General features: G+C 34.8%; 7 protein-coding genes and 1 pseudogene across 7 annotated transcripts; 6 read left to right on the top strand and 2 right to left on the bottom strand.

Moving 5' to 3' along the window:
- The first annotated feature begins 27683 nt into the window (after positions 1-27683).
- Positions 27684-40239, top strand: LOC108210706 (hydroxyproline O-galactosyltransferase HPGT1). The gene is made up of 12 exons (XM_017382097.2): positions 27684-28017; positions 28490-28553; positions 32837-32886; positions 32977-33167; positions 34174-34237; positions 34337-34409; positions 34854-34977; positions 35231-35318; positions 35412-35462; positions 38649-38720; positions 38805-38917; positions 39941-40239. Exons 1-12 carry the CDS (start codon positions 27905-27907, stop codon positions 39961-39963), a joined length of 1026 nt encoding a protein of 341 aa, XP_017237586.1. The 5' UTR covers positions 27684-27904; the 3' UTR covers positions 39964-40239.
- Positions 40240-46910: 6671 nt separating this feature from the next.
- On the top strand, positions 46911-49723 carry LOC108214917 (probable inactive receptor kinase At4g23740). The gene is made up of 4 exons (XM_017387161.2): positions 46911-47046; positions 47147-47195; positions 47366-48640; positions 48921-49723. Exons 3-4 carry the CDS (start codon positions 47416-47418, stop codon positions 49544-49546), a joined length of 1851 nt encoding a protein of 616 aa, XP_017242650.1. The 5' UTR covers positions 46911-47046; positions 47147-47195; positions 47366-47415; the 3' UTR covers positions 49547-49723.
- A 199-nt stretch (positions 49724-49922) lies between these two features.
- LOC108214918 (uncharacterized) lies at positions 49923-53819 on the bottom strand. The gene is made up of 4 exons (XM_017387162.2): positions 53412-53819; positions 51658-51976; positions 50624-50682; positions 49923-50451 (listed from the first exon to the last, which is right to left on the bottom strand). The coding sequence occupies exons 1-4, from the start codon at positions 53668-53670 to the stop codon at positions 50420-50422; spliced, it is 669 nt and encodes a 222-aa protein (XP_017242651.1). The 5' UTR covers positions 53671-53819; the 3' UTR covers positions 49923-50419.
- Positions 53820-56925: 3106 nt separating this feature from the next.
- LOC135151540 (uncharacterized) lies at positions 56926-58177 on the bottom strand (annotated as a pseudogene).
- Positions 58178-62733: 4556 nt separating this feature from the next.
- Positions 62734-68713, top strand: LOC108212487 (uncharacterized). Its single transcript, XM_017384211.1, has 12 exons — positions 62734-62742; positions 62885-62939; positions 63081-63254; positions 63329-63559; positions 63662-63721; positions 63827-63883; positions 63969-64919; positions 65027-65485; positions 65574-65826; positions 65928-66060; positions 66142-66946; positions 67071-68713. The coding sequence occupies exons 1-12, from the start codon at positions 62734-62736 to the stop codon at positions 68711-68713; spliced, it is 4830 nt and encodes a 1609-aa protein (XP_017239700.1).
- A 514-nt stretch (positions 68714-69227) lies between these two features.
- LOC108212486 (uncharacterized) lies at positions 69228-70777 on the top strand. The gene is made up of 6 exons (XM_017384210.1): positions 69228-69377; positions 69456-69732; positions 69831-69930; positions 70015-70136; positions 70205-70292; positions 70717-70777. Exons 1-6 carry the CDS (start codon positions 69228-69230, stop codon positions 70775-70777), a joined length of 798 nt encoding a protein of 265 aa, XP_017239699.1.
- Positions 70778-86438: 15661 nt separating this feature from the next.
- Positions 86439-89903, top strand: LOC108215132 (ubiquitin-conjugating enzyme E2 28). The gene is made up of 5 exons (XM_017387484.2): positions 86439-86726; positions 86805-86891; positions 88002-88129; positions 88673-88777; positions 89508-89903. Exons 2-5 carry the CDS (start codon positions 86822-86824, stop codon positions 89649-89651), a joined length of 447 nt encoding a protein of 148 aa, XP_017242973.1. The 5' UTR covers positions 86439-86726; positions 86805-86821; the 3' UTR covers positions 89652-89903.
- Positions 89904-114906: 25003 nt separating this feature from the next.
- On the top strand, positions 114907-116665 carry LOC108211608 (ethylene-responsive transcription factor CRF4). The gene has a single exon (XM_017383246.1). The coding sequence runs from the start codon at positions 115302-115304 to the stop codon at positions 116391-116393; it is 1092 nt and encodes a 363-aa protein (XP_017238735.1). The 5' UTR covers positions 114907-115301; the 3' UTR covers positions 116394-116665.
- Positions 116666-144179: the final 27514 nt, after the last annotated feature.

The raw sequence follows: 144179 nt of genomic DNA, 5'->3' as shown, positions 1-144179 counted from the left end.
TCGACTTAAATCGTGAAAAACAACGTAACCAGCAAGCAAATAATGCTTGAAATCAAGTAACCAGCAAGTTTTATGGAAGAAACTTGAAAACCGATCGGTGAAGATGCGTGTATGTGTGTATGAGATGAATGTGGAAGATGAAGATGTCAGCAATTTGATCAGCCGTGGGTACAAAATGTAACACCACAGTTCCATTCATGACATGTTCTCGAATAAAATGATACCTGATATCTATGTGCTTGGTCCTGGAGTGTTGCACTGGATTGTTTGAAATGGCTATGGCACTGGTGTTGTCACAAAATATAGGAATTTTGTCGACAGAAATACCATAATCATTTAATTGATTCCTGATCCAGAGAATCTGAGCACAGCAACTGCCAGCAGCTATGTATTCAGCTTCAGCAGTAGAAGTGGACACTGAGTGTTGCTTCTTGCTGTACCAGGAAACCAACCGACGTCCTAGAAATTGACAGCTCCCAGACGTACTCTTTCTATCAATCCTGCAACCTGCATAATCAGAATCTGTATAGCCGGTTAAGTCAAAACCAGTATTCTTAGGGTACCAAATACCTAAACCAGGTGTACCCTTAAGATATCTAAAGATTCTTTTGACGGCTATAAGATGTGATTCCTTAGGATCAGCCTGAAACCTAGCACATAAACATGTTGCAAACATGATATCTGGTCTACTTGCAGTAAGATAAAGTAATGAGCCAATCATACCTCGATAGCTTGTAATATCAACTTTCTTACCAGATTTATCCTGGTCAAGCTTTGTGGCAGTGGCCATGGGTGTCTTTGCCGGAGAAGAGTCTTCTAGATTGTACTTTCTTAGAAGGTCTCTGACATACTTTGACTGGCAAATGAATATTCCATCTTCCTTTTGGCTTACTTGAAGACCAAGGAAGTAGGATAGTTCACCCATCATACTCATCTCATAATTACTCTGCATTAACTTAGCAAACTTCTTGCACAAGTTATGTTAGGAATCAATAATTTTTGATGATAACATAAACATTTTTGTAACATGTCTTACTTAGAATCTTTATCAAATTTCAGTTGTAATTGTTACATTTCTTGTCTTTGGGAATTATCAACGGATGGGTAGAATAGGATGGCTAATTGTAAATATCCAATGCCATGTAATTTTATCTAAGTGAAGGATATTCAACTGATGAGATGTAACTGTTCAACTGATAAAGACTGGATGATGTTTCAACTGATGAAGATCAAGCATTCAACTGAAGACAAAGTGTTCAACGGATAATGCTGAGGAATTCAACTGATGAGACTGGAACAGCATTCAACTGATGGAGTCTGTAATTCATTCAACTGATGAGCCAGGCATTCAACTGATAAAGTCAATAGCAGTTGAAAGCAACCAGAACCTTCAACTGATGAAGCAAAGAGCAGTTGAAAGTGACTAGAGCTTAAGTCTGACAAATCACATGGATCGAATTACACTAAAATAGACATGGAAGCCTAATTAGGAAAATAAAGAAGAAGCAGAAACATACTTATCTCATGCAGTGCAATCTGGATCAAATCAAGATGATGGTCAAAGATGAAGACATCTCAGAAAGCATGCATAAGACAAAGTTGTGCAGCATTGTTTTTAGATTAGAGTGCATTTTGTAATCTAGCTAAAAGCTTTGTAAAACTTGGAGTATATAACCAAGTTAGTAGCATCAGTTGAACTTGTTCAATTACTTGAGAGAAAAATCTGAGAGTTAGAACTTGCTTTGAGTGATGAACCAGCAGCTGTGCGAATTGTAAAACAATCCACAGATTCTTCTATATAAAATCTCACGGGTGGATCATTCAATCCACCCGTATTTTTAATACTTGGTGTTTTTCTGTTTAGTGTGTTCTTAGTGTATTATTCTTGAATCTTTTAAATTTGTAAAAGATTGTATTCAACCCCCCCCCTTCTACAATCTTTCTCATAGTTGGTGTAAAATAACAATTGGTATCAGAGCGAGGTTCCCAACAAACAGGGAAAAAGATCAACACTGCTAGAGAAAGATGGGAAAGAAGGATGCTGGAGTGAAGATTCCTGTTCTTGACAAAGACAACTATTTTCACTGGAAAGTGAGAATGCATCTGCATCTGTTGTCCATTGATGAAAGCTATGTGAACTGCATTGAAAAAGGACCTCATGTCCCCATGAAGGTCTGCACAAGTATTGGAGCTGATGGTGAAGACATGGTAGGTAAGATGATTCCAAAACCTATCCATGAATATTCTCAAGAAGATACTGAAGAAGTGCACAAGGACAAGAAAACCATGAATCTTCTGTTCAATGGTTTGGATCAAGAAATGATTGATAGTGTTATTAGCTGCACAAGTGCCAAAGAAGTTTGGGACACCATCAGGACCATCTGTGAAGGAAATGAGCAAGTGAGAGAGAACAAGATGCAGCTTCTGATTCAACAATATGAGTCATTCCATTTCAAGGTTGGTGAAAGTTTGAGTGATACATTTAACAGATTTCAAAAACTGTTAAATGGCCTAAAGCTCTTTGGAAGAGTATATCAAGTTAAGGATTCAAACTTGAAATTCTTAAGAGCTCTTCCTAAAGAATGGAAGCCCATGACAGTCTCTCTCAGAAATACTCAAGAGTTTAAAGACTATACTCTAGAGAGACTGTATGGAACCTTAAAAACTTATGAGCTTGAAATGGAGCAAGATGAAGAAATTGAGAAAAGCCAAAAGAAAGGGCATTCATCTGTGGCTCTAGTTGCATCTCTGGAGGATACTGTCAAGGATAAGGGAAAGTCTCAAGTTGAAGAAACTGAGAAGTTGGTCAAAGAGGAGAGCTCAGAGTCAAGCAAAGGAAAAAGAAAAGAGAAAGAAGTAGCTGATTCTGGTGAAGAAAGTGATGGAATTGATGAACATCTAGCCTTCCTGTCAAGAAGATTCTCCAAACTGAAATTCAAAAAGAATTTTAATTCTGCAAAATCTTTTAAAGGCAATCCCAAGTCTGATAGAAGCATGGTAGACAGATCAAAATTCAAGTGCTTCAACTGTGGGAATGCAGGCCACTTTGCAAATGAGTGCAGAAAGCCTAAAGTTGAGAAAAAGTCAAGTGAAAACATTGACTACAAAAAGAAATATTATGAACTTCTCAAACAAAAGGAAAGAGCATTCATCACAAAGGATGATTGGGCAGCTGGAGATGATTCTGATGAAGAGGAGGAGTTTGTCAATCTAGCTCTAATGGCCAACTCCACAGATCAAGAAGAAAACACTGGAAGCAGTAGTCAGGTATTCACTACAAACTTAGTTGAGTTAACTAAAGATGAATGCAATGCTACTATTAATGAAATGTCTACAGAATTATATCATTTGCATGTGTCTTTAAAATCTCTTACTAAGGAAAATAGTAGAATTAAGGAAGCTAACACCTTTCTAAGTGATAGAAACAGTGCCTTAGAAGCTCAATTTATTGAGTTTGAGAAGCTGAAAATTGAGTGTCAAACAGCCAAGGATGATCTCTTGGTTGTTCTGAAAAGAGAAGAGATCATAAGAAAGCAGCTTGATAAGGAACAAGAGATTATTGCCAAATGGAAATCTGGTAGGGATGTTTCCACCAATATCATCAACATGCAAGGTAGAGAGACCTTTGTAGAGAATGAGTGGAAGAGGAATAAGAAAGTTCTTGAGATATCTGAGAACAGTTCAGGTGATGAGAAGACTGATGATGATCATCAGTTGAAGAACAAAGTCTCAACTGATGAGAGTCATCAGTTGAACAAAAAGTCATCAGTTGACAAGAGTGTTCTCAAGAAGCTTAACAAGAAATATGGTCCTGTTAAAAAGAATTTTGTTAAAGGTGAGAATAGTTCTTCTGAGACCAGTGATAGTGTTAATAACACTTTTCATTCCAGTAACAAGAACAAGAAGAAGTTGGATACCAGTGAGCATAAATCTGAGGAGACTAAAAAGAAGAAAGGAAACAGAAATGGCAAAATAGGAATCAACAAGCACACCAATTACACTCCCAATGCTAGTGCTCTTAGGAAAACCTGCAGTAAGTGTGGTAGTGTAAATCATTTATCTGCTAATTGTAAAACTGTGGTTGCCCCTAATTTATCCTTGCCTATTCCTATGACATCTGTTCCTCACATGAATTTATCTGCTATGAATATGATGCCTGGTTTATTGCCTCACAATCCTTATTCTCAGCCTAACATGCCATATATGTTCAATCCTTATTTCAATGCCTTTAACATGCCTCAATTTCATTCAAACTTGCATGGAATGAACAATTTATGCATGTCTCAAAGGCCTGTGTTTGAAAACAGAGTTGATGTTCCAATTTCTCAACCAAAACCAAAGATTGAACCAATTCAATCCAAGGAAAAGGTTGAGAAAGTGGAAAAGGCTGCTAAGACTAACAAATCTGGACCCAAAGCAATTTGGGTACCAAAATCAACTTGATCTGTTTGTAAAATGTGTGCAGGGAAACCACAAGAAGAATTTGTGGTACTTGGATAGTGGATGCTCTAGGCACATGACTGGTGATTCCTCCCTGCTCACAAAGTTTGTGGAGAAAGCTGGCCCTAGCATTACCTTTGGAGATGACAGCAAAGGATATACTATGGGATATGGCTTGATTGCAAAAGAGAATGTCATCATTGATGAAGTTGCATTGGTGTCTGGTCTTAAGCACAACTTGCTTAGCATCAGTCAGCTCTGTGACAAAGGTTACAAAGTCAATTTCACTCCTGAAGCCTGTGTTGTCACCAAAGGAGATGACAACAACAATGTGGTTCTGATTGGACAAAGAAAAGGAAATGTGTATGTAGCTGACTTCAATTCTGTCAAGTCTGAATCTATCACTTGCCTTCTCAGCAAAGCAAGCACAGATGACAGTTGGCTATGGCATAAGAGATTGTCTCATCTAAATTTCAAAACCTTGAATGAGTTAGTAAAGAAGGACTTGGTAAGAGGTCTACCAAAGCTGGAATTCTCAAAAGATGGACTTTGTGGAGCTTGTCAGCTAGGAAAGCAAAAGAGAAGCTCTTTCAAAAGCAAAACTCTTTCATCAATTGTGAAGCCCCTTCAGCTCTTGCATATGGATTTGTTTGGACCAGTCAACATCATGTCTATTTCAAAGAAGAAATATTGCCTAGTGATTGTTGATGATTTTTCAAAATTCACTTGGACTTTCTTCCTGCATTCTAAGGATGAAGCTGGGAAAATCATCATCAATCATATCAATGCATTAAACAACAATCCAGATGTCAAAGTTGGAAGGATAAGAAGTGACAATGGGACAGAATTCAAGAACTCTGTGATGAAAGAATTTTGTGAAGAAGAGGGAATTATTCATGAGTTCTCTGCACCAAGAACTCCACAACAAAATGGTGTTGTTGAAAGGAAGAATAGAACTCTTATTGAGGCTGCAAGAACCATGATTAATGAAGCTCAACTTCCAACCTATTTTTGGGCTGAAGCTGTGAACACTGCTTGCTTCACTCAAAACATTTCACTAATTACCAAACCTCATAATCTAACTCCCTTTCAACTCTTCAAAGGAAAGAAGCCAACAATTAGCTTTCTTCATGTATTTGGATGCAAGTGTTATGTTCTAAGAAATCAAGGTGAAAAACTTGGAAAATTTGAGGCCAAGGCAGATGAAGCTATTTTTGTTGGATACTCTGATGGAAAATCATTTAGAGTATATAATCTGAGAACCAACATTGTTATGGAATCAATCCATGTGGTTTTTGATGATAAGAAGATTCAAGGATTCTCAGATGAAGGATTTCATGATAATCTCAGATTTGAGAATGAAGGTGAAGGTGATCTGTATGACAGTGATGATGATGATGACATTATTCAAAATGTTGGAATTAATCCTGGAATTAATATTCCAACTGATGACTCTCTGGTGCAAGAAACAACTGCTATTGGAAACTCAACTGAAGCATCAGTTGAAACTACATTGGAAGGATCAGTTGAAACACCTCAAGGATCATCAGTTGAAAGAATATCTCAAAGTTTTAATCAGTCTAGAAATAATGAGATGTCAAATTTAGGGGGAGCTTTCCAACATGGAAACCTGAACTTCAATAATGAAGCCACATCATCAAGACAATCACTTCCACCACAAAGAAAGTGGACAAGGGATCACCCTTTTGAGCTAATTATTGGAGATGCAAATGCATCTGTACAAACAAGAAGAGCAACTCAAGATGAGTGTTTGTACAGTGCATTCCTTTCACAGGATGAACCTAAAGTCATAGAAGATGCTCTCAAAGATGCTGATTGGGTTCTTGCTATGCAAGAAGAATTAAATCAATTTGAGAGAAACAATGTATGGAAGCTGGTACCCAAACCTAAAAACAGAACTATTGTAGGAACAAGGTGGGTATTCAGAAACAAGGTGGATGAGAATGGAGTTGTCACCAGAAACAAGGCTAGGCTTGTTGCTAAAGGGTACTCTCAATCTGAAGGAATTGATTTTGATGAGACCTTTGCACCAGTTGCAAGACTGGAAGCAATAAGAATCTTCCTGGCCTATGCTGCTCATGCAAATTTTAAAGTTTATCAAATGGATGTCAAGAGTGCTTTTCTAAATGGTGAACTGGAAGAGGAGGTATATGTCAGTCAGCCTCCTGGTTTTGAAGATCCAGAATTTCCAGAGTATGTTTACTTTTTATTAAAAGCACTCTATGGACTAAAGCAAGCACCAAGGGCATGGTATGACACTCTGTCTCAATTCTTGTTAGATAATCATTTTTCTAGAGGAACTGTGGATAAAACACTATTTTACAGGAATGTAAATGGTGCCTTCATTCTGGTTCAAATTTATGTAGATGATATAATTTTTGGTTCTACAGATGAGAAACTTTGCAAAAAGTTTGCTAATCTAATGAAAAGTCAGTATGAAATGAGCATGATGGGAGAGCTCACCTACTTTCTTGGTTTACAAGTTAAACAAGTAAAGGAAGGTATATTCATAATCAAACTAAGTACATTTATGATCTACTTAAAAAGTTTGATTTATTGGATTGCAAAGAAGCTAAGACTCCCATGCCAACAGCCACTAAATTAGAATTAAGTCCTAATGAGAAATCTGTGGACATCTCTAATTACAGAGGCATGGTTGGTTCTCTTCTATATTTGACAGCTAGTAGACCAGATATTATGTTTTCTACATGTCTCTGTGCTAGATTTCAATCTAATCCTAAAGAATCACATCTTATTGCTATAAAAAGAATATTCAGATATCTTAAGGGAACACCAAATCTTGGTATTTGGTACCCTAAAGACTCTGGATTTGATCTAATTGGATATTCAGATGCTGATTTTGCAGGATGCAAAATTGATAGAAAAAGTACAACTGGCACTTGTCAATTTCTTGGTGACAGATTGATTTCTTGGTTTAGCAAAAAGCAAAATTCTGTGTCAACCTCTACAGCTGAGGCTGAGTACATTGCAGCTGGAAGCTGTTGTGCACAATTATTGTGGATGAGAAATCAATTACTTGATTATGGATTAAATCTCTCAAAAATCCCAATATTTTGTGACAACACCAGTGCTATTGCTATAACTGAAAATCCAGTACAACACTCAAGAACCAAGCACATTGACATCAAATATCACTTCATAAGAGAACATGTGATGGCTGGTACTGTTGAAATGCATTTTGTTCCAAGTGAAGAACAGATTGCAGATATTTTCACAAAGCCTCTTGATGAATCCACATTCACAAGGTTGGTAAGTAAATTAGGTATGTTAAATTTCTCCTAATTTAGAGTGAATTTTTCTGTAATTTGGCAGCCAGAATTTGATTAATTTTGATTTATCAAAATTGAATTAATTATATTTCTGGATAAAGTCTATAATATTTCAACTGATGAACTAGTGAAATTGTTTCAACTGATGTTTGAAACAATATCCTTTTGCGTTGTTTTTCATTCAACTGATGACATCAGTTGAAGACGCTTTCAACTGATCTTCATCAGTTGAATAGGAAGTTTAAAGGGGCGCTTATTTCATCCGTTGAAAGTATTATCAGATCTGAGCCGTTGAAATTTCTTTTGTCTCTCTCCCACTTTATACACACGATCGTGTGTGTAATTTTTGTAGAGATAAATAAGAGTAATTTCTTCTCAACGGTAATTTCTCAGCCAATCACAGCAATTTTCTGAGAAAGTATTTAAGCATTTTAATTTATTTTCACTTCTTTTCATCTCACTCTTTCGAATTCTTCAAGTTCTCTCCTCTCTCTCTGTGCAAAAGCAAACTCTAATCTTTCCTCAAGCTTTCTCTGTGACTACAATGGCACCCATGAAGAAGTATACTGCACCAAGTGGGTTTATCTATGAAAAGAACAACTTTGCGTCATTTGTGGATACTAAAGCTGTGGAGGAGAAGGAGTATCACAGGATGATGGAGTTCATCAAGTCAAGCCAGCTCTCTTATGCTATGACTGAAGCTCCCATCATCTACCATGAAATAGTTGAGGAAATGTGGACCTCTGCAGAGTTTAATAGTGAGCATGAAACTCTAACTTTCTCTGTCAATAATAAAACTCACTCTGTCAATGCTGATGTTATGAAAGCATGCTTTAAGATTCCTGAAAATACTGTTTTATCTTTGCCTAGTGATAATCAGTTGGTTAATTTACTTTATGCCATGAATTATGTTTTGCCAACTGATGCCTTAGGTAAAATAGAAAGAAGGGGTCTTAGGAGAGAATGGAGTTACTTATGTGATGCATTTATTAAAGCATTTTCTGGTAAAATTAGTAATTTTAATGCCCTTACTTCCCAGATCTTACAAATGCTTTACATGTACCTGACTAATGAATATTTCAACTTTGGTGGTTTGATGATCCAAGAAATTGGGGAGAAACTAGGTGATAAAACTGATAGACCTAGGAATATTTATTATGTCAGATTTCTTATGATGCTAGCTAATCATCTCAATGATAAGCTAGTTATTATTAACAAGGAAGCCAAGCTTCCCAGTTTTGTGCAGGAAAAGAGAGTCTTTAAAGACCTCTTTAGGATGAATTTATACCCCTCCTTGGAGGTGGTGTACCTGCCAACAATGGAGGCTGGAAAGCACAAAGAGGTACATGGCTTTCCTACTACTCTTTCTCAACCCTCACCTTCTTTGCTTTCTGCCATCAGGGCTGTTGAAGAGGCCCATCAACAGTCCACACAAGTGGCAAAACCTTCTAAAGACAAGTCTTCTAAACCAACCTCAGATGCCTCCCAAAAGACATCTGTTGTAAAATCCAAGAAACACAAACCTGAGGGGAGTGTGATTGGAGGATGTGAGGGGGAGGGAAAGGGTGAACATAAAAGAAACCCTAAGAATAAGGATGGAAAGGTGTGTGCTGACCAGCCTGGCCACTCTGCAGTCTCCCAAAAGACTGTAGATGTTAATATGGAATCAAACTCATCCCTAGCAGCATCCTCCCAAAAGGATGTTGCTATTGAAAATAGTCCTCAACCAGGGACACAGTCAAAAAGGGGGAGGGACACCACTTCTTCACCAATAAAAGCTTATGGGAGAAAGAAGCTGAGAAGTGAAAAACTGAAGCACTCTGCACACACACAGGCATCCATTCTGGACTTTATGCCTTTAACTTCTCAAAGTCAGATTGATGTGACTCCAATAAATGTGGAGTCACAGCCCCCCTCTTCATCTCAACCAATCACCCATATTTATGATCTTACCATCTCTACAACTCAAACACAATCCCCAACATCTTCTGTGGATGTGGAATTAATTCACACCACACTTGTAAATTCTCCATCTTTGGATTTCATGGAGAAGCCCCCATCTGAGATTGATCATCATCATTTTGATGATTTGTTGGATCTTTCTCTTCCATTTCCTTCCTCTGTGACAATGTGTTCTGTGGATTTTCCTTTAAAATCAATCACTACAGACTCAACTGTCACAGCCTCTAAACCTATTTCTTCATCTTCTTCAACTGATCTCCCTCATCAGTTGACAAGTGTTTGTCCTTCAACTGATATGCTTAACAGCTCTCATCAGTTGAGTGCATCCTCTACTCATGTTTCAACTGATGTCCCTCATCAGTTGACAACTGCTGCTACTTCAATTAATTTACCTTTTTCTACAGCAGTTGATCACATGGTAGCACAAACACTTCTAGGATTAAGTGGTGTGAGCTATGGAGTGGAGAGGCAGCCTAGTGAGCTGGCAAAAGGAGAGGGTGTGGAGAGTCTGGCATTTTCTTCTAGCCAGGAAAAAGGAGAGGATAAGAGTGACCCTTTAGTAAGGGTAAGTGAGGGAGAGGTGAGTTGTGTGGTGAGCCAAGGGGAGCCCTTGATGCAAGAAAAGAGAGATAATGAGAGAAATGCAGGTGTCAATGAAGGGTTTAGTGAACAGGAGATTCAAGCTGAATATAGATCCATATTGGATAGTGTTTCACTAGACCCTGAGACTTTTACTCATGGAATGTCTTCCATTCAAGATTTTGCCAGATTGGATAATCAAGCAGCTGAGAGGCACCTTAATCTGATTCACACTACATCTTCTATGCTTAGAGCAAAGGAGGCATTTACAGCTCTGCCTGCCAATGCTGGAGATGATTTTCATTATGATGATAGTGATGAAGACCTCAATGATGCTCTTGAGGAATCCCTTGGTGAACAACCTACAACCTCTCTACCTTCATGGCTCTCCATGCAATCTGCAAATGCAATTGTTGTTAGCATGGAGCTGGAAAGGCAAGCCTCCACTCTTCTTCAATCACAACCTGGAAGCTCATCCTCCTCTCAAGCCATCTCTGCCACCATTGCCAGTCAAGCTCTGGAAAACCTCAAGCTTCACAAATATCAATCTCTCCACTTTCAGAAAGAGATAGAGCATCTCAATTCTCTCATTGCCTCTGTTAAGACTGATCTGACCAAACAAATTGATGAAAAGCTTCCAGCTCAGGTCAAATCAGCTCTTTCTGGTTCTGAGCAAAAACAACTGCAATTGGAAAAGCAAGTAGAAGCTCTGGAAGGCAATGTCTATATCTTAAACTCTAGAATGGATGAGATGTTGCAGCATCAAAGAATTCAGACTGGACTCCTTCAACATCTTCTTCTTGCCTCTGGTGCTTCTCTTCCCAGTCCATCCCTTACACTTGCTGCTAACAAAAAGGGGGAGAAAGAATTACCAACTCCTGCAGAATTAATCAGTCAAATTCCTCCTCCTTTCCACACTGAAAGGGAAAAGCAAAAGATTGAAAGGATGAAAGAATTGGACTCCATTGCAAAGAGAGTGGCTCAACTGGGCAAGAAATCATCTACATCTTCTACAGCAACCACAGCTCAAATCTCTTTTCCAACCACAACCACAATTCTCAGGGTAATTACACCTGAGATTGTTATTCCCTCCAAGACAGAAAAGGGTGAGCCATCATTTTTAAATGAGTTCAAGCCAATTCTGTTTCCAAACAATTGTGGTTACTCCAGGCCTGGAAAAGACTCAAGCTCAATCTACTTTCCACTAGCCAGGCCTGACAAAAATGAATACAAGCTTTTGGGCCAAGAAATCAAAAGTTATAAAGATTGTGCAGATGTGGCCTTAAAGGCTCATTTTGCAATCATCCACAGAGAAGGCCAGAAGCTGTTTATTGGAACTGGCCATCCTCACTACTCATTTGCAAAAGCTGAAGAGGTGGCCAGAGAATGTGAAAAAGAGGAGTTTGAATCCCAACTCTCTTTGAACCAAATAGAGGTGGATGAAAGGTATGCTATTGAGCTGGAAGAGGAGTTGGCAGCTGAGTTTTTAAATGAGAAAGGATTGCCTCTTGAATCTTCTCCCAAGAAAAAGAGAGTCAAATCTAAAACTAAGATGCCTGAGGCAGCCAGGAGAAGAGAAGAAGTGCCAGAAAAGCCTATCTCAAAGCCTTCTTCTCCAATCAAGGATACCACAGTAGTACATCCAGATGTCAACTTCCATGATGAGCCAATAATGCCAAAGGAGGAGCCAATTGACTTGGAAGATATTCCAATTCCAGCTTTTCTTGTCCAAGAATCTTCCAAGCCAAAGAAGAAAGTCAAATCTGTGGCTAAAAGGATGGCTAACCCTCCCAAACCTCCAAAAGAACCTGAGAACCCTGATGACTATCTCATCATTGCTAACATTGAAGAAATTTCTGAGTTGGATCTGGAGCTGGATGATCTTCAAGAAGTAAGGGGAATAGAAGCAACTTCAAAGTTACCTGAAAGATTGGTATTCTCTTACAAAAACAAGGGTGATGTCATCTGGCCTCTTCACAGAGTTCTGAATTCTGAGGGATTCAGTTCTCTAACAAAAATATATGGATCTATGAAGAGGACTGGAGGATTTACACCACCTGCAAAGCAAATGGTATTAAAGAGAATCCTTGAGATCAGGAAGGAATGGAATTCAGATGCTAGTCTACAAAGAAGGCTGAAAATTCCCTACACTGGAAAGAAAATTCATCATGAACCTACTCCAGTCATGGAATTTAGGGACAATCAAGGTGTTAGGAGATTTTTCAGACCTAAAGATCAACTCAAGGTTGCTAGCTTGAATACTCTGAAGACTCTCCAATCCAAGCTCAACAGACAGGATAGTGATGAAGAATGGTTCTACAGGATCTTTCAGAAGCAGATTAATATTCTTGAAGAAAAACTTAAGTCCAGAAGAAGAAGATCTTCTAGGAACAAGTAACTGCTCAGTCTAGAGGAGCATAATCATCTGTAATCTTTTCTAACTCTTGTATTTAAATTCTGCATTTTATTTTATTAATGTTTTGTTATCATCAAGTGTAGAATTTATGTCTGCATCTTCTCCAGTCATAAATTGGGGGAGATTGTTAGGAATCAATAATTTTTGATGATAACATAAACATTTTTGTAACATGTCTTACTTAGAATCTTTATCAAATTTCAGTTGTAATTGTTACATTTCTTGTCTTTGGGAATTATCAACGGATGGGTAGAATAGGATGACTAATTGTAAATATCCAATGCCATGTAATTTTATCTAAGTGAAGGATATTCAACTGATGAGATGTAACTGTTCAACTGATAAAGACTGGATGATGTTTCAACTGATGAAGATCAAGCATTCAACTGAAGACAAAGTGTTCAACGGATAATGCTGAGGAATTCAACTGATGAGACTGGAACAGCATTCAACTGATGGAGTCTGTAATTCATTCAACTGATGAGCCAGGCATTCAACTGATAAAGTCAATAGCAGTTGAAAGCAACCAGAACCTTCAACTGATGAAGCAAAGAGCAGTTGAAAGTGACTAGAGCTTAAGTCTGACAAATCACATGGATCGAATTACACTAAAATAGACATGGAAGCCTAATTAGGAAAATAAAGAAGAAGCAGAAACATACTTATCTCATGCAGTGCAATCTGGATCAAATCAAGATGATGGTCAAAGATGAAGACATCTCAGAAAGCATGCATAAGACAAAGTTGTGCAGCATTGTTTTTAGATTAGAGTGCATTTTGTAATCTAGCTAAAAGCTTTGTAAAACTTGGAGTATATAACCAAGTTAGTAGCATCAGTTGAACTTGTTCAATTACTTGAGAGAAAAATCTGAGAGTTAGAACTTGCTTTGAGTGATGAACCAGCAGTTGTGCGAATTGTAAAACAATCCACAGATTCTTCTATATAAAATCTCACGGGTGGATCATTCAATCCACCCGTATTTTTAATACTTGGTGTTTTTCTGTTTAGTGTGTTCTTAGTGTATTATTCTTGAATCTTTTAAATTTGTAAAAGATTGTATTCAACCCCCCCCCCTTCTACAATCTTTCTCATAGTTGGTGTAAAATAACAAGTTATCGTTAGTAGAACCAAATATAATATCATCAACATATATTTGAACAAATATCATATCATTATCATGCAATTTGTAAAAGAGAGTTTTGTCTATGACACCTCTAGTAAATTTATTTTCAATTAAAAATTCAGAGAGTGTGTCATACCATGTTCTTGGTGACTGCTTAAGCCCATAGACAGCTTTGAATAAGAAGTACACAAAATCAGCAAATTCTGGATTTTCAAAGCCAGGGGGCTGTTCTAGATATACTTCTTCTTCCAGCTTTCCATTCAGAAATGCATTTTTCACATCCATCTGATAAACTCTGAAGTTGGAGTGTGCAACAAATGCAAGAAATATTCTGATGGCTTCAAGACGAGCAACTGGAGCATAGGTTTCATCATAATCAATTCCTTCTTCCTGAGAATAACCTTTTGCAACCAGTCTGGCTTTGTTTCTCACAACAATGCCATCACCATCTAACTTGTTACGGAAGACCCATCTAGATCCAATTGTAGACTTTCCTTTTGGTCTTGGAACCAGGGCCCAGACTTCTTGTCTCTCAAATTGATTGAGTTCTTCTTGCATGGCAAGAACCCAATCAGGATCAGCAAGTGCTTCATCAACTTTCTTTGGTTCTAATTGTGATAGAAAACCAGAGAATAGACATTCATTTGTCGTAGCACTTCTAGTCCTTACACCAACATCAGGATCACCAATAATCAGATCAAAGGGATGATCTCTGCTCCAAATCCTTTCCCTTGGAAGTTGTGTCCTTGATGATTCAGCTGTATTATCATTAGGCTGATGTGTATGACTAGTTGATCCACCAGCTCCCCCTGAGTTGTTGCCAGGTTGACTTGATGATCCACCACTAGCATCAGTGGAATCTCCAGCATTATTGCCATTTCCTCCACCATTGCCTGGATCATCATCATTGTTATCATCACCTGTTGCAACCTCAGGTGGCACATCATCATCTGAATCTGAATCTGGATAGTTATCAAACTTCAGAGATTCAGATGGATCAGCAGATTGTATACTTGGAAGTTTAGTGTCATCAAATGTAACATTGACACTAACTTTCACTGACAGAGAATCAATTACAAAAACTCTATAAGCATTATTAGTATAACCAACAAAAATTGCTTCAGATGCCTTTGGTTCAAACTTGTTCAAGTTCTCTTCTCCATCCTTGAGAACATAACACTTGGCTCCAAAGACATGAAGATGTTTGACATAAGGTTTCTTGTTGTTATACAGATGAAATGGAGTTTTCATATGATCCTTGTTGATCAAAGTTCTATTCTGGGTATAGCAGGCAGTAGACACAGCTTCAGCCCAAAAGTACAGAGGAAGCTTTGCTTCAGCAATCATAGTCCTTGCAGCTTCGATCAGTGTACGATTCTTTCTTTCGACGACTCCATTCTGCTGAGGAGTCCTTGGTGCTGAATACTGCCTTCTAATTCCCTTTTCAGAGTAAAAGTTGATTAAAGTTTGATTCTTGAATTCTGTGCCATTGTCTGACCTTACAGCTTTGACTGGCACACCTTTATCCAATTCAACTAACTTTATATGATCAATCACTGTCAACGGGGTTTCATCCTTAGAAGCCAGGAAGTAAACCCAAGTAAATTTTGAGAAATCATCCACAATAACCAAGGCATATCTTCCTCCATCAATGGATGCAACATTCACAGGGCCAAACAAATCCATATGCAACAAATGAAGTTGATCTGTAATGGTATTGATGGTTTTGCCTTTGTGAGATGCTCTCTTCGCTTTTCCTTTCTGACAAGCTTCACAGAGATCATCAGTTGAGAATTCCAGGGAAGGCAACCCTCTCACTAGATCTCTCTTGACTAGAGAGTTCATGGTTTTAAAGTTGAGATGTGAGAGCTTCTTATGCCATAACCAACTATCTTCAGCAGATGCTTTGGCGTAGAAACAGTGAACTTCGTTTCCTGGTCCTGAAGATAAATCAGCTACGAATATATTGCCCTTCCTTATGCCACATAGTGAAGGACGCTTATCCTTGATATGTTTGATGATACATATCTCCTTTTCAAAATGAACATAATATCCTTTGTCACAAAACTGACTGACACTCAGGAGATTATGTTGAAGTCCTTCAACTATAGCAATATCTTCTATGATGATCCTTCCAATTTTGTACTTGCCATATCCCACAGTACGACCTTTGCTATTATCAGCAAAACTGACTGTAGGGCCAACTCCTTCTCTTATGTCCTCCAGCAGGGATTTATTGCCAGTCATGTGCATTGACGCTCCACTGTCAAGCACCCAGGTAACACGAACGATTCCACTGGCACCCTGCAAAAGACATACTTGATTAAACATTCTTTGGGACCCACACTTGATTGGGTCCAGCAAACTTAAAGAACTGATTTCTATTAGGTAATACAACAGAGCCTCTTGGGCTGATATTTGGCTCACTTTTGACTGAACTTACTTCCTTAACAAAAGCCTTATAAACCTTGGTTTTAGGCTTTGGAACATAAGTTTCCTTCCTAACTCGAGGAGGACTAGCAGTCTTTGATCTAGCATGCTTGTGGTTAGTGTGTTGTCTTGGTGTCGTGTTTTCATTTTTAGCATGCAAATTATTAAAATAAGCAGACATAGTATTGAAAGCACAGAGCATACAGTTATCAACACCACAGAATTTATGACATGAATCAAATGTAGGAGCAACAGGAATATCAGTCATCACAGTAGGAACGTCAACAGATTCTACTCTAACTTTGTTAAAGGTTTTAAAGTTCTCAGTAGAATGACATCTGTTATCTCTGTTCTTACTGTTCACAAAACTATTAGGCTTGTTGAATTTGGTTCTTTCAGAGTTGACACCTAAACCAGCTTTAGGCAACCTAACATTGCCTTTCACTTTGATTGGTTTCAGTGATGTCGGGATCTCATCTTTCTTCTCATTACTCTCTTTCATTTTAAGGTCTTCCTGTTTGAGTTCATATTTAATGACAACAGGAGTTTCTAACAGAGGTTCAGCTTCTGAGGCCTTAAACAAAGGTTGAGGGGAATCTTTCAAAACAAAAGGAATTCCTCTCTCCTTTGCACTTTTCTTAAAGGGAGTAATGTTACTAGCCTTACCTACGGATTTGTTATAGTCAAAGCCTATTCCAACAGTTCTCTTGATCTCTTGTTTATCATTAAGTTCTTTGACTATCATGGAGGCATCCTTAAAGGCTTTACATTTCACTTTCTCTTCGTCTAGCTGAAGTCTTAAAGCAATCTCACCTTTCTCTAGAACTTTGACTTTAGCACATTGAAATCCTAAATCCATAGTCAATTGTTCTATTTTAGGTTTTAATACTTTCATCTCATTCATTTTATAAGCATGAATATCTAAGACTAAAGTATCAATTTTAAGATTGGCAGCTTTCAACTTTTTAATAGCATCATCTCTTTCGAGTCCTAATTGCATAAAAAGTTTAGGGCATGTAGGATCTACCTGAAAGCTTCCAGCAGGAGGAGGTGAAGATGATCCAGCATTAGCCATGAGAGCAACATTCCCAATCTGTTCTTCTTCATCACTATCTGTATCATCCCAGCTTTTCCCTTCTGCTAGATATGATTTGCTCTTGAAGCTTTGACTTCCAGAAGTACCATGATGCTTTCTAACCAGTGCATCATACTTCTGCTTCAGCTCATCATACGAATCTTTTCTTTTTCCTCGAACCTTGGGCTGTTTGCATTCAGTTGCAAAGTGTCCAGGTTCACCACAATTGAAGCATTTGAACTTGCTTCTGTCCACCATCCCAGTCTTGTATCCTCCTTTGCTTGTAGAAGATGAATAGCCTCCCTTCTGAAACTTACTAACAATAGGTTTGTATTTATAGGAAGGGTTCTTCCGGAATCTCATGTTTCCAAACTTCTTGGCAAACAGGGATAGAGATTGATCTTCTAACAGTTCCAGCTCTTCCATTGTATAGAACTCATCATCACCACTGGAAGAAGCAGTCTGACCCATCTCAGGTACAACAAACTCCTGAGTGGTTTTAGAAGGAACAACAACATCCTTCTTCTTTTCTTCCAGTACCGGTGACTCAACAACTAGAGCTCTCGAATGGTTCTGTGTTTTACCCCAGCCATATCTCTGTTTACTCTGAACTTGCTCTAGTTCATAAGTTTTCAAAACTCCGTAGAGTCTTTCCAGAGAAATCTCATTCAGATCTCTGCTTTCCCTGATGGCAGTGATTCTGTGTTCCAGATGTTCGGGAAGGGTTAAGAGAAACTTCATGTTGACCTCTTTCTTGTCGTAGAATTTCCCATTCAGATTTAAATTATTTATCAAATTATTAAGTCTGATAAATACTTCTGAAATCCCTTCACCGGGATGAGAACCAAACTGTTCATACTGAGCCATCAGTATCTCTTTCTTGTTTTCCCTAACTTCCTCTGAGCCTTCATTGATAATCTCTAACGTATCCCAGATTTGTTTGGCGTTCGTACAATTAACAACAGCATTGTACATTACTGGATCTAGAGATTCCACCAATATTAGTTGAAGAGCATCATCTAAGTTCATCTGTTCACTCTCTTCATCTGTGTACTCAGAAAGTTCTTTTGGAATGATCTGATGAGGTATTAACACACCATCCTCTTCGTGTGCTAATATAACATTCATCGGAGTAGTAACACCTTTGTCCAAAATCCCGATGTATTTTCGGTTCGCGGTGCGGAGGAATAGGAACATGTGCCTCTTCCATAGGCCAAAGTGTTCTTTGCTGAACGGTGGGATTTTAATGCTACTGATCTTTTGTGTACTCATATTTAAGGATTTGAAGTGAATAGTGTTTGGATGAGATTTGGATTTTTGAAAGAAAAATATTTTAAATCAGAATTAATTTTTGGAATAAAATTAATTCGAATAAAAAATATTTGGACGTCACAGAGTGTGTATAGGATCTGATACGGAAAATGGTATCAACCTGGCTCTGATGCCAATTGTTAGGTCCAGATACGATTGTAGAAGGGGGGGGTTGAATACAATCGTCACAAAATAATCGCGGCGGAATAATCTGATCGGAGTTTAACTTGTTAATCAGATTTAAATTAATTAATATAACAATTTTTAAGTCGTTATATAATTAATATGGTTCGTTTTAATGTTCACTAAATTTCGTAGAATAAATTCGACAGGATGTATTCTAGTTTAGTGAATAAAACAACCGAGTGATCAAAGCACATAAAACTGTGGATATAACGAATAGCAAGTTACAAACAACTTGAAAGTTTACAAAGCTTTGAACACTTACAAATGAAGAGGTGAAGGCCTATTTATAGGCAAATCACTTGAACTTGTATGACAAAGTTGGTATGACCATGCTACAAAGATCAGTATGACAATGTGAGCTAATGTCATGCTACAATTGAAATCAGTATGACAATGTGAGCTCATGTCATGCTGAAATAGAAATCGGTATGACATAACAGGACATTGTCATGCTGCAATTTTCGGTATGACAATCCATAGCATGACATATGACTTGGAGGTTAAGTCATGGATCGGTATGACAATGTCTAGTAATGTCATACAACATGAATTCGGTATGACAATTCATAGCAATGTCATACTGATTGAATTCGGTATGACAATGCATGGTATTGTCATGCCAATTCAAATTCGGTATGACAAAGTGTAACATTGTCATGCTACACAATTCGGTATGACAATGTGAACGTATGTCATGCCACAGACACGGTATGACAAACCAGGTGCGGTATGACAATCTATGTGATTGTCATACCGTGCCCAAAATCAGTTTTAAATAGATTTTCTTTAATATAATTAATTCAATAATTATTCACTTAATTATATTAATCATATAAATTCATAAATTAAATTAATTCAAGTGTGAATCAATTTAATAAATAAATTACATAACTTATATAATTAATTTGAGATGTGAATAAATTAAAAGAATAATTATATTGAGCACGGCCTTCAGCAGCAGGTCTTCTGACTTCCTTTAAAAGATCTGATTCTTGTCTTGATTGAACGACCACCTATTGTTGATGCAGAATATTTAATCTGAGTAGCTGACACACAAATGTACTGTCTGGTTCATCTGTATCTAGCTGAATCAAATATTCCTTATCAATTAAACATTTGAGAAGTAGCTTGTTCGTCGAGTCTTTGTCTTCGTAGTTCTTCTTCATAAGTAGAAATAGTTTGGAATCTTCTGAATAAATAAAGTATTAAAACTTTATACCTTCTGGACTTCTGGACGTGCTACAAAATATTATTTGTACACTGAGGCTTGAACATATTAATGAACTTCTTCCAGTGGTGTGCAGCAGCATCCTGAAATTCTTCAGACATATGATTTTAATAAATCACTTGACGTTCTTCGTACGGATTCCTTCAATAGTGCTTGCTAATTTACTTTCTTTCTTATCAGAGTTGAGTTGATACTCTTAAATACAAATAGGCTTAACATATGCCCAATTCACCTTGACCACCTAGTCAAGGTGAGACGACTCCTAACAATCTCCTTTTCTCATATGAGGCTCGATATCTGTCGAATATTGCTTTCAGGCGTGTGATCTAGCTCTTCTGAGACACATACCGGAAGTCCACCTAACTATCAAGCTTACAAGCCTGGAGGCCAACTTGTCGAATACTGCATCCCCTTATGCCCAATTCACTTACGCCCTGTTCCCGAGTTATAATTAGAAAGGAAAAGTGAAAAATAAGTAAAGTTATATGACTTTCACTCCTGTTTGTGCTCTCGAATTTTTTAAAAAGAGGAAAGCAAGTGAAAGTGGATGCAAATATAACATACTTTCACTCCAAAAGTTTCACTCCAAAAGTGAGATGATTGCTTTCACTTGTATTCACTTAATTTCTCTCCTAAAAAAACTCAAGAGTAAGGCCTTAGTTATCTGTTAGGAATATGTGATGCTTGATGATGCAAAATGTTTTTGTTCTTTCTTAGAATAATTTTGCATGTAGCTGATCAATTGATAGCATGCTAAGGCAGTATCAATTGATAAGATAAACTGTCACAACATAAAGTTGTGATATCATTTGTTAGACCTGCCAAGCGAATTATAACTCCATAATAGTATGATATTAGTCGTTTTGAACTGAGTCCGCACAATTTTTTTTTGAACACATCCCAAAATCCCTCATACTACTAAAATTATATGATGACTTATATTTTAACAATCCGGCCGCTTTGACAACTAACATGAAACAACACGTGATGAAAGAAACTATTATTAATATGATATAACATTCATACGTTAGTTAAAAAATTATTCATGACATTATCAATTTTTTAAAGGATATATATATATATATATATATATATATATATATATATATATATATAGGGTAGCACTCCATAGCATACCCTCTTATATGGAGTTACGTAGCACACCATTATAAATATATACATAATATATATTCTATTATATTTTTTATGAAATATAATTGCAAATTTTGATTATTAAACCGAAAATGAAGTTATACAATTTTTTTATTCCAAAGATCATCTAAAATTATGCAATATCTCAACATGATTCTATAACAGAATAATAATCATCCAGAATTATTCTGTTGTAGAATCAGTTTCGAAAATATACTTTTTTTAATCAAATTTTAAGTGTTAAATTACTTAAAATAGATTTATTTTATAGTATTCTATATTAGAATCACGTTTTATATGTATTTTATAACAGAATTTATAATAAAATTGATGATTTATAGTGGCGCACTATGTAACTCCATATAAGGAGTCCCTCTCTGGAATGTTGGCCTATATATATATATATATATATATATATATATATATATATATATATATATATATATATATATATATATATATATATATATATATATATATATATATTGAATAGGTCAACCTCATTAAGAGAATTATAGATATTGAGGAGTTGCCCATTAATTTTGTGGATTGTACACACTTAAGGACTTACACATGGGAAAAATCATAAATATATTATAAATGAAGAAGAATATTCAGAAATGTTTCGAGCTGTGTAAATCTTAGTTAGATCCAAGACCTAATGACTAGGTTTTGTGATATAGGTTCCTTCTTGGAAGGTGATTTAAATAAAAAATTTGTCAAAGTTTTTTGTTTTATAAGAATTTGGCATGCCTCATCCAATAGAGGTACGTATAGCACACTACTTTAGACGAAGTTCTATTCGATTAGAATTTTATTTATTTTTTTCATTCTTGAAATATGAGGGTATTCGATTAAGATTGTTTAAAATCCATTAAAATCTTAGGGTATTCAATTAGGATTTTAAATTATGCTATAAAATCTGGTGGTATTCAATCAAGATTTCAAATTATTATTTAAAAATCCGATGGTATTCAATTATAATTGTTTAAAATCAATTAAAATCTGATGGTATTCCAATGCTGATTGGTAATTTTGGATTTCATAAAATGATTGTTTTTAGTCTATAGATTTCAATGGATTGTATGTTATTTGGATTTTGTGCGGATTCTTGATAAAATATTGCGGAGTTTATAGGATTTAAGTACAATGCTTCAAAATCTCATTGATTTTCGTGATATTTCAAAAAACTTAAAATACACTGAAGAATGCCACAAAATCCATCATTTTATGAAATCCAAACAAATCCATCAGCATTTGAAAACCATAAGATTTTAATGGATTTTAAACAATCCCAATTGAATACCATCGGATTTTAAAGGATGATTTAAAATCCCAATTGAATACCACCAAATTTTATAGCATAATTTAAAATCTCAATTGAATACCTCAAGATTTTAATAGATATCAAACAATCCTAATCGAATACCCTCGGATTTCATGAATGAAAAAAATACTTTAAAATCCCAATCCAATACACCCCTCAGTATATTCGATTGAGATTTTAAAGGATTTTTTAATTCATGAAACCCGAGAGTATTCAATTGGGATAGTTCAAAATCCATCAAAATATTGAAGTATTCAATTGAAATTTTAAATTATGTTACAAAATCTGGTGATATTCAATCAGGATTTTAAATTATACTTAAAAATCCGATGATATTCAATTGGAACTATTTTAAATCCATTAAAATATGATGATATTCAAATGGTAATCGATTTTTTGAATTTCACAATAAAATGATGAATTTTGTGGGATTTTTCGGTGTCTTTTAAATTTTTTGAAATCCCACCAAAATCAATGAGATTTCAATGCATTATGCTTAAATCCTAAAAATCTATATAAACTCTACGACATTAATTTCATCAAGAATCCGCGCATAATCAAAATCACATACAATCCATTAAAATTCATAGATTAAAAACAATCTATTAAAATTTTAGTTGAACAAACCCCTTTCATTTTAAATATTAAGCATTTCTAACTTCAATTGTTAAAACACTTCTCAGAATACATGAAACAAAAAACAAAAAACATGCCACCTAATAATATTTCCGCCTCTGTTTATAAAATTTTTAAATACTGTTGCTCTTTTATAAATAACTAGCATAACACCCCGTGCAAGGCACGGGGCGCTAGTTTGAAATGTTTGTATGTTACAGTCGATGGAATGTTGTTTATTCCATTTCTTTAAATTATGCAGAAGATTTGTGCAATTCCTCTGTGTATCCAAAATTTTTTGAAAACTGTAAGGGTGAATCATTGTTGTGATTGTCTAAATGTTATGTAAATAATGAATGACATATGAAGTATGCTTTGAAGAAAGTAGGACCTCTGTCAAAACTGTTATGTTGTAGCAACATTATGTGACTTGTTTATCCGAGGAACATATTTTTACACTATTTATGGACCAACATGCTATTACCCTGGATTTCATATATTCCTCTCAAAGTGTTGACATAATAACAACAAGTTGATTGATACCCATGTTCCAATCGTCTTTGATTTAAATAATTTTTGAGCTGAGTCTGAGAGGAGTGCTCTCCTTAAGATGAAGTGTGAGCACATTTCTTCCGTTACATTTCATCAATGGAACTGGCGACTCTGATTTAAATAATTCTCAAGCTGAGCCTGTGAGGAGTGCTCTCCTTAAGATGAAGTGTGAGCACATTTATTCCATTACATTTCTTCAATGGAACTGGCGTCTCTGATTTAAATAATTCTCGAGCTAAGCCTGTGAGGAGTGCTCTCCTTAGATGAAGTGTGAGCTTGGAAAGGCTTTTAGTCTACCACATTTGCTTAGGAGGAGATATCAGATTTTGGTATGGGACTTTGGCTCGGGCTTAGAAGATACCAGCTTTGAGCAGGTTTGGAACTAAGGCTCGAATAGGCTTGGAGCCTATATATTTAATTAGGAATTAGGTAATTTATTTGCTCGGGAGGGAGGCTTTACATGTACCTGTTAAGTAGATATGTGCCGTAATTTCGTTTCTTTTTTGGTGCTCTCATTTTAACAGCATAAACGGCTCTTCAGCTCTTTAAACTAGGCATGTAAATGGATCAGATATCCGATCCGATCCGATGTTAGATAAATCGATATGGACACTTATTAAAAAAACTGATCTGCTAATAATTCGATCCGATAATAATCCGGTCCGATAAAGAATTGATATGGATACGATCAAATTCGATCTGTTAACGATCCGATCCGATCCACGCTTAGTTATATATTATATTATATTATATTATATTGTATTATAATATAGTATAATATATTATATTAATATATTACATACAAAATAAAATTTTCTAAAAATACAAAAAAAAACCTAAATCATATTTTCTTATAACCATATAGCCGCTCTTAAGTACTAAATCCTTATAAACAGAGGAGTAGACCGTAATTTTCTTCCTCCACAAGTATCAAGCAACTTATTTAATATTTTTCTATTCACTTGATACATTCTATTATGTTAAAGGTTTTACAGGTATAACCAACAAAATTGTCAGTTGCATTTTTTTTAATAACATGAAATTGCAGACTTTGCTTTAATACTTTATTAGTTCATTCCTATGCTTGTTAAGTTAAAATTCATGAATTAATATAACTAGAAAATATCACTGTATTTAATTTCAAAAAAAAAAGAAGAAAATATCACTGTATTCCTTTATGAAAGATTAATACATTGTTCATGGTGCAAAAATATATTTCATAATTTTTAGTGGATGGGATCTCCGATCCGATTATTAATGATACGAATGGACCGGATATGGATTGACTTGAAAATATCTGACTAATGATCTGATCCGATCCGAATGCGATAAAATTAAATGATTAGAATATGAATTTAGCTAGATTCGATCAAAATCCGATCAGTTTACAGACCTACCATACTTACATTAATATTCATGTTCAAGAATTAGATGGATTGTTTAAACTAAATGACCTAATTATCTAATTACAGTAGAACCTTAATAAATTAATACGTGATATATTAATAATTTCAATTGATTAGTTTTTTTTTAGTTATTTTCTATCCCAATATTATAAATTAAAATATAAATTCCATTTGAACGACAAAAATCAAAACGGATTCTAATATAATTTGTAGATTTTGTCAAAAAAATATGCAATTTATAGATTGATGATTTATAGTTGCGATTTATTTATCAGAGAATATTCGAATTCTAACACAATTTATAGATCGATGATTTATAGTTGTGGTTTATTTATCAGAGAATACTCTTATAAATTTATTATTACATATATATTTCGGTTTTTTGATATTTTAGTATTTTAGCTTATTGATATACTAGTTGAGAAGCCGCGCGTCGCGGCGGCCTATAAAAATTATATTAACGATCTAATATTAATATTTGTATAATGCAATAATTTTGTGGCTGTATATAAAAAATATATTAATGATTAAAAATTAATATTTGTAGGATAAATTAAATTTTATATTATAAAAATCTTGATGTAATGCCAATACTAATATATAAAATTGCAAAATTAGACTATAATTCATGTTGAAAATATGAAAATAAATTTCTACACGTAATTAACAATTTAAAGCATGACAAATCATAATTTTATTTGTGTTTTTTTTTAAAATAATCATGTTCTTACATTGTCACCTTCCTCCAATTTTTTTGGATTGATTGTGCACAAAAACATCTAACTTAAATCCGTGCGATAGCGGTCTATAACTACCCTTACTTGCAACAACCTTTATTTTTTAATACTGTATGAACAGTCTTCACTTAAAAGTTGTTTGAACGGAGCAAACAGATAATGCATGAATAGTATTTTCTTGTGTGCAAAGTAAATCATATAAAAATTAACAACAACAAACATGTCCGATGAACAAAACAAATTTTATAAAAGAATAACAAACAAACATACATAACTAATAGTTAATTTATTGATATCATCCATCAATATCATGTCAAGACTATATTCTTCTCCCGTGTTTGGATTTGTCGACTCCCACGTAGCGGTCTATAAGTACCTTTGCTTACAACAACCTTTATTTTTTTTTAATACTGTATAAACAGCCTTCACCAGAAGAACGGCAACACCGAGTTAGAAATCGAGCAATAGAATTATCACCAGAGAGAGCTAGGGTTGTGATACCGAGAGAGAAGGTTGTGTTAAGATGATCCAAAACCCAACAAACTATAGGGGTATTTATAGGTGCAGAGAGACTTGTGTGCTACTCTTTCCCATAATTAAATAATCTGAAACAAAATCAGATTAAAACTTTCAAGCAGCTATATTCCATAAATAATTTGAAACAAAATCAGATTCTGAAACTTGCTTCTAATATATCCGAAACTAAAAAAAGCAGTTTTAATTTTTGATATTTTTCATCTGAAAATTTCAGAAAATTAGAAAATTAGAAAAATAAAACGGAGCGATGTGAGAGGCGTCACCTACACACCCCTCGCTCCTCCTTTATATAGAAACAAAATCAAATTAAAACTTTCAAGCTACTATATTCCATAAATAATCTGAAACAAAATCAGATTATATAGAAATAAAATCAAATTAAAACTTTTAAACTACTATATTCCATAAATAATCTGAAACAAAATCAGATTCTGAAACTTGCTTCTAATATATCCGAAACTAAAAAAGGTAATTCTAATTTTTGGTATTTTTCATCTAAAAATTGCAGAAAATTAGAAAAATAGAACGGAGCGATGTGAGATGCGCCACCCACACGCCCCTCGCTTCTCTTTGATATAAGTATATTGATATTGATTTTGTAGAAGTCACACAAATACTGCAAAATTACAATCATATTATATATTTTTCTGCATATGTTTGATTCTAGGAAAATATATTTATTTTCACATGAGAAAAGTTTTTTCTAAACTATTAAATATGAAAAGTGACTCCTATTATTTTGAAAGGAAGCATATTTCAAGCTAAATATTTTCTTGCAAATTCGATGTTCTTACAATAGTCAAATGACGAAAAATATTTCTGTGAAAACTAATTTTCCACGAAAAGGATTTTTCAGAATATACAAAAAAAAATCTGTTTTTAGAAATCATATAATTTCTGGAAAAATATATTTAAAACTGAAATTATTCTCATTAAATTGGAGTGGAATCTCACTACTCCATCTGTCACGCTCATTTCCTTACGTTACTTTTTGACACACTTTTTAAAACTCATTTATAGTATAGTTCTATAACATATTTTTAAAATATATTTTTTCTGAATAAAAGTTTGATATTTAAATTTTTATTAAAAAAAAGATTTTAATATAAAATTATGAAACTATATTTTATAAAAACTTTAAAATCCGTGTCAACGCATAGGTACGGATAAGGAGCATTGTTTACGGTTGTGTAGCTCCAAGCCCACTATTCAGATAAACGGACGGGCCGCAATTACACAGGCTCAGCCTCATCTATGGATCTTCAAAATAGCCCTGGCACTGAAACCCACAACACGACTGTGAATTGTATTTAAGCGCGACTCAATCGTATATATACAATATTTCATTCCCCATTGATCGATCGTTACAACCGAGTAACTTGCAACCCGATTTCGGTTTAAATTTGATACGCGAATTTTCAGATCTCCTGCTCTTTTGTAGTAAAATCACTTTAATTCAGCTGCGATTATATAAATTATATGATTTATATTCATTCTGCGCAATCGAATTGAAGAAATGCAGAGCAGGGGATCGAGTAACCTACTTTCCGGTATGGTTTTCCGATCCCGTATCTCGACTCTCTTGCTCTCTATGTTTGCCACCTTCGCTTCTTTGTACGTCGCTGGCAGGTCATCTCTCTCTCTCTCTCTCTCTCTCTCTGTGTGTGTGTGTGTGTGTGTAATTATGAACACAAATGTTGATGTATACACAAGTGACACACAGTAGAGTTTTAATTTGTTGCTATAATTAGGAACTGTAATTGAGATTGTTTATTTAAGTCTAGAGGTATGGTACGTTGCTCACTTGCTCCTTATTATCATGTTATTTAAATATAATATTTGTGTGTACTATTGATAATATTGGTAAGGAACCCTGGCGATTAAGTGGTTGATTTTGTAAGAGCAGTGTAGTGATATAGTTTTGTTTTGTGTGCACAATTGCCGTTAGTGTTAGTTATTGGATGTTATGCGGCTTACGTCCGCTAGGCAATAGTTTTTAAATTTATCTTTTGTTGCAATAGAGTGTTAGTTAGTTATTGGATGTCATGCGACTTATGTCCGCTAGGCAATGGCTTCTAATTTGTCTTTTGTCGCGATATAGGTTGTGGCAAGATGCGGAAAACAGGGTGTACTTGGCTAAAGAGCTCGACAGAATCACTGGTCAGGTATATGATTGTAAAGGAAAATAAATGTACCATATTATATTCCTAAATAATAGTACAGGTTCCACATTTTACTACTATCCATAATTGTCTAATATCAAATTTTATTGCTTCACTGATAATTTTTGCGTAGGTCTTCCCTAATACAGATTCGAAACAGATTTGAAGCTTGACAAGAATTAGGTATAAAAGTCTGTAATAATTAAGGATAAAGGATATGCTAGGGTGATTCAAGAACCACCCCCAGCTTATGTTAATTTGCAAGGACTATAATCACTTCACTATCTATAGGTTGCACTATTTTTATTTTTTTTTGGTCACAAGATATGTTTACATATAGTTTGCACTAATTTGATTACGTTTAATCCATCAATTAATCACAGAAACCAGTTCCTCTCACGTTCTAGTTCATTTTAGGAGATTATGTAATACATATCTCAAATAGGTATCATAATCCCATGGAAATGAACTTTAAATCCAGGCCATATATAATAATTGTCCTTTGGATTTGAGTAAATAAGCTAATAATCTGAGAATTATAATATCTTGAAACAAAAGCGTAAGTTTCCTACCTCAATAAGCTATTGGTTGGAGGATTATTGATGAGGAATGAAAGTGAAGAATATATATACGTTTATATTTGTGGATTAGTAATATGTATATATAGTTTAAAGATATATAATATATCTTTCTATATATTATATATGTGGGCTAGTAGTTTATAAAATATAGGTTATTGATAATAAGCCCACTTGTTTATGGTCCCTAGTCCAATAGGTTATTCAATTAAGTATTCTATCATTTATATATAGTGATGTAATTCATGCATATTAGCTTAAATTATACAATTTGTCTTGGGAAGAATATTGAATTATTGATTAAATTTATCCTTGGGATATCGTATAATCTTTGCTAAAAATCTTATGTTATCACATAATCTCTGTTTTCGTGCATCAATTGGTGTCAAAGCCAAATTCCTTTAATTACTGTTTATTGACTTTTTTTCACATCGCCGCATTACTGTTCAATCCCATACCAAATAACCACGTGATTCCACCCGCTGCCCTAATCCCCAGTTCTGAAGCCTTACCTACCCAACCCGACCTGCATATAAGAACCCTAATTCCCAAATAATTTGAACCCTTTTTTGTCCGACCTATAGCTTATCTTTACCAAAGCATATCAACATCGTCATCAAGAATACCGAAGAAGAATAAAAAAGAATGAACTAATGAAGGTGAAAGGGGAGAAACAACCAGGATAGTACTGCTGCTGTGGGCTGCCACCAATGACAAAAACCATCTGTACCAGACTTTTTCTTCCCTCCGTAAACATAAGAATTTCTATGATTCAGCCCTTATAGCTCCTGAATTTTGGCATCTCAGCCTTTATAAATTCTAATTGTTGATGCTTCAGTCCCTGAAGTTCAGGAATTTTGCATTTGTGCCATGTTTAGGTACACAAAATCTGAAATCACTAGATTAGAAGATTATATACTTTGTCTTGAGGATGAATGCAATTTCTTGCATTATGAAATTCAAGTTTGTCATCATTAAAACAAGTTATTTGAATATGAGCCTACATTGTGTGAGTTGGATGCATCACACTATGAACTGAAAGAAAGATGAGGAAAAACTTTAAAATTGACTTTGAAAAGAAAAGTTCAGTAGTTAACACCATGAATTGAAAAAGAAAAAGTGATGAGGGAAAACCGTAAAATTGGATTTTTGAAAAGAAAAGGAAAGACGTGCAAAGGAGAGATAAGGAAGGTCTTATGATCAAATATCACTTCTTAGTGAGAGTGATTCAAGTTTTCCTTCTGAGTTTATACTTGTGTTCAGTAAGGCTTCCTTCTGAGGTTTATACTTATGTTCATTTTGAACCGAACATTTTGAAGTTGCTATTAGATTGTGAACTTAGTGCCTGTGCTCTTCTGGAATTATTAAACTTGCAGCTTGAACTTGTTCCACATAGTTTCGAGATTACTTGGTTTGACTCTTTATAGTAACGCATGCTTGTTGGGTGTTGATTACATTTGGTCGCCTCACAATGCGGGGTTATGTTTTGTTTTGCCTATGGATGTTGAACAGAAGTGTTGGATGTATGATTTGAAGGTACAGCATTGTAAGATAACAAGATCTTTATTTTTGAGATTCAAGGAGAAACAATTATGTGCATCTGTCAAACTGTATTGGAGTCTTAGTACCCTAGCTGCAGTTGCGAAGGAAGATCTGACTGAGGAGGTTAAACAAGTTGAGGGTACAGGTCACTAGTGACAATCATGCAGAAGAAATTAGGCCATGACCTGACTGTATTCAAAGTTGTTGAGGTCGATCAACTGGTTGGTGATCATATTGAGTTTATCGTTCCTAAATTCTCAGTGAAACCTCCTTTGCTTCAACTGCTAGCCAGTTTTCGAAGTGATATTTACAGAACCATCATATCTTCTTCGTACCAGTTGAAGCTTGCGAGGTTCTTGCTTTCTTCAAAACTCGTAGTCGTTTTTTCTTAAAACTCTAACAAGGGAAGATTAGGAGAATGACGGGGAATAGAAGCGAAGAATATGTTTTTGTGATTAATTAGTATGGATATATTTATTTTAGAGATGAATAATATAAAGGAGGGCTCAAATGGGAACTAGTATGTTCTTACATTATATTTATATTATTGAACATTTTTTCACTATTTTTTTTAAGTTGCATAAAACATTCTCATAATTACGTTTTTATTTACATAACACATCAATTTATAATGAATAATGTCATGATTTTTATCGAATATAGAACTACTATGTTATGTACACAACATGTACAATGTACATGTGCTGTAATTTGTTTTTTAGATGCATATTTTTTTCTCATTATTGTGTTTTAATTAACTGAACACATGCATTTTGGATAAAAGATACGATAAATTTGCAATTAAAAGTATTCTCTAGAGTTTTTCAATTCCAAATCTATCTTATATGTTATATAAGTGGGGATGGTAGTTCATAAAATATAGGTTTTTAATAATATGCTCGATTGTTTATGGGCCTTAGTTCATTAGGTTAATAATTATGTATTATTTTCTCTTCATGTAATGATGTAAATCCCACATATGGTTTGGGTTATACCGTTTTTCTTGTGCATAATATTGATAGAATTATTCTTTGGATATCATATAAGCTTGTGCTAAAAATTCATGGATCACCACTACCTATGAAAAGATAAATAAGCTCTCTCCTCAACAGTCTTGTTTGATAGACATTAGTTTGATAGATGTTCTTTTTCATGTAAGGATTAAAAAGGTTTTAAAAAGAAAAGCAAATTAACTTATGTTGGAAAGTAAGGGAACAGGCAACAATATATTACATAAAATATTCCTAACTATAATACATGTCTTATATTATTGATACTTTCCTGAATTGCTACAATTGCCTAAATCAGCCCTTTCCTTGTTAATACGATGAAATTGTAATATTAAATAAATGTAATGAAATATATCTCTTGTTTTTAGATTTTCTATTAATTTTTGGAAGTTATTTAATCTTAATGTGACCAGATTATACATAGAATTCAGGAATATAAAAATAAGATCTCACCAAGATATATTGGATTCTCAAATCAAGGTTCAAATTAACAAAATGCCGACTTATTGTCCTTTCTCGCTTGCTTTCACAACTTCATTATATTTCTTCACTTGACAAGTTAATCAAGCTTTATGTATATGATCAGTTGATTGGCTTAAGTGTCTTCCCGGTATGGTAGTTTATCAGATCAGTTTTCAGCTAAATTATACATATACATGGTCAGTACCTCTCCATAGAAAATCCCTGGTCATGATTAGCTGTCAAACAAATGATAGAATGGGGAAAAAAATTAAAAGAAGACCTATGTTAGAGTGCTTCTTTGCTATGCCAAGGAATGTAATTTATATTTTTCAGAATCCACACGAGGGTTGCACTCGTTGTGGGACTTAACCTGAATTCATATATGGATAAATTTGCTTTTTACCCTTATTATTATGTAAAGGATCTACTGATCTAGTAGGTGGGGTAGCTTTTGCTATCTTCGCTTCCAATTTCATTTTGAGGAAGGCATATTTGGTGTTCAGTTATGGGAGACTGTCCATCTCACATATTTCATATAAGCCAAGTGTGTAGTTTTTCAATTGTCTTTGGCTCACGGGATATAGAAACTATGCATTTTTATTCCGCATGCTCTTGACAAATGATATTAGCTCTAACACGTGAACATCTTAATGTCTTTTGTTTAACTGTTTAAGCTGATGATTTCTATCTTCAGGGGCAATCTGCAATATCAGTGGATGATACACTAAAAATTATAGCATGCAGGTAATATAATAATCAATTATCCTTCCTATTATTTATCATGGGTCCTTGAAGTTATGTTTGCAGATTGAACAAGGGTATTGTAATTGTTAGGGAACAACAGAAGAAATTATCGGCCCTTGAGATGGAATTGGCTGCAGCAAGACAAGAGGGTTTTGTATCAAAACATTCACCAGATACAAAAAAGTCTCCCAAAAAACAGCCTTTAGTTGTAATAGGAGTACTCACGAGCTTTGGTCGCAAGAACAATAGAGATGCAATACGCAAGGCATGGATGGCGACTGGTATAGTACTTCCTTTCTGGCCTTTCTAATCTGTTGGCTTCAAAGTAGTATCATTGTAATAGTAACTGGTGTATGGATATTTCTTTGCTTTTGGTAATGGGTTTGGGCACAAAGGATATATATTTTTATATATTAGCTTATAACCCGATGCACGGGATTTTTTTATCATTATATATTTTTTCTTATATATGTTTAAATATTTTAAAATAATTGTAAAACTTTAATCTAGAAAACAAATTATAATTTTTAATAAAATTAAACTAAAATTTTGATAATATATTAGGGTCCGTTTCTATGGCCACAGTTGGATAACTCCTAAAATGAAGCCAACACATATTACACAATTTAAAATAGAAAATGGGTTGTCATGATTAAAATAGAAAATGGATTATCATGGGAGTTCATTTTTTTTAATAAAATTTGTCACTAAAAATCACGGTTTCTTAGAAAAAAATATACGGTTAATTCCTCCTGTTATATTATATCATGGGTCCTGGTTTTTTCTCATCATTTACTATTATGATATTTATCATGGTAGTATCATACTAATTAAAAATGCAAGTCAAAATCACAATCCAAAATGATATCAACCAAGAATGTAAAACTAACCAAATAAATTCTAAGCATGAACAGAAAGTTGTATATAAAATTAAAACATCCTCAATAACACCAACAAACTCAATACAAAAAATATCAAAATCAATTTTATTCATCAAAATCAATTTTATTAATCATAAAACTAAAAATTCCAGAATACTGAGCAGTTGCTGATCATTAGCAGCTTCTATCCAAACTTGGAGTGAGTAGTTGCACTGATGAGCAGTCTCTTACATTAGCAGCTTCTGTCTAGACTCCTTTTCTTAAGGCAATCTCCTTTTTATCCTTAAGAAGACTTTTGGTTTATCCAACTGTACAAGGCAGCTTAACAACTCATTGAATCTAGAAATTAATCGCTTATGTAGATTCATTTTAGAGCAGCTGCAAACCCAGACTATTGTTGTTGCAGGTGCAGCTTTATCGAAGATGGAAGAGGAGAAGGGTATCATTCCACGATTTGTCATTGGGAGAAGGTCTGTGATATATCTTTTGTACTTTCAAGTTTAAATTTATTTCCGAGTTATCATGAGTTCTGGCCATGCCTTAACTGTATTATAAATATTATTTTTCAGTCCTAATCGTGGGGACAGTATGGATCAGGCAATTGACTGGGAAAATAGGCAGAACGGTGACTTCATTATACTTGTATGTTTAATGTTTTACTTGAAAACTCATTATACTTGTATGTAACAACTCATTAAATTATATATGTTGTAAATCTCTATCATTCGGTATCACTTTGGGCAATGTGTACTGAAATTCTGTTATAATGCAATCTGCGTGGTACTTTAATATTAGTGTTGCGCGTTAGCTCAAACAAATATAGTCAGCTTAAATGTTTATTTACTATTAAATGAAAGAACCTACCATGATTTGCTCATGTCTTATGATATATGGAAAGAATGTTATCATAACCACTGGTCTGGTGCATTCATTTTGATGTAACATTTTACTACCAATATTTTAATAGTATAAATAAGTTTATTTACTTTGAAATAAAAGAACTTTCCATCATTTTCTTGTATTTTATGATTAGAGAAGTCATGTTAGTAGACTCTGTTGATAAAGCAACCTAAATTTTCTTTACAGGAAGACCATGTAGAGGCTCTTGAGGAACTGCCGAAGAAAACAAAATCTTTCTTTGCTTTTGCTGCAGAAAAGTGGGAAGCTGATTTCTATGCAAAAGTCAATGACGATGTTTATGTTAATATTGGTGGGTGTGGTTATCTTTTTGCAGTAACTATTTGCATTGTACCTTGTCTATTTAATCTGAAATATGCTTTGAAACACTGGTGCAATTTAAGAAAAGTTGCTTAACTTGTTTGGATCTTTATCTACAAAAAGCTAAAATTGTTATAATTTCATCTAGAAAGGGTCATAGCTTAATTTTCATCACTTCAATTTCAAGATCATATAATTCAGTTCACTCATTCAAAAGTTTTATATGTTAATTTTATTTGTTTCAGATCTCTTGGCCAATGTACTTGCCACACATGTGGACAAGCCTCGTGTATATATTGGATGTATGAAATCTGGTGAAGTTTTCTCGGAAAAGTAAGTTTGCCATATATTAATGTGTTAAGTTCAAATGTGACTCTCGATTATCTTGTTATGCATTCAAAACTTGCTTTTCTGGAATATTTGCAGGAACGAAAAATGGTATGAACCGGATTGGTGGAAATTTGGGGACGGAAAAATGTATGTGATACCGCTTTGATTCTTAGAATTATAATTGCAATTGGTTTGTAGGTTCGCGGGAAATTTATCATGGATAATATAGTAAAGTTTCATCTTACAATAAGAAAGACGGGGATGGGGCGAGAATCCTACTTCTCACATAATTTATAATAATGTAAAACTTATGAAAAATAAAATAAATATTATAGATTTAAATAATAAATTTTATTACATTTAGTAAATACTTGATACAATATCACTAAAAAATATAAAATTAATTGATTCATTTAATTCTCATTTTTTAAGTTAATCTTATTTATACTTATGAATATTTCATGTTATATATATTATTTTTTTAAAGTACAATAATTCATATTTGTTTTAGATATTTTATTTTTTTCCATATTAACAAATAAAAATTTAATTATTATTATCCTAATATATCAAAATTTTAGTAAATTTTGAGGCCCTTTTCAGGGTTGGGGCTGTAAGCGATCGCTTAGTTGGCCTCACTGTTGAGCCGCCCTGTACACAAGTACATAACAGTGGGTTTATTAATAAAACTGGGTTCTTTAAGCACTCGTTAACAATGACTCAAGGAGTTTGCTCGCAATGATGGATCACGGCTAAACATGCTTTGGACCCGGCTTCTTCCAAATCCGAAAGCTTCAGTAGGTTGTTGGTTGTCATCAGCAGAGTCTTGTAAATGTGGAGTGCGAAATCCGTAAGAAGTAGCAGACTAGGGCTTGATAGTACATCTAAAATTAATTAAGATGACGTTAATTTAGATGGGCAAGACATTGAACATCTAAAACTGTACCAAAGAGCTAAGATAATACGCTATATTATATCTCACAGGGAACATGTGATGCAGTGTTGGTCTATCTGTACTTACTCTATAAAATATAGCGTAAGTTCAGATTTTTTGTTTTAGGCAAAAAAACTCAAGTACAAATTAAGATACTTACTTTATATAATATAGCGTATACGCTATATTATATAGTGGAAGTCAGCGAATTTTGTTTCAATCTGACCGTTGATTATCTATTTCGAGGGTCAAAGATGGGTTGGTTGGATAATAAAACATATCCAACTTTGGTTGGTCCTACTCCAGTACAAACTCATTATAGTACAAACATACAAACCATTGATTATGATAATAATATTTAGTGATTAGCAGTTTCTAGCAATCACTAAACTACCAATCACCACCACCGGCGACGACCACCAGAAAATCACCCCCGTCAAACCAAAAATCACCACCGGAAAAATTACCAGCAGAAAACGCTCTGTGATGGTCACAGTGGCAAGAGGTGTAAACAGAGGACTTGTGGAGACGCGATGGTGGGTGTGTAGTGGCAGAAGCGAAGGTTTATGTGGAGGCTGAAGGCGAGGCTGGGTTGCTGCAGGGCGGGGCTTGTTACAGCCGCAACAAAAAAAAGAAGAAAGTCAAGCGTGGAGCTGCAGGGGCGGTGGTGGTTCTGTTCAGGTGGTGGGTGGAGGGTAGATGGCAGTTCGTGGCGGCTGTGGGTTGTAGAGAGAGATAGAGATGGAGATGAGGGATGGAGGGGGGAGGAAGGGAGGCAGAGAGATAGGAGGAAAGAGCAGGGAAGGGAAGGTTGTGGGTTTAGTGATTTTGTTCAAACATTTAGTGATTCTGCTCAAATCAATTAGTGATTGTTTGTACGTTTGTACAATAAGGAGTTTGTATTTGAGCACTTGCCTATACAGGCCCGGCTCAATCAAAGAAGAGGCCATGTGCTAAACTTAAATTTTGGGCCCTTTTATTGAAAAAATTATATATACACTATATAAATAATTTCACAATATAAATTTTGGGCCCTTTTAATCAGAATATTGTGGCTATGTGTGTCTATTTTTGTGAGTGGCTTTTGTTTTTTCCAAAACTAATTTCTATTTTATCTAACATATATAAGCATTCCTGGAGTAATTGGGGGCCCCTGAAAAATTTGGACCCTGTGCAGTTGGGCTGACTGCACAGGTTGATCACCGGCCCTGTGCTTTTATATATATATATATATATTGGAAAGTTCAACGGAGACCAAATTTTTATTGGAGACTCGAAGACCGATTATGAGCATTTAGACAGAAGCAATATAAAGGGTCGAGATTCTTCCTCTATCTTCATTAATATAATTGCACAAACTCATAAATATAAATATACATATTAGTAAACTCTCATATTTATCATCCTAAAACACACACATTAATATCCAATTAAATGCACACTAATAAACATGCTCATAACCATATACAAGAAAAAATTAGTTCATTCTGCAGTTAATCATGCTTGTTCTGCAGTTCTAAGCTACCTTGTTCTGCACCTTTTCATTGTCATATTTTATAGTTGAACACATAATTAAAATAATTAACTTATTCTGCGATTTTCAAAAACAAATAAAACTTATTCATCTACTTGCACCAGTCAAGTAGTCTACATAAAATACCAGCAGTCCACAAAAACTGAAGTAGCGAATGAATAATTGGAAGTCTCGAGCTTCGTATATACCTACATATACAGTATATATACATACAAAACTTGATTCACAGCTCGTATTCGAAGGAGAAGAGGAAGAGAAGATGAGCAGAAGAGAAGAGAAGATGGAATGGAAGCTTACCCCAACAGGGATGAACATAGATGAATGAAAGGAGATAAACGGAGAAGATGAAGGAAGATGGTTGGGGCTTTCTGTTGACTGCAAAATTACATAATAACCCTTCCTGCAACCCCCACAAATCCCCGACCCGGTACGCTGCGATATGCCAGGTAGTGCACCCAGGCGCACCAGCACGGCACCCGGTGCGCAGTGCATCACCAAAGTGACACACCAGTGCTTCAGAGATTATTATATAAATGAATATGGATTAGATTTGGTGGTACAATAAATATCAGATAGTAAGTAATATATAGCAGTATAATAAATATAGGTGGGTTCTTGGGGTCTCTAATTTATATTAGTCTCTATAGAACTTAACCCTACAGATGTAAATATACACAAAAATGGAAATGTGTGGGACTGAGGATATGTAAGGAAACGACATACTGTGGTTATTCTCCGTCTCATAGTTCTATCTCTTTGTTTGTCAATTTCATTTCAGTCCTTCTATACTGATATGCTTGGCCCTATGACACAGACATGTGACCGAAACATTTTTGTAATGTCTAGTATTGTTTGTATTCGATAGGTACTTTCGCCATGCATCTGGTGAGATGTTTCTCATATCCAAAGCATTAGCTAAATTTGTTTCAATTAACAGGTAAGTTTGATATATGTTTATACTGTTTACGTGTGTTGTTTACCTCTAAGTACCTGATAAATTAATTACTATTTGTGTTGGCAGATCCATTCTTCGCACTTATGCACATGATGATATTAGCACTGGATCTTGGTTCATTGGTCTTGATGTCAAACACATTGATGAGCGAAAGTTTTGCTGCTCATCTTGGTCATCAGGTCACCTTTTTCTCTCACATACATATTCACAAATAATATGCACAGAAACACATACAATTAACGCTCTCACACAGAGAGCTAACATAGGTAATCTTACATAGGTATCATCTTCTATTCGGAACACTTAGGTTGTGTTCTCTTGGATGGAATGGAATGGAGAGAGAATGGAATGAATTTTGTACTCTAACATGGTGTTGATTAGAAAGAATGTTTTTAATTTTCATTCCTTCAATCATTCCATTCATACTATTTTAACTACAATTCTAACCACATGTTTTAGAAGGAATGCTCATTCCATTTCTACATCATGTTTCCTTACAATCTTCATCACAAGAAATTTAAATCCATTCATATTTAGTCATTGTTATCTCATACCTTCTTCTTTCTCCATAAAACTTTTATATAATTTTTCATTCCATTCTCCCCTCATTCCATTCCATCCAAGTGAACACAGCCTTAGATTTTTCCCATCAGAGTATATAGAAGGCTTGAAGCTAGGCCCGACAATTTAACACGTAACACACTAACACGAAACGAAACGGCACGAAAGAAGAGGGATATGAGTTTTGATTTTTGATACACGAAACACGAAAGTACACGAACACGATAGATTTCGTGTCGGATATGGGTTTTCATTTTGGGTACACGAAAGTACACGAAATATTTACATAATTTTTATTATATATATGTTATAATATATTATATAAATAATTGTGTAATATATATATATATATATATTTATATGTATACATAAATAAAACTATTTTTTGATTAAAATTTTATTAATATTTTCATATATAATATACATGAAAAGTACACGAAAAATACACGAAACGTTTCGGATTGGATACGGGTTTCAAATTAGGTACACGAAATCAATAACGGGCGGATATGAGTTTCACCTTCGAGCACACAAAACATAAAAATACACGAAATAAAACGATTGCCACCTCTACTTGAAGCTCATTTACCGTGTTTATATCATTCCTATTAATTTGACATGATTGTATATTTGTCTTTCAGGAGCTATATGTGCAGGAGTATGATTGGATTTGTTTAAACTATATAGATATCTACATATTGGACGGCTTAATGGACAGGGATTTTGGACTTGTGTGAGCTTCCGCTTCAGCAAATGGCCAGTACTAAGCAAGAGCTAGATTTTTATTTTTTTTTAAAAGTTTAATTTAAGATGACTATATACACCTTTCAGAATATAGAATTAAATTGAAATGTTTTTAGAAAAGGAAATCGAGATGTTTTTTCATCATTGTTTGTTCATCTTAATTTTTGGAAATAGCTTGCTGAGTACTGCCCCCATAGTTCACATATTTTATTACCTGCTTCATTCCAAATGCGCGTGAAAAGGTGTTATTGAGTTGTATATGTTGTGTTTTTCTCAACTCGATTCTTAGTGTAGTGGAGTATGATGCACGTATATATATGTACTTGACGAACCAGAAAGTGAACCAAATTGCATTTGATGTATTCATTATAATAGGGTTGGCAGGGTCCGCAAAATAACTACTTTGGTTCCTGCAATTTCTGTTAAGGATAATAAGGATGATGTTGATACGTAGGTGGCACATGAATTCTTGCAATTTTTGTTGATGATAATAAAAATGATCATGCGTTCTTGTGACATCCATGCTGAGGCAAAAACATAGTAAGAAAGGACTTGACTTCAAACAAAATCTGCACCAGCACAATAATCGGATGATTAGCTGTATAGCGAACACCAAAACTAAATGCTCTATGGTTATGCATTATATTCTCCACTGGCTCTTACAGTCGCATCACTATAGTCTGCAGACGATCCCTGAAATATAGTGCATTGTTTGAGTTCTTTTGGCCTCATTTCAAACTTTTTGAGACTCCTTGTCCAAAGTGCTTCCTTTTTGCTTTCATGAAAGACTAAAAATATAGTGTCCGCAGAGAACGTAAAAGATTTTCTGCACCCGGCACTGTCGGAACCGCCTCTACATCTGTACAATTGCATGTTGATGTTGCAATGAAAGCTTGCTCCTATATCCCTGACCTCTTGAAGAATAATATTGCTCATCATGCTTCTGCTCTATCTTATCAATATTAGAATTTTTGATATTAGTCTAGCCGAGCTTATTTTTTAATCAATTCAGTCGTCATTTTCCTTTGGTAATTTTTCGTTTTAAAAATTCTTTGTTGCACGATGTGGACATCATTCACTGCTTGATAACTCCAAATTCTGGTCAGGACCTTCCTCCCCATGCTCGGTTTTTTGCGGTGTAGCTGCTGGTGGGTTCCTACAAAACAAAACCGAAGGGGGTTGAACCCCGCAGCGTCTCCGGCGTGAGAATAATAGTAGCCTTTGGGAGGAGTTGATAGAAAATAAGAGCTATCTATCAAAATTTGGAGGGTATGTGTATGTATGGTCGCTGTGTAAATATATGTAAAAATGAGTGGCTGCTTGTGTGTATGAGTGTGTAAAAGTGAGAATGGAAGAAGATCCTTAACCCCTTCATCGTTGGTCTATTTACAGGTCAAGGGTTAGGGTGTAAGGATAGATGCCTGGGATCTCAGCCATACACTTGTAGGATTTGAATGCCCTAGACGTGTCCAAGTGTCAGCTGTACAATAGTTCTCTGGAATGTTCTGGGATTTGTCTTTGTCGTGTCAGTAATTGACCGTTGTGTGGTGTCCCCATCACCCGCGATTTCAGTCTATTGCTCGCACAACAAGTGTCGATTTTGGACTTATACGGTTTGTCGGGACACGGGACCCAATTGTTTGTTGCGGGATTGGTGTTACTCCGAGGACCATGTTCCGCGGTGGGACTGAGGTATCCCAATCCGGATTGGGTCTCTTTCCAGGACCATGTTCCTTGGGATGGTTGAGTTACTCTCCCTTATATTGAGCTTGTCCCTAGGACCGTGCTTCCTGACGGGATTGGATTCCCCGAACCGGGATCGGATTCGGTCCTTAGACCTTGAAAACACAGCCGATTCAGATTACATCCTATCACTGCTCACAACCAACCATGCATTTTCATTTACGCGATTGCGAGGATAAGTACACCAGAATACTTTAGGATCCAAATGGGAACAATACAAAAAAAATTTGTTTTATGTACACACGGATAAAATGAATAGAACGAGGGACTACTATATATCTCACGTCCGACTCACTTAGTAAAGATCATCGTAAAGCATGTTATAAGAGAATCAAGGATTCAAGGCCATGTTAACATAGTTATTTACTCAACACGAGAACACGAGGCTAAAAAAGAATGCAACATGGAAATAAAAAAAATTTAGAATAAAGTTAAGTACAAAAAATATGGATAAGACGGGTTTTAAATGTCAAAATTCAGAACAATAATAAGCAGAAAAGTTAAATTTCAGAATTTATAACAATGAAAAGTAGAAAAGTAATGTATATTTCAATGAGATTTCAATCACAATATTAATGCCAGAATATTGCACACACCTGAGCACTCAGCAAAAACATAAACACAAAGCCTCCCAGCCACCATACACTCACCCTCCATACTATTAGATAACTCATTTCCTGTCTAGCTACTTTCCGACGCCGGAGGCGCCGCGGGGCTCAAACCGGCCCCCTCCGGCGTTGTTTTGCAGGCGTCCTTTCCAGCAGCTGCACCTCAAAACACCCGTACACGGTGGACGAAGAACCGGAACATGATCTGGCGTTATCATAATCATTGATAGTCTCGAAAGTCGAACGCCCCTATGGGCCAGATGACTAAATCTCAGAAGTGACTCCAACCTACGGCTCATTGTTCATTCGAGCCTTTGGAACATTGAGAATGAACCGAAGGCCCTACGTAGCAGATGACGACGTGCCTCGTGGCCTCCACCTATTTCCTCCCCAAGTTGCTAGACACGTGGCGATGATTCTAGTACTATTTCATCCCTCAAGACCCGGACCAGTTGTGAAAATAATATGTGAATAATGCAGTCAAATAAAAGTGTGTGCGAATAACAGACCGTGTATAAAACTGAAGAACAAATACAGAAAGATACTAAAGAAGATACGAATCTTCGAGTCCGGTCGAAACTGGCTCCTTAAAGCAATTTTGCCTCTCACCGTATGTGTTGAGTCGATAGCATCCCGGGATAAAACGAGGGTTGCGACTTCGTTAGCAAGAACGACACCTTCGGCGAGCTTAAATAGAGCAAGAGAACTATCACCAGAGACAGGTAGAGTTTTGGTATTAATAGAGAGAGGAGGTCGTATTTAGATGATACAAACCCTACAACCTATATGAGTATATAGGTGTAGAGAGACTTGTGCGCTACTCTTTTCCATAATTAAATATCATTATTATGGAATCGTTGTAATACTCGAAAGCTACTCTATTCCATAAATAATCTGAAACAGAATTATATTAAAATATATCAAGATATACACCATATCAATTAATCTGAAACAAAATCAAATATTTAATTTCTGCCATAATATTTGAGCCAAATTTCTATGGAAAATAATTAGTTCCATTATTAAGAGAATATCATCGTATCTCACATATCCCTTAGTCATAATGCTTAAAATATGACTTACCAATATGTGACTTATACCCATATTTTTCCAACAATCCTCCACATGGGAGAGATTGGTGATCCTAGTAGCACACATAAGATAGACAGACAGACAAACACAAGGTTTGACTTGGTGATAATTTTCTTCGATCAGATATAGCATACAATAGGTAGAGAATGCTCCTTGAACCTTCGCTCGATGAAGCATATCGACTTTACTTGTAAAAAATGGACGTGCTTGTCCTTGAATTGTTCGACCGTTTGTGTAAATGATGATACACTCATCACTATATCGTTTATGACTCATTCATCTCTCATGAGTATGTCCATTTTGGCCATGGAACATTGTCTTGGTTATGCAGGAGATTCTAAAGAATCGTGCCTCGCAATTTTCCTTTAAAGCGGCCCCACTTCTCTCCCACATAGGCGATCTTTATCTTACAGAGTAACCCGCGTTTACTCAACTGAATTTCATGCGTGTACAACTCCATGTATTCACCAAAGATCATTAAAAGCTTAATGCTTATGCTCGTACCTTACGAGTCTCACTGTTTCTTCATCATTGGAACGGGTCAGGAGTTCACACTTCACCCCATAATGATTTGGTCATCATGATTTATTTGTCCCATTGAACCAAGTTCTTGGGATCTCCAGTCAGGAATGGTTAGGTGTCCACCATGATGCCGTTAAGCAATAGGCTTAAGGCCCATGTGATTAACCACTTCTCTTGATAATCCTTTGGTTAGCGGATCCGCAATATCATCCTTTGACGATATATAAAAGAAGTTTAACAGGAGAGTTGAATGACACAAAAGCAAAGATAATCACCTTGTGTTGGTCAATATGCAGGTATAGAAACGATCTTCTATGGAACAATAAACGATGGCCACCTATGAGAAATGTTTTTAAAAGCTTGGAAATATATTTCACAATGGACAACAATCCAGGGTTGAGTTACTATTGCACCTCTTACGCCTCCGCTAGCAGGTGATGGTGCTATATACTTGGCAAAGTCGCAACATAATGAAGTAAAGATTATAGTGGATGCAACAATTTTTTAAGAACACAAAGTCTTAGGGATTGGGCTTATCGCCGGATTCATGATGGTCACTTACTTTCAGCCAAGTCGAAAACCAAAGTAGAGATCATGAATCCAATACTGGTGGAAGAAATTGCAGTGAAAGAAGCGTTAAGTTGGACTAAAGAAATGGAATGACACACTACCATCGTGGAAACATATGCCTGGTAGTTTTGCAGTTGATCAAAAGTACAGTTCTGATGAGGTCTAGACTCGACATCGTGATCAAAGTTTGCCGAAATTTCTTCGAAGATATAACAATATTAAGTTGTATTTTCTTGAACTTCCACACGAACATGCTGATGTGTCACATAAGTTTGACCGGAGTTTTGTTCCAGTCAATGTTAAGAATTGTAACCAACAAGAGTTATAGACAATATATTTGTATTTTGTCAAAAAAATAATTATGTCTTCTAGAGATTTTGTTTCGGTGCTTGACATAAGCATCTGAGCTCGTTCTTTCTTTCCTTCCTTTTCCTCTCCCTCCTGTTTTCTTTCCTTCGACGGATCTTGTACGTTTAACCAACCGACAATTTTTGAAACCATCTCTGCATGATATTTGACATTTGATTAATTGGCAAACTTTTTTAAAAAAAAATTATGTTTTTCTTTCTTAGATTCGTGAATTTTAACTTTTTTGGATGTTTATTTTCGGGTTAAATGGCGTTTTCGTCACTCAACTGACTACGAATTTTCACTTGGGTCATCAAACTCAAAAAGCTTTCAGTCAAATAATTGAACTAATAAAAACTTTCAATCACATCACTTGCCGTTACTACCGTTAACTCTTGGATGGAAAAATGAGTTGGCAGGCTTACATGGCAGATTTGCAACCTATGTGGCTGCTCCACGTCATTGGATCGTTAGACCCGTTCCACATCTTATAACCCAACATCATTATCCATTTCCAGCTTCTCCTTCCTCATTTCTTATCCACCATTTTTCTTCTTCAACTCTCTTTCATGTCCATTTTTTAAAAAGAGCTCATCATCTTGTTCTTTAAAACTCATAAAACCAAAAGTGTATACACAGACATATAAATCTCATTTTTCAAATCTCGTCTCTCTCTAGTCTCCACCAAACCCCATCTCTCTAATCGACGGTGACTTTATCGCGTCGGAGCTGTAATCTCCCGAAGCCTCTCCCCACGCCCCTACACCTCTCATGTTCGTTCTTCACCGACTCAACGACATTCACTGTCGAGACCTCGATTCCATTCACCAATCACAATAGCGACCGCCGTCACGCTCCATCGAGACTTCCGCCGCCGAGCTGATGACGTTCTTTTATGATATGACGAAGATGAGGCGCATGGAGATTGCGGCGGACTCGTTGTATAAGTCGAAGCTATTGGGTTTATACAAATGGGTGAAATGAAAGAAATAGGGAAATATAATGAGTTGTGGGTGAGTTACCTGGGTCGGGTCCTAACTCAGCCGGGTGGTTTTATTGATGGGTGGACTAATAAGCTGATGTGGCAGCATATGTGGAAAGATTTAACGGAGCACCGTCTATAGTCAATGGGATTTAACGGCCGTGAAAGTTTCATCGTCTTCGATGATTAAGTTGCATATTTTTACTAGTTAAGTGACCTGATTGACAGCTTTTTGAGTACGATGATCAAGTGAAAGTTATAGGTCAGTTTAGTGATCAAAACGCCATTTAACCCGTTTATTTTCATATATCAAATTTTTTTGTCTAAGTTTCCGTGAAATCTGAATGCTCCTTTTTGATTAATTGAAAGACATTCAATACGAAAGAAGTATTATTTTTCACTATTATATTTCGGTATAATTGACACGAAAGTCTTATTAAAAGAAAATAAAAACCCTGTTATAACTGCAGGTTACATGCTTCATGCTTGTATACACAGTATTTGTTAGAATAATTAGGTAACCGAAGAAAACGAAAAAAAAAAAAGATTATGGAGTGGAGGTGGAGTGAAAGGAACGTAGTTGCTCCGCATTGTTTTCCACGTGCATTTCCCACTCTTCCCGCCATACTTGAGTTGACAAATTGCATGCAGTTTCTCATATCACTGTCACTCATCTTTTTTATGTGTAAATAAATTATAATATGCACACAACTACGTGACTAAACTTCTTATTCTATACCCGCAGCATTACTCTAAAACAGCTATTCATCCATGATGTAATTTTTAATATTTTAATTAATTATTGTATATATTCTAAAATTAATATAACAAATTTAATAATTTCAACATTATCATAATATATATTCAGATTACTCATTTTGATTAATTCATGATTATCCTGTTAATTTCCGGTACCTCTGTACAAAAAGTCCGATTTTCACTCTTGCATAGTAGCCTAGAATATTAGTATTATTGTATTAATATATGTTAGCTTATTGGGGTCCTAGCTATGCTTTCTGCTTGCACAAGCAACCACACTTCACTTTAATTATCACTTTCAACTTAGCTTCATTCACCTCTCTTCCTCTCTCTATTAATCTTGTTTTTTATACATTTGTCTAAATTCTTGTTGTAGTAGGTACTGTCCCTTTCTTTTGTTTGAGTTCTTGATGAGCCCTTTGCTTGAATGTTGACATTTACCACATTTTTCTAACTTTATATGCTTGGATTAATTGCAGGAAAATATATTCAAGGAGAGCTGAGTACTTATTTTTGCATCATCTTAAGGTTTGTGTCACTTTTGCCCCTCTGCATATTTAAGATTTTCTTGATTTCCTTAGGTTCTTTATAATGTAGAGTAAAGATCTTATTTTTTTGATTGGAATCTGTGTGTTGAGGTACTAGATTTGTGTGTTTGGTGAAATGTGACATTCTAATCCTGCCCTTTCTTTGTGTAGATATAAATGGTCATTTGATTGGATATTTACTTACTAATCAGAGAGCAAAAATGGAAGTGAAGTTAATGTTCTTGGCTGTTTTCTTGGTTGTTGCATCATTTTTATTGGTAGTGACTAGTGAGCCTTCTGGGGATAAAAAGGCTTTGCTTGATTTTGCGCGGAATATGTCCCATTCGCATCGTCTGAATTGGGATGTGAAATATTCTGCTTGTAGAAATTGGACTGGAGTGACATGTAATGGTGATAAATCTAGGATTATAGCCCTTCGATTGCCTGGCATCGGATTTTCAGGCCAAATACGCTTCAACACTCTTAGCCGCTTGTCAGCGTTGCAGCTGTTGAATTTAAGATCCAACAGCATAATGGGTCCTTTTCCTTCTGATTTAGCTAAGCTTGGGAACTTAACTGCTCTGTACCTTCGATCCAATAAGTTTCATGGTTTTCTGCCATTGGATTTTTCGGTTTGGAAAAATCTGTCCATTCTTGATTTGTCAAACAATGCCTTTAATGGCAGTATCCCTTCCTCTCTATCAAATCTGACTCACCTAACATCATTGTACCTAGCTAACAACTCGCTTTCGGGTGAGTTACCTGATATCAATATCTCTGGTCTCCGAGTGCTGGATCTGTCTAATAATAATCTCACTGGAGTTATTCCTCAATCTTTTCATAGATTCCCAAGCTCAAGTTTCATTGGTAATCATTTCTCCCCTGAAAACCTCCCTATTCCGCTTCCTCCTGCTCCTCCACCAAAAGCTCCACCTTCAAAGAAATCCTCAAAACTCGGTGAACCTGCAATCCTAGGAATTGCAATTGGAAGCTGTGTACTGGCATTTGTGATAATCGCTGTTCTCTTGATCGTATGTTATTCCACTAAAGGTGAAAATGGTGTATTAGCAAAGTCCAAAAAGAAAGAAACAACCCTGAAGAAAACAGTTTCCGGGAGGCAGGATAGGAACACCAGCCTTGTATTCTTTGAAAATTGTAGCCTTGCATTTGACCTGGAAGATCTGCTAAGAGCTTCTGCAGAAGTGCTTGGTAAGGGAACATATGGGACAACATACAAGGCTGCATTGGAGGATTCAACCACAGTCGTAGTGAAGAGATTAAAGGAAGGGAGTGTTGCAAGACGAGAGTTTGAGCAGCAGATGGAGGTTGTTGGAAGTATTAAGCATGATAATGTCGCTGCTCTGAGGGCATATTACTATTCCAAGGATGAAAAGCTCGTCGTGTATGACTATTACAATCAGGGAAGTGTATGGGCAATGCTACACGGTACGTTAGTAATCAGCCTCACTTTCATTAATTTTATCTTGCAAAATCAATATTTTTGATACGTTTGCTATATGCATTCGGTCCCAGTGTGAAATTTATATGTTCTTAATACTGCATGATCAACTTCTTTGAACATGAGCTTTTAGTTTTAAACACATGTTCAATTGCTTCGTGATTCTCTTTTTGTTTTTGGTGAGGATTTCTTCATGATTCTTAACTGCATTGTTACTTTGTTTTTCGAAGTAAGATGTTGTAAATGATATTTGTCTTTTATAATCAGTGAATAGAGGTCAAGGCAGGACTTCTCTGGACTGGGAAGCTCGACTGGGTATCGCTGTTGGGGCAGCAAGGGGAATTGCTCATATCCACACACAATCTAGCGGAAAGCTTGTTCATGGTAACATTAAGGCTTCAAACATTTTCCTCAACTCCAAACAACATGGATGTGTGGGTGATCTTGGATTGGCGACAATAATGAGTCCATCAGCCCCGCCTATGCAAGGAGGATACCGAGCACCAGAAGTAACAGACAGTCGTAAAGTATCCCAAGCATCTGATGTTTACAGTTTTGGAGTCCTGCTTTTTGAGCTCTTAACCGGGAAGTCTCCAATACATACAGCAGGAGGTGATGAAGTCATTCACCTGGTAAGATGGGTTCACTCAGTCGTCCGAGAGGAATGGACTGCAGAAGTGTTTGATCTAGAACTTCTGAAGTTCCCTAACATAGAGGAGGAAATGGTGGAAATGTTGCAGATAGGAATGGCCTGCGCCTCACGAGTTCCCGAGCAGAGACCCCAAATGTTAGAGGTGGTGAAAATGGTGGAGGATATCAGACGGATAAATACAGGAACTCAGCCAGCTTCGGCAACTATATCAGAAGGTTCAACTCCCACCTTCATAAGCTGAAATAAGACGATCTTTGATTCAAGAGTAAGACTATTGTATCGTATAATCTTTTAATTCTTTATTATGACTGGATTACCACTTGGTAAACTGTAGTTTTGTTTTGCGTCTGTCTGTTCCTTTTGTCAAATACCTCACCTAATTTACAAAGCAAGTCAAAAGTTTGGTTGGCTTACTGAATGTTTTTGACAATAAAGTGAAAGTTATAACCAAACCATGAGACCACCTCTGCTGTTGAGTGATAATTCATCAAATTATAAGAAATATTTACCACTTTGTTCCCACTTCCAATGTGGAACATAGACAAGGAATATAATCCAACTGCATATGGACACAAGCTAGATCTAGATGGACCACATGCAGCCTAGCGGTCCGATAATTACTCTACATACATTATACATTACTTCAAATTCAATACACACAAATTACATGATAAATTTCACAATATTTTACAACACAAACCATGCCTTGTTTGATATAACGTTACACTTCAGAGACCTGCTTCCGGAAATTTGCTGGAAGCTGAACATATTACATGATAATTTTCACAACAGTTTACAACACACACCATGCCTTGTTTTGATACAACGTTACACTTCAGATGACCTGCTTCCGGAAATTTGCTGGAAGCTGAAATGCGCTCTCACTCGGGTTCCATAATCAGAAGTTGTACACCCATGGGTAAATCAAACAAATACACATATACCAATTACAGCAAGAAGAATGACCTATAACACCCGTCACAGATAGGGAGAAGACTATATTTATCACTTCTATAGAATGAGATTATGGAAATCATTATTCCCCCAAATATACTCGAGACATATAGGTCATCGAAACCGCAATTTCATGATAAAGTCCTCAACAAACCGCAGCTCATTTCCGAAGAAATTTAGTTTTAACTCCACCTGAAATTAATAGATACATAAAGCGATCAGGAGAGACAGTGCCTTCATGACCCACATTTATATGTACAAATATAAATAGTCTATCAAGAAAAGACAATTTCACATAACCCTGACATTTAGCATTTAAAAATATATTTTTATGATAAGTTCTTATGAACACAGTATGACCAACCTTCAACTTCCTCAAATAATATTTCTTTCACCACATCAGCGGCCGCATTGTACTCAAAACTGCAAAAAGTTATACATAATGCATTCAGATAATGTTGTGTTTAAAGAGTTAAAGCTGTTAAGAAAAAGGTGGGTGTACAATCAAAATTGCAAAGAATCATTAACAGAGGAGATTTTACTCAATGCTGACATACAATGATGGTACAATGTCACTAGCTATTAATACAGCAAATGAAGTATACTCCTGATACGACTACAGCTTTCCTCTGATTAGTCCATTGTAGATAAACCATCTATGATGACTTTCTAAAATGATTAATGCAGATCAACACAATTTTGTCCATATGCAGTATGAGTACTAGAGTAGAGTCGTCTAAATCCATGCCACAAAAATTATGTCAAATGAATCGGTGCGGTGTATTTTAAGGCTCTAAGTTGGGAAACTAGTAATTGCAGTTCTAAAGATGTTCCACAGGCTTAACAAGGTCGGTTTACAAAGAATAAAAACGTGACAGGAGGCAACCATTAACAAACAGTTATAAGAGAAGTTGCTTGGTTTTGTTGAACAGTAGGGTACTGAGCCATGAATAGGAAGTTCAATATCTTATCTTTTTACGAATATATATGTTCAATAAAAACAAAGAGTAGATTTAGTGATTTTAGGAAAGAAATTCAGAGGGAATTCAGAACATTAGAAAGGACTTGCAGTTGAATAAGGATAGCACCTTAATCTAAACCCTTATATTTAAGAATGATCCCTGTTCTCGGCACCATTTCTAGCAATACTGGACCTTTTGCTCAGCAACAACTTTCCCGATATGTATTAAGTATTGCAAATAAATGTGAAATACTGGAATTGAGGATTGGACATAAAATGTTGAACCAATGAAAGACCATGTTCACAGTATAAAAAAATCCAAATTCCCCATAGCAACACTTTAATCACCTCAGGCGTGGAAAAAATAATCCTTCACAGAATAGAAAATGCATAATATAATTAAAAAAAAAATATTTACATGGGTAGTTGTTATTTACCTGTTTGATAAATAGACCTCAAGTTCAAAGTTTGATGTAGTCTTGGTAGCTTCCATTAACATATTAACAATTTCAGTCTTCCGAGTACTAGCCAAGAGAATATCATACTCAGTTGGGATAATGATGGCACAGAAATTGTCACTTAATTCACTTAAAGAAACTTTCTCAACAGCTGCTAGAGAGACGCGTCTCTTAAGTGTCCCCATGTCTGGGTCAACAATGTATACTGCAAAATCAGTGACAAGAAGAATGCGTCTCTTCATCTTCCCAGTGCTGGTAAATTTTAATACTTTGTCTGCAAAGAATATCTTTTTGTCACCTGCAGAACTGGAGTGAAGTTAATAGCATGATAGAATGTTCTACAATAGATATTAACATTCAACACAAAACTTAAAAGGCATTTATATCAGATCCAACGTCCAGGGAGGGAGGAACTCAAAATAAATTGATGATTCCATTGATTGCATTATTTAATGCATCACTACCATTATAAACTGGTGCCTTGAATATACAATCTCCTTTTTATGTGATAAAAGTTTTCCTTGAATTGCACTGTATTAGTTAAAAAGGGGCCTAATTCATTTAATCAAAATTTAAGTGCCAAAATTTGTATCTCTCCGCGCACACGTGTGAGTTTACATTATCAGTATGCAGAATCCTCCATACCTTTTGATGAAAACATTAATCTTTGTTCAAATCACACAACAGAATAGAATAGAGTCAGAAAGCAAAACATAAAAATGTGCTTCTCAACTGGGCATCGCAACATCACTACAAGACAATATAAAGCAAACACTTATGTTGTATTTGGTTGGGATGAATGAATTTGGAAGGAATGGAATGAGATTAAAAAAAAAAATATGAGTACAAGTTAAAGATTTCACTCCTTTCCCCATTCCATTCCTAACAAACTAAACTATAGTTCAAACCCCCCATTTCAAGAAAAAATGCTCCATTCTCTCTCGAACCCAGTTTCTTCCCAAATCTTATCATAAAATTTTGCATTCACTAATTTTTTTAAAATAAGATCTTCCCTCCAACCTCCATTGCTTTCCTTTATTTTCACTCATTCCATCACATTCCATTCCATGCGCTCCTTTTGGTTGCAGATAATGAACTTAGGGAAGAGGATAATTTTATACCATTCCGTGAAAGAATTCCTATAGGTTATATTGCTTACTCCATTAATACATAGTAAAACTAGAGCTCAACTACGCGAATTGTTTTTTTTTTTTTGTTTTTTTTTTTTGGGGGGGGGGGGGGGGGGGGGGAGCTCATTCCTACTTCCGATTCTTTTCATCACTAGTTCCATTTCAGAAAATTTACACTCCAATTTTTCAACTTTCCTCGTACATTCTTTGATCCCACTTTCATTTCATTAATAAATCTACATTCCCTTCCTTCCTAAATAAATACGTACCTCATATCATTCTTTTCAACTCAATAGACTGTTAATGCATCTAATAGAGGTCCAAGCACATATAAACCAATCACGAGTGTATAAATGAACAACATACCAAGGCAACCATTACATCCACAAACTATATCATCTCGTCTTCGAATTCTGATTCATCATCACACAATTCTAATCCAAACATAAAATGCACTTTCGGCACGCTACGATCACACACCAAAATCGCAGATACACAAGCAAAATCAACTAACAAAATTCACCAAACCAAACAAAAACTTCCTACTTATCACATACTCATCACTTAGCAGCAAAAACAGTGTTAGAGATGATCAAAAGTGACCTTGTTTTTCGAGAATCTTCTCGAGAAACGGGATGGAAGCAACGTCCAGATAATCACCTCGATAATCCCTAACGAAAGAGGCTTTTCTACGGACCTTAACACCCATAAAAGGCTCCTGATTCACGACATTTCTGCTTACGCTTTTATCCAGGCTTTTGATTTTTAAGCTAATTTTGTCATTAGTTTCTTCATCCTCGCCGTCGTCAGCTGGCTTGGGATCTTCGATTTGGACTTTCCGGCGCGATTGGTACCACGACATCTTTCGATCAGAGCGTGCAGATTTCGACCACTTTAAGCTTGTATCATTTCTTCATCCCTTTTTTTTTTTTTTTGCTTTTTTGGCAGAAATCGGGGGTAGTATTTGATCAGAAGATTGCGGGGTTGATTGGCTAATTTTAGTTTTGAGAAACAAGAACTTATTTTTGAAAGGGATATTTAATTCAAACGTCCCTGAATTATAGGCTGTTTATTGTCTAAGTCCCTATCTTATTTTTCTCAATATTGCGATCCTTAAACTTTTAAACTTTTTTGATTTGCATCCTTCCGTTAAAAATCAACTAACGGACGTTAATCAATGCTTACGTGGCAGATGCTTATGTGGCTAAAGCTTACGTGGCTAAAGCTTACGTGGCAATTTCTCATAAAATTAAAGTGTTAATATCTCATAAAATTTGTTGTTTATTTGTATTGTGCTTGAATTGCAATCAAAATTTTTTAACAATATCTTCACTCCACAGTAATTGACAATTATCAAGTGACTCACCATCCTTGTGCCAATATATCTTATAGTTTTCATACCCAAGCCTCTTCTCTACCAAATCTTTACATGAATCAAGACATATTGAATCTATGCTCTGGCAGTAAATTAGGTCTACTTTACCTTCTTCATAGAGCCGTATGCGATTCTTGTAAGTAAACACTCCCCATTATGAATTCGAATATTGGCATAGTAAATCTACATCCCTGCACATATACACACAATCCATAAGAGAAAAGTATATACATGCATATATATGAACTTGTATGTCTGTACATACCTCAGATGATAGAAGAATCGCTTTCAATCGAACCTCAGCTTAGTGAGAAGGAAAATCCCCAATCGCTCTAGAACCCTAATTCTCGCCCACTTTGTGTTAATACGCAGCTCAGCGAGTGTAAAGTGTGGATGTTTTATTTTTAACTTAAATTGACTTGACTTAAGTTGGTTTTAAAAGATTACAGCTCATATTTTAATTTTGTAATTTTATTTTTTTTTATCTGCCACGTAAGCATTGACTAACGTCTGTTAGTTGATTTTTAACGGAAGGATGCGAATCAGAAAAATTTGAAAGTTTAAGGATCGCAATATTGTGAAAAATAGGATAGAGACCTAGACAATAAACAGCCTATAGTTCAGGGACGTTTGAATTAATTATCCCTTTTTGAAAACATATATATAATTTTTTGTTTTTTCCCTGAAATAAGTCCTTGTTTTTTCTTTAATTAACGAGTATACAACACCTACTTAATATTTATATTTAAAAGAATTATAAAATTATGTATTTTATTTTAAAAAATAGTAAGCACTTAAATATTGAAAAAAAAAAGAAGTTTTGCCCAGACAGTCTAGATCTATATTATTATTAATTCTTGATCTCTAACATTTCAAAAAGGGAAAATAGATTTTTTTGCCATTCAACTTACAGTGTTTTTAGAAACTTGCCGCCCAACTAATTTTTTTTGCCTTTTACTCACTAATGTTAGGTTTGGATATTTTTTTAGCCATCAACTTAGGTTCGGATTTGATTACTAGCATTATAATAAATTTTGTAGCATCATTTATACATAGTGATATTATGTAATATTTTGATGATGTGTCGTATGTTTATATCTTTATATATAGTAACAATAATATAAAATAAGCCGATGAAAAATTAAAATCAGGAAAAATCGTAATTAGAATTCTAAAAATTCAATAAATCATGAATATGAAATCAATGATTTCAAACAATTCACCCTCCCTAATAAGATAAAGTGTAATTAAGTGATATGATGCATCATTTTTGCTATTAAAGTTTCGATCGACTAGCCGATCAGTCTAAGATCTCTCTCAAATTTATCTTCATAAATTTTAATAACTTTATCTTATTACAATTTTTAAGATAAATAAATAGAGAGGTTAGCTTAATTTTCGATGATTTTCCTCTATAATGCATCATTTTATTATTAATACTCCCTCCGTCCCTCTCATTAGTTTACAATTTTTTCTATTGCTTAGCACATATTTTAGGATTCTTATAAAACATAGTTTCATAACTTATTTTTGTGATTTTTTTGTGTGTAAAAATTCAAACGCTGAATTTTTATTCGAAAGAAAAAAGTAAAATTATATATGAAACTACATCTTTTAAAAGCCATAAAATGCGTGTAAAATTCTTATCACCCAAGGTAAACGACATTGGAGACACAAAAAGTAGTATATATAAAGATACAAACATATACCAAATAATCAAAATATTACAGAATACCACTATATTTTAATAATACTACACAGAATTAATGTAATGCTAATAATCAAATCCGAACCTAACTTCAGTGACAAAAAAAAATGAACCTAACATTAGTGAGTAAAATAAAAAAAAATTATAGTTGAGTGGTTAATTTCTAATTTCTAAAAACTCAATAAGTTTAGTGACAAATAAAATTATCATAATGCTAGTAATCAAATCCGAACCTAAGTTGGTGGCTAAAAAAAAATCCAAACCTAATACTAGTGAGTAAAAGAAAAAAAAAATTAGTTTGGTGGCAAGTTTCTAAAAACACAGTAAGTTGAGTGGCAAAAAAATCTATTTAAAAGGCAAGTTTCTAAAGGTCTTATAGCGGGCCGTTTGGTTTAGATTAAGATAAAGACTACTTGTTTAAATTAGAGAAGTGGAGTAGAAGTGATAAGTGAATAAGTTAATAAAATGTTTGGGAAAGAAGTAGAAATTCTGAAAGAGTTAGCATTCTAACTTTTTAAAAATGCTTCTACTTATTTACACAAACGTATCAAGAAAAATAGAAGTCACTCCCGCCAAACAAACAGACCCACCATCTACAAAAGTCTCTCTCAAATTTGAAAAAAGAAGTGAAAGAAAGGTTTAAAGTTTAAACCAAACAGACTTAATAATGCAGCATATTCATTTGTGTTGCACAGACTTGACAATACTAAGAAGATAAAGCTAATATTTGGACTAAACGATATCCAAAATATATGACAACAAAATTTCAAGTCATATTCTCATAGCATTAGCAAATAAATTACTTTAACAGCTCCTACTGTGACAAGAAAGACTGAAAGTCTTTAACAGAAAAACAAGACAACACTGCATATGATTTATAATGCTTTGATACACTATGCACAAACACCAGCAGATGTGAAAAACAAGATTTATCAGTAATAATATACATTAGCAAATAAGTCTTGAAACACATAAATAAAAAGCTACAACCATCAGCCAATAAGCTTAGAAACCCATAAATAAGAAACTGTTTATTACATCTGTATCCCATGTTTCTCCCACAAGGTCATTTTGGAGTTGAATATGAGCACCTTTATCTCTAATTCGAGATGTAACTGCAAAAACTCCATAAACGTGCTTATTCGTTCGCGAGAAATTGAGATAGATGGAATTCCATCACAAGTATCATAATCATTATCCAAATTCTGACCCCTTTCATCTTCAACAATCATATTGTGCAAAACTATCCATGTCAACATAATATTCTTTAGAGTTTCGATGTCCTAATAACGCGCTGGTCCGCGTACTATAACATATCTACTTTGAAGCACTCCAAAGGCACGCTCAACGTCTTTTCTACCAGACTCTTGCATTTGAGCAAAATGTTTTTTTTTTGTTCCTTTGGGGAGCAGAAATAGTCTTGACAAACGTTGGATAAGGTGGATATATCCCATCAGCGAGATAGTATCCCATACTGTAATCATGCCCATTGATGGTATAGTTAACTTTAGGTGCTCGACCCTCTGCCCATTCAGTAAATAACAATACATTTATATCATTCAACGATCCAGGTAACCCAAAATAAGCATGCCATATCCAAAGATCATACGAAGCTACAACTTCAAGGATAATTGTTGGCTCATGGTAACGAACTGAAAAAGCCCCATGCCACACAGTTGGACAGTTTTTCCACCTCCAATGCATACAATCGATACTTCCTAGCATTCCTGGAAATCCACGCTGCTCAGCAACCTCCATTAATCTTTTAACATCACCGCTATGTGGCCTTCTTCAATATTGTTCCCCAAATATTTGCATAATCACTTTAACAAATTTCCTCAAACTTTCAATTGCAGTGCTTTCACCAATTCGAACATAATCATCGATTGCATCTGCAGGCAGCCCATATGCGATTTTTCTCAATGCAGCAATCATTTTTTGGAAAGGTGATAATCCCAAAACTCCAACTGCATCACATCTTTGCACAAAATAAGGATCATGTGACTCAATTGCACTTTGAATTCGAACAAATAATGATCTTCGCATACGAAATCTTCTACGAAAAGTATAGTCCGGATATGTGGGATGATCACTAAAATAATCACGATAGATTAGTTGATTACCTAATTCTCTGTTGCGATAAATGATGCAATGATTGAGGACTGATCCACGATGAAGAACTAAATTACGATCATTTCTTTGGCTACTGGATTGAGCATATGCACCTACATCAATATTGATCTCATGCTCATCTTCCTCTTCTTCTTTGGCTACTGGATTGAGCATATGCACCTACAGCAATATTGATCTCATGCTCCTCTTCCTCTTCTTCTTGAATCATATACGTTACGATATCTTCAGGATCCATTACAAGAATCAAAATATATATTATATACTCCCTTTGTCCCTCTCATTTCTTTACAGTTACTATTTTGGGATGTCCCTCTCATTTCTTTACGTTACTATAAATAGTAAGTTTTTCTCATCATTACACCCACTATCTTCCCCCATTATCTCATATTTAACAATAAAAATTACTATTATACCCACTACTTTCTTCCACCATCTCACATTTATTATTAAATATTGATAGGTCCCACCACTTTACCCACTTTTCATCTAACTTTACTCATTTTTTATACATTGTCTTGGTCTCCGTGTCCCCCCCTAATGTAATACACAGTAGTGAAATGAGCCATCATATATATATTGTTTCCATGTTTTTACCGTTAGAAAAAATAGAGAGACCTTAGCAATGGAAACAATCGAGACAATCCTAGTAAATTTACATGTCACTGAACACATAGATATAATTAAAAGTTCCTCACAAAAAATAATAACTGAAAGTTTATCTAAATAAATAATTTTAATTTATTTATCATACTAATTGGCACCTTGTATTTATATTTATATATATAATAAATAATGGGCCTGCAAATATGATTTTTAGTTTGTCATTCCCGTCGATATTTTATCAATTAATTAATATTATAAATTATAATTGATATTTTTAATATTTAATTAGTTTTCCTTTCAAAATTTGAATTGAATGTGTTGGCATGGTTGAATTTGAAATAAGTATAAAATATGAATAGAGAGCAACTATAAATAGTAGTATTGGAGCTCACACGTTGTTCCATGCATTAACTTACTAGGAGCCATATTTTATATTATTATTTTAGGAGTGATTTAGGAGCACCACTGGACATACCCTGAAATACTAACTCTTAAAACTCTTAACTAATATTAAATAATAACTAATAAGATTCAGTGTGTGATAATTAAAATTAGTTTTAAATTTTTTTTAAAGTCATCTCTTCCTTATTTCATACCTAAGAAAATTGTCGGTAGAAAAAGTGCTATTACAGAAATCAGATAATTATTTGGTAATTTTTATTTTCATATTCTGAATTATAATATTAAAAAAACATATTTTTGAGAAATTTGATAGCAGAATATGTGATGACTTTCCTTGACAACTCAAAAACACTTTTTTCCAAAAATATGAAACATTTGCTTTCTTTGAAAATAGTTTTTAAATCAAAAACTATTATTTATAAAAACCATTTTTTATATTTACAAACAATTTTTTTCTCATCAAATATTTTTTGTTGTATGGAAGACGATACCGGCTTTACTTGTAGGGGTGAGTATTCGGAAATTTGGTTACCGAGCTGGAATTATTTTGGATATCCAAATTTCCAAAAATATGAAATTTCATTTTCAAATACCGAACCGAATTAATTTCGAATGGAAACCAAATCATTAATATTAATCCGGATCGGATTCCAAACTTTCCAAAAAACCAAACAATAGAAAGTATCATATAACACAACCTTAATTATACATATAACACAAACTGCATGTGTATAGCAAAAATAAAAAGAAAATGAAATTCTTAAAATGATATTATAATATTCATTCTAGACCATATTAACTAGTCAAACTACAGGAACATCAATATTGATATTTTCTGCCGAATTATCTATATCCATTTCTGCAAAACAAAAATAAACAATACAATATTTTGTTAGCTTATGCATAGTAGCAAAGATGTGTTGATTTGTTAAAACACTTTGATAATGTTCTAGTTCAGTTTGTTCATAGGTCTGCGAATGTAGTTGCTCATACGTTAGCTAGAGCCACTCATTCTATGTCAAGCACTCAGGAGTGGATGAATATCGCTCCGAGTAATATTATTTGTGATGTATTGAGTTTGGATTCGAATTAATAAGAAGCAAGTACGTTTTTGTCAAAAAAAAAACTATAATTTTAAACTAATTTTAGTGAAGTACCTTTTCTGTAAAGAACCATACAAGAATGAGAAGAACCAGAATTATATATATGCCAGTATAACAAAGTGATAAATCATAATTAATAAACGAGGATATCTTGTCAAACCAGAAGAGGTACCTGTTAATAATTGATTTACGTCAAAACCAGGCTAGCACCGAAGAAGACGAGGAAGCCCTCCGCCGATGGTGCCCATATCAATCTCAAAGTTAAAGGTCAGGTCTATACTCACGCCTTCACTTACATGATTTCTTTGTATGTTTATATAAAATTTTTTAGTATAACATGATTTGATCTCTTTTGCTCTCTTATTCACACTTTCAATTCTCATCCATCTGATTTGTGTTTTCAACCGAATCAAATATCCGGATATCGATCTTCTCACCGACATCTGCAAGGACATCTTTGAAGGAGTGATCATATTTGAAAATGACTCATTTTGTGTGAATATACTCCACAAAATTAAGGTGTACTTTTTCTAATTCAGAATCTTACTTGTTTACGTGATCCGTTGATAATTTAGATAGATGCATCAAATCTTACTATTATTATTCATAAAATATATCTTTTATATTTTGATTTTTGATTGTGTAAGATTGAATTATATGCAACCACGACCAAATATACGTTTTTAATTTAGTGTTAACATGTTGTTTTTTTACGAGTTTTTACATGTCGGGTAGACGGTGGTGGTTTAACGGTGGTTCGCGGTGGTGGCTTCCGGTTGTAATATTTTTGACTAAAATTTTGGCATAATTTATGATTTCAGTTTTGTAGAATTGTATTTAATTTTCAGTTTTAATTGTGTGCATTTAATTTTAATTATTCTGATTGATATTAAGGATAATTGCATCTTGTAATATTTCCTTAAATAGTGATTGACTCTTTTTTCATTTTTTAACTTTTGATATTAACCTTTTTAGTAATTGTTATAATAACATTTTTAATAATTGTTATATTGAATTTATTAATTGACGTTATTCTTAGACTCTAAGGACTGCATATAAAAATTTTAATTTCTTTAATTGTAATTTCCTTTATCTCATTCAAGTTGATTCTTTTGTATATATGGAAATTATTTGAATTTTTTTGAAAATGTCTTGCTTCACATTTAAATCAGTTAGTGTGTTAATTGTGCCTCTATTGATGGCTAATTATGTACTATTTATGGGTGACCATGATTGATGGCATATTTTTGACCTGTAAGAGGTAATTACGTGCCACTTTGTTGGCTACAATTATGTGCTACTTTGTTGGCTTATTAATAATTGTTATGTTGTATCTTCGGTGTATTTTTTATTCTTTAGTGTCTCACCAAAGATCCACCTTTGGTTGAGACTTTATTTAATTTCCTTTTCACTACTTGAATGATACACACATGATGTTAATAATTATTAATTATTAGACATATTATCCTTTATTTTTAATAATATACATAATCAGTTATATATGGACTTATATTCTCCTTGTTTCCTTTGTTTATATTTTCAGGATGCTTGGAAGAAGACGGGTTTTTCTTTTCAGACATTAAAGTTTTATTATCTAAATTTCCCCGGTCATCTTGCATGTCCGATGGTTAGATGATAAACTTTCTTGAATGAAAGAATTATCACGGTGAATTGCCGCTTCATATTCATTGAGATTCATTCTCATCATCAAAAAAAGAAGTGATAAATCATAATTTATCTTAGAGAAACAAATTGATAAATCATAGCTTATCAGAGACAACCAAATGATAAACAGACACATAGATAATGTTTGGAATTTGATATTGTTTATCGTGTTTCAAAAAAATCTAAAAGATAAGTTACAACATAATTACATAACTATATAAATTACTAGATGAGAATAGCATTAAAGATATTTTTTACAAAATTTTGGATTTTTTGATTAATTCGGATAAATCCGAAAGTCCATTTAAAAAAACCGAAATTCCGAAATAATTTAAAAACATTCCATATATCGAACTATATTTTATCGGTTCGATATCCACACCAAAATATTTCAGATATATTCATTCCGTATATGGATATCCTAACCAATGCTCAGCCCTATTTACTTGTATCGACGATTTTCTTGTCTATGTATATTATAGTTGCTGATGCCTCTTTTGCATAGTACCACCAAGCTGCTTTGTAATTAGCCTCAAATACTCTTATAATTACAGCTGCTGCCACTCCAACTGCATGTGTCTGGCGACGACACCTGGCTTCTGCACGTGCTCACCTATTTTTCCCGAGACACAGTACATCTGTTTCTTGCTTTAGTATTCTACCACTGTAAAAATGCTTTCGTTTTTACAGCAACTACAAAGCCTGCGTTGATCAAAGATTGCCGAGGAAGTTTCAGATTTCAAATTCACAGCAAGCTTCCTCAACAATCCTAAGCTTCACCCTTCTGTACTATCTGCTTAAACTTTAATTGTATTCCAGTTTCAAATTTTAAATTTTAAACTGGACTGTAGACTAATGCTTAGTACATGTTTATGTTTATGCTTGAGATAGTTTCTTGCCTTTCACTTCCACTACAATCGTATACAATCTTCAACAATGTCGCATGTATTTCGTCGTTCATTATATCAGTTTAAATTGTTTCGTCCTTCATTATATCAGTTTAAATGTTTTATAATGCTGTTTCCATAGATTTTGTTGTGGGTTATCAGCCTCGGTTTGTTGAATAACTTTCATCTGCTCTCAGCAGGACCAGAGTTCTGCTAAGTCGTGGCATCTGTTTACATCTGAAGATATGATACAGGGTATTCCATTTACAACGAATTGTTTTATCATATGTAGCATTTGAATACTTATGCTGTCATGCTTTCATCTTGGTTTCTTCATCCTGTTGTATCAGCTGATATTAGACAAATGTATAACTTTTGTCGCTTTCTTAACAATAGGTTATAAACCAAAGTCTGTAAGGAAACGCAAGAATAGTGCTGAGAAAGAGAATATTCGAGGGAATTCTAATAAAAGATTTACCTACCCATTCAGTCCACTGACGCCTACTTCTCTCGAGTCTGTTATTTCTAACTGTAATCAGGAAGGTCGTCAATCCATCGTGTCACCTACAGGTTTGAGTTTTATGTATCTTTTGAAAAATGTCACCTTTTATAAGTCCTAACTTCATTAATGTCCTTTTTCTAAGATTTAAGTAAAAGGAGTAGTGTCTACAAAACACCCGAAGATGGTCTCTTGGCGTCAAGGACTCCACTATCTAACATCACTAACAGATTGGAAGATAGTAGTACTATAAAAGGCGGAAGGCCATATAGTGGCCTTTCAAAATTTAAGGCACCCGAAACGAGCAGGACTTTGTTTGCAGAAGATGATCATCCTTCTGTTGATAAGCAAAAGTACTTGCGCGATGATGATATCGGTATTCCTTATTTCCTGGAATTCCTTTTAGTTGTGCACTTATTCTTGCAGTTTCAAAATAAATAATAAAGATTTAATTTCAATGTCCTCATCTTAAATGCAGAGTGTTCTACTGTGCCTGATCCTTTTTTTTCGGATTCTTCAGATAGTGATTATTTAAGTGGTAATAATTATCTCACAGTGAGCTTTGTATATATACTGCAAATACTTTTATTTCATTTTTTGTTTGTTGTTATCTTATACTGCAATGACTGTCCACATGTATTAGGTTATTCGAGTACTGATGACGAGTACATTCCTGGCATGGAATTGGATTCTGATAGTGGTTAGCATTTTGTTTTTGGTTTATAATAGTTTGCTAATGTAATTTTATTGCTACTTAGCATTTTACTAAGATTATACCTCTTCAGACACTGAACAAAGGTTAAATTCAGCAAAGGAAAAACCGGTACCCGAAGAATATGTCAGCCTTGGTGCTCCAGAAGCCATTTGTTCAAAATGCAATGCGCGGTTGTGGAAAGAAGAACGCACGAACAAGAATGTGACGAAAGGAATTCCAATTTTCTCAATCTGTTGTAAGAAGGGTAATGTTGTGCTTCCACCAACTCCACCAACTCCTTCTTACTTAATGCATTTATACTCAGATAAGGAATGTGGTCCTGAATTTAACCGTAGTATCAGGCTATACAATGCGATGTTCGCTTTTACTTCGAGTGGTGGCAATGTTGATCATTCTATCAACAATGGCCGAGGTCCTTACATATACAGGCTCAACGGTCAGAACCACCATGTGTTTGGTCAGTTAATTCCGGATGATGGCAAAGAGCCGGCATACTGCCAGCTCTATATTTATGATACAACTAATGAAGTAAATAATCGCCTCCGCTGGGTTAATGTTGCTGATCAGCAGAGTGTTGACACTGATGTCATTGAAGGACTGATACAAATGTTGGATCAGACAAATGAGTTGGTTGCAAAATTTCGGACGGCGAGAGATCGCTGGGAGTCAAATGACCTGGTGGATCTAAAAGTAGAGCTGAAGATTTGTAGATCACAAAGCGGACGAGAGAATCATATTTCAACATCTGATGAAGTTGCAGGTATAATGGTTGCCAGTTGTGGCAACACGACAGCTGAGCGTGACATTATTGTTGAGAAAAAATTTGGTGGCTTACAAAGAATATCATATATTCATCCGAAACTCATGTCTCTACAATATCCGCTGCTGTTTCCAAATGGAGAGGATGGATACCACAATCGGATACCCTTTCAAAATGCAGAAGTAGGTTCAAGCAAGGAGAAAGACATGATCTCGATGAAGGATTACTATTCGTATCGATTCCAAGTGAGAGACAATGAAGGTCATAATATAAAAACTCTCTTCATAAGATAAATGAAATTTTGTTAATTGGGAAAGTATGTCTGTCAGTATTAATATCTTGACTTTTGCCTGACCAAAAATTCACAGGTTTAACCCCGAGGCTTGGTGGAAGACTATATCAGCAGTATATGGTCGATGCTTTTTCTTCTATAGAGCAGACGAGATTATGGTGGTTCCGAACACATCAAACTGTGCTGCGCAATGAGCTTTATACCCATATATGTGACTCTATTAGAAATGGTGACGCACAGTCGAGCAATGTTGGTAAAGGTGTAATTCTGCCTGCTGGATATGTTGGGTCCAAGCGTTACATGCAGCAGAATTTTCAGGATGCTCTAGCAGTGTGTCGTCACGTCGGACATCCCGATGTGTTTCTGACCATGACCTGTAATTCTTGGTGGGATGAAATCCAGAAGATGATGCCTTATGTACCTGGGTGTATTCCTTCAAATTGCCCAGATATTATTTCAAGAGTTTTCCGGTTGAAGCTAGAACAACTAACCAATGACATTAAGAAGAAATCGCACTTTGGCAAATGTGTTGGAGGTAACTAACCTGATCAAATTTTGTCATGATCTTTCGTACTGCAATAATAAATCGAATCCTCACTTTTACATCTAACCAAATTTTGCAGTGATGTACGTTGTTGAGTTCCAAAAGAGAGGCTTGCCACATGTACATATGTTGGTTTGGCTTGACGGTCCTTCTAAGAAGTTTTTAAAAGAAAATGTTGACAAATTTGTGTCCGCTGAAATCCCTGATCCGGATATTGATCCTCTTGGTTATGCTGCTGTCAAAGGTTACATGATGCACGGCCCATGTGGACTGCAGAACCCAAAGTCTCCCTGCATGAAGAATTTCAAGTGCATTCGACATTTTCCAAAGAAGTTAGCCGTTATTTTTGCAAAACCTCTATCTATTTTTCTACACTGCAGCCAATAGGATATTCTACAAAAGTCCACTTACGCCTTTTTCCATCAATTTGCAGGTACTGTCCAAAAACTGTCTTCGATGACAGTGGTTTCCCGCTCTATATGCGTCGGAAGCAGAAAATTACAGTGCATGTTCACAAAGCTGACTTGGACAATCAATGGGTTGTCCCATATAACCGGGATTTATTGGTAAAATACCAATGCCATATGAATATTGAAATTTGCTGTCATGCCCGTAGCATCAAATATCTTTTCAAATATTGTCTCAAGGGCCATGACACTGCGACTGTTGAGATAACTGGGAGACGGAGAAGACATAATAACCATGCCGCTGATCAGCCAATTGATGAAATTCAAGCTTATTTTGATGGGAGATACGTTTGTGGTGCTGAGGCTGCATACAGGATATTTGGATTTCCTATACATCATAGGACGTTGTCTGTGGAAAGGTTGCCATTCCATTTACCTGATCTGAAAAACTGCACATTTCATGCTAACGAGCCTCTTGAAAGAGTCGTTGAGCGGGAGAAAGAAAGGGCAAGCAAATTAGAGGCCTTTTTCATTCTCAACAAATCTGATCCTACAGCCCGTAAACACACCTATGACGAAATTCCACAACATTTTGTGTGGAATGACGGTCTTAGAAGGTGGACTCCCAGAAAAAGAGGCATGCAGATAGGACGTCTGTCTTATACTCATCATAGCAGCGGTGAAGTATGGTACCTGCGAATGCTCCTTACTAAAGTTCGAGGTCCTACTTCTTTTGAAGACTTGAGAACTGTGGATGGTGTACTATTACCATCTTTCCGTGAGGCGTGTAAGGAATATGGCCTGCTTGACGATGACAAAGAATGGCATGATGTTTTAAATCAATGTTCAATTGGTGGACTCCCACCACAAATACGCCAGCTTTTTGTACATATCATTGTCAACTGTAAGGTCACTGATATCGCAAGCCTTTGGAACAACCACTGGAAGCAGATGGTTGACGACATTCTGCTGCAAAGACGATTGTTAAGTGAAAATCTGCACTTACAACTCAATGATTTGCAGCTGCAGTTCTATGCGCTTGCCGGTAAACATCTCATCAATCATAGTTATCTATTTTTCCTCTAAATTTTTTCTAAATTTCAGTGCAAATTGATTGCATAATTAATGTTCTTATCATTTCAACGTACGCATGTTTTTTTACTCTTTAGAAATTGATGACTTGCTCCGCGCTATTGGTAAAAGTTTGAAAACCTACGTCCAGCTTCCACAGCCACCGTTAAGTTACTTGCATCATGGTACAAATAACCTCATAATTGAAGAAACCAATTACAACCTTGCTGAGATGAAAGCCGAGCATGAAGATCTGTTATCAAAATGCAACCAAGAGCAACTCAATGTTTATAACCAGGTACTCAGCTCTGTTCATTCTAATAGAGGTGGTTTGTTCTTTGTTTATGGAAGCGGAGGATGTGGTAAGACTTTCCTGTGGAGGACTCTAATTGCCAAATTACGATCTGAAGGTGAAATTGTTCTTCCTGTTGCCTCTTCTGGGATTGCTGCCACTCTTTTACCTGGTGGTCGGACAGCTCATTCGCGCTTCAAAATTCCAATAGTGCTTGACGATTTTTCTCTGTGCAATATAGGTCTCAATACTGATATAGCTGAGCTTATACGTCAAACCAAGCTGATTATTTGGGACGAGGCTCCAATGCAGCATAGATATGCTTTTGAATGTTTAGATAGGTCTCTCAAGGACATTATGAAAGTTGTTGATCCTGTTCGCGGAACATTACCATTCGGTGGCATTACTGTTGTTCTTGGAGGTGATTTTAGACAGATATTACCAGTAATAGCACAAGGAGACAGAGCTGAAATTGTTTCCGCATGTGTGACTCGCTCGCGTCTTTGGTCTATTTGCACAATTTTTTTGCTAACGAAGAACATGCGACTTAACCAAGGAAAATCTCAAGAGGAAATTGATGACCTAATTAAGTTTGCACAGTGGGTACTTGATGCAGGTGATGGGAAACTCAGTTCTCCAGACAAGTCTATCTTTCCTAATGCCAAAGAGGATGATATATTTGTCCCAGCACAATTTTGTGATGTGGACAAAGTTAACACAGTGGAGAACATGATATCAAGTACCTTCCCGGATTTTGCTGAGAGAGGCAGTGATCCAAAATACCTCAGTGAGCGAGCAATTCTAACTCCTACAAATCAGACTGTAACTCATTTGAATGCACTCATCGTTGAGAAGTTGCCCGGCATATCGGTTTCATACTTCAGTGTGGACAGTGCAGAAGATTTTGGAGGAACTGAAGCTGAAATGAATTCAGCTTTCCCAATAGAATATCTTAATTCTATTAATGTTCCAGGTATGCCTCCTCACGATTTGAAGTTAAAAGTTGGAGTTGTGGTTATGTTAATGCGGAATCTCAACCAGACCCTAGGATTATGCAATGGAACAAGAATGATAATCACCAAGTGCTTGAAATTTTGTGTTGAGTGTGAAGTTATATGTGGCTCTTTTGTTGGAACAAAACATTTCATCCCACGTATGGAATTATGCCCAAGCGACACTCGCATGCCGTACAAGCTAATTAGGAAACAATTGCCTTTACAAGTATGCTATGCAATGACTATAAACAAATCTCAAGGTCAGTCACTGGATAAAGTTGGATTGTTTCTTCCAAAATCAGTTTTTACCCATGGCCAGTTCTACGTTGCTGTTAGCAGAGTTACGTCTCCTCAAGGCTTAAAAATTTTCATCGACAATGACAGTGGTGAGCCTACAAATGTTACACAGAATGTGGTCTACAAAGAAATCTTCTACCAATTACCAAAGATGTAGACTACTATTTGAACGAAGGACACAATTATGAAGTTTGTGTATATGTTTGCAACAATGTCATGTTCTTTAATCCTTTTGTAATTTCGATACATTTTATGCATTATTAGTATTACAAAAAATTTACTTTACATTGTTTACATTTGAAAACAACTGCATAAAAAAATGCTGTATTCACTTTCAAAATATGCTCAGCAGGCAGAGAAAAAGAGACAGCATTGGAATCATCTTTGCAGCGCACTAAGGCAAGCAGACGTGATATAGTCTCAAGTATGCATCCAAAGACAACAGAACTCGTGGAGATACAGGCTTCCTTTACAGTACAACCTGCTATAACTAAGTTCAAAGTTAAATCATAGATGAAACATTAGCCTAGGAGACTGCCTTAAAGGAACAAGATTCCTGAAACAATTTGCTACAAGCCAAAGATGACACAGTGCTCACCACTGAGAAATCACGAGATATGTGACGAGCTGTGCCTATAAGTGAAGTACGCTTCAAACGAATCATTCACACCATGGATAACTTCCCATACCAAATGATATCAAACTTACGTCCTCACACTACCACGGAATGGAGGCTCAAAGTGCGAGTAACAAGAATGTGGCCAAAGATCGATCGTCGTGGAGAAACAGTAGGAGTGAACATGATTTTCGTCGATGAATTGGTGAGTACAGGTTTTAAACGTACGCATTATACATCTCCGAATTTTATCATATTACTGAGGATAGTATTCTGTTGGCAGGCTGGACGAATTCATGCATGGATTCCTGCTCATAGCTTCAATATGCTGCAAAATCTATTTAATGAAGGCGAAACCTATGATGTTCGAAATTTTGTTGTAAGGCCATATGGGGCCATGCAAACTGAAAGATGCTTCAGAAATGACGTCTACATCCAATTATATCATATGACTCAGGTTGTTGCTACTGGAGGTGTGGATTACATCCCGCGTCATGTGTTTCAATTTACCGACTTGCCCGCTATTACCAATGCTGCACTGCAAGAGGATTATTTGATCGGTGAGTCGTTTTCGTGATCAGAACCAGTTATGTTGCTCAATTTCACCCATTAATCTAAGAAAATGAAACATTTTCTAATTTACTGAGATATGATGCAGATGTTATTGGCATTATGGAACATGTAAACCCAATCATGAACTACAGGAACAAGTATAATCAAGAAAATTCAAGCATTACCTTTACACTCAATGATATGAGGTCTGTCGCAGAACTTATTCATCTCTGTATTTCAAATTTATTTTCAATTTGGGAAATTGAATTCTTTTTCCGGTTTACATACAGCATTTCTGCTGAGGTTACTTTCTACAATGAGCTTGCTCAAGCTTTTGAGCAAGGAATCCGTGATGCTGATGAACACCCAGTAATTCTGATCATATCAAGTTGTAAATCTACTTTCATTCGAGGTATAGCTCATTAATTTTAGTATATGTTTTGAAGAATCTACATAAAAATGGTTACAATTATGTTTTAGGTGAGCCGAATTTGTCAAACTTGCCACCAACCAGGTTTTTCATTAACCATACTCATGAGGCTGTGGATGATTTCAGGAACGCATTAAGGTATATAATCATAATTTAATTGGCAGAAGGAACTTAAAATTCCCCCTTAAAAAACTTTGAATTGGTACAGGTTGGCGGATTGGCATTTCCACTGACCTCCAAAAAAAAAACATGCAACAGGATGCCTCAACAATCACCAGCGTGTAATCATGTTTCAGAACTTGCTACTTTGTAACGCTTAGTTCACCTTTTGCCTCATCTTCTTAGCCAGATAGCAGACATCTTCATATATCCCTGTTGCTTTTCAATTGCTAAATGTTTTATTTTCTTCAGACAACTATCCTAAATTTGTTTTGAAGGCTTCATAGGTTATGTAGCCCTTGCCAGACGGCATTCATACTTATGCAACCCGTACTTTCTATGTTAAAGCTGATGATTCATTGAGTGTCGTAGAATACTTACATATTTCTCTAACCATATGCAGACGAAAAGTATACCCAACAGTTGAAGATACTAAAGGAAAACAGGTTAAAGAAATACAATAACAATCTTGCTAATGTAATGTAAATGACCAGAACAGATCAAACTGTAGATTGTAAAGCATGTACAATTACTAACAGCAAAAACATTCAAAGGAATTGCACATATTCAAAGAAAAAAGAGGAATTAGAGCAACATCGCAGAGAGATTTGTTTGCATTACATTAAAATTTCCCATTGTCTCAAATAGCTGAATAACATAAGTTTTGTCATCTATTGCCCAATAGTAACTTCAAAGGTCAGCTCATCCACATAGTCAAGTTGAATTTCTTGACCTTCCAAAAGATTGTGGTCCGTTGTGAATTCTGACCAACCCTTCCCAAACCTGCATATTCTTCCCGACCGTAGCAGTGAAACAAAAGAAATTCTGCCATCACACATTAGCCTTATTATTGTCGATGCAGTCCACTCCTTATACGTGCCATACATATTTTGAGGCAAATACTACAAGTTAACATTAAAACAACATAATTAGATTTGAAAAGTATTGTTTACTACAAACGTAATACAGGATACTTACCAAGCCATGCTGTTTTTTGTCTACATGTGAAGGCTTCAAAACTACTCTGAAACTTACAAGTTCATTAGCTACTCCACCAGCATCCACTATACCGTGCTCTGTTATTGAGGCCAATTTCATTACTACCAGGTCAACTCTTGCAGACACATGTAAAAAGGAAAATCACAAAAGTATAATTTACCTGCATTGTTTGGATCATTCTCATTTGGTACATCCTCCAAGCCTGAAAAATTATTAATTGTTATGAAAACTAGAAAATGACTGTTATTACATAAACATTACCCATAAGCTAAATCGGAAATATAGTAATAATACATACCTTCACCACTATCATCGGCCGTCACCATGATATCTTCCTCTTCAACATTGCTCCCACCTTCACCACCATCCTCATTTGCCACAATATACTTTGACTCCATCCCAGATATCTTAAACAGAGAAACTACAAATGTGGAACTGTTCGTTAATGAGAAGATCATCACATCTGTTGCTCTAATTGAATACCGACGGATCATATTCTTCATCCCAGAAAGCATATTTTCCTTGGAACTGTACTTCGCAACGAATCTCTCGCCATTTTTCAACACCAAATTAACATCTTCCGGAATACGGAGTCCAGGAATTTTGCTGAAAACTCTTGGAATCTCCTGTTACAATGACAATAACATTACGTACTTAATGCCTAAATGATTGATCTTAACAAGTAAAGTGCAATACTGACCATTTCTCCTGTGTAGATGAATTCTAAATTTGCAATTTTGAACCAGTCCATTATTCCATTGTTTTGGCCCACACCTGCACATGATTGAACCAAAACTGATTATCGTATCTGAGTAAAAATGATCATCCCACAATTGAAATACTTACCAGCCACATTGCATTTCCCAAACAACTTTTTCTCAAAAACGCAGACCATATACTTCTGTGGTTTTTCTGTCTTCTGAAAGACAATGGTGTCTCCTCTGCACATATTGCCCGCCTTCGCAAAGTTATACCACATCTTTCCCATATACAGGTTTCCACTATGCCACTTCAGCTTCACAACCCAGCTCTTTTTTTTGTAAGTTAGCTTAACATAATCCATTGACTGGATAATTCCTAGGCTTTCCCATTCAGCTTTTTTGAAAAGCTAACAGTAAAGAATGCAATTAACAAATCAAAATGTTAACCATAATAATCATATAAAGCAGGTATATAAAAAAAAAACAGGATAACACTTACGTTGTAGGCTTCACTTTTACGTAAATGCCTCTTTCGTAAAACCACATCACAAATTCCTTTTGCACTTTCGTATGAATTAAAGGACAATGTTCCACAAAGTTTTTCATCTTCAAAGTCTGAAGTTGTCAAAAATTTCTTATCCATTTCAACTCCAGCATGACTTCGGTCCTCAATATGATAACTACTCTCCACCCCATATGGATTAAAGAACTTCAAATAAAAATTTCGACCACCATCATACTCAAAAAGAACAACATGATAAGGCTTGATACAATAACAACTCATCATTTTCTCTAATCTCTCAATACAGAATCTATCCTTCTTAAACAAACCCTTCCATACCACGCGTGGTGGTACATGTAATAGTACCCTCTCAGGAATCCTATTACTATTCTCAACACAGAACTCTCTTGGCAATTTCTACATACAAACAGAAAATACATTAAACATTGTTGCATGCACTTATAACAAACAGAAAAATAACTTTACATTCATTTCTCACCAGAACTCCGGGTATATAGTCTGTAGAAAAGTTAGGACAGATAAACCTTATTTCATCATTTCTATGCATCGCCAGATTTCCTTTATATGAGACAGTACAACATAAGCAAACATATAGTCTAGATATCAAAAACTCGATCTCAGTAATTCGAAAAGATGACGATAAAGAATACCTTCAGTTTCAACGATTGTTGATATGGAAGCGTTGATCCGATTTTTGGAAGAAGCCATAGAGTTTACCTTTGAAGAAGCCATAGAGTTTACCTTTGAAGAAGAAGGAAAGGCAAGAAAGTTTCTAACGCTTCAGTGCTTAAACTGCAGTAATTGCTCTAATCTGGGGCTCCGTAAAACTGAGCTAATGATGGCCTACACTTAAAAAAAAAACAGAGCATATAACACTCTTCCCAAGACTCCACAACCACATTTAGATACTCTCTCAGTCACAAAATTATTTAACTGCTTTGATTTTCACGGAGATTAAAAAAAACGTAGTAAAAAGGTTGAAAAGTTGGTAAAGTGATGGGATCCATCAAAATTTTAATAATAGATTTGAGATAGTGGAGGAAAGTATTGGCTGTAATATGTTTTATATTATTATAGAATAGAGATAGTGGAAGAAAGTAGAGGGTGTAATAGTGAGAAGTAGTGTTCAAAAATACTAATGTTAATAGTTTCATTTTATATGGGACGTGCCAAAAAGGAATAAGTGTCAATTAAAATGCGACGGATGGAGTACTATTATTTTTTCTCATTGCCAAAAAATAATTTAAACACTATATGATTCCAAATAAACTAATAAAAACAAAGTATAGATTATATGATATTAGATTTGGTTAATAACTTTGAAATCGTATTCAAATTTTAACAATCTTAAACATTGTAAACCACGATTTTTAATGATCACTCAAAATAAATCTTAAGCTTCACCTTCTAACTATTGCTTCACTTAACTTATTTACTTCACGGTTTTACTTTGCTTCATTTGTTCAAGCAAAAAATATCATTTTATAACCTTGCCCAATCGGGTTCTATATGCTTCAATAGTTAAGTTATTGCATAACTCTACTACTTAAGTCTTCACAATCAATCAAGAATTGACCGTATTCTTTTTCCTTCAATCTCTCAACTAACCAATGCCCATTGGAAAAAAGTTTTTTACTCAATGAAAAAATCTCACGTCTCTATATTTCTATTCTACAGTACATTACAGAATGTTATTACTTCACGTTCAAAATTTTGGAACTTATCATGTACATATAGTCACCAAAAATATTACGTAATGTCATTACAGCAATGCTCCAAAATAAAGAGTTTCAACGACATATAACAAATCTTTACACGCATGATGAATTGAATAGTTGAAAGAGTCTAAATATCTGCCCAACATCCAACTGTCTTACATATTCATTTCTAAAAATTCAGGACACATCTGTTTGCCTACTGTAATCAGTTAAACAAATACCACATACATTTTTAACAAACAAGCCAACAAATACCAGCTCTTATACTACTTCAACTTGGAAGGTTAGATCATCAACATAGGTTAGCTCAAGTTTATCTCCTTCTGCAAGTGCGTTAGCCACTGTAAATTCCGACCAACCTTTTCCAAACCGGCAAACCTTTTGCTTTCGCAGCACTGAGATGAACATAACTTTTGCCCCACATATCAGCCGGATATTGGTCATATTTGTCCAGTTTTTATAAGTTGAGTACATTGAAGAAGGAATATACTGCAGGTGAAGAAATGTACGTTATTGTAGAGAAAGTTAACCAACTGTGTACAAGGTAAACGGAAGCACGTACCACTCCATGTTGCCTTCTGTCAACGTGAGACGGCTTTAGTGTAACACTGAAGCCAAGAATTTCATTCTGCAGTACAGCAGGTTCCAATCCAATGTTGTCTGCAGGTTAGTTGTTGAGGCATGTTATCTCACTACAACCTAAAATTCCTGATGAATACTGTAAAAATAGTTTTCAACTGACCTTCAGGCTCATTAACATTTTCTTTGCCATCTCCACCCATTCCTGCAATACAGAACATATTTCCACAGTTAAAATGAAAAACATTTATAATAATTCGGAACCAGTTCCAGATTGCTCTCACCATCTTCATCCTGATCAGAGTCTGAGAGGACAATGATATCCTCTATGCGGACATTATTCATTGCCTCACTCTTACAAACTTCGACAGCAATGTATTTCGACTCCATACCATCAAATTTGAAAATTGACAACACAAAGATAGAGTCTCTGATGAAAGTAAAAACCATCACATCTGTAGGCTCGATAGAATAGAGTCTCACTAATTTTCTCATCCCAAACAGTATATTGCGATGCCGACAAAAATTCACAGCAACTGTTTCTCCGTCACGAAGGATTAGTTTCACAGTGCTATCCAAATTGAGATGTGTGAGTTGAGTAAACACTCTAGGAATTTCCTGTTTATTTCCCAGTGAACGTAGTTAAAATAATATACAATATCTCACGAAAAGAACATTAGTTTAGGACAAACCATCTCTCCAGTGCAAACGAAAGTCGGGTTTGCAATTTTAAACCACTCCATAACCCCATCACGCTGTCCAACACCTGACAATAAATTGTCAACTTTAAACAAAACTTTACAAATTCATAAAACATATTAACCTTCGAAATTCACTTACCTGCAACATTGCACTTGCTTTGCAAATCATTTTCAAAAACCGTTATAACTAATTTTCCATAGTATTCGGTCTTCCGGAATACTACGACATCGCCTTTGTACAATTTTCCTGCAGTCACAAACCTATACCAACCTCTGTCCATGAATAGTTTCCCATCTCTCCAAATTAATTTCACCAGCCATGTTAGATTTTTGAAAGATAGTCTAACAGATTGCATTTCTTCGCAAATTCCAAGAATCTCCCACTTATCCTTTTTTAATACCTAATATGTTTCAAACACAGAAGCAATATCATAGTAGATACACATGAAAATGATTTGCTAAAAATTTGAACAAACATTTGAAGACATATACTATAACAGTGATAGAAAGATGTATGTTTTAATTACCTCATAAAGATCAGTATTTCGCAAAAGCCTTTTGCCTAGAACGACATCGCATATGCCTTCACCACTATTGTAAACGTTAAATGACAGTGTGCCACAAAGTCTGTCAAGTTCAATATCAGATAAATTCATATTACTTCTTCCCACATCTTTTTCTGTTACAGCCTCCTTAACAATGTTGTAGTTAATCTCCACGCCATAAGGATTAAAAATTTTAAGATTAAAACTCGGACCACCTATGTATTCAAGAACCACCAAATGATAGGGTTTTATAGAATAAAAAGTCATGAGTTTTTCTAAGCCTTCAATCCATTGCCGATCTTTTCTATATATTCCATTCCATACCACGCGAGGTGGAACATGTAAAAGTAGCCTTTCCGGCATGTTCTCACCCTGTGCAGTACAAAAATCTGTCGGTAGTTTCTACAGAAAGAGAATACCAACAGTCACCGTACTTGCATGCACTTAATTAAAAAATAAACTCATCAAAGGCAGAAATCATACCAAGACCCCAAAGATGTAGCCTGAAGCAAAGTTTAGGCAAACGATTCTAACCTCCTCATCAATATCCATAGCTATTGCTCGGTTTTAGATAAACAATAAAACACATAAACAATCAACACAAAAATGCAGTTCGAAATTAAAAAAACGAAAGCCAGTACAGAATTGATTAATACCTGTTTCGTTGTTGATGACACTGACTGATGCGCCTAGGTTTTTCGCCGGAGAAGACATGCACTTAACTATTGAAGAGACTTCGCACTCAAAAGAAATGAAACTGAAACGCTTAATAAAACTGCAGTTATTAGTATAGTACAGACAGGAGATGACTCCAAATGTCTAATCGAGTTTTATGGGCTCAAAAAAATTTTTGATAATTACATACAAGGCAAATAAGACTTAGCCACGTCTTGCTGAGAAGTATTTCAAATCGAATGGCTTTATAAATTGCTCCAACAAATTTAGTTGTTACATTCTTTTTATATAAAAATTTGACAAAATATTTATACAAAATTATAAGTGAATCTTTAATATTTTTTACAAAATGTACCAATACATATGAAAGTGGAATAAATAATAATCCAGCACACAATTTTGTAATATGTTTTAAATTGAAATTATATAAATTACTTTTACACAAATTTTATTATTGTTGAATAAAACAAATTTCAACAAGGCAACTACATTTAACCAAGACTGTAAAATAAGTTCAAATCTTAAAACGTCGTTTTACAAATTTTTTTTTCCTCATATTGTTTTTTAATTATTTATGTAGATTCAACTAGATGCATTTTCTAACATTAACTTTAACATATTATATTATCATTGTTCAAAACAGTCTAAATATCTAATGATCAATTATACGTCTTATTCTTAGTATACCATATTTAATAGGTCTAAAAATAAAATAAATATTATTACTTTCAAGAATCAAATTGACCAGCGTTACACCAAACATAACGGACGAGTTGCTTACCATATAAAAAACAAATTACATACTTTAGTATGCTTTACATACTTTATAATAACTACAATTTTTTACCTTTAAATAATATATCGTGTACTTCCGAAATGACAAGACCCTTTGTAAATGAAATAAAATCTAAACAGCTTTTAAAAATTTAAAACACGTTTTCTCAAGTTTAAAAAATTATTAATTATATTTAATTTGTTCTGAACAGTACTCCTTTGATAATTCCAACTGCGCCTGCTGTTTCCTCATGTAGATTCAACTAAATTCATTTTTTAAAATTAACTTTAACATATTATATTATAATTGTTCAAAACTGTCTAAACATGTAATGATCAATTATACGTCTTCTTCTTAGTATACCATATTTAATAGTTCTAAATATAAAACAATTATTATTACTTTCAACATTCATATTGACCATCGTTACACCAAAAAAAACAGACGGGTTCTTACTATATACAAAAAAATAGACATATTTTAGGGTGCTTTATGTACTTTATAATAACTACAATTTTTTACCTTTAAATAATATATCGTATACTTACGAAATAACAAGACCCTTTGTAAATGAAAAAAATTTAAACAGCTTTTAAAAATTTAAAACACGTTTTTCCAGTTCAACAAATTATTTATTATATTTTATTTGTTCTGAACAGTACTCCTTTAATAATTCCAACTGCGTCTGCTGTTTCTTCATTAAGTTGCGTTTACAGAATCTGTTACCAAAATCTTCGTACCATTACCTACCGCCACACAAAGATAATTCATTATTCACCTACCATCATTTCGTCAACAAGAAGTACAAGATTTGGTCTTAAAAAACAAGTCAGTCCCACTACAGTACATAACTTTAGGTTATCTGTGTCTATATGTAAACATAGCTTCTCAAAGAAGCCTTGGTCTCAGAGTATCTCAGCTGCAACTGTAACAGCTTCCTTATATTCATTCTACCCTTACCAGTATAATATACATAAATCTCAGGAACTCAAGTCCACAGCTTACAGCATTGAAGAGGCCTCATAAATTCTCAAGCGAACAAAGTTCAGGTCAGTAATTTCATGCTTTCAACTTCGAAGCCTTTTTAATTGATGTTACAGTTAACTGAATCAACTCAATGTATACCTCTTCAACACTGTTAGGTATTTCAAATGGAACTTAACAAGTACGATTCCATCAAGGATCTAACACCAACGCGCTTCGATTGGATATGTAGACTTCGGTTACAAACAAAATGGACATCAATGGACAAAAAGACAAAGGAGATTTGGGGCTTAAACATGATATTCATCGATGACTCAGTTAGAACTCTTGACCAAATTTTATTTTATGTTTACAGTATTTCCATGGTTTCCTTATTTTATTTTGGCTTGGTATTATATTTAAACAGAACTACCGCATTCATGCTTTCGCAAGTACCAAATTCTGTCAAGATATAATTAAGCAAATGAAAGAAGGCACAATCTATGTTCTAGCTAATTTCAAAGTGAAAGATTATGTGGGAGATGAGACTTCACGTCCTGTTCGAAACAACAAACATATTTACTTTACGACACACACAAAATGTGAAAAGGACATTGGAGATGGGTTGCGAATTGAACGACATGCTTTTGATTTGTTCTACTTCGGAGAAATGCAAAAACTGGCAAAAGACAATAGGTTTTTGATAGGTAAATACCACATAAAGAGTCATAATTTTGGGAAAAAGAAAGTTATTAACTAACTTGGAATGTAGATGTTGTTGGACAGGTTCGGAATGTGCGAGGAAACATTAAATCAAACAAAGCTGAGAGTGAGAAAATACTAACAAAATTTGAACTATTTGACGGAAGGTATAATTCTTCAATATTTCAAGCAATACGCAATACGTACGTGAAGAAACAGATACTGTTCTAAACACACTGTATGCAGGCAAACTGTGGATGTCACATTCTTTGATGCCTTTGGTGTGGAATTTGAACAAAAATTAAGATTGGCCAAACAACAGGAAGTCGTCGTTCTCATATGTGCAGCAAAAATTGGATTGTATGAAGGTATGTCACAGTTAATGGACTTGCAAATTTATTTATTTCTATATCCTCACTTATTCTTAACACAGGAGCACCTAATTTGACCAACTATCCAGCCACACGCATACACTTCAACCCTCCACATTATTGTACCAAAGCACTGGAGAAGAGGTAGAACAATTTAAATATATATACAAAATTGTCATATAGATTGGAAATTGCACATGTAAATATAAATAACTGCAGGTTACAAGAGCCACCGACTGAAAGAGATGTCTCACCACCACCAGAAGATATAAACTACCCAACTATGACACTTACACAGATTACGGCATTGCCCAAAGAATCAAACGAGGTTTATTATTTCATATTTCTGCTGTAGTAACTTCTAAATTCAATTATTCACTATTTTTTTAACATTTTACAGCGCAAGATTAAATGTAAGGTAAAGGTGACAAAAGTTGAGGAAGGAGCTTCTTGGTTTTATGCTGTCTGCACAAAATGTCCAAATGAAATATTGAAAGAACAAGGCATTTACAAATGCACCAACTGTAACAGAATCATACCATATCCTGACAAGAGGTCTTATCTCTCTATCTGCAAAACATTTTGTACTCCTGTGGCAATTAATATGATTACTAAATGTCTAGCACAATATTAGGTTTCGGATTTGCACATTATGCAGCGATAACACAGGATCCGTTGCAATAATATTCCATGATGACGAAGTCAGTAGGATTCTTGGAAAGACAGTATTCGACATTGAGGCACAAGCTATTCAGGTATGGTATTAACCTTTGTCATATTGTTTTATTAATGACTACCACATGACATATTCAGTTTACATATTTCTAAAGGCCAAGCAGGATGACAGCTTCCCACCACTGTTGAAAAGTTTTGAAAATAAGGTTTTCAACATCACACTCGAAATTAACTGCAACAACATCAAAAAGGGTTCCAGGGTCTACGATGCTTTCGAGATTGGTGACAAAATTGAAAGTGGAGGAAATTTCGACCCCGAAGAAGAACTGCCTTCTGATTTACCTTCAGCAAGCACAGTTAACGTGTGTTTTTTAATGCAAATTTTTCCACAATTTCTAAATATTTCGTATACTATAACAATTTTGACTACTCTCTGAAGTTGAAAGATGATGGTGGAAATACACCTAATACTGGGGTTTCCTCAACAAAATCAAGGCCTAGGAGCAATGTTGAAGCAGTGACATTTGATGCAGCGGGAGAAATGCCGCTGAAACAACAGCGTACAAAATAGTCAGGTTTGCTGAAATCAGTTTAATATTTCATCCAAATTTGTCAAGCAATCACTTACAGTTTTTTTTTACCTTATGCAGGCCACATTAGAGAGAAACTACTTTTGCATTTGGACAAAGGATTTACAAATCCTTCAATTAATGCATTCCAAGCTGTCCAATTTATTTCCTCTCTGTACCATCAACAATTTATTCTTATTCTCTTTCAGCTGTACTGTAATCTATTAAAACTTAACTGCCACAGTACTGTAAATCTGTGCAGGCCTGTATTAAATATTACACTAAGCTGCTTATTTCTGCTAAGGACTTAAATGTCTACCTAATTCTAAATTCATGAATCTACCATCATAATAACTATGATGATCGATTACTACAATATATAGCATAACCAATGCACTGTGCATAGTTAAGAACTCATTTCATTTCATCTTCAACTTCAATATTCTATAACACTCTCTGCAGAAAATGGCACACAGGTATGCAACACTTTCAACACTCAAGGCAGACACAACTGAATGCCGGCTCAAAATCAAAGTAAGGATCACAAGGTTGTGGCGGGGAATATCAAAAACTGGCGAAGAATTCACATGTTTCAACATTTTACTACAAGATGACAAGGTATCACATGTAACTTTAACTTAATTCATAATTAATAATTTCAACTAACTTCTGAAATACTCTTTGCAGAACTCTCAAATCCATGCTTTCATTCCGGCTGTCTGCGCTCATGATCTGGAACGGAAAATTATTGTTGGAGGTGTTTACATTATATCAGTTTTCACTGTTCAGGCATATCTGAGTACTGACAAATACAGGTGTGTTCGTTCTCCAAATCAGTTGGTATTCTCCAAGAACACGAAAATAATTAAGACTGAAGAAACTGGCTCAAAAATAGCATCAGAATTCTTTGACTTTTATGATCACAGTGAACTCAAACCATTTGCAAACCAGACAACATACATGATAGGTGATGTTTTCATTTCTCTCACAATAACTATAACATGGTTTTCATATAAAATCTTCTCTAACAAATTTATAATAACAGATGTTGTTGGAATAATAAGGGATCATAAAATCCTACTAAACGATATAACAAATCGTTTAGGACAGCGTCAAGTCCAGGCAAAGTTTGCAATAACTGATGGAAGGTAACCACTAATTTCAAATAATAATTTTTCCTTTAACTTTTATACATTTACTTTGTTATATATTAACAATGTTCACACAGCTCAAACATCAATGTTACATTCTGGGACAAGTTTGCGGAGCAGTTTGTGAACGCCGTATGGGAACAGAAAGACAATCCGGTTATTATCATAATCGCCGCATGCAGAGTACAGCTTTGGAACAGTTAGTGTCATCTTACAGTTCCTCAACATTTATACATTTTACTGTCTATACGTTTTTATATATCTTATGGCATATGACAGATGAGCCAAAACTAGGAAATGTGTCAGGTACGAAGTTCTACCTGAACTGTAATCACCACAGCGTTAATCACCTAAGAATAATGTAAGCTTACGTTTCCTCATAGATTATAAAAGCATTTTACTGAATACTTACACGTCTAACATTTAGAGTAATTACATCATAGGCTAACTGATCCAGAATTTCTCAAAAAAGTTTTGAATTCTAACAAGGCGAGAAAAGCTGAGCTGTACACTGTCGAAGCGATTAAGACTTTCGATAAGGAATTTGTTGAGGTTAGTTGGCATGCAGCATTCCTATAAAGATCAACACACTAAATTTATTATTCTAATAAACTTTTGTCAATTTTCCTATATAGGAACAGGTACTGGCACATCTGCACATTGTACAGGTAGACACAACTCAAAAATGGTTTCTGCGAGTATGTACTTCATGTGATTCTGAAACTGAACCATTAGAAGGTATGGATTCGTGCCCACTCTGTCAGAGGATTGTCCCATATCCAGAACTGAGGTTAGCATCAACCAGTGCAAATACCTTTGTTTGTCCGCAGAGTTATGATTCAAAAGGTTTACAATGACCCAACCCATTGTAGATTTCGAATTGTCGTACTGGCTAAGGATGCTACTGGCTCAATCCAAATCATACTACGTGATCGAGAGATAAGAAGCCTGATTGGCAAAAGAGCTCGCGATGTTGTACCTCAGGTTACACCTTCACTATAAAACTCTCATTACTGGGAGTGTAAATCTAATTCATAAAAAAAATCTTTCCAGGATCAAGCTTCAGCATACTTCCCAAAGTGCTTCACCGATCTCGCAGGCAGACCATTCACTTTCAAATTGGAAATAGCAACAGCTAACATTGGGAACCATAGTGCACTCTATTGGGCAACAAATGTATGCAACGGATTCAAGCTGGAAGCCACACGACCAGAGCTACAACAAACCACAACACAAGACACACAAGCTACAACATCAACCCACCAGCAACCTTCTGATCTCAATCAAGAATCATCAACCATCACCAACTCTAAGGAACTATCTCACAACAAGGCATAACATATTACCAGTTGTCCATAACTCTGAACTGTTATATTTTGGCATTACTACTTCATAACAGTTTTAGTTCATTATGTAATGTTCACTATCTATATTACTACGCTTTGTTTTTGATGTAAACAACAATATTCGTATCTTAATAGTTTTGTATTTCAGCTTTATGCTTGAAAAAATTTGTAGACAGTTTTCATATTTGGCTGTTTGAAAATTTGATTTTCTACGACAAATTGTTTACTTTTTAATTTTGTGAGAACAATTGTTAAAGCGAGGTGCCCTTTGTCCTATGTGTTTCATAAAGCTTTAGTTTCATCAACTTTAATTACCACCAAAACATCATCGATTTCTACGGTATCTTAACAACTGCATCGTTACTTTTCCTTTATCTATGGTAAAACAACTACAGCAAAATAGTCTATATCCAAAATACAAACTAAAGCAGTACTACCACAGGAAAAGCAGAAGACATGGAATCAGCTTTGCAGTCCATTGAGGCATAAGGACGGGATGAACAGTCAAATAAGCATCCGAGGCGGAGCACAGCTGCTAACATACAAGCGTCTCGAACAGGTAAATAATAATTCAGCATAAAGCCTATAACTACGGACTTAAAGTAACAAAAATCCGCTAACTCATTGCCACAAGCCAACTGCTGAAAACAGTGCTCAACACTAACAAATTATGAGCAGTGTCTGAGCTGGGATATAAAATCATGTCTCCTCTATAGAAAAAAAACACATGAATATGGACAACGTCCCATATCAAATGATATCAAATCTACTACCGAGTACCACCATCTCTTGGAGCCTTAAAATCCGCGTTACAAGAATATGGCACAGTACTGATCGTTATGGACTAACTGTGGGAGTTAACATGATCTTCGTTGACGAAATAGTAAGTATACAATTTTAAATATCTGTACTCTAAGTTTTCATCATGATCTGATATTACTAACAATTGTTTTCCGCTGGCAGGGAGGCCGAATTCATGCAAGGATTCCTGCCCAGAATATCAATGTGCTAGAACCTCTGTTTACAGAAGGCCAGACATATCACGTTCGTAATTTCGTTGTTAGGCAGTATGGCCCAATGCAGACTGAAAGATGCATCATGAACGATCTCTACATCCAACTTTATAATATGACTGAGATTTTACAAAGTGAAGTTGTGAATAACATTCCGCATAACGTGTTTCACTTTACCGAATTGTCGCATATTATCAATGCTGCACTGGAAGACAATTACTTAATCGGTGAGAACTACAGCTTACCACAAACTTTAGTCCTGCAAATATCACATTCATTAAGCAGGCCAGTAATCGTATCTCTAACTCCAAGCTATCTGATGCAGATGTTGTTGGCATTATGGAACAGGTAGATCCAATCATCACATACAGAAACAGATATAATCAGCAGAAATCAAGCATCAAGTTTACCATCAATGATATAACGTATGACTTAAGCTTGCCCATTTCTAATTTTCTGCGATGTTTACATGTTATCAAAATATAACAAGATTACAATAACTGGACAGAGGTACGGCAGAAGTTACTTTCCACAATGAACTGGCTGAATCGTTTCAACAACGAGTAAATGATGCCAACCAACATCCAATAATTGTTATAATCGCAAGCTGTAAATCAACATTCATTGAAGGTACTTCTACTCATTTCTCATATTCATTAGATAAATGTCTGCAAAATTCTTCATAATCCATCGACACAATTATGTTCTAGGTGAGCCAAAACTTTCAAACCTATCACCAACAAGGTTCTTCATAAACTATAATCATGAGGCGGTGGAGGATTTGAGAAACGCAATAAGGTAAAATGTCATAATTTAATTGAAAAGGTTATTTAAACTAGGGTCTAAGGTTCCAAATGTTAAATACAGGTTGGCAAATTGGCGTTTCGACTAAGGTACAAGGTACAAATAAGCAAAGAAGACGCCTCACTACCTAAGTTTTATCTCCAAGACAAAAACACTCTTAAGGCTGTCTCATTCTGTTTTATTTTTATATAAATTACCTGCATTGCAGTGCTGTTTGAGAACTTAAGATTTCTTACTACTACCTTTGCTTTTCCTCTCCTGCAATGATGTGCATGCATGGTTAATCTCATTAAAAATTTGTGGTTCAATGTTCTGGCATAAATGTTCTTTATCAGAATGAAGAGTAGATTTAAATTATGCTTTCAAGTATGTCACCTCAATAAGAAACAATACTAAGAAGCATGCGACATAGAACTGCTTAATTCAATTATGTCATGGCATTTGGTAAACTTCACTACAGCCTTTCCCACGATGAACTCACTACAGCCTTTCCCAAATCTGTACATGTTGGCACTACACAAAACTGCATTAAATGATATCTTTTCTCCAAATACAAGCCTTATCATGGTCATGTCAGTCCATTCCTTATAGGTTGAGTATAACACAGAATGACAATACTGGCGTTTCAGGCAAGAATATGTATTTGGAATTAGTTACAAATTTAAGAAACTGATAAATAATAGATAAGAACCACTCCATGCTGCCTTTTATCAAAATCATAAACCTTAAGCATAACTCTGAAGCTGGAAGCTTGAACACCAATAGGAACTGCTGAGACCTCTAGGTTGTCTGCAAATAAGTTAGTCTATATTTAGAAAATTATCCGATCAGCTTAAATTTGTAAAAGCTTCAACTTAATCTCACCTACGTCACTTTCCTACGATAAATTCTTCACCCGTAAACTATCCGATCACCTTAAATTTGCAAATGTATTTAGACTGTTCAGCCGTAAATTTGAAAATACAAAGCGAAGACGTAGACTGCCTAAGGTACGTGAATATAATGACATCACTTGCTTCAGTAGAATATCGTCTGATCAATCCCTTCATGCGAAAAAGTTTCATAGTTTCCGCACAACAGTCAACATAAACAGACTCTCCATCAGGCAAGTTTATACTAACACTGCGACCCAAGCATTCCTCATCTCAGTTAATTTAATTATAAGCTTAAAGCCCTGCAACGCGGGCATCAATACTAGTTTATTTATTTGTGGAGAAAAGGAAGAAAAAAGAAACACAAGTAGGCAAGCATTCGAAGGAGCGAATCCGCCACCAGAGCAACGCGTAAAATGAAAGCCAAGTCAAACCAAAACGACACCGAAAACTTTCGGCGCAAACGTTTTGATTGGTCTGTCTAATAGCGGTGGATCCCCGAACCCACAAATAAAGGCCGACTCTTTATTTACAAATTAACCCAAATATATTTATAGCCTCCAGGGGAAACTCCAATAGGTTAACTCAAGTATAACCAACCAATCAATCAAAGAGGAGACTTCTAAAACTCAATCAACGAATACTATTAATCTCTCCTCTCTCTCTCTCTCTCTCTCTCTCTCGTTTTTATTATTTTTCTCTCCATTCAATCGATCAGCGCTTCTTCTCTGGTAAATCTTTGATTATTATACGTTTTTATGTGTATGTTTATGTGGATCTGAGCTGAATATGTAGCTGAAATGGAGCAGGTAGTTGAAAATTAGGCATGGCGTCCAAGCGGATCTTGAAGGAACTCAAGGATCTTCAGAAGGATCCTCCTACCTCTTGCAGCGCTGGTATTTTTTATTTTTTTAATTATTTACACGACCGATTAGCTTATTACTTGCTTGCTTGTTTTTTGATATTGAATTCGATTGCGATTTGAATAGTAGTTGTTGGATAGGAATTGTGTTTGTTGTTTTGATTTGGGGATAACGAATTCATTGTACCGACTTTTGTGTTTGTAGGTTAGCTGTTAGGGGTTGAATTACGGGCTTTCGTGTTTATAGGTTAGGTTGTTGTTAGGGGAATTATAGATCGGATTGTGTGATTGCGTCCGTGGCCTTGTTTTGGGCTTTGTGTGTTAATTTGATATTAGTTTATGTAACGAGTGTATTCGAAGCATGATTAAATGTCTTGATACGAGTCCTTGCGTGCTGTTAGGGGAATTATAGATTCAGTTTTGTGATTGTCCTTGGTTTTGTTCTAGGCTTAATGTGTAAATTTTATCTTTTGGAAATTTGTATATATAACTATATAAACTTGTAAAGCACAAAGGTTATATTTACAATAACTCAAATTTAAGGATCGTTGGTTGGGAAGTTGGAATATCTGCCTGTAGCGACTTTGATTGAAATTTGAAGATACTCATCCTGATATCGTTTCTAATTGTTGGTCAATGATGGCAATACAATCATGACCGGTGGGTGGTGTGAATTGTGAAATTTGCGGTGGTTTTGAGTCTTCTGACCTCAAGCTATAAGGCAGTAGTAAGACATTGTGGTGACAGTATCCTCAATGTAGACATGTATACATAGGTTGCTGTTTCTTCTTAATTTTTGCTTTCTTTTGGTTTTGGAGTGGTATTCAGCTTCTCTAATGCCTGGAAAGTATAATCCACCTGGTAGCCTATTATTGAAAAGCTCGGATAATGGCCAAGAATATTGCAGTCATGAAAAGAATTAGAAACATAAACAAATGTATTCTTTCATACAGATGGTATCTGATATTATCTATTTTCTAACTACACATCTAGCCTATATGAAAACATATCATGCTTACTTGCTTTATATTTGTGTGTCTTCCTTAACACAATTTTCCATAATTTTTAGTTACCGTAAGTCGTTATTATTTTTAGTTTTACTTTAAGCTGACCGGTGCAATTTCTTTTTATCTGTTCATCCCAGGTCCAGTTGCTGAAGATATGTTTCACTGGCAAGCAACTATTATGGGTCCTCCAGACAGCCCTTATTCTGGTGGAGTTTTCCTTGTTACCATTCATTTTCCTCCAGATTATCCTTTCAAGCCACCAAAGGTATACTTTTTTATTTTTTTTTCATATGCTGGATTTGCACTTCGAACATAATGTTCTGACATTTAATTGTATGTTGAGCTAATTCTTCGTTGATCATAACAACCTTATGAACTTGATGTGCTTTCTAGACATTTTTCACTTCTAGACTTGTAGGCGCTCAGGCCTGCACTATAATGTGTAATACTATATATTCATTCTCACATGAGCAACAAACATGAAACTGAGGCTAGGGTGATTTCACTGCTTTCACATGTAGGGAACAGCCAGGACATGAGTGCTTTTCACCTTACTAAAAGTTAATATATTTTATAAGCTTTATCATTTTATGCTATGTACTATACAATACTTAGATCTGTATATGAATAGTAGTAAGTATATAAGAAAAGTGCTATCAGTTGTGGCATTTGTTTGGGAGATCTACATTATTTCCAGTGAAACCTGCAAAAGAATCTATTGTTTCGCTGTTGCATATCATGGGACAGAAAGTACTGGATTAGTTGAATGTTTCTGGATTGAAGAAAATTTGGTAATGAATGATTTCAGGTAGCATTCAGGACAAAGGTATTCCATCCGAATATCAACAGCAACGGAAGCATATGCCTGGACATTTTAAAGGAGCAGTGGAGCCCTGCCCTGACCATTTCAAAGGTATTATTGATGATTAACCTCAACTATTAATAAATATAGCAAGTCAAACTATTAAATAGTTTCTTGTTCAAATCACAAAAATAAATCTTTTGACATGCCAAGTAGCTTGTAGTAGTATAAAGGTTTTGTTTATGATAAACAATCTATTTTTCTGTTTTCTATGGAGACCCTTGGACCTCGATAATCAGGAGCCCGTTTGGCTGAGCTTATGACTTATGATTTAACGTGATTTATGACTTAACGTGACTTACGTGATAAACTGGGAACTTAAAATATTTGTTTGGGTAATTTTGACTTATTAATGACTTGTGGGTTATTAAAAGTATAATAATAAAAATAAAAGTGATTTATGGGTAACTTATGACTTGGGGGTAATTTTTATCAAATAAAAGTTCAAAAACAATAAGCCACTGAAAAAAATACCTCAAACTAACTTCTGACTGTAAGTCAGTTTTTGACTTATTTCTGCTTTAAGCCGACTTCTGTACTTATTATACAAACAGACGTTTTTCAACTTAAAGTTAGAAACAGCTTTAAGTCCCGGCTTTAAGCCTGGACAAATAGGCTCCAGGTTATAAGCTGTCTGGAGCTCTTAAACTCACATTCGCTCTTGCTTTTATAATTCATTATTATTATAGCAAATTGTTGTTAATTTTACACTTTGAGGGTTATAACAATGATATACATTGACTGTATACCATCTGCTTATAATCTTTCTTCTTTGGGTTAGGTCTTGCTATCCATATGTTCGTTGTTGACGGACCCAAACCCTGATGACCCTTTGGTGCCAGAAATCGCCCACATGTATAAGACAGACCGTAGCAAATACGAAACAACTGCAAGGAGCTGGACCCAGAAGTATGCCATGGGCTAACTACTAAAGCGTGCATGGTATTTGTGATGGAAATCTTGCCTTTTTTCAAATACAAAACAATTCTATTTATGTATTAACTAGTTGCTCTTTCTAGACTCCTAATTAAAACAATTCAGAACACTGCCCATGGAGGGGGGAAAACACAAATGTTGGTATTTGTATGTGTAGTGTCATGTTTAAAATGCATTGGAAGTTTCAAACGATTTACTGATGTATTCTGTTTATTGGTGTCAGACTGTCAGTTGATCTGTTTCTTCTTTCTGCAATGCAATTTCTCTCTATATATGCACAGTATATTTACCCAAAATAATTATTTTATTAAAGCAAAAACAATTTGAAATAGCAAAAAAGAAAAGTTCACTCAGAATAATTCTTTTTCTCCAAAACCGAACACATCATCTAGTTGGGATCTGCCAGCAATTTCAGATAGTTGGCATGCATTTTTCCAGCAAGGTGAATCCAAAAACAATTATCTCCATCGGCATTAGGACTTCGGCAAGACTGCACCGGTCTTCGGTCGAAAGAGGCAAGATTACACAAGATATCACCGAGTCGCAAGACTACATTGGTGGTCTTTCAGTCCAGAGAAAATATTCGTTACCTGGAAAGTCTTCAGAATTCAAATCTTGAATGTTAAAATTATATTGGTGGTCTTTCAGTCTGGGAAAAATATTTGTTATCGTCTCTCGAAAGTATTTAGAAAGATTCACATTCGAATCTTGAATGTTTGGTCAATAACCAATAGTCTGACCAACTCAGTCACACCCGGTATCAGGCATTAGGACTTGTTCATTACCAGCTGGAACCCAGACTTGAATCCTGAACTTCAATGAATCCACCACTGATAAAACATATTTGTAGTAGACGTGAATTAAAACATTGTATGATGGAATGTATCTTGGCATCTTGCAGCTGAATTCTTCATTTTTAACCTTAGAAAACAACTAGTCGGGCCAGTTTAAGATAATCAATTTTGTTATTTAACCTTAGAAAAGATCTTGTTGGGCCAAATTAAGAGGATTATTGTTACTAGATTGATCCACAGGTATATAATTTGCAAACTAGTAGATACATGGATGTTGAGCCCTCTGGGACTGTCATCATAACACTGGGTTGCATATTGGACTTTTCAAATGGATGTTGAGCACTGGCTTACATATTGGACTTTTCATCTCTACTTATGAGGACACAACCGCATATGAACTAAATTCACAAACCAGAGGTCCAAAACTGATATCAAGTCTTCACTCTTTAAATAATTGCGGATGTTTATATATTTTTTCTTTTTTTGACAAGTAAGCTGTTTATTCTTCCTTCTTGTTGCTAGATCAGCAGTTTATTCTAAACATAATATTATCGTATGTAGTTGTTATTATTTTTTAAATAAAATCTATATTTCTATTTCTTGAAAATAAAAGCCAAAAATTCAAAAATAACTACTATTCGCCCATCTAAAATTCGGAATTTTAAATTCCTGTGATCAATTACTACCAAGTACCCAATGATTAAAAAATTAACAAACGATTAACCAAGTAACTCGTATTAAGAAGCACTAACCAATTTAACTCAACTCGGAAAATAATATCATAGTTAAAAAGACTGAATATATTTAATTTAGTATTCTATAAGTCTCGATTTCTTCATTTAAGTCACAATAAATTTTTATTTAACTATAATAAAAAACTATATCTTATAAGTATTCTATAATTATTTTTAAAGTTGATAAATTTAACATGAAATTTATTATATTAACATAATATATATCAATCATTTCAGAATAAAAAATATAGAAAAATGGGGATTAGAGCAAGTCCAACAATGTCCTAGATTGTGCCTTAAAAATATTATAAAAAATAGTGTTCTAGTGATTTAGGACATCTTTTTAATACATAAACTCCAACAATATGCTCTATAATTGTGCCTTATTATTAAACTAATAATTTATTTGAATTAGTTTTGGAGGGAAGTGAAAAAGCAAGAGGAGAGAGATTCATTGAAATAGTGGGAAGTTAATATTTTATTGTGAAAATTGGTTTAGGACATGCTTAGTAGTGCTTCAAAAATGAGGCACTTAGAGCAAGTCCAAGAGTGTCTTAGAGGATGCCCTATATAAATAATAAAATATAATGTCCTAGTAGTTTAGGACATCACTTTTATAAATTCACTCCAACAAAAAGCCTTATCCACAAGCCCTATTATTAAAATATTAATATTTTGAATGAAAAAGTAGAGGGAAAAGTAGTGGGGAGAGAGAGAATGATAATATTTTATTATTAAAAGTGAAATGAGGCACAAGTAGGTGAGCCCTAAAAATAGGCTGAAGTAAGTTGTCCTAGTGATTTAAGGCATCACTAGGACACTGTTGGAGCAATGTTTTCAATCAAATGCCTCAAATTATGACTTAGGACATCATTTGAGGCAGCTGTTGGACTTGCTCTTATTGGATGTCCTAGTGGTTTAGGGCACCACTAAGACATTGTTGGAGCACACAATTAGTCCAAACGCCTTAAATTTTAACTTAGGACACCAATTTAGGACATTGTTGGACTTGCTCTCAGAACCCGAGACGAGGGAGTAACAACTAACAAATGACACAGAGACAAAAAAAGGCGTGGTGTGGTGTGGTCAAAGTCAAAGAATCAGAGGATCATTAATGACACGAAGCTATTAGCGAGCTCAAGGGGACACCAGCTAGGAGAAATAGCAACCCCTAGAGTTTACCAGTAGTCAAAAATATGGGCGTTAAAGAGATGAAGTTTAAAGAATGATAACATGATTAAACTAGTTTAGTTTGTCATTTGTCTCTACTGCGTAAACTTTATTCTTTATTGCATCTTGTTTAAACCTTACCATGTGCATTGCTCCGGTTAATTCGTTCGACATGCATTTACATTTCTTCACTGCATGCGTACGTGTATATACTACTCGTGCGTAGCGCGGGAGGAAGTCAGGAGAGCTCTACGGTGGTGTTTGACGACATATTATGAGGCATATTACGAGGCTGTTTGCGCAAACTTTAAAAAAAATACTAAAATGTGGAAGTGAATGAGAAGTGAAAAGTAAATAAGTGAATAAAGTGTTTGGAAACCTTCTGCTAATCTTAAACAAACAGCCCCTGTAAACCAAATTTTTGGATTTATAAATTAAAAACATTTATTTGTACTATTTGTGTAAAAACTCAACAAGTATCTAATAGAAATTAGGATTACAAGTTTTTGTTTAAGTATTTCTACCCTCTTTCTCGAACAGTTTAATCACTTATAAGTGTTAACTTGTTTCTGACTTGTATTTCACTTTTTTATTTGAAGTAAAAATCACTTATTTTAAACCGAGGCAAACGGCCCTTCGTTTGGTATTGCTGTTAAAAAAGAAGCTTTTTTGAGATAAAAATATTCTGACAAATCTGAAAATATTTTTTTCAAAACAATTTTTTCTTTTTCATAAGAAAATATTTTTTAACTTTAATAAAAAATTGTTATGAATTTCACTATAAAACTTAATCACAAGAATTATTTTGATGTTTTAATTCAAAATATGATCTGTGTAACGCTTTTTCAAACCGTCCAACAGTGTTAAACAACAGATTTTCAGGTCAAAATACGGCACGTTTGAAAAAATTAACTAACTACTAATTCATATTTTATTTTTAAAAATAATATATTCTTATTTGAACTCTTATAAAGTTTAAATAGCTAATCATTTTTGTATGCGAAAATGTTCATTCTTGATATTAAAAAAAAAAAAAAATCTATCCAAACATATCCTATGTATATAGCTTACGGGAATTCGGATACACTATCGGACTACCAGTAGAATAAATAAAACAGTCATAGCTAAATAATTATTAAATTAATCGTAGCTTCTTCGGTTTATAAAACATATAGCATAGTAGTCTTTGAAATTCAAGTCCATTATATACGTTGTTAAGTCGCAGCAGGACATGGTGACCCATGTCGTTTTTAATATAATGTCATTTAAATATATTTTAATTAACACGTGTCAAATCGCAATCCCAGTGAAATCTGATGCGAAGCTTGATAAAAGATATTAAATTAAACAAGTATATAAAATAGGAAAAAGAAAGTCCCGGCAATATGGTCGTGCCCACGAGTGGAGAGAAGCATGGTCCCTGAAAATCTGGCTAATTTATTTTAAACCTAACCCTAATTTTATTCAGATTACAGTTCATTCATGTACTTTGAAGGATTAAAGATTGTAGCTTTGTCTCTAGTTGAGACAAAATGCATGCACAGACTGAGACTTACATGTTGACTCCCACTTCGTTTTGTTTTCAGTGGACTAGTTACGTGGCGTGTGATTAGATTCCACGTGGCATAACCGAAGTGCTAATTTGAATTTATTAATATTATAATAATTTGTAATTATATATATATTTTTTGAATAAATGAGTTCATTCAATAATAAAAGGTCATACGGCATGTACATAAACAGTCGCGTTGAACAAACAAAATACAGAAACAATCACCGATCAATCCATTCTTATTGGAGATAAAATCACGTGATTTGTTGAAGATGATACATACACATGCTTCGTCACTTTCGCTTCCGCCATAACCAGTTTTAGCTATCGACTGAGAATGCAATTCCCGAACAACTTTAATTACTAAATCAAACATCATACTCACACAAATGGTGAGAAAATAACAAAACTCACATAAACGGTGAGACAACAAAAACCAAAACCACAACTTAGCAACCTTAAATTTGCACATGCGTAAATAAAATACTAGCTAAACCAAAACAATCTTTAGATCTGGGGAACAAGCCCACAAAACCAAGATAACTCAGACCACTGTCAAGAACAAAATCACCGGGAAGAACGAGAAATCCGTAGCTCCGTGGAATTGAGATCTAAGGGAAAGAAGGTCAAATCGGAAAAGGCTTTGAATCCTTAGATCCGAAAACACGAACTAATACCAAAACTTAAGAAAAAAACTTTAAAACAAATTTTATTGAAAGAAGGAAGAACAAAAAAAGAAAATAAAAGATTTTGGGGCTTTCCACCGGTTGAGATCCGATGGAAGCCCCCTGCTGCCAAGCAAGAAATGATGAGGCGCTTTAGGGTTTGGGGAGAGTTACGTGAGAGGTATAATTATATACTTATATATGATAAGCGTAATGGAGATAATTTGGTCATATGGTCATGTTATTATCAAAAACTTATCATCTCTTGGATTATATATAAGCTGAATAAGTACAGCTAGATTACAAGAAAGAAAATATAAGTCAACTGATATCTACTTCCATACTTATGATTTCTTTTACTAACCCGAACCAAATTTCGTCTTTTAGATGTTCATGGATTTTTTAAATACAAATCAAATATTATTAACAAAATTTAATTTTAGAAGCATATAAATCACATCATTATAAAATAAATTTTATTTAATATATTTCTTAAACAACATATTAAACAAAAAAACGAGATTGGGAATTTGGTTGGGGGTTATTGTATATTAAATCAACCTCCCTCATTTGGAGATTTGAGTTAGGAGATGGTGTCTCAATGTAAAGGGGCTGTGACTTTAACTTTGTTGGAGCCACGCCAATCTGAATTTGAGAAGAACTTTGCACTGACACAAAATCTGTGGTCTTGGTATGTGCAGTAGCGGGTGTAAATAGTGTCATTTCCTTTAGTTTCCTTCACAGGTTTGTGTAGATGATTGGATGTGTCCCAATGTCTTTTGCATGATGCCCCTTGTTGAGAGCTATTTTTAATTGTGACATCTTTTTAGGAAGATGTCATTAGAGATGTGCGAATGTCCATATTAATAACCACATCTTGTTGGGAAGATGTGGGATAGTTTGGCTGTGAATCTCTAATCTCACCTTTCGTATTCTAGGGGCTTTCTTGACGTTCACCCCTCCCCCTCACCACCCACAACTAGAGATGCTAATTTATACCGAACCGATGGATACCCGTTCCAAATCGAACCCGAAAACCAGAAACCCTTTTCAAACTGAACCCGGCCTGAAACCCGTGTATATATATAAATTATTAATATTAATATTTAATATATTAGGAATATGTATTATGTACATATGTAGTTTACGACCTTCTGGATCCTGTAATATTACTAATTGACCTAAAACCTAATTACCCATCCCTCAGTTTTCGGTTTTTAGTCCTCAGACCTCAGCATCACAATAAAAACCCTATATTCCTAAATCTGGCGGCACATCAGCGGCGGACGGAGGTGTGTGGCTTTGTTCTTCGAATCGCCCACAATGTAAACTATTGAACTTTTCAATTTTCATCTTTGCTGAAGAATAATATATTTCGAATTTCGGGTTAACCCGAACCCGAACATAACCCGACCGGTTCAGGTTTGGATTACATAGTTCGGGTTTTTTCGAGTTCGGGTTTGGTTTTTACATTGACCGTGTCAACTGACCAGTTTGCCATCCCTACTCACCACCATCACACTCCTCTCAGGTTGTGAGTAGTTAGTACAGATGATGCTTTTTGATAAGCATCAGACGTGGGCTTATAGAATTTGGAATTGGAAACTGTCTTTAATTTTGCTTACTGGGTCATGGGGGTTTACAACTTCCATGACAACAGATGAAGTAGATGAAACTGCAGGATTACATGGAGTAAAGTTTTCAAGATATACCTGCATTAGAAGTGGATAAGTTACGGCTGCATCTTTGTTTTGATTGAGCCTTAATAGATCACCAAGCACCCTTTTGCTTTGCAACCAGCAGTTGAGCTTATAATCTAGATCTGCAATTGTTAAATTCTTGACTAAGTGATTAGCAATAATCATTAAAAATCTAGCATAATAAATATTCTTAGTCCTTTATTTTAAAGGACCAAGTTTGGCAGCAATCTCAAAGAGCACAATATCACCTATATTGTAGTAATCATACGCCAATAGCATATAGATGATATTCTGTATAGACATGATAAAGGCATCAAAATTAGACACTTTTACCCGAAAGGCCTTATTATTAGAGTCACAAAAGTAACTCCTTTTCTCATGCATTTTCTGTAATTTTTACCCTTATTTGATGTGTTACAGTTGTAATTCATAGAATTAAGAATCATAACAATATCATCATGACTAGGTTCTCTATCAGTTTTATTTACATGCATATGGAGAGCATCTTTAATAGTCTCTCCATTAACAACATACTCAGTATCATTTATAGAGACATTAAGAGATTAAGATTTACAGTCATACATGGCAGATGTCCACATCTGCTCTATTACTTCATAGTAGAGAGTTGGTGGTTCAAGCATGACGAAAGAAAGCTCGCACTTTCGTCATTGGGTGGAAGTTTGGGAGTGCTTGCGCAGTATTAACAAATTAAACTGGGTATGAATAATGATAATTAATCATAAAATTTGGTTAGGAAGAAAGGGTCAATATTTTCATGAGAATGGACGAATGACAACTGTAAATGTGTGATAATTATTTTATTTATTCAGATGATTTGGACATGGAAGTGATGGGATTGCCTATATTTGAATTATAGAGATAATGTTGGACTGTGCAACCTCCATTAACGGATATTAGTATGATATTGTCCGTTCTGAACTGTGGCTAAGCCCGCATGGATTTGTTTTTGGACTCCTCCCCAAAAGCCTCATACTAATGGAGTTCTTTTGCTGCTTATGTTCAAGATATATATTCTTTATCTTTTCGATCTGGAACTTGGATTGAACCTACTCAACAATCTCCCCATTTATCTTTCCGTTGTGGGATTTAGGTTGTACTCACTCAACAGATAAGTCATGAAAGACGATGTTAAGTCAAAGGGAAAGAATAAGTGTGGAATTGTGTGGTCAACTAAAAAGATAAAAGATTTATATGTTGCAAATGAAGTTTTTGTAAGGAAAACATAAAGTTGAAGGGTATATTTATAAATTTGAGATTTGCGCGTTTACAAAAGGTTTGTGTAAAACAATTCAAGAATATTTTATCATGGATGGATTTGACATTTTTTCCCATATTTTGAAATTTAAGCGTTTGTTCATAATATTATCAGTATATGTATATGGTAATCTGTTACTGAGAAATAATGCTCAATAGAATAAAGTTAAGACTTAATATGAATGTTGAGATTGTAAATCTGACTATAATTTCATAAGTTCGATGAATTCAAATAAAGGATGTAATTTGAATACTGAGTCTAAACCAGAAAAGATTTAGTGTAAAAATGCTTAAACATTTTAGGATAATAAAGTGTAGCATGTCGGCAATCCCATTGAAAATGATGAGAAAATGATTAATACGAGAATGGAATTAGTTGATTGACCATATATTAATATGCGCAATATTTAAAAGTTTGATGTGTCTAATGTTGTGTGATCAAATGACTAGACTTGGCATGTTAGTTTTGTAAGTGGGTAATTAACAAAATATTCCTAGTCAAGCCTATTGAGACGCTGCAAGGTGAGTAACAAAGTACTTGAAAGGCATGTTACACGGTAAATTGGTATATTAGGCAGATGTGCTACAAGTTATTTGTTGTTGTGGTGTAAATTTTGAAGGGTATAAAGAAAGTGTAAATGTCTGTTACATTATATCTGTGATATAATTGCATAACTTTTTGCAGTTTGTTTTTATCAAATATGATTTCTTAGTGGAATTTAAAAATTCAAGTCATAACACGTTCTGAGGAATAATGGAAGCACATATCAAAGAAAAATGAGAGTCACGAAAAATATTTGACAAAGATGTAAAGTGGGAGATGTTATATTTGACTTTCTTTTTAAATATAAAATAAAAGGAAAAGAAATATATTTATAGAATTAATGATGTAAATGGGAGTTACATGTGCATATTGATTTGTAATTAATCACATTATTATCAGATTAATTCATGTAATGAATATTTGGGAAGTTGTATTTTATTGGGTGGAGGAAGCGGAGTAATTGTCTATATATAAAATATATCCTAGTAGAAAAGCACCAGAGAAAATAAAAATACTTGTTCAATCCACAATTCGGAATCCCATATTTATTCTAAATTTTAATATATTATTTTTACAAGTTATAATTCCTACAATATTACTAAAAATTAAAACTAAACATATATATAGTCTAGTTTCTCTAACAATAGCTAGTCAAAAACATGCGAATGATAGTATCATATGTCTAGCGGAGAAAACTTTGTAGATAAAAAATCGTAGAATGAGAAAATTTTATGTTACAAAATATTTTAGCACACCTGAATAAATATTGTTAACGGGAGAAAATGATTAACAACAAATGTGGGCACTTGCGTGATAGTAGGAAGAATGTCACGAAGAACACGGGATGGAGAGTGATGGATATTGTAGCTGATCTTGTGCTTTGATCCTTGAGCAAACGAGAGAAAGCGTTTTCACGCGTTCTCAACAAGAATCAAGTTATGAGCCACAAGAGGTTCAAGCTACCACGTAATTCTTTCGGGCCAAACCTCTTAGCGCGGGCTAAGTGTCAGTCCGGTCCATCAGGACCCAGATCCGTAGGACCGTGAAAACCCCCTATCGAGAGAGGCACGTACTTGCATGGCCTAGGCCAAAATGGTAAGAGGCTATCATGTAGCGGATCGGAGAGTGGATAATGATCATATAACCGGAGGTAGAGACCTCGAGAAATATATTCATGGCCCCCAGCCGGGTCTAGTCATTAGCCTTTATGTCTTCGTCATCCTCGTATGAGGCGAGAGAGCCCAATCATCCTCTACGGGGCGAGGGAGTCCAATCATCCTCTATGGGGCGAGGGAACCCGAAGTAGGGGACGTAGCCCTAGTCGGAGCTCAAATGACTCGATTAAATAAAGTAAATGACTCATCAGGTAAGGTCTGTCCATAAGTAGAGAACATAAGGAACGAGGGCCTTGCTGCAGGGCGAGCCCGGGGGAAACGACCCTAAGCTAGCGACCCTTAACACTAACGACCCGTCCGCACGAGCTAGGTTATGAAGAGGCGAGACCATGATGAGGACCCCCATAAATAGAGAACATAAGGAACGAGGGCCTTGCTGCAGGCCATGATGACGACTCATCAGGTGATGTCTGTCTATAAGTAGAGAACATAAGGAACGAGGGCCTTGCTGCAGGGCGTGCCTGGGGAAACGACCCCTAAGCTAGCGACCCTTAACACTAATGACTCGTCTGCACGAGCTAGGTCATGAACAGGTGAGGCCATAATGACGACCCCCATAGGCGATCTGGGGTCATGTGATGAGGAACTACTGAACCAACGAGCCGGTTTCTAACGAGACGTCCTAGCGACGAGACCTGCTCACAACGACTCCGAGGCCCACAATAAGTACTTGAAGTGGTCCCTTCGACGGGCTCGCTAATGGGGCGATCCAACCATGTAATGGGGCTAAATGGCTCGGCCCAATCTCCTCCTGGATAAGACAGCAAATATGGGTGAGCCATATTAATGATCCATATTCGAATACGGGTCTGCCGATACCCATGCCAATATTGAGCATAACATATACATAAATTTAAAATTAAATTATTGAGCGCAAAGTGAATATATGCTACTACCATAAATATGTCATGCGGTCAAAGCATTTTCTATTTAGCCATAAATTGATATAAAGTTGGCCAAAAGATGACCGGATAATGTACGAACACCTGATTTCTACCGGACAAATGACTGTTGGCCCTTTCATTAAATATATCAACAAGTTAAATTTGAGGCATTTTCATTTTATTGGTCACTGGTGCGTCCCAACTGCCATATTTGCCGTGGAGTGGAATTACTGTAAAGTACTGATAAACATTATTTAGTGTCGATTTGTCCATTATGTTTATTCGTTTGTTATTATTTAGCAGCGTTTAATGGAATTACTGTAAAGTACTGATAAACACTACTGTATTAAGTGCCTCATTATTTATTGTGTTTAATCTTTTTTATTAATTACTTAGCACTTAATAAGTGAACCACCCCGCATGTGGGAGAAAATGGTTAGCACTTAGACGCGGCAATCAGTCATGCTGTAATGTACTTTAGTTGTACTGATTACTGAACCCATTGTTTATCGTTTATCGTATCTATCTTCTTGTTTTTTACTTGATCTTACATGATAATTTCAAGTTATTGCAATGTAAAATTTCAAAATTGTTAAAATATTATTATTGGAATAATCATTCATGAATAATCCGCCCTAATTTAAACAACAATGTAACTAAAAGGGATTGATTTTAGATCCATGTCCAAGAATGTTTGTATTCGTACATGGTGTCGTTGGTGTAATGCCTCAATTTATTCATCAAAATTTCGTCTACAAAACAAGCTTAACATAAAACAAATACTATATATTTTACGTACTTCACCAAGCGATGATCCGGTAATACAACCATATAAATACAATATCCGCAGAAAGTGCTTGTTGTGCTTTATACTAACAAATTATCGTGTAATCGTGGTATGATTTAATTTGTCCTAGCTACTTGTTCTTTAATAATAAGTATATAAAACTGTAGCAGGAGTAATTAGAGGGAACGAGCAAAAACATTTTCACGAATAAAAGGTGGTCAAACTAGTAGCGCTATGCAATTAGGACTTGTGATTTAGGTGTTACTCGACTTTAGTTTAATGGATACTTAATTCACTTCAACGGGCAAACCGAAACTACAAATAGTAATATTTCTTTTCATGTAGATTAATTAATTATTTGATCAGAATTATTCATAAAGAAAATTTAATAATTAATCAGATGATTTTAAATTCAAATTAATACATTTGATTTCAATATTTTTGTGATTACTAAAAATTATGAAAACTTAATTAAACGGATGTCTGTCGGATTATATATTAAAAAGTTTCTGACATACGATTGTTGCATAATGTTATATTGATTTTATTCACTCAAAGTTACCGTTTTTCCCACAATTAATTTGTTGTTAATATTTCGACTATCATAAATTCGGATTATATCAAAAAAAAATTTACCAAAATTAGTAGCATGCTAATATAAATATAATTATACGACTACGCTATTAATGTGGTAATTTACTTTTTATATTAGTGTGCTACTAATATAAATATATAGTAAGATATAAAACTATTATATTGATATAGTTCTACTTAAGCAATTGTTTAAAATTTTCATATTCCTTCCGTCCCATTTTAGTTGTCACATTTCTATTTTTATTGGTCAAATTCACTAATTTTTGACCAAAAATTATAAGTCACTCTTTTATTATTTTAAAAAACTGAAAATTATATCTTTAGTAGATTAAAAGTTATTTCTTGTGACATTTTTTTTATTTTTTCACTTGATAAAATATTAATAAATTTAAGTCAAACTTTGGTCAATTTGACCAGCACAAACCCAAAAGTGACACGGAGGGAGTAATTTCTAACACGTAACTCCCATTAAATTAAGAAACTAAAGAATCAGTTATCATTTAATAAAGAAAGCACGGGTGAAAAGAAGTCTAATATACAAATAACAATATAATTTGATTCGGCTAGAATTTATATTTATTCGTTTGCTTCTAATCCGTATTCCAACTAAAATTATATAAATTTGTTCATATCTAACTCAAGTTGGAATTTCAGTATTTTTGCTATTGGCTCCGTTCAAATGTATATCTTGACTTAGTCAAACTATTCGAGTACTCTTGACTTAGTCAAACTATTCTAGAAAAAAATATATCTGAGCAATAAAATAATATAATTCGACTTGATATTTGTTCAAATTTTAAATTCAAAGTTATTCATTTTTATATGAAAAAATATATTTATTTTTAACAACTCGAATCTGGGTTATTCGAATTCGTTTTCAGCCCTAAAATTAAGTAAAAGGAGCTGCGGATTCAGTGCCACTAGTGACCATTCTGTAAGAGCATCTCCAACCATGAGAAACTCCTGGCTAAAAATGTAGGTGGTTTACCAAATTTAAGAATTATATCCAATATTCACAAAAAACACCACTCCAACCATAGCAAGCCCTTATCCATAATTATAATCATCCCGCTATGGATGGGTATATTTATCGAACCAATACAGATCTGTAGTGAATTCCACGTCATCTCCTGCAATTTATTTTCCTCCTTCCCGCTGATTACATATTATTTATTACCATATTAAATTGATATATTTTATTTATAACAATCTAAATATTAATAATATTACTATTTTTAAATTATAGCCGACCAATATAGATAATACCATTGAAGCACGATGTATTACAGGTTCAGCAAATTTTACATAATGATTTACATGTCCAATTTAGCCAACGATTATAGTCTAACGCCATTGGAGATGCTCTTACCTGAGTATTATTTAGCCATTTTTACATAGAATTTAACAAGTCCTACTTTCATCTATTACCGTATCCAAGTGCTTTTGTTTTCATCCCAAGTGAGAACGAGGAGGCTAGTGAGATCTGGTGGTGATCATAATGTAAGATTCGAAAGTTGCATGAACATCTGGATTCTGGAGTGGACACATACATATAAAGTATTAAATTCCAAATAATCTCCGCAGACAAATATAGACAGCCTACACTTTTTTAGCTCTACCAAATCCACTTACAATTTTAATTGCTTTTCAGACATTATGTCCCTGGAGACCCGAGAAAATTAAGAAGAAGAAAAAAGAGAGTTGATTTTTCCACCCAATTTTCCTCATTATAAGGTGTATATACACCTCATTGTTTCTTTTCATTTTATGAGCAGCTGGAATCTATTATAATCATAAGTAACTTCTATCTCAAAAATTTATAACCAGCCCCAGTTATGTATGTTATCATAAACCGCAAAAGCTTGTATACACATACACTAGCATCTATCTTTACAGATACAACGGCTAGAGTCAAACTTGTTTGTTTATAGATTAGTGACTGTTCGGTATTTTAAAAGTCAAAACAACTGCTAGCCGGAAAAGATGTCGCAATGACCCACAAAGATTTATGGGGCGTCGAGCAACATTTTTGAATAGGGTTTTTACCCTATATATCTATCGATGAATACACATTAATTTTTTTTATTTCGTGAAGAATTTTAATTAGTGAAAATTTTAGTCAAACAAGAATAATCACTATTAATAAGATTGAAACAAATGAAAATCTATCATTTAATTAAAAAAGAACGTTAACGTGTGTCAGAATACACTAGCAAAATTCGTTTTGAATTTATACGTATAAACATTTCTAAATGTTTTTATAAGTTTATAATAATATTTAAAAATATGAGTAATATAGTAACGAAAGGAGCCATTTAAGAGTAAGTCCAATAGATCACCTGTATGTGCTCCTAAACTCATATGTAGGTAATGTGTCAACAAAATCTACTCTAATACTATCCTAGTGATTATTTAAATCATTGGTACACCCTCAAATCTTCTAACCATTACTTATTTTCAGGTAACCACTAGTCATAACCTATTTAATATTTATCAATAAAATATCCATATCCCTCCTTCTTTCTTTATCTTTTCCTTCCTTTCCCTCTTTCTCTCTCAAATTTATTATTAAAATAATCTTGGGAGAACAAATATAGGGATTGCTATTGGAGTTGACATTAAAAATAGATTACCCAAATCACTAAAACACACTAGAATTCATTATCTTATATTATTAATAGGTAATTAGACAAGTAACCTATTGGACTTGCTCTAAGTTGACTTAAATTTAATGACACACTTGCAAAAACAAACATAAGGGTGTAGGGCCGCATTTAAAAGACCAGACTCTGTATGTATTTATAAGTTATAAGCATTTATTGTTATCGTTAGTGTAAAAAATCAAGAAGTACTTCTAAAAAGTTGAGAATACTAACTTTTATTTCTGTTAACTAATTTGTGCTAAAACAATACATGTGTTTGTATGCAGGGACGGGTTCAGGAATCTAATTAACTAGGAGCAAAAATTATTTTTTTAAAAAAATTAGAGATTAGATTTTCATTTAATTAAGAGGATTGAGTTAATTAATTGGATAAACATATAAGTTTTGATAAGAAGTATGTAATATATTAAAGAAGAATCAATGGGATTTGAGTCCAAAATCAACTGATTATGGACAACCTCTATTAATCATGTGGTTATTGAAAGTACAAAAACAGAAAATAAAAATATATAATATATTAAAGTTTTAAAACCAGTAGGTGCAACTGCCCCAAATCTCATACTGTAAATCCGTCATTGTTTGTGTGTGTATAACAAAATAAGAACGAAAAGAGATAGTTAAACGAAGTCAGTGTGAGACTGTCTCCTTAAAGCGAATTCACCTCCTCACCGTATGTGTGGAATGAAGGCTTCCCGGGATAAAATGGATTGCGAAGCTGTGCGGCACCTTCGCAAGTGCTGCACCTTCAGGGAGCGAGAGAGCAGGTGAGAAACAATCACCGATAGAGAACGAGAGGAAGGGTAGTGTTTTGATATGCGGCTGTGTTTGATAATAACCCTAATGACTCTATAATATGTGGTTGTGTTTGATAATAACCCTAATGATTTTCGAACCCGGATTTTGTTGTATTCATGTTCGCAGGTCGCAAACGCGGAAAGTCTGAAAGCTTTCGAAGCCATGAATTTTGCCTCAAAATTCCATGTTTTGCACCCCCTCGCGCACGTAGGAGATGGAGCATAACACATCAAACACAAGTAAACACCACATGGGTGTTCTAATATATAAAGGCATGAAAGGCGCATATTGTTTTCAATGTGGGATATTAGTTTCAAACACCATTTTTCACTTCCAAGAGACCAATTTTGGATACTTATATCTCATTCATCTCTTAGCCAATTTGAGTCATGATTCAAAGTGCCTTGAAAAGATCTCTCGGAGGAGAACGCATTCCAAACTTCACTCGTTGTGCGCACACAACAATGCTCACTCAAATTTGAGACTCAAAATTGACATAACAATGTGGGACTTAAACCCACATATTCCAACAGTTTCATGACTTCTACTTCTTTCCCAAATACTTTAATCACTTCTAAGTCTTAACTTCCATCTAAGAGCATCTCCAATGAGCCTCTTAAATCACTTTTAAAATATAATATTATATGTCGTTCCTTCTGAGTTAAGATATTGAAAAGATGACAACTCCAATGCTCCTCTTTATACTTACTCCTTATTCATATTTTATTCATATAAATGAGAGGGAAAAGTAAAAAGAGAGAAACTTTGGAGAAAAAATAATATTATATTCACAAATAAAAGTTGTTTGTTTATAAGAGCTTGTTTATTTTAATTATAAGCTGGGGCTTAAAGTTGCTTCTGACTTTAAGTTGAAAAATGTGTGTTTGTCTAATAAGTCAGAATCAACTTAAAGTCATGAATAAACCAAAAGCTGACTTAGAGCCATAAGTTAGTTTGAGATACTTTTTTCAGTGACTTAATTTTTTTTCAACTTTTTTTTTGATGAAAATTAATCATAATTAATAAGTTATAAATTATCCATAAATCACTTCTTATTTCTATTATTCATATTTTAAGCTTCCTTATCAAATAAGTCACGTTTAGTCATAAGGCGCATTAAATCATAAGTCATAAGCTCAGCCAAACGGGCTCTAGGAGAGGAGAGATGATAAGCTCTAAAATTTTTAAAAGGTTTCTAGGAGCCCGTTGGAATTTACAGTTTTGCCTTTGACTCTCTAAATTTGAAGTTAAGAGTTTGTTTATAGAGCTCATTGAGGATGCCCTAACTTCGAATTCACTTCTTTACTTTCAACAAGAAGCATTTCACCCCAACGGCCCCAATGTGTCACACACACACACACATATATGTTTATGCTTATAAATTTTCTTAAAATGTAGGAAGATAGATAAATTTCTTTCTTTGTCAAACGGATTACATAAATATTCATATATTCAATATATAAAGATTAGAAGAAAAAACATTGCTTTCATTTGATTGAGTGGAATGAATAGAGATTAAAATGAAAAATTCTAAAAAAATTGCGAAACAAGAAGAAAATAGTGGTTTTCATAAATACCCATATCTAAAAGATTTTTTTGCAAAAATACTGTCATTTTTTAAATAAATTGCGAAAGTAATATATTTCAGAAAATATTTTCAAAATTACGGTGGTTGCATATGCAACCATAATTGCAACAGCTAGCAACTCTATATGCAACAATAAATGCAACTTTGAATTTTTCTTTAAAAAATTACATTTATTTGCATAATAAGTTGCAGATGGTTGCAATTGGTGTAAATTAAGTGCCCCTGCGGGGCCATTACTAATATCACAAAAGCAACCATGAAATCAACTAAGATTAACCATAAATCAACTAAAAGCAAACTATTTCGTTGCAAATATCAATCCTCGTAACATTAATTTCATTCACTATATATCAAACTCCCTTTTCCCTAATCTCTTATATATAGGGGGCGTTTGGTTGATGGTTAATGAGCCCGGTTAACGGAAATCGGAACCTAATACCCATACATTGTGTTTGGATTAGTAAAATTTTTGCTTGGAATGGGAACCTCATTCCCTCTTGGAGGGTAAATCAATACCTCCACACCCCTTGGGTTACCATTTCCCATACCCTCGATTCCCATACCCCTCATTCCCATTCCCCATTCCCCATTCTCATTCCCACCAATCATCCAAACACCCCCATAGTCTTGCACGGAGGATAAACTGAATTCCTTTTCGCCTCTCATACTCATAGTAAGGCCTACAAACCGCAAAAACAATGTGCAATTGAAAACTCGACATCATCGCCGCAGAGTTTTAAGAGGTCGTTCAAGAGATGAAATGGATATAGCTTTAAGATCCGTTTAAGAGAAATGGATCTGTTGCTTAAGTGATGATGATGAAAGAAGGTGGAAATGCGCGACCTGGTGAAGCACAATGAAAAAGTTGCAATCAATATATGAACAAGATGAAACCCTGTGCTGAGTTTTGACAAGAACGAGACGTACATTACAAATGTTTTAATCAGACTTTTAAAGAAATCGGATTCTTGTAAGAAAGCCAAACATACAGTAATTTTGCAATTAAGATGTTAAAAAGGGGCATATTTGCCAAATTCCCAAGAAAATGAGAGATAACAATGATATGATTATGAGTGAATATAAATTTTATATCATGAATGTTGCAGGTAAACATGATGAAAGAGTGGAATAAATATTCATTTTCAAATATGCGTGTCAAATTTCTAGTTTAATATTTAATTATTGAAAAATAAGAATTATAAATATTTTTTCTTATGATGCCTAAATTAGCAAAATATTTTCATTATTTTCCATTCGTTCCATGTGATTCAACTACAAACGATGCAAAAAAGAAGTCAAAAACAAAATATAAAATGAAGGTGAAGAACGAGGAGTGTGAAAAAGAAAAGAGAGCGAGCGGGATAGGCATGGACGCGTCACCAGCACGTGGAGACGCATCACGTGAATTTGCATCGATTAAACGACGAGGCGTGAACGTCGCCGGCCACCGGCATCTGTTTTCTTTCCTCACTTTTTATTTTTTGTCAGTCCCGGTGGGCCCTCTTTGCGGACCAGCCGCTTATTCACTGCCACCCACCTTTTTTCTACCCCTCTCTATATTCTTTATTACCTCCTCTGTTACTTTATCTTTTTACCCACACTTTCTCTTTTTTCATGTAACCAGTAAACCGTTACAGTCACATTGACTTTGACTTTTTCACTATTTTCGTAATCGACATCTCGCCGATGTTTTGAATTTTAAAAATTCCCGATTTATTGAGAAGTTTCGTATTAATTTTCTATTTATTTTATAAAATATTTTAGTAATTTATCATTTACACATCAATTTTTGTAAAAATTCTTGATTGTCCTAATTTTTTAACTGATCACAAATTGATAGGTCAAACGATTAAATTCAATTTACAATTTTTCAATTCAATTTCCATCTTTTATCATATATTTAAATAAAACGAGTTGAGTGAAGTCGAACCGTACCGAAAATATATCCATGCGTGTGCTGCGTGATTGTACTAAGCCGGAAACTTCTTACTGAAGTCCATAATAAAAAAATCCGAAGCACGTAAAAGTTGAAATAAGTAGTGGCACTGAAGACGGAGTGGAGGATATGATCTTCTCCACAGCTTAATTAAAACTCACTCAAGATTCCCCAATATTTACAATATCTTCAAGCTTTAATTACTCATTCTCTCAAGTAAAACTAAAATCTCTGTAAAAAGATCTGCATTTATTTATTTATCAGCAATCAAGCATTGTAGATGAACCAACATCTCTTGCTTCTAAACGAAGCCTTTGGGTGATTTCAATTTAGTTATAATAACCAGTACAAGTAGTAGTGTTGTTACACATGGTTATTTTATTGTGTTACTCATGGGAAACAGTAATTGTAATAATTAATTATTTGTTTGCATAAAACTTTGAGCTAGTTAAGGTGTTTGTTCTATCTTATTGCTCAACACTATGACCAACACCATTATAATGTTTCAAAAAATTAATATGGGGAGGTGCTGTACTTGGCCCTTCTTTTTAGAACAGATCTTCAACTTAACTAATTCTTTTAACTAATTTTTTTGGGATTAATTTTAGGAGAAGCATAGGGATTAATTCTGATTATTTTTTCCAAATTTTGTGTCATCACTAATACAGAAATTCATAGTTCATGTTTATATTTTAGTTGATCCCATTCTCTATACAAGTGTGGCTCACTTATCAATTTAATCTAAATTATTTTTATTTATTGTGTATTCCTCAGTTCACTGACTCTCATGAGGAGCATTCTAAATAAGTTACCAGCACTACAAACTTCTTAGATATTTGTATCTGCTAGCACAATGTTTTATGAATTTTGAATTTGCCCCATGCACACACGAAAAATGCAGTTTATATTTATAAAATTTTCTCATTGTTTTATATTTGTCCCATGCCGCCATGCATGTAATATTTACTTGGTGTATATTTGCATGTAAACAGTATAGTTAGGTTACCGTTATCGTTTTCATTATTTTATTTTAGCAAAACAATATCTTTCATTCTAAATGAAGGGTCTTTTTGGTTTTTAGAATCTCCAATAAAGTTTGCTGAAATATTATGTTAAAATAATATTAAATATTAATTATATATAATTTGCTGAGCCTATATTGTCCTGCATATTTGAAAATAGTACATTATTTTTATTTTAATAAGGATTGACAAGGATTTATTATGCACTTTTAAAGTTCTTAAAATAAGATAAATTTTGGCCCTCATACTTCCCTTTTTCACCATATAAAATATATGCATGTGAGATATCCGTTTTGCTTAAAAAAAAATTTAACCGACAACTTATTTATGAAAAAGATATATAAAATTATGTATTTTTGACGATGATCAGTAAACACCTTCTTATATACTTCCTCTCCCCTCGTTTGTTTACAGTAATTTTACATTATTCGACACACATGTAAAGACGCATATAAAATATAATTCTGTAACTTATTTTTCAAAATTTTCTTTTTTTCATAAAAATTTAAATACTAAAATTTATTTTTAAAAAGAAGTTCAAAATAATATATCAAACTATATTTAATCATAGTATTAGAATTGAGAGTGACGGAAGGAGTATATATATGGAAAAATAGATATATATTTCCGATAAGTCCTACATTAACAGCCTCGTCATCTCAAAAATTTATCTCAGAGATATTTAGACGCAGCAGTATTGTTACCGTTGTTTTTGTACAGTTAGTTCAAGGGATTACATGCATGTACCAGTCAAATAACAAACACGGATTAAATTGGTGTTATGCAGTAATTGTAATTTTGTCTGTGTCTCATACGCGGGTGATTAGCTGTTAATCCCATAAACCAAGAGCATCTCGGAGTTGATGATGAAAATCAAGTTAATTATAACAAAGGAGCAACAGTTTTAATCCAAGGGGCATGCAAGTTGACTTATAAGTGAAAACCCCAAGTATGTGTAGCAAGTTGATGGACAAGTTACAATAAAACTTGTACTAGAACACACATATACAAATAAGAGCAGTGGGTTAAAATAAGAAAGATTCAAACATAACGAAAAGAGATTTGTCGAGCTCGATGTATTTTAATTGCTTGTCTTTAGTTTTGTGGATCTTCACTTGGCTCAATGGGTGGGTTGCATGGGGGCCGAACTCCAAGGGAGCCGGGCAACTTGGGTTTTGTCTTTGCTAATCCAAATATACATTATGTACACTTATCATTATATACGATAATTACACATGTAGAGTAGTGAGTTGGTCATATTTTTGGGAGGGTACTGTCTTAATTTGTATGTATGCTTGGTGTTTAACTGTAGCTGCTATCCTTTGTGGTTGTGTGGAGAACTGTCACTCTACTTAAAATGCGGTAAACAATATTAAAACATATGGACTCTTGAGTCTCGCTTATCTTCCTCCATGAGCACGGTTTTTGGCTTTTTGTATGGTATGCTCGTGGGTACATATTATGCATATAATTTATTTTAATTGGTTTATATTTTTTAATAATGATAGATCTTCTGCGTATAGACAATCACATCGATCAAAATGATCTAAATGTATAAAATTTTGTTTTTAACATATGCTCATGACACACACCAGACAAAACCCTCGGAGTAAATATGTTTTTTGACATAATACTGATATGTTGTGTTTGATGGGGTTGAATGAATATATAAAGAATGAAATGAAATTTAAGAGGGAATGCTACATACCTGTTATACTCATTTTATTCTCAATAATTTTACACTCACCAAAATTTGCAAAAAAATTCTTTTATCTTTACTATTTTCATTTAATTTTAGTCATTTCATTTTATTCTTCTTAACCAAATGCAACATTAGGTTGAGTTGGACTAAACTCCAGCCCAGTCATCAAATTTGACACAGTTATAATTTTTTTTCAAAACTAGGTTCGAATTTAAATTCATTTTACTAAATATTTGAGAAAAGCTTGAATATAATAAGATTGGTTGAAATTCAACTCGATTAAACATGTAATTTATTAAATATGGATATAACAAGAATAAAATACAAGCTTGATAAATAATTGGAATAGCTATGATTTGAACTTAATTTAATTGTGATCGAGCCAAATTTAATATTTCACGATCGACATATGTCCATGATTCATCTAACCCTAATGTATATCTTTTCATTTATTCATGCATAATCAAAAGTGGAAGCTTACGCGTAATATCTAATTATCAAAAATATAAGAAATACACAAATTTCTTACTTTAACTACCCTTTCTTAGGTTCATATTATAAAATTTTAGTATATAACAGAAGAATTGTTTATTTTATTGAAAATATGCAATCATTCAATTTATTTTTATGTTTGCGCAAGAAGATGAGAAATAAACCAAAACGGGAGGCATACTTGTCATAGTACGGCAAGCACCACAATATATTAATCCCCATATACTGCAAACATTGTAATTAAATTTCTTGAAATCACCCAAATTTGATCGCGAGACATTAACAACTAATCATTCTTTAAAATCCTTTTTTACTTAGCTGGAAATTAGTGAGAAAATATTGATTATATTATTACCTATATATTCTTTTTTGCGAGAATGTTCAGATGGGCCATATATAAAGAAGAAAAATGTAAAGTTTGAATACTGTTGCGTTGTATACTACTAGTAAACAAACAAATAAGGTGAGATTATTCATGGTGGATAGTCTAATTTTGTTTTTTGTTCCAACTTTTAATTGATTACAGTATTCACGTTAAGAACTATGTATGGACTACTTTCAAGTCAAAATGGAGCTTCATTATGCTTTTGACAAAATAAGTACGTCTACTACTGTCGCATTTTTGTCTTTCGTTATAAATTCAGGACTGTATATATTTAAAGTCAAAGTAAGGGACATAAATCAACTAAAACGTTCGATATGATATTCGATTTTGCCTTAATTTGAACGTGATATTTATTCATGAACTTATTATCCGACATAAATATAGGGTCGAGATTATCATGGAACATCATTTGATTTATTTAGAAAAAATGATCAAGATAGGTTGGATTTAGAAAGAAAAGTTATGAGATAATTAGACACATGTATAAATTAGGAAATAAGACTGGTAATAATTAAAAAGGTCTCTTAAAATGATATAAAATTTTCCCAAAAATAATTGAACTTAAAAATCATTGGGCTCTAAAAGTACTACTATAATATTGATTATTTACATCAAAAACGATATATTAGTATAGTTTCTAATTATTATGAATCTAATATATAAAGTTTAATGATATATTAGATTCATAATAATGTATGAATTTCAAAAAAATTATAAAGTTTTTGCATCTTTTCATGTGTAATTTTTGTTACAACTTCTTTCATTTTTCATTTTGTTTAAAATAATTATATTTAGTTTTCATTTTAACTGTTTAGCTTGTTCAAAATAATTATATTTTTGTTTTTATTTTCCAAAATTACATATTAGTTTTTCATTTTTAGTTAAAAATTAATTATAATTTAAAATATTTAATATTATTTACTAAAAATCCACACCTCCTGTGCAAGCGTAAGAGGGATTACTCCGTACATAAATATTCTAGTTGACCTATATTTATCTCAAAAGTAAGGCCAAAAACTGTTTTATCATCAAAAAGTCATATAAATCTGCACTATTTATGCAAAAAGCAAGTTAACCAATAGGCTGCTTTCCAACTTTCCAAATAAAGTAATTATAACAAGAAAATACTTCACAAAAAGAGAAAAAAATCGATGGAATTTCACACATTTGTCAACTAACAGATATTTTACCATGTGAATTGTATGTAATTTACTTTTAAATCTTTCGATGCAGCAAAACACAAGTAACTTCTTACTGTTATTATTTCTTAATTTTATGTTGTAACATGAGTGATCTGTTATTTCATTATTTTCTAATATATCTTAGAAAACGATTTTTTCAATTTCTCCACATTTTACCGTGGGTTGTTTTTACTTGTTTATTCAAATCTGCATATATATACAGAAAAGAAATAATTACTGCAAATAAATAGTCTGTGTAGAAAGCAAAAGTTGCATATATTGTCACTATGTAAAGAGTAAAGGGTAGGATAAAAATGGTCTCGAAAGAAGCATTTATAGAAACAGAGCAAGGCCCAGAGATCTGTACCCAATACTGAATTATAAATAACTGTCCTGCAAATGGCGGCTACTTCTATGTCGCCCACCACGTTACTCATAGCCGTAAATCAGATCCATTTTTACTGTTCACGGCAACTGTAAAGTAGTCTACAGGACAAATTTACAGCTAAATTATTACAGTCAAAAAGTAGGTTTTTCATCTCATGAATTGGGCAGCAAGTAATTCCTTTTTTTTCAAATTTGACCGACTTAAATGTTACAGGGGACCGAGCATCCAGGGTGTCACGTGACCTATTACAAACTACGAGGTGAAAAAATTATGTGTGACTCACCATGCTTTCAACTTCATTCATTGGACCAACCTCCCTTGTCTGGGTCCACTAATGCAACGTGGCATTCTCTGATACATTGATTAAAATGCGGCGAGCGGAGTGGTTAGCTTTTACCGGATTTTACTGTAGATGCCGGAGAATTATAACAACATATTTGAAGTTTCTCAAAGTATTCACTTGCATATATTTAGCATATGTAATATACTTGTTTCCATTTTATGAGTTTTTAAATATTTTTATCAATTTTAATATGAGGGTAAAAATAAATATTTTTCATGCATATTTATCAGTATTAATTTGATAATCAAAATTATTATAATAAAAAGTTTTATTTTCATAAAATAAAAAATTACATATCAATCATATTTTTTCTGTAAAGTAATAATTTTAATTATCTAATCCAGATTCATAAAAATAAATGAAAATAAACAAATGAGTAAGATAGTATTATTGTCTCATTTGTTGGTCCATATATTTTTTATCTGAGGACTATTGTTTCAGTATCGGGTAAGCTAATTTTAATATTATAGATTTACAATGAGATATGTTATTCTAGTCTAAAATTCATTTAAAATATGATTTAATTTGTGTAGTGATATAATTTTTTTATTAATACAAATTTTATTATCTAAACTATGAAGAAATACATTTAAAATGCTTTAATTGTTTACAACTCAACCAATTAAGAAACTCATTTAAAATCAGATTACTCACACTAATATATTAGTTATGGAAACAAAATATTGTGTCGATAATATTTAATGTGATGGTATTATTGGCTGAAATTGTCAATTTTCATTACACCAAAATAGTAGAATATCAAGAACTAGAGAATAAAGAAACACAAAATATAAATTAGGTGATAAAATAATAATAATGGGTGAGATTAAAGTGAAAGTGGGCTAGTGAAGGATGATTATAAAACAGCAAATAGAGTAGCCAGGCGTAACACAAAATCAAAGTAGCAACTCTGTGTACTCCGTGTGTCTTCTCCACTCTCTCTCAACACAAAGAATCTTTCTTCCCCGTTGTTTTCTGCTCTTTGTTCTTCCTTTAAAACGCACACGCCCAGTCGATCTTTTCACTCCTTTTAAGCTCACCTTATAGCATACTAGGTTCACTTTCTCTAAAGCCAACCATTGTTCCAACACTCTATTTATTCTTCCTCTTTACTCCCCCTTTTGTCAGATTTTCACCACCAACCTCAGCTTCTCCTCCACGGTTCTCTCTTTATTCCTCTCTCTCTCAGCTCATCTCTCTCAACTCATCTCTCTCTCTCTCGTTTTGATGCCTATTTAGGCCCAAAGATACTTGTAACTCAAAAACACAAATGGATCATCACAGCATGTTATGTCCTATTAAGTTCACCGAGCATCGCAACATCACGAAGAAACTGACCAACCCGCTGATCAAGAAAGCAAAAAAGTTCACCGAGAAAAGAATCGTGAGAATATCGGTGACCGACCCCGACGCCACCGACTCGTCTAGCGACGAGGAAGACGAGCTGTTCGGACGGCAGCGGATTAAGCGCTACATTAACGAGATTAGCATCGAAGCCGGCTGCAAAAATAACGTTGTTTCATTACCTAATGCGAATGCCAAGAAGAAAAAGAAAGATATGAGGGTGAACTCCAAGGCCAAGCCGATGAAACCGGCTCAAGCCGCGCCGCCGGCTAATGGGAATGTGAGGAAGTTTAGAGGGGTCAGACAAAGGCCGTGGGGCAAATGGGCGGCTGAGATTAGGGACCCGGCTCGGCGCGTTCGGCTTTGGCTCGGTACTTATGATACTGCTGAGGAAGCTGCTATGGTTTATGATAATGCGGCTATTAAGCTGCGTGGACCGGATGCTTTGACTAATTTTGTCACTCCGGCTCTGAAGGAAAAGCCGGAGGTTAATATCGGTTCGGTTTCGGGTTACGAATCGGGCGAGGAGTCGAATAATAATCTGTGCTCTCCTACTTCTGTTTTGCGGTTCAGAAGTCAATCTAATGAAGAAGCCGAAGAATGCCACTCCGCCAACGAGCCAACATCCCATGAACCGGCTGATCTGATGGATCCAATCTTTGAACCGGTCGAACCGGTCTATGAATCCGCCGAACCGTTTTATCATGAACCGGTCTGCCACGAACCGGTTCACCCATTCGTCCAAGAATGTGAAGACGAGACATTCATAAACAGCATGTTCGACTTTCAGTCGCCGGCGCCGTTGAGTTTCGACGACGACCTCACATTTTCCGACGGGTTCAGCAACATTCCGTTTGACGACAACTCTATTTTCGGGAATGACTGGTTAAATAACGGCGAGGAAATGTCAAGTCAATGGGTCAACGATATCGGGTCACCAGCTTTATTCCAAGTTGACGATTATTTTCAAGATATTAACGGCGATTTTTTCGCCACCGATGTTCTAATGGCGAGTTAATTTTACAGTGATTTCATATAATGGCGGTATGTTTTGTCACCGGATTGTCGATTATGAATCAGACAAATTTTGTACCGGTGACATTCAACTTCCGGTCAAGTTAAAAATATCGGAGTTATATATAGTAATAGTAGTAATATAAATGTGTTATATTTTCGCTGTAGTACGGCCTCACTTATAAATTTAAGTGGGGTGGGGTTTGTTTGCTCGAGTTTTGATAGGATTTCACGTTATACATGTTTTTTGAATAATAAGAAAAAGTTACTGAGTTCTGACTTGTGTTTCAGTTTGTTGTTTAACTGTATGAACTCACATTTCACTGCATTACCCTTGTTAGTTTGAGTAGAGTGTATGAAGTATGATGCTGTATTTATATCTTCCTCCCTGAGGCATGGATTTTAATGTTTCTATAAATTATATTAATGTAATTATTTTTAAAAATTTTCTTTTTAAAAAAAATATTGAATGTTAAAATTTTATTTAGAAAAAAATCCTAAAAATAAATTACACAATTATATTTTATAAAAACATTGAAATGCTTGCTGAGCTGAAAAAAAAGTATAGTTACAAATGAAATAGAAGGAGTATCGGTATGTTACTGTTTGACCATAGGGGTCTAGTTGGTTCAATCCAAAATCGAACTGAATAGATCGATAATCGAAATTTCATTTTTTTCCTGATTAGAACCGGACCGAAATTTTATTATAGTTACATAAAAATTTTCTAATAATAAGATATTCGGATGATACTGAGTGATCAAAATATATGAATTTGGAAAATAAAAGATAATTATTAATTTGGAAAATAAAAGATAATTATTACTTTTCGTTTGGACTGGGCTTGGAAAATTAGCTATGCGAGTTGGTTTTGAATTTTTATTTTTTGTTTGACAAAAGTTGGTTTTGAATTTTAGTTGGCTACTAATGTGATCATGCATATAACATGTTGTATAGGATGTGGATGGGAATTTTATAACCGAAAAGATGGAGACTAAATAGCTGCTGAACCTAGGACTAAACTTGAGATTCACACCAATAAAAGGTCGAGGAAGAAAATGCGGTGATGATTGTGTCGTCTGATTCACAAGGATTGCCAAAATACAATATGGCTAATGATCAATCTTGGCTGGGGACGAACTGTAATTTGATTGACAGGTGACATAACTCACGCGCATCCATATTTTCACATTTGTCTGATTCACAAACTACTCATATATACTCCCTCCGTCCCCCTCAATTGTTTACATTGGAGGGGGACACGGAGACCAAGACAATGTATGAAAAATGAGTAAAGTTAGATGAAAAGTGGATAAAGTGGTGGGACCTACCAATATTTAATAATAGATTTGAGATAGTGGAGGAAAGTAGTGGGTGCAATAGTAGTTTTTATTGTTAAATATGAGATAGTGGGAGAAGATGGTGGGTGTAATGATGGGAAAAACTTACTATTTATAGTAACGTAAAGAAATGAGAGGGACATCCCAAAATAGTAACTGTAAAGAAATGAGAGGGACAGAGGGAGTATATATATATATATTTGTCCTCATATATATCAACGAGAAAGTGAAGAAAAAAAATGAAAATCTGGAATTATTTTTCTGTTGAAATACATTGTAACACATCAAAATCTTAAAATTAATTAAAAATCCGTCTATAATATTTTATAACAATAACCCGCACCTGGGCCCAGGTAATTAACCCATATTATGATGAGCCTCCATATTGTCCCTCTTCATTCCACACCTCTTTTTCGAAAATTCACAAATATTGATATTTTGCGATGAATAAAAGACCATCCAGACTAATTACATGGGGTCCTTTCATGCACGTTGGTTATAGAATCGTCTAGAAATCTAATGGGGGTCAAAATATGATACTGTGTAGGGTATTAAGATCTAATATGTATCAATACTTTTTCATGCATTTCTCACGAAATGCGACAATAGTCATTGCAAGTAGATGAACTTGCATACATTTGTATATTTAAATAAATTACATTTCTAACTTATACATCCACTTATTCGTTGTTATTATCCTCTGGCGTTGCTCTGTGGCAATAATCTGGACAACCAAATTATTAGCACCACAACAATGCTAAAAATGTTGTGGACCACTTCGTGTCTTTGTATCAGGTGCCACCTTTCCTTCTTCAAACCGTCACCAACACTTAATTTTTGTGAATAAACAGAATATCGAGAGGTTGAGAGTTCAAATCCAGATATACGAGTTTTTAAATTTGTATAATTAAAAATAAAATATAATTTGGGATGACTGCATGGAATATTAGAACAGCTAGAGCGTACTGTACGTCCTGCAGATTATAGGTTAGCACAACAGAAAAAGAATGCGAAAGATTTGTACGTATGAAAGGAGTATTACAGTTACAGTCTGTAAATGTCAACAAGTTGATCTCTATTGTCTAATTTTGAATTCTTATGCTCCATGTTAGCAGTTTTAACTTTTAACCATGTCTGATTAAAGCTGACAACTTTGCAACACCATGGCCATCAGCTTCTGCTTAAATATCAGAACAGCAAAATATAATTAAATATTTAACTTCAACGGTAAGGATGGAGGCCAACCAGAATAATATCTGCGACTGTTTTCATATTTACTCGTGTAAAAAACAAAAATTAAGACGAGTCTGTTGAGTGATCCTGACTATATGCGAAAAAAAGTTGAATCCGGTGTTGGTATAATCTTAAATTTAGTTATTATTATTATTATTTGTGTAGTTATTTATATTGAAGATCAGTTTTAGATCGAAGTAGTTAGAGCATCTCCAACAGTCTCTTAAGTCATTTCTCAAATATAATATAAAATATTCACTCTTAACAATTTAATGTATATTCATCTCCAACAACACTCTTTACATCCACTCTTAAACAATATTTAATTATTAAATGAATAGGACTACAATACTAGAGTGGAAAGAGAAAGTGGATGCTTGTATTACTTTATAATAAAATATAACTTAAGAGTGAGTGAGAGACTCTTAAAAGAGAGGAGAGAGAATAGACTCTTAAGGTTTTGAAGAGCCTCTAAGAGTCTATTGGAGCTTCCATTTTGTTAATGCTCTCTATTTTTTCATTTAAGAGCTTGTTTAAAGAGCTTATTGGAGATGCACTTAGATGTTTGTTGGAGTCTTGAAAAAATTGCAGGAGGTATTGAGTCTATCTTGTTTTAGGAGATTTATTAGAAGTAGTAGAATACTGTTAAGAGTTAAGTACGTTTATTTTTAAAGTCTATCTTGTTTTAGGATATTAGAAGTAGTAGAATACTGTTAAGAGTCAAGTACGTTTATTTTTAAATATTGCACGTAATTTTTTTTAGAGGTAGAAGAATGAATACAAATCAGTTAGGAAACACATCATTAAGATTCTCAGAATTCTAATCTTTCAAAATTTTTATTCTTTTTTTTTCTTCTTTTAAAATCATGAAGATATCATTAAAATTCTCAAAATTCCGATCTTTCAAATGTAGTTATATAAAATATACATGATTACTTTAACTAGGACCAACTAAAACGTTACAAATCTCAGTACCGTCTTTGCTAAATACTACTCCCTCCGTCCTATTTTACACTAAATTAAATTGTGTTATGAATATATGTATATTAGTCACATTGGAAATTGTATACCAATAGTATTCTAAGAAAAATCATGTAAAAAATTGTTTTAAAAAGACAAAAGAATATTATGAAAAAATTATCAAAAAAAACATGTAAAATAAGAAGGAAGTAGTATCAATTTTTTGAGGAAGGACCATGATTAACGAGGGATAAGACTTGCAGCTCGAGCGGAGACTCAACAAAGTATTTTGTTCATAATTTGGGTTTTTTCATGTCTTCATTCTTTTGCAATAAATTTAGGATGTTTATATGTACTTTTCGTTAATCAATAAAGTTAATACGTTTCCACAAGTGCCAAAGACATTCATAACAACCTTCAGTTTGAAAAATGATGAATAAGATATTGTAAAACCTACTCCAAAAGCGAATAGGTGCGTGGGACAAACAGGTGCTGCACAGTGTATACTGTATGGTTTCACGGGTTGGTCAAAGATGTGTGAAAGTTGGGTCATCCCCCTCCACACAAACAGTAACAGTAATAGTAGTATATTTGTACACACACATGGAACCATGCAAGTAATTTTGGCAACTCAAAGAGGTAGCTGAGCTATACACAAGAAACCAGTTAGTGATGTATTTAATGGAGTACTTGTACTGGTGAAGATGATATGAATGTCCACCAGTTCCAAGAAGACTTTGCCCATATTGTTGTTCCCCAGTAAATTCATAAATGGTTCATAACAATCCTGCAAGTTTCTGAATTCATCGTACATTTTATTACAAGGGTTTGTCTAGCATGTGTATATAGCACATGTTAAGCACTAAATTTTATGAATTTGAATAATTTTGATTGGTGTAGTTGTTGTTATTGTTGGGGAATCCACCATTATTAGAGAATGTAGACCAATCAAAAGCTTCCAAATCCGTAGATTTTAGCACTTAATATGTGCCCATTAGCACATCATAGAAACACAGTAATTGCAAATACACGATTTTTCTATGACGTGTTCATTGAACAAAAGTCACAAAACTCGTATCTCATTCACATCCTCGTGAACCAAACAATCCCAAACTCTATTATTTCATAATCCTCGATCACAGGTTCGTTATTCGACATTACATATTTCGAGCTTGAGTGAAGCCATGTATACTTGGACAAAATATTCGAGTTTTGTTAAATTTTGCAAAAACTTGTTTTTTTGAATTTATTTTTAAGTTCAATTGTTTGGCAAACAAAAAAAAATGAGTTTGAATAGCTGCTGCAGAAATAAGACAGTAATAGAAGGTGTATACCATTTGCGCACGCAAAAGATAATGAATGAGATTACTCATACATCGCTCTCCTATACTCTTTGCTGTGTCTGGGCTCCTAGTTTGGTCCCCTGTTACTGCTAGCAGCTCTTGTATGAATTTAAATCCTACCGGCTTGCTCTGTTGTTTTCTATGATTATACGCATTGCATATGTTACCTGTTTTTTATTGGGAAACACACATACTCCTCCTGCCGTCAAATTTAGGGGATTTACTCTGCCTCTTCACATTCATAAAGCTGCCTTTCCTATTATTCATCGATTTTTCTTATTATCTCGTGCAAGTTATGTCTACGAAATATGATGAGAGTACTGTGGGAGGCCAAACAGTCCGGCTCGAATTTTCCGTTAGCAAAAGGAGGGCGGTATTCAAGCCGAGTCGAGTCGAACACTGTCAAGCTCGGCACAAGTTCGATTAAAAAGTTTGGGGCTCGAGTTTAAGTTCGATCGAGTCTTTAATTTTAATTTCGAAATCCGATTTGTAAATAGTTTGATAAGCTCGAGTTTGACTCGAAAGCTCGAATTGAGTCATCAAATATTGACAAAAACTCAAAAATATGATGAGAGTACTGTGGGTGGCCAAACAGTCAAGCTCGAAATTTCCATTAGCACGAGTATGGCCTGTGTGCGTAATTGAGCCGAGCCGAGCCAAGTCGAACACCGCCAGACTCGTCTTAAGCTCGATTAAAAAGTCGGGGTCCGAGTTCGAGTTCGATCGAACTTTTAGTTTTACGTTCGAAACTCGGCTCCTAAATAGTTCGATAAGCTATAGTTAGGCTCGAATCGAGTCACCAAATCAATATACTTATATAAAGGAGAAGCGAGGGGCGTCTAGGTGGCGCCTCTCACATCGCTCTGTTCTATTTTTCTAATTTTCTGGAATTTTCGGATGAAAAATATCAAATTTTAGAACTACCTTTTTTAATTTCGGGTATATTAGAAGCAAGTTTCAGAATCTGATTTTGTTTCAGATTATTTATGGAATATAATATCTTGAAAGTTTCTGAAATTTTCGGGTGAAAAATATAAAAAATTAGAACTACCTTTTTTAGTTTCGGGTATATTAGAAGTAAGTTTCAGAATCTGATTTTGTTTCAGATTATTTATGGAATATAATAGCTTGAAAGTTTTAATCTGATTTTGTTTCAGATTATTTAATTATGGGAAAGACAGATTATTTATGGAATATGGTAACTTGAAAATTTTAATCTGATTTTGTTCAGATTATTTAATTATGGTAAAGAGTAGCAAACAAGTCTATCTGCACCTATAAATACCCGTATAGAACGTAGAGTTTTGAATCATCTAAACACAACCTCCTCTCACAGTACCACAAACATAACTCTTTCTGGTAAGGAGAAGCGAGGGGCGTGTAGGTGGCGCCTCTCACATCGCTCCATTCTATTTTTCTAATTTTTAAAAAATTTTGGATGAAAAATATCAAAAATTAGAACTATCTTTCTCTTGCTCGATTTCTAACTCGGCATCTATTTTTCTAATTTTTTAAAAATTTTGGATGAAAAATATCAAAAATTAGAACTATCTTTCTCTTGCTCGATTTCTAACTCGGAGATGCCGCTCTTCTCTAACGATAAGTGAAGGCTGTTTATACAGTATTAAAAAAACAAAAGTTGTTGCAAGCAAAGGTAGTTATAGATCGTCATATTGGAGTCGACAAATTCAAACACGGGAAAAGAATATAGTTTTGACATGATATTGATGGTTGATATCAACAAAATAAATATTAGTGATATGTGTTTGTTGGTTATTCTTTTATAATATTTGTTTTGTTCATCGAACATGTTTGTTGTTATTAGTTTTTATATGATTTAATTTGTTTACAGGAAAAAATTATTGATGCATTATCTGTTTGCTCTGTTCAAGTAACTTTTAATAGGGTAGTTATAGACCGCTATCTCACATATTTAAGTTAGATGTTTTTGTGCACAATCAATCCAAAAAAATTGGAAGAAGGTAACAATGTAAGAAAATAATTACTTTAAAAAAAAATTAAGATTCGCCATACTTTAAATTGTTAATTACGCATATGAATTTATTTTCATTTTTTCACCTTGAATTATAGTCCAATTTTGCAATTTTATATATTAGTATTGGTTTTACAACTAGATTTTTATAATATAAATTTATTTTATCCTACAAATATTAACTTTGAAATGTTAATATATTTTTTTATAGATAGCCACAAAATTATTTTATTCTACAAATATTAATATTAAATTATTAATATAATTTTTATAGGCCGCCGCAACGCGCGGTTTTTCAACTAGTTGAAAAAAACTAAAAAATAATCCTTTCGGCTCAAGTTCAATTCGATTAAATATACAAAATATAAATAGAATATTAAATATTTATATATAAAATATATTTATACTAAAAAAAATTAAAAATAATAAAAGGTCGATAAAACTCGCGAACCTTACGAACCACCGAGTAATCTGATAGGACGCGAAATTGCAATTGTAATCCATGCGTTTTGCGCTTGAGGCTGTTTTGTTACAGAAATTGTATACCTTAAACCGATCAAGTAGGTAAAAGACATACATACAAATACGGTGAGCGGATTGTGAATTCCCCAAACCATCAATCATCATGCTTGCCCATATTAATTTTGATGAATGACATTTATCACGACTCACGTGATTGTAGCAAGGCTGCAGACAATTGTCTCGTGGGCCAAGTAACCCGATTTGTAGGGCCCATCATGGCCTTTATCATTACAAGGCTTCACCTACCAAGTACCAACATCCAACTATTTGGGCCATTTGCGTTTGTACGGGCCGCTAAAATGGTAAATGAGCCAGCTGGGAGATCTGGTCCATGTACGGTTAGTTCTGAGTTTTCAACTGGACGGCTGCTGGATTTGACATTCCCCTCTAATCATGCTTCATTTAACACCTAATTATTTGTTTTGTTGTTTGACCCAGCAAAATTGAAATGACACTGCCTTTCGGTTTGATTTGATTGGGTTGAATTGAGTGTAGTTAAGGATCCAATGACCATGTGCACTGTGTCGTTCAATCGGTCGACAAAAATGGCTTTCGGATTCAAACTTTAATCCAGAAGTATAAATAATAGAAAAATTAAGAGATATAAGAACTAGTCAAATTGGGTTAACAAAAAATGTCTTTAATTGTTATAACGGGATAATTAATTCTAACGTCCTGAACTATGAGCGGTTTATTATCTAAGTCCTTATCCTTTTTACATTAATACGATCCTTAAACTTTCATATTTTTTTCCGTTAAAAGTCAACTAATATCCGCTAGTCAACACTTACGTGGCAAATACAAAAAATAAAAATAAAAATAATAATAGCCGACTCATCAGAAACTCATCACAGTAAAACTATCCTCTATCACCATCACCATCCTCTCTTCTTTATCTTGGACCTAGAGAAACCGGGGAGTGTACATATATTAACAGGTGGTGGAGTATATACACACAGATACTTACATTCTCGCACAGAGATACACACAATATTTGTGTGTATGTATAATGTAAATAAGTTTGTTAATAGATCTGATTGATGGGTTTTCTGTTTAGTTTCCCCCTTCAATTCTTCTGCTGCCTAGGGCGGGAGAGATAGGGAGACAGAAGGAGAAAGAGATCAAGAAGAAAGGATGATAATAGAAGAGAGTATTGCTGTGATGAATTAGCTATTATTGTTTTAATTTTAATTTTAATATTTTGTATTTGCCACGTAAGAATCGACTAACGGATGTTAGTTGAGTTTAACAGAAGGATTCGAATCAGAAAAATTTGAAAGTTTAAGGATCGCATTATTACAAATAATAGGATAGAACCCTAGATAATGAACATCCTATAATTCAGGGACGTTAGAATTAATTATCCCTTGTTTTAACTTATGAAAATTGGATTTAAATATTATAATAATCATAGTTTGATATCCCAGCTGAGTAGGAGGGATTATTGTCAAATATTTATTTGTTTGAGTTCGAGAAAAATTGAAAATTATTTTTGTTACTCAATTGAGAGCGAAATGTTTCGTACTAGTTCATTCTGAAGATCGTGAATGGATTGTAGTTAAGATTTGATATTTTCATTTTTCTTCGAGTCAGGACGAAAAATTATCATATACAATTTCTTTAGTGAATGAATTTATAAAATCCATATTAAGTAATAAAAGTTTTTATAAACTGCTCAGATAATTATTGACAATATATTTTGTACGTTAACTGTCATCCATGGTCAAATTCATAAAAATAATTATATGGAGACGAGAAATACCTTTGAATAATTTATGTGTATAAAAATTTTAAATTGATATGTCTTACAGATCAGTATAGGTTCTAATATTTTTCGAGGTGCGAGAGTCGAAACCGGGTATCTGAGAACAATAAAAGATAAATGCTCCACCCGGGCAATCCGATCACTTTCCTTGAAATAATATATTAAGTATATTATTTTTAAATATTCTGATCATTTTAGAGTATGTTGGTAAGAATTTTTTTAGTACATATATAAAATAATTGATTGATAATTATTTTTCAAAAAATGTGGGGGAGCTGCTTTCTCTAAAGTAGTTTTTGATCTAAAAATTTTTATGCAAAAAAGGTACTTTCAAATTTATCAAATTATTTTTATCCGTTTTTCCAAAAAAGTCATGGATGTTGTTTACGATAACAGTCCCAAATTTTTTTTAATATGAAGCTATTTAGTCTTAATATCGTGTTGGCCGCATCTATGATCCACGATTGGTTATTTGATCTAAATCATGTGAATGACTTCCAGAATTATTAATTTAATATTGAGTCCAGAGAAAAATGTCGGTGTAAAAGCTCTTGAGTCCAGTTTAAGCCACCACTGATATATGGGTCCTGAAAAGTGATTATACTATGTGTATGTTCGCGTAGTATATAACCAAGAGTCCTTGCATCTAGGGTGTCAAAATCATCTTCTTCGTAAATAATATACAATACTATCATGGAGCGATAGTCATTAGGGTTGATTCGGATTTGGGCTAGATAATATGTCTCGCAAACGTCCTTTAAGAATGGGTAAAGGGGCGACGAGACCCCAAGATTCACTAGAGAAGAAGAAAAAACGATTTGCGGCACTCTGCTTCCATTCTCTAAGAAGTTGAAATGATCACATATTTGGTGAGGTCGTGTAGAATGAGGCGACCGCCCCCCCTCCCCTCCCCTCCCCCCCGACTTATATGCTGGGTCAGTCAAATCAGCTTCCTTAAGTGTGGTGTAGATAACTTTACATGCAAGAAATATAGGGGATCGTGGCCTCAAAGATGAGGAACTGTCATCTTGTAGCGACCCTAAAAGGATGTCCCCTGAAGCTCAGGTTGAGGGGTCGATACATAAGGACCCTTGAATTCCTCGGGAACATAGACACAATTGCATAAATTAACTACCCATGCCACATCTTCCGAATCCTTGAATGTGGCCTCTGGGATTGAACACTTGTCCTGAAAAACGGGCTCCAATTCGCCCTCCTACCACTCAGCGTCCTCCGCGCTAAAATTATTAGAACTAGGCTCGATATCATAGTAGGCCTGCCCCAAAGATACATCGATTGAAGAGTCCTGGGAGGAGGGGCATCTCCAATATCATAGGCCTCGTTAACGAGCTGTTTCTTTTCTCTCTCTTGTTGCTTGTAAGTAACTACTCAATCCGGGCCTCAGCCACTTCTTTGTACAACTGGCAAGGAGAAGCATATAGAAAAGAAAAGTCGATAAGGCCCCTCTAATGTGTGAGGGTTGCTTCTTCCTCCACTCACCCATGTGGGTCATTTCTAGAATGAAAATCTTTTATAGATCATGTCAGGTCAAAATAAAGATGAAGTGAAATTCTTTGCATTGAGTATTCAAGTCTTGGAATATTAGTAGTCGCTTCCTCGCTTATAGTAGTTTCCGAGTCGATGGATGGTGGCTAGTCCCAAACATCTCTGTCAACTCTTTTGGAAACTCAGCTAAGCCCCGCTGGTCGCGAGGGAAATGACCTAAGGGAGAGGAAATTTTTGAGGAGGCTTGGCTCGCGTCTTTCTCAAACATCTGTAAAAAGATGGTGGGTTAAATGTGTGCTAATAAAGTGACAAGATGAAAGCCAGTAGAAAAGAGATAAAGCAATTAAAAGCATTGTAGTGTCCTCACATCACACGCACATCAGTCCTATAAACTATATAATGGTCACTATGCGAACCCGAAGGAGGAGGTCCCATAGGATGGGATCACGAATGGACGACCTCGCATAACCTATAATATATGGCGTCGCTAAAAGCCCTTATAAATATAAATAAATAATGTAATAGTGATATACATGATGTATTTATAAAAAGAAATTAGAACAAAAACAACAAGGAGAGAAGACTTACTTCGATTATTTGGTGATGAAGAGGTGGAGGATTTTGGGATTGTTGATTCAGATGAGATCTCTGGGCTGCATCCCACATACTGTGTGAACACTCAAATATTAGCTAGTTCTGTAAGAGATAATCACAGGAGAGCATATTTTCAAGATTGTCAAAGTGAATAAAAGAATGCAAATTTCTCGCATATTTATAGGAGAAGATAAAGCATAGAAATAGACACTGGTGTTCGCTCATTGGATGTCCACTCAAAAGTGCATGACAACTATATGCCCTCCAACGGTCATCAGGGCTAGGAAAGGGCGCCAGGTCACTTCGGGCCGAGCAGTACTATCTTCGTCCCCGATCCCCGAACTTCAAACTGATCCCCGAACCCACCCCTATCCCCAAACGGGGATTTTTTCCCCCCGATCCCCGCCCCAAACGGGGAACGAGGATCCTCGCGGGGATTTGAGGAATTTATTTGTTAGATATAATTGATGATTACTAATGTTCTTAAGGTTTGTTTTAGAACAGGAATCATCAGAGTTTAAACTGGAAGCTGATCAGAGTTTAGTAAAGTCTGACAGAGTTTGATAAAGTCTGATCAGAGTTTACATAGTCAAGACTCGTCAGAGTTTACACGTGGAAAGAGCTCAGAAGCGGATATACTTCAAGGAAGGATAGAAGCTGAGGAGTGATTTGCTGACTATGGAAACTAAACAGAAAACTGGAGCAATCTTTGATTGATAGATTTATTAGCTGATTTATAGGATATCAAATCAGAGATTGATTCTGTAACTGTGTCTATATAAACACAGATTAGGGTTACTCTATATGAGTTGAGTTATCAAGTATATTGTTAAGAACCCTAGCAGCTCTTGGTGATAGAATATAAATCACTGAGAGAGTTTTTGTAACCATCAAGTTTTGTGAATATAAGAGTTTACTGCTTTCGATCTCTTATATTGTCATACTGTATTACATATTGTGATCACTATATTATTATATATAGTGAATTAATAGGACCTAACAAGTGGTATCAGAGCCAGCTCTGTTAAGATTACTACAGTGAGATCTTAAACACAATCATGTCTGAAAAATCACAAGCTTCATCCTTTAGAGTCCCAACCCTTAAGGCATCTGAATATCCAGTCTGGAAAGAAAGAATGATCATATTCTTAGACTCTGTTGATCCAGAATACCTCGACCGGATTTATGATGGACCACATATGCCTACCAAGCTCTCTGTTGGGATTGCAGATGAACCTCAAAAGATGGTTCCAAAAGAAAAGAAAGATTATACTCCAGAGGACATCTCATCTATCAGTAAAGATGCAAAGGTGAAGCATCTGTTGCATAGTGCCCTTGATAATGCAATGTCTAATAGGGTGATTGGGTGCAAAACTGCTAAACAAATCTGGGATGCTCTGGAAACCAGATGTCAAGGAACTCAGGCCATTAAGAAAAACAGAAAAACAATCCTTACACAGGAGTATGAGCACTTTGACTCAAAATCTGGTGAGTCCCTGACAGATCTGTATGACAGATTTGTCAAACTGCTGAATGACTTATCTCTGGTGGACAAGGAATATGATCTTGAAGACTCAAACCTCAAATTCCTTCTAGCTCTTCCTGAAAAATGGGATTTGAAAGTCACTACAATAAGAGACAATCTTGATCTTGGAGAAATGTCTCTTGATGATGTTTATGGAAGACTGAAGACTCATGAACTTGAGATGGAACAGAGGAGCAAACGACATGGAGGAAAATCAAAGTCTGTTGCTCTGAAAGTTCAAGAGGAAGCTGCTAAGAGCAAGGGAAAAGCTCATGTCACAAAGTCTGACATTGAGACATCAAACTCTGATGACTCAAACTCTGATGTTCCCTCAGACTCTGAAGAAAGTGATGATGAGATGATGCAGTTAGCAGCATTGATGGTGAAGAGCTTCAAGAAGTTGGCCTACAAAAAGTTCAACAAAGGCAAAAGTTTTTCAAGAAAAGACAGAAACTCTGACAGAGTTTATGACAAGAAAAACTTTAAGAAGAATGAGGGCAAAGAAGGAAAAGCTGGAAAAGCTGACAAGTATACCTGTTTCAACTGTGGTGAAAAGGGACACTTTGCATCTGAATGCAAGAAAGCCAAGAAGGAAAAAGAAAAAGCCTTTATCACCAAGAAAGGAAACTGGACAGATACATCTGATTCAGAAGAAGAAGTCAATTATGCTCTAATGGCAAACACTGACAACAACACTGAATCTCCTGCTAAGGTACCTCACTCTACTCTTGCCTTTGATACTGAAGATATAACTGAGTTAAGATTGTTTCTTAAAACTTTACATATCAGTTTTAGAGATCAGACTTTAGAGAATGAAAGATTAAAATCTGAAACTCTGAGTGTAAAGAAAAGGAATGATTTTCTAGAAAAAGAATTAGTTCAAATGTTGGAAGTTCAAAAAGAAAGAGATGATGCTGTCATTATCAAAGATGAATTATCAAAGAGGTATGCATCTCTTCAATCAGAACTTGTCAAGGAAAGAGAGATCATTAAAACATGGACTAATTCAGGCAAAACTACTCAGGATATCTTAGGTAGTGGAAACTGGAAGAAGGGACTAGGTTACACTGATAACTCAGAAGCTGAGTCATCAAAAACAGAGTTTGTTAAAACTCAAAAACCTAAGGTTAAACCTGTTAAATTTGTTGTTGAATCCTCTAAGCCTAAACAATGTAGACCAAAATCAGAGATTAACAACAATTTAAAATCTGAAAAGCCCAAACAGGTTAACATAGGACTGATGACTCAGAAACAGCTTAAACATAAGCTTAAAGAGGTAAAATCTGATGACAGAAACAAGGAGCCTAGGAAAAATAGAAATGGCAAAATTGGCATAGACAAGAGTAATAACTACATGCCTGTTCCAAATGCACCTAGGAAGACATGCCATAACTGTGGTAATACTAATCATCTTGCTAATTTTTGCAGGAAGAACAAGGACATTAACTCTTTACCTACAAAGTCTGGAGTTAGAAAAAGTAGTATTAGATATAAACCACAAGATCCTTGTTTTCATTGTGGTAGTTTATGGCATTCTATTTATACTTGCAAAGAATATCATAGTTTGTATTATGATTATTATCAATTGAAACCTTCTTTAAAGGTTAATAAAAACTCTGCAAGTACAAACTCTGTTTCCAGTACAAACTCTGTTGCAAAGTCTGTTAGCTCAAACTCTGATAATAATACCGCTGCAAAAGCTAACAAACTTAATAAGGCCAAGGGATCCAAGCAAGTCTGGGTCCTTAAAACTAACAACTAGTGGTCTTTATGATTGCAGGGCAACAGGAAGAATATCCTAGTCTTGGACAGTGGATGTTCAGGACACATGACTGGAAATAAGACCCTGCTGTCAGAGTTTGTGGAGAAGGCTGGCCCAAGTGTTTCTTATGGAGATGGCAACATAGGAAGGACTCTGGGATATGGCAACATCAATCTTGGAAATGTCATCATATCAAATGTAGCTCTTGTTCAAAGGCTGAAACACAATTTACTCTCTGTCAGTCAGATCTGTGACAGAGGATATCATGTTGATTTCTATGAAGAACACAGTGAGATAGTAAGCAAGTCAACAGGCAAAGTGGCAGTAACTGCTCACAGACATGGGAATATTTATGAAATCCACTTGCCTACAAACTCTGAAGAAAAAGCAATTTGCTTGTCTACAAGGATCTCTGCAGAAGAAAGTTGGAAATGGCACAAGAAGCTTTCACATCTAAATTTCAATTCTATAAATGAGCTTATAAAGAAAAAGCTTGTGAGAGGACTCCCTGAATCACTACTGACATCTGATGGATTGTGTGATTCATGTCAAAAAGCCAAGCAGAGAAAGACATCTTTCAAGAGTAAGACTGAATTCTCAATAAACAAACCATATCATCTTCTACATGTTGATCTATTTGGACCAGTCAATGTACCATCCATTGCAAGGAAGAAATATGCTCTTGTCATTGTTGATGAGTATACTAGATACACTTGGGTATATTTTCTTCACTCTAAAGATGAAACAGCCTTGCATCTGATGGATCATGTGACACAACTGGATCATGGATCTGAAGACAAAGTGAAAATCATTAGAAGTGATAATGGAACTGAGTTTAGAAATTCAACAATGGAAGAGTTCTGCAAAGAAAGAGGTATAGTGCAACAGTTCTCTGCACCTGGTACACCACAGCAAAATGGTGTAGTTGAAAGGAAAAACAGAACTCTTATAGAAGCTGCCAGAACTATGCTTGATGAGGCTAAATTGCCCACTTATTTCTGGGCAGAAGCTGTTCAAACAGCTTGTTTCACTCAAAATGCAACCTTGATTAATAAGCTTGGCAAAACCCCATATGAGATGGTGAAGAAAAAGAAGCCAAATCTGAAGTATTTTCATATATTTGGGTGCAAATGCTTTGTATTGAAGACTCATCCAGAACAGCTTACCAAGTTTGATTTAAAAGCTGATGAAGGTATTTTTGTAGGTTATCCTGTGATAACAAAGGCCTTCAGAGTCTATAATCTGAGAACCAAGGTCATCATGGAATCCATACATGTGTCATTTGATGACAAAAGAATTATGGGATTAGCAGATATGGATGATCATGAAGAACTGCATTTTGAAAATGAAGAAATATTCTCTGATTCAACAAACTCTGATGAACAGTCAAACTCTGACTGTGAACAAAATACAGCAAACTCTAGTAAAAATTCACAAGTTCATGATGATGAAGCAATTGCTGAGGGGGAGCATCAGAATGTTCCAGACTCTGCCCAAGCCTCATCAGAGAATGCTGACTCAAACTCATCAGAGAATACTGATTCAAACTCTGATAGCACAGACTTAGGGGGAGCTACAGAGAATGATCAACAGAATCAGGAGAGAATGGATCAAGGGGGAGGATCCAATGATGAAAATGGTCAACTTCCACATGCTAGGAAGTGGACAAAGTCTCACACACCTGATTTAATAATTGGCAATCCAGAAGCAGGTGTGCAAACAAGGACAGCTACAGCAAATGAATGTTTACATCATTGCTTTCTGTCACAAACAGAACCCAAAAAGGTGGAGGAAGCTCTTCAAGATCCTGATTGGATTCAAGCAATGCAAGAAGAGTTGAATGAATTTGAAAGAAATAAAGTCTGGACCCTAGTACCAAGACCTAAAGACAGATCCATAGTTGGTGCAAAATGGGTGTTCAGAAACAAAACTGACAGTGAGGGTGTCATTACAAGGAATAAAGCAAGGCTTGTGGCAAAAGGGTATTCACAACAGGAAGGTATTGATTATGATGAGACATTTGCTCCAGTTGCAAGATTGGAGGCAATTAGAATCTTTCTGGCCTATGCTGCACACAAGAAATGAGCAAATGAGCATGATGGGGGAACTCAGTTATTTTCTGGGTTTACAAGTTGAACAGACTGAAGATGGGATTTTTATAAATCAAGCCAAGTATACCAGAAATCTTTTAAAGAAATTTGGTATGCAAGACAGTTCTGCTGCAACTACTCCTATGGCAACAGCAACAAAACTAGACAAAGATACTGGTGCATCAGTGGACATAACAAACTATAGAGGAATGATTGGATCATTGCTTTATCTGACTGCAAGTAGACCAGACATTATGTATGCCACATGTCTATGTGCAAGATTTCAGGCAGATCCAAGAGAACCTCATCTGATTGCAGTAAAAAGGATATTCAGATATCTCAAGGGAACCACATCATTGGGACTATGGTACCCTAGAGAATCAGATTTTAATCTTATTGGATACTCTGATGCAGATTTTGCAGGTTGCAAAATTGACAGGAAAAGCACAAGTGGGAGTTGTCAATTTCTAGGTGGAAGACTAGTTTCTTGGTACAGTAAGAAGCAGAAGTCCATCTCAACATCAACAGCAGAATCAGAGTATATTGCTGCAGGCAGCTGTTGTGCTCAAATTCTTTGGATGAAGAATCAACTGTTGGACTATGGGTTATTCTTCTCTAAAATTCCTATTTATTGTGATAACCAAAGTGCTATTGCTATGACAGGAAATCCAGTTCAACATTCTCTGACAAAGCACATCAGTATAAGATATCATTTTATAAGGGAGCATGTGGAGGAAGGAACCATTGAACTTCACTTTGTTCCTACTGAACAGCAGCTAGCAGACATTTTCACCAAGCCATTGAGTGAAGCAACTTTTACTAGGCTGGTGAATGAGCTAGGAATGATATCAGGAACTGAGTAAACATATTGGTTAGATCTTTAAAATTTAACTTGTCAAATTTACCATATGTGTTACTCACACATCTGTCATGATATACTCTGATTGATAAAATCTGATGACATTCTCTGATTATATACTCTGTTTGCTTTACTCTGATAACATTCTCTGATAATATTCTCTGATGCTTATAAAACTCTGAATCTTGATAAGTGATCTCATTTTTATCTTCTCTGAGACAAATCACCTATGAAGATACCATGAAGCATGATCTGAATGAGTAATCATGAATCTCAGCTAAGTTCCTTAATCCTGATCTCAATTTTGTGCTACACTAGTTCACACTATGCATGCTGATATCATTGAGACTCTACTACTTCACATATCTTAATTATAAGTGAGACTGATTAATTTAAGTTTTCTCTCATATACTAGACAGTGATTATAAACTCTGATGTTTCTGTTACTTGAGACAAAACCCCCTGAAAAATAAGCATGGTACTCCTTTGAGATCTTAGATGTTAATATGACAGTGACTGGGAAGAACCAAACATTTGCTGGTATTAAGTAATTGCTAAGATTCTATAATCTATGGTGACCAGTCACAATCTCTGATTACTGGAGAAATACTAATGCAAAAGTATATTTAAAGGTCGCGCCTCACTCACACTGAGAAGCGTCCTGAAAAAAAAAAAAAAAAAAAAAAAAAGGGGGTAGATTATTTTATTGATTATCTTCAGAGTATGTCTTAGTCTAAGTTTTGAGAGTTTGAATAAATTATTCAAAGTCTACCTTATAATTACGAAATTGTGAAATTTTATATTCTCTGATTTAACATGACCACACACACAGTTCACAAGCACATTATTGAGCTATGGATTTTAGAACAAACTCTGATTTATTGATGAATATTCTGAAAATTATGTCTTTATTCTGAGGTTAGCAGAAATTTATTTTCTTTGTCTTAAATCTCAGAGTTTGAAAATTCGAGAGATTTGATCTTGATTTTTTTTTCAAATATTCAGAGAATGTGAAGAGAATGTGTTTCAAACGGATGTATTATTAGTGGGTTTACATGCAAAACATTTTAATAGGAGAACGTGTAATCAGCATTTATTACTGCGCATGTTTTACTGCACTCATGATTATTACTCTCGTTTCTCCATCCCACTAACACTCATCTACCAGTTACATTTTGACAGGTGTCTGATTGAACAAAAAGCCCATGCGTGCTCAGTTCAACAAAATCTGAAGAGTTTTTCAGATCAGATTTTATTGCTTATTATTCAATTTTACACTTACTCTCTACATTCACCTTCTAAACAAAACTTTTACACTCTATTCTCTGCAATTCAAATCTTCGTCTACACACTTCCTCAAACATCTTCTTTTCATAATCTCTGTTCTAATGGCCACTACAGCTTTTATCTTGGCAGGTGTTGAATTCGTTCCTAATAACTATGCAGCCATCCTTGACACTGCTGAAGCCCCAAGGGATTATCATCCCTTTCAGCGATTCTTGGCACAGAGTGTCATCGGAACCGCTCTCACCGCTCCTGCAAGACTTTCAGGAAGCCAAATCATCAGCTTTTGGAATTCGGGTACATATGACAATGGTGGTGCAGATGGATCACCATCAATTGTGTTTTCCTATGACGGGGAGGAGTATGCAGTTACTCCAGCAACAGTTCGTCAGGCACTCAACTTGCCAGAACATTCTGCGTACATTACCAATGGAGATGCAAATCTCAGAACAATGATGCTTGAATTGGGGTACTACGAATCTCTGGATAAACTGGGTCAGTTGAAGCGTCCATGGCTCAATAAGGAGTGGAGTTTTTTCTTTGATTGCATTACCAGAGCTTTTCAGAAGAAAACTACAAACTGGGATGCTATTCCAATGGACATGCTACAAATCGGGTATTCTCTGATCTATTCTACTGCTTTTGATTTTGGTAGATTAGTTCTTAGAAATATTGGTGAAAGAATGCTTGAAAACAGGAAAGTCATATATTTCTCAAGATTTTGCCAATTGTTGTTTAATGCCACTGTTGGAGAAGTGGATTTTGATGCTGCAGATGAGATCAAACCTTTTAAACTCCATAAAAGGGCTTTTAAGGATCTCATATCTAAAGATGAGAAGAGACCAGTTCTCAGACCTCTGCAAATCCCAGCTCCATTCAGAGCAAGGCTGAACCTTCCTCAGGAACCACAACAACAGCCTCAACAACCTCAACCACAACATCCAACCTCTCCCACAGTCACCAGAAAACAAAGATCATCAACTACAAAACCATCCAAATCTACAAAGTCTGATGACCAACCCTCTACAACCAAAACCAGAACCTCTGTTGATACACAAGTTCTAAAGACAAAGTCTGATAAACCAGCAAACTCTGATGCTGCAAACTCTGATAATGTCCACAGTGAAGCTGCTTCTCCTCCAAAGCAGAAGAAAAGAAGAAGACTTGTTGCAGCATATGAATATGATGATCTAGAAACTGCACAAGTTGCAAACTCTGAACCTACTCCTACACCAATCTCTGCACCTGTTCAAGCCACTCCTCAAAAGCCACCAAGATTCAAAAGAAGAGCAAACAAGTCTAAGAGGCCAAGGGTGCCAATCACTGAAATCACAGACTTCACAGTTGAGGAAGAGCACACACCATCCACTCAAGCTGCTGAACAGTGTCAAGCTCTAATGGTGCTTCCCATCCAAGCTGTTCCTATAACATCTCCTACAGCATCCACTTCATCTTCTGAAGTAGATGAAGAAATACGATGTGATGAACAAGCTACAACTGAAGCTGGAGCAAAAATATCTGATTCTCAATCTCCATTATCTGATCATGGTCCAATTCCTCAATCTCCAATGAAAATCCCTGAGAATGCCATTGTTCATGATACAGCTCCAGAGAACTACAGGTCTGATGTAGTTGAGGAAACTGACAAAGTAGCTGTGGAAGCTTTACAATCTCTTGCTCAGACTGGTGAAAAGCCCATAAAGTCACAGTCTGAAGCTCAAGAAAAATCTGCTCAGGTTAATGTGGAGAAAGTTGCTGATCCTGTTCCTGAAGATGAAAAAGCAAACTCTGATACTGAGGATGATGCCAGTTCAGATACTGCCAAGGATGAAAATGATGGAGTTTCTCTGACACAACAGAAGTGGGAGTCAACTAGCCAGTATAATTCAAGGCTACAAACTCTGAACACAGACTCTGAGCCACTTCCAAGGGATCTTCAGGTTGATCCTCCAAATGAAGTATGGGATAAACTCTGGCTCAGCCACCAACATTCCTTGGAAACACCTAAAGCTGAAGAGTTCTTATCTATGGCAGAGAAGAAAATTACAAACTCTGATGTTATGTCAAGCCTCAAGGGCACAATTCTATATCTGAAGACATTTCATCCTGCTCATGCCCAGACATCTAAATCAATAGATGGTCTAAGAACAGAGGTGGCAAAAGTCAAGGAGACAAATGAACTGGAAAAGAAAAGGACCATCAATCCTATGAAAGAAAATGTACAGAAGCTGGTAACTGCAAATGAATCTCTGGACCAAAGGATGACCATGATAGAATCATCAATTCTGATTCCTGATGAGGATGATGTCAAAAAGGGGGAGAGAGTAGCTAAAGTCAAATGCAAGCCTACTCATCAAACTCTGAAGAGAAAGAAGAAGGATGATGATAATGATGATGTGGATGACTTCACAAAGCACAAGAGATTTCAAGCAGGAACTGGTGGAAGAGTTTCAAACTCTGAAAGTCAGAAACAATCTAAGCAAAGCACAAAGTCTGGTCCAACTCACAACATCACATCTGGATCTAAGCAAAGACCAGTGACTGGATCAGACAAACCCATGACTGATGAAGAGCTTGCCAGATTGGTTTTTGAACAAGAAAATCCAGAAGCAAATTTGGATTTGGAGTTGATTGCTGCAGAGGAAGCTGAGCTGAAAAAGGAACATATTGAAGCCATAAACTCTGGAAAGATCCAAGAGCCTGCAAAGTCATCTACCAAGCCAAAAGAAAAAGGAATATTGATCAAGGAAGCTACTGTTGCTGATCAGAGTTTACCAGTCAAAAAGGTATACTCTGAAGATGAATACAACTCCAAGGGTAAAAGCAAAGTAGATGAAAATCTGGAGAAAGGCTGGGAAAAGAAGAAGCCTACAACCTCTGACAAGGATCAAGTTGTGAGGGAAAAGAAAACAGAAGCTGCAATCTCTGATAAAGCTCATGTTGCAGAACCTCAAAAAGAAAAATTGACCTCTGACACAGCTCAAGTCAATAAGGAAGCAAAGAAAGACACAGTCTCTGACAAAGCTCAAGCTGTGTTCAAACCAACAACTACTCCACTGGCTGGATTTGCAAAGCCTACTCTGATGACTGAAATAAGTTTTGAAAAAGGCTCAATTAAACCATTTTCTCATCAAAAGGCAGGAAGAGATAAAGGAGGGCTGGGATCCAAATATGAAAAATTTGATCAGAGTATAGGATCAAGACCAGATGACCCCTCATCTCTCTGTGCTCCCAAGACTGGAGTATTGCAAGACAGAATGGACAAACTTGATTCAGTCCAGTTGGTAAAGAATGACAGAGGAGATAATATCCTTATCTACTTCATGTCTGATGGAACAGTGTTTAGAGTACTTGAAGCAGATCTATATGCTAAACACTGGGAAGAATTGAGATATGTATCATACATATTTCAAGTAAAGAACAAGTCAGGACAACACATCTCCAACCTGCTAAAAGATCAAATCAGAAGAAAGATGGGGATTACAGGAAACAAAAATGCTGGACCTTTCATTCCTAAATATCTCAATCATAAAGGACAGCTGGTGGAGATGAAGAAAAATTCAGCAAAGATTGAAACAATAGGTGGAATCAGAACTCTTGCATTTAATGAAGAGTCTGATAAAGCTTACAATATCAGGCTGGATAGGGACTTGAAGAAGAACAAGATTTATGATCTCAGAGCTGCAATTTATCAAACTGGAGTTTCAGATCCAGAGCTGAGAGAGATCAAGAGACAAATGATTACAGTGCTTGAAGAAGCTGAGAAAGAACTCCTCAGAGAGTATCTAAAGACAGCAAATGGTATCTATGCAGCTAAGGAGTAAAGTATCTGTAAGTTTTAAAAGTTTTCTGTTACATAGTTAAACTCTGTTGCATTTGACTTAAATGTTTTGACATCATCAATTATCTGTTAACTTGCACATAACTTATTCATGCACAAGTTGGGGGAGATTGTTAGATATAATTGATGATTACTAATGTTCTTAAGGTTTGTTTTAGAACAGGAATCATCAGAGTTTAAACTGGAAGCTGATCAGAGTTTAGTAAAGTCTGACAGAGTTTGATAAAGTCTGATCAGAGTTTACATAGTCAAGACTCGTCAGAGTTTACACGTGGAAAGAGCTCAGAAGCGGATATACTTCAAGGAAGGATAGAAGCTGAGGAGTGATTTGCTGACTATGGAAACTAAACAGAAAACTGGAGCAATCTTTGATTGATAGATTTATTAGCTGATTTATAGGATATCAAATCAGAGATTGATTCTGTAACTGTGTCTATATAAACACAGATTAGGGTTACTCTATATGAGTTGAGTTATCAAGTATATTGTTAAGAACCCTAGCAGCTCTTGGTGATAGAATATAAATCACTGAGAGAGTTTTTGTAACCATCAAGTTTTGTGAATATAAGAGTTTACTGCTTTCGATCTCTTATATTGTCATACTGTATTACATATTGTGATCACTATATTATTATATATAGTGAATTAATAGGACCTAACATTATTAGTATTTTTATAAAAATATTATAATATATTTAATTATATAAGTTTTGATTTAAAATTATATTAACAAGTCATTATACATAATATTTTTTCTACTTTTATATAATATTTTGAGTATTAATTCAAATTGATAACTATTTTATAATAAAATTAGAAGATAAAACTAGATTTATTATAATTGATTTACATTATAATATGAAAATACGTAAATAATAAAATGACGTGGATTATTTAAAATATATAATATACTCCCTCCATCCCAAATTAGATGAGCTCGTTGACTTCGGGTACGCACTTTAAGATCCATTGACCGCATAGCTACATTACTTATTTTTAAAATTTTATTTTTGCAAACAAAAATTTAAATATGAAATTTTCGTTTGGAAAAGAAAAATTGAAAAAACAAATTTCAGAACTAGATGGTCAATGCACTTTAAGTTACGTGCCCAAAGTCAACTAGCTCATCTAATTTTGGATATAGGGAGTAATATAATATAATATGTTTATAATTAATATTATATTAATATATAAATATAAATTTATATTATATTTGAAAATTGGGGAGTTTCGAGGCGGATCAGGGCGATGAGAGACTAATACCCGAACCCGCCCCGATTCCGAATGTTTTATAAAACTTCCCCCGATCTATGCCCCAAGCCGAAAAAATCCCCGGGGTATCAGATCGGGGCCTCACATAGCTCGCTTACGTGTCAACCTGGCTTCGTTATGCTCGGGCTCGTATGCGTTAGAGTTGCAGGTTACGACCTTGCGGAATTGAGGGCATTATATGCCGGGGGTTCGCTTTCCCTCGGGTTCACCTTCGGGCTCCAATATATCCTAAGCTTCTCTTCAAATTTATTCTGATTTCTCCACGCGTGGTTGATGATGACCAGGAATCATGAAGTATTTGTTATGTCCAAAATCGATATGGTACCTAGCAGACCCACGTTTGAACATAGACCACCAAAATGGGCATGTCCAGTTACTTTGATGAAGATTGCTAGCACCCAGGCCTCACATCAATATTTTACTAGGTCTCATGAGTTCATAATTATGTTAGGCCAGTCCATAGTTGAGTCTCGAGCCCCAAAAAAGATGATTCATGCCTTCCAAGTGGAGGAGGTAACTACAAGGAGGATATGACCCCTAGGGTTACTATCGATAAGGATGCTCCCTTTGAGCTCATTTTCCAATAAGTCTCATGGCCTTGTTTGTCTATTTCAAGATTACCCTACATGAGGGGTCACTAGTTTTATATATTAAGACGGTCTCACATTAGGACTACTCCATTATCTCAGGTTCGCTCATCCCTTAAGAGGATGAACAAGACATGAAAGCTCATGGTTAGTTCTTACTCGGGCCGCATGTGTATATATCTTGAGGTTTCTACCTTCGCTCAATTGATCGCTATCCATTCTATGACTCCTAGCTACCCGGGCTTGGATCATGTGAGTTAGGGGCTTCATGACAGTGGCTTACACGCTCCAATCGATCTGAGCTCTGATGGATCAGACAAAACCTAACTCGTTAAAAATTTTTTTTGCAAAGAAGTGTGTGGTAGTTTAACCCCTATAGATAGGATACATATATCTCTTATATTACTATCACGATTCTTGCGGAAAACACTTCCTCTTATTTTTTCAAGGATCAAATACAAGACCAGCTACATTTTACATCACTCCCTGCCCCGTATTCTTCACTATATCCTTCTTACATTTAAGCAAGTTTTCATATTTGTTATTCATCACTTTATCCCATTGACAAATATTACTTATATCATTGTGAAAATAATTTATGTGATTGTTTTAACACAAATGCAACTATATATCATTCAACAACCATGTAAACTCAAGTTATACTTCTACTGAATGCTCGTGAATAAAAATTTCTGAATTCAATTGTTATAAATATGTTTTTCATCATGTTAAACCCCGTTATATGTGTTTTGAGCACTCATGTTATGAGTTTAGTAATCACAGGTTTGAGAAATATTAGAGTGGGAGCAAATTAAAGGTTGGACTAAACAAATTATGTTGAGCACTTTCTCTTGCAACTCCAAATAAAAGTGATGGTCTTCTAGGTGTGATTTATCTAGGAATGTATATTACAGTCTTTAAGTATAATAAATCGATTTTCTTGAAGATTCAGGCTGAAGTGCTCGCTCTGCAATGTAAAAGATTTCTATGAACCCCCGCATTAGACCTTATCATTCTACTTGAAATTGGAATAGAACAACTAAGGATTTGATTTAACTGACATGAAAAAGTAATCTGCATTGTAATGACAAATATTATCGGGACTGAACCAATCAGTAAAAAAACTGTAATTTAACTATCATTAGCATTCAAACAGTGTCCATGATTGTGGGAAGATACTGAATGAGTAGAGATCATGCATGTTTACATCATAACCACACCACATCTGCAGACTTTTACATATTGAGAACAGCATAGCTACAGCACTAACACCACTGGCCTATTAGTTCTTGTATTTTTCTACATCTGTGTATCCAGTTCAAAGTACTTTCAGCGCTTAGCCGCTTGCACTTGATGTGTCTCTCAGTTGTTTGTGATCTCTTGGGATACCCTTTCTCCCGTTTGGTTGCAAGAAGTCATGTTACAGCAGCTTCTAGCCTTCCGAGCCCCCTTATTTGGCAGAAGAGTAGTGCTAGGTGCACAAAATTGTGTACAAATATTTATACATAATGACATGACAATTGATGTAGTGGGTTCTAATTGGGGTTTTTGATGTAAATACAGGGGCTCATTCCAATTAAAACCCACCACATGTTATTATGTACAAAATTTTGTACACAATTATGTATACCAAACATTTTTCTTTGCAGAAACCAGAACACGGTTTAGATAATCTCAAACCTCAGTCTATCAAATGCTTTCGCGAACCTCTGCTATACGTTTATTTATTCTTTACTAGACGATGCCAGGGAAGCCCTCCGATTGCTGATTGAGTTAGGGAGGAAGTACTTACTACTACGAAAGGCCTTTTACCAAATCTATGTCGATGGAATGAAGCCCAAATTACAAATCTGAAGGGCTCTAGGAAATGACAAATACCAATCTATGCCACTGGATTAAGCCAAAAGAAAATTGTTACAGCTTAGATAACATGGACATCCCCTTAGAACTAATCACACATAAGCAAGCTGGTCAGAACATAAAGGAAATCGTAAACTCGTGATGTCTAGAACCTGATTAGTTGCAGATTGTACAAATTTCTAGTGAATGAGATATGTTAAAGCCAAGGCCACTAGCATCAGCACACACGCGATAATTTGATCAACAGTCAGCCCTGCATAAATGGTATCATAACGTAACACGTCCATTACATGGTATCAGAGCTCAGATTGTACGCGAAAAACATCGACTTACCGTCACTATGGGTCGGGTATTGAGCATTGACAGCAACAGGAAAATAAATGGTGAAGAGTATGATCAAAATGACAACTGCTTTTGTGACTATGGTCTCCATTGTGGTTATTTTGCACCTCTGTTATCTATCAACCTTTCGAAGTTTCACTGCCAATTACCGTCGCAGAGCTTTCTCGTTAAAATTGATTTACAAAAAATACAAAAGTTTATCGAGTCTTGAATCGTAGGATGATGTCTAATTTTAGAAAAATAAAATGTGAAGCAAAGCATTCAAGGTGGATGAAGTTAAAAGAAGAAGATTTGATAGGTTTAGAGAGAAACTTGCGATTCCGCTAGATAAATGTGCCTTGCATGTAGAATATTTGCCATTTTCTGTTCCATATTTCTTATCCAATCAATCCATTTTTTAATACTTATTATGTATTAGTTTTAAAAAAAAAAAATTATAATGTATTCTTTCAAAAAAAAATAAAAAATACTTATAATGTATAAATTGATTTTGCAAATCTATTGATATTACATTATTGCTTCTATCGGAGCATTTCATTCGCATTAATGTCTGCTACAACAAAAAACAGGGTATACAACCTGCCACAAACAAAAATTATAAATAAATTATGTAAAATTTACGGGCTTCTTTATTTTATAAATATATTTTAATGAGCTTTTTAATTAAAACTAAAACATAAGTGATGGTTGGTGAAAACTTCCTTAGGATCCCGTAGTGTATCATGGCCATCACCGGAAGAGTCCTTTCTCTTGTGTTTTTTTTGACCTCTCCTTATCTTGCTCTTGCTTTTTCCTTTTATAATATGATGGAGATGAGTCATCTCCCTCTTTTCAGGGGCAAGTGACAAGTGTTTATGTTTGTAGATGTAGAGTAGGTGATGAGGGAAGACTAGGATTACAGGTGGCAAGCATTCTGGAAAATCTGGGATGACTAAGTGGAAGCAGGTGACGAAGAGGTGATGAGGGAGCAGTGGCGGAACCAGAGGGGGGCTAGGGGATGCTAGAGCCCCCCCTAACCTCGGAAAAACAGTGTAAATTTTTTTCTCAGCCCCCGCTAAATTAGTGATGTCAATATAATTTCTTTTCACCTCTGCTGAATTATAAATGTCATA

This window comes from Daucus carota, chromosome 3 (genome assembly GCF_001625215.2).
Source record: "Daucus carota subsp. sativus chromosome 3, DH1 v3.0, whole genome shotgun sequence".
Lineage (NCBI taxonomy): Eukaryota > Viridiplantae > Streptophyta > Magnoliopsida > Apiales > Apiaceae > Daucus > Daucus carota.
This window is presented reverse-complemented; position numbering and strand designations above follow the sequence as displayed.

Bases quoted from the DNA above. Each gene is read 5' to 3' on its own strand.
- LOC108210706 (XM_017382097.2), top strand. From the start codon at position 27,905: ATGCAGAGCAGGGGATCGAGTAACCTACTTTCCGGTATGGTTTTCCGA. The intron at 28,554-32,836 runs GTATATGATTGT...TTCTATCTTCAG, and splicing joins TCGACAGAATCACTGGTCAG to GGGCAATCTGCAATATCAGT. The intron at 34,238-34,336 runs GTCTGTGATATA...ATTATTTTTCAG, and splicing joins CGATTTGTCATTGGGAGAAG to TCCTAATCGTGGGGACAGTA.
- LOC108214917 (XM_017387161.2), top strand. From the start codon at position 47,416: ATGGAAGTGAAGTTAATGTTCTTGGCTGTTTTCTTGGTTGTTGCATCA. The intron at 48,641-48,920 runs GTACGTTAGTAA...TTTTATAATCAG, and splicing joins TGTATGGGCAATGCTACACG to TGAATAGAGGTCAAGGCAGG.
- LOC108214918 (XM_017387162.2), bottom strand. From the start codon at position 53,670: ATGTCGTGGTACCAATCGCGCCGGAAAGTCCAAATCGAAGATCCCAAG. The intron at 50,683-51,657 runs GTAAATAACAAC...AACTTTTTGCAG, and splicing joins GAGGTCTATTTATCAAACAG to TTTTGAGTACAATGCGGCCG. The intron at 50,452-50,623 runs GTTGGTCATACT...TATTAATTTCAG, and splicing joins ATTATTTGAGGAAGTTGAAG to GTGGAGTTAAAACTAAATTT.
- LOC108212487 (XM_017384211.1), top strand. The intron at 62,940-63,080 runs GTATTCCATTTA...TCTTAACAATAG, and splicing joins ATCTGAAGATATGATACAGG to GTTATAAACCAAAGTCTGTA. The intron at 63,560-63,661 runs GTATTCCTTATT...TCTTAAATGCAG, and splicing joins CTTGCGCGATGATGATATCG to AGTGTTCTACTGTGCCTGAT.
- LOC108212486 (XM_017384210.1), top strand. From the start codon at position 69,228: ATGGATAACTTCCCATACCAAATGATATCAAACTTACGTCCTCACACT. The intron at 69,378-69,455 runs GTGAGTACAGGT...TTCTGTTGGCAG, and splicing joins TGATTTTCGTCGATGAATTG to GCTGGACGAATTCATGCATG. The intron at 69,931-70,014 runs GTCTGTCGCAGA...GTTTACATACAG, and splicing joins TTTACACTCAATGATATGAG to CATTTCTGCTGAGGTTACTT.
- LOC108215132 (XM_017387484.2), top strand. From the start codon at position 86,822: ATGGCGTCCAAGCGGATCTTGAAGGAACTCAAGGATCTTCAGAAGGAT. The intron at 86,892-88,001 runs GTATTTTTTATT...TGTTCATCCCAG, and splicing joins TCCTACCTCTTGCAGCGCTG to GTCCAGTTGCTGAAGATATG. The intron at 88,130-88,672 runs GTATACTTTTTT...GAATGATTTCAG, and splicing joins ATCCTTTCAAGCCACCAAAG to GTAGCATTCAGGACAAAGGT.
- LOC108211608 (XM_017383246.1), top strand. From the start codon at position 115,302: ATGGATCATCACAGCATGTTATGTCCTATTAAGTTCACCGAGCATCGC.